At 32.7% G+C, this 103,123-nt stretch overlaps 8 protein-coding genes across 8 annotated transcripts; 4 read left to right on the top strand and 4 right to left on the bottom strand.

Annotated features, from left to right (window-relative positions):
- The first annotated feature begins 3,331 nt into the window (after positions 1-3,331).
- LOC111704221 (uncharacterized) lies at positions 3,332-6,307 on the top strand. The gene is made up of 6 exons (XM_023476374.1): positions 3,332-3,725; positions 4,106-4,300; positions 4,917-4,974; positions 5,065-5,225; positions 5,582-5,682; positions 6,104-6,307. The coding sequence occupies exons 3-6, from the start codon at positions 4,929-4,931 to the stop codon at positions 6,213-6,215; spliced, it is 420 nt and encodes a 139-aa protein (XP_023332142.1). The 5' UTR covers positions 3,332-3,725; positions 4,106-4,300; positions 4,917-4,928; the 3' UTR covers positions 6,216-6,307.
- A 1,973-nt stretch (positions 6,308-8,280) lies between these two features.
- Positions 8,281-9,845, top strand: LOC111704220 (keratinocyte proline-rich protein-like). Its single transcript, XM_023476373.1, has 2 exons — positions 8,281-8,328; positions 9,237-9,845. The coding sequence occupies exons 1-2, from the start codon at positions 8,281-8,283 to the stop codon at positions 9,843-9,845; spliced, it is 657 nt and encodes a 218-aa protein (XP_023332141.1).
- A 4,076-nt stretch (positions 9,846-13,921) lies between these two features.
- LOC111704213 (IQ and ubiquitin-like domain-containing protein) lies at positions 13,922-32,635 on the top strand. The gene is made up of 20 exons (XM_023476366.1): positions 13,922-15,012; positions 15,486-15,545; positions 15,614-15,665; positions 17,578-17,646; positions 18,005-18,097; positions 19,736-19,833; positions 20,181-20,289; positions 20,512-20,618; positions 22,881-22,926; positions 25,593-25,642; positions 25,829-25,864; positions 26,713-26,820; positions 26,930-27,022; positions 27,377-27,518; positions 29,948-30,012; positions 30,295-30,365; positions 30,780-30,787; positions 31,322-31,413; positions 31,755-31,838; positions 32,483-32,635. Exons 3-20 carry the CDS (start codon positions 15,654-15,656, stop codon positions 32,577-32,579), a joined length of 1,380 nt encoding a protein of 459 aa, XP_023332134.1. The 5' UTR covers positions 13,922-15,012; positions 15,486-15,545; positions 15,614-15,653; the 3' UTR covers positions 32,580-32,635.
- Positions 32,636-32,970: 335 nt separating this feature from the next.
- Positions 32,971-49,414, bottom strand: LOC111704211 (PAX-interacting protein 1). The gene is made up of 23 exons (XM_023476364.1): positions 49,244-49,414; positions 48,813-48,920; positions 48,167-48,250; positions 47,770-47,892; positions 46,417-47,539; positions 46,230-46,310; positions 44,802-46,077; positions 42,893-44,381; positions 42,258-42,470; positions 42,079-42,195; positions 40,993-41,066; positions 40,223-40,349; positions 39,614-39,703; positions 39,047-39,169; positions 38,799-38,891; positions 38,273-38,398; positions 37,531-37,605; positions 37,206-37,309; positions 36,545-36,632; positions 36,186-36,260; positions 35,242-35,315; positions 34,220-34,271; positions 32,971-33,333 (listed from the first exon to the last, which is right to left on the bottom strand). The coding sequence occupies exons 1-23, from the start codon at positions 49,340-49,342 to the stop codon at positions 33,148-33,150; spliced, it is 6,000 nt and encodes a 1,999-aa protein (XP_023332132.1). The 5' UTR covers positions 49,343-49,414; the 3' UTR covers positions 32,971-33,147.
- Positions 49,415-49,704: 290 nt separating this feature from the next.
- LOC111704212 (EH domain-binding protein 1) lies at positions 49,705-60,689 on the bottom strand. Its single transcript, XM_023476365.1, has 13 exons — positions 60,576-60,689; positions 60,143-60,310; positions 59,826-59,900; positions 58,510-58,624; positions 56,871-58,078; positions 55,561-55,695; positions 54,697-54,811; positions 53,646-53,714; positions 53,318-53,398; positions 52,696-53,080; positions 52,413-52,479; positions 51,956-52,036; positions 49,705-51,773 (listed from the first exon to the last, which is right to left on the bottom strand). Exons 1-13 carry the CDS (start codon positions 60,624-60,626, stop codon positions 51,615-51,617), a joined length of 2,709 nt encoding a protein of 902 aa, XP_023332133.1. The 5' UTR covers positions 60,627-60,689; the 3' UTR covers positions 49,705-51,614.
- LOC111704216 (uncharacterized) lies at positions 50,710-71,540 on the top strand. The gene is made up of 9 exons (XM_023476368.1): positions 50,710-50,722; positions 51,466-51,469; positions 63,822-63,945; positions 64,674-64,828; positions 66,529-66,619; positions 67,064-67,181; positions 68,232-68,268; positions 69,075-69,149; positions 70,410-71,540. Exons 3-9 carry the CDS (start codon positions 63,831-63,833, stop codon positions 70,464-70,466), a joined length of 648 nt encoding a protein of 215 aa, XP_023332136.1. The 5' UTR covers positions 50,710-50,722; positions 51,466-51,469; positions 63,822-63,830; the 3' UTR covers positions 70,467-71,540.
- On the bottom strand, positions 61,461-63,023 carry LOC111704215 (JNK1/MAPK8-associated membrane protein). The gene is made up of 2 exons (XM_023476367.1): positions 62,089-63,023; positions 61,461-61,830 (listed from the first exon to the last, which is right to left on the bottom strand). The coding sequence occupies exons 1-2, from the start codon at positions 62,980-62,982 to the stop codon at positions 61,717-61,719; spliced, it is 1,008 nt and encodes a 335-aa protein (XP_023332135.1). The 5' UTR covers positions 62,983-63,023; the 3' UTR covers positions 61,461-61,716.
- A 6,028-nt stretch (positions 71,541-77,568) lies between the features above and the next one.
- Positions 77,569-87,642, bottom strand: LOC111704224 (ribosomal biogenesis protein LAS1L). Its single transcript, XM_023476378.1, has 7 exons — positions 87,506-87,642; positions 87,105-87,140; positions 85,312-85,482; positions 81,001-81,217; positions 80,560-80,611; positions 79,656-79,733; positions 77,569-77,889 (listed from the first exon to the last, which is right to left on the bottom strand). Exons 1-7 carry the CDS (start codon positions 87,555-87,557, stop codon positions 77,863-77,865), a joined length of 633 nt encoding a protein of 210 aa, XP_023332146.1. The 5' UTR covers positions 87,558-87,642; the 3' UTR covers positions 77,569-77,862.
- Between the last annotated feature and the right edge of the window lie 15,481 nt (positions 87,643-103,123).

Raw genomic sequence — 103,123 nt, forward strand, 5'->3', positions numbered from 1 at the left:
AGCAGAAATGAAAAAATTCAACTTTTAAAAATTACCCTTTACACTGCAATCATAGATTTGTACAAAATATCATTTGTTTTGTTTCTTCAAGTAAATGGGAAAGCTGTGTTTTTTTAAATCATTAACAAATGTTGTTGCCTAAGCAATGGCACTAAATTTCATTCCGAGCAAAAGAAAGCCATTTATAATTTAAAGTTTATCTGATATATATAGAAAAAGGGGCTTGGTGGGTATTGACATAATATTCCATGATATTTTTTTTAAATCTTAATTTTGCCTTGATTTTGAGTCTTTATTTTAGGCAGTCCACGTAAGAATTCATAATTCTTATTTGATAATTATGTCATTATTGATTCCCAACCACCTTGAACTAACGAGAGAGAGAAGCATTCGGATTCTTTTATTTGAAATCAAATGTGTTTTCGTCTATAACTCAACAGTCTTTAAACTTACAGATTTGTTTATTTTATACTTTTTCATTCAAAATGTATATGCCAACAAAAAAGTATGTAAAATAAAAGGCTATACAATTATGTAAAAGGGGTCATATTGTGATCGAAAGTCACAGTTTTCTGAAATATTGACAGAACCGTTAAATCCACGTGAAACCCGTTTATAAAAGTGAATGTTTCTTCCCTTAGCCAAAAATATAATTTAAATTCAACTAATTTTATTAATCAAATACTATTTTATTAAATGTCATGGAAATGTATGTTGTGGAAATATTTTATCACAATTAGCTGAAATTTGTTTTAAAAACAACTTCTATTTATTTTAAGCTTAATCTCCCAGATTATTTGCTAAACCTTTGACTGCGCAAAAATGTGCAAAAATAGCACAAATTATTAGCAAAAGAAATTTTACCACCGTTACAAATCAATCTATAATTCTTGAAGTATCTATACATGAAACAAAAAATTTCAATTTTATCCTTGTCCTTGCAGAGTTTAGAGGATAAACATTCAAGAGTCTAGCTGAGAAAACTACTCATAAAGAGCTAGATTGACATCATAAATAAACTGTAACCCAATATCAAAAAGATTACCGTTGGAAATCGTGTATGGTCAATCTTAACAGGGGCTAAACAGGAGTTAGTCCATTGGGGAGAAGGGGGGTTGGGTGGAGTTTCTAACCCTTTTTCTTCACATATACTGACACTGGGTTGAACCCCCCTCCGTTGTAAAATCGTGTATGGTCAATCTTAACAGGGGCTAAACAGGAGTTAGTCCATTGGGAAGAAGGGGGGTTGGGGTTTCTAACCCTTTTCTTTACAGATACTTACACTGGGCTAAACCCCCCCCCCCCCCTGGAGGAAGCTTTCCAAAAAACCCTGCTTTTCAACATAGGAAAATACAGGATTTAGTGTATTTTGGAGGGGGAGACTTTCTAATCTTTCTTATTTATTTCTCGAGCTCATTCACACCTTCTAAACACCCCTGATCTTTTAATTATATCTCATGCTAAGAACGTTTTTATTCATGTAAGTTCAAGCAAAGATTACTGTTATTATAAATTTTTAATGTAATGGAAAACACTTTAAATCCGACAGAATTCAAGATCCTGACAGGCTGTGACTTTTGAAGTGTAAACGGTTTGGTTTTACTTTACTAACTTGTTTATACATTTTTGTTGCCCTCACGCAGAATTAAGGACTCCCCAGAGAACTGTGACTTTCGATTACAATTTTGCCAATTAAACATAAAATTTTCGTTTTTTCCGTTTTGACGTTTTTGTCAGCATATGCCCTATAAAACAAAATGTAAAAAATGACAACTCCGTGAGCTTTAAGATTGTTGAATTATAGACCCAACATGTGATTAAATTCAAATAGAAGAAACCGAATGCATCTCGCCCTGGTTAGTTCGGGGTGCCTTGCGAGGGAGGGGGTGCAGAGGCGCCATGATCCCNGTATTCTCGAGTAACACAGATTGGCAGCTGCCTTTGGTTCACTGTGTGGCCACTACAGATAAATATTGGTCAAGTTAGTACAGGGTTAACCATAAAAAATGAGACTTCAGAGACGACTGTTCAGAATTTATACTGTCTATTTCTTTATATATAATCATAATTCCCTGCAACTGTACACTTGTTTCTTTATTTGCTAAATCATTTAATAAGCGAATAAAAGACTTTATTTAAGTCGGAAGACTTAATTAATCGAACTTTGGGAATTATGGTATTTTCTGAGTTTTAGGTTTACAGTCTTATACTTTGTGGGTAACCCTGTACATAAGCAAATGCCTCATTTCTATTTATTTTGATGCTTGTTTAAACGTGTTAAAAGTGGTATTCCTGGGATTAAGGTTTTCATGATTACATTCATTAGAGGTTTACCACTCAAAACTGTTGTTTTTATATTCTTTCTTGTTTTTCAAGACTAAAGGGAGTCTTCAGCATTCAAGTTCACCGAATAACCCCAGATTTTTGGAAAATACTTAAGTCAAAATTTACACTCAATAATTTTTCTGTGGGTCAAATTAACCAATACATTTGGTCAAAAACAGGGTGCACATTTGTACACCAAATTGATATCTCTCTAAACTGCAAATAAACAAGGCTTTTTTTAAATTACTAGTTTACAAGTTATCAAGTAGCAGCTTTTTTTTTAAATTGAAAGCTTCTCTTTGTTTTCATGTGTATGTGTATCCATGCTGTTTAAAAGCTTAATATCAATTACGATTGAAATCGAAAGTCAACTTCATTGTATTGATATAATCGCCTTCCATTAAAAAATATAATGGAATATTATGTCAATACCAATTCCGAGCCCTCAAACTCATTATCATGTACATGTCATTCGTTGTGTTTTCAAGATATTTCTTTAAATGCCTTTACTTGCGTAAACATATTTTTTCTATATCAGATAAAATTTAAATTAACAATGGCTTTCTTTTCCTCATAATAAAATTTAGCGCCATTTTTTTAAGCAACAATATTTGCGCATTATTTAAAAAACACAGTTTCCCATTTAATTGAAGAAAAAAAATCAAATGGAATATTTTCACAAATCTATGACAACAATGTATCTATCTGTCTATATATATATATAAAGTAGTAATCTCTGTTTGTTAGTTTTGATGTCCGATCATAACTCAGGAACACATGGACAGATTTGCCTCAAATTTTAATTGAGGAACTTGGGAGACCCACAGAATTGTTTTTGGCTTGGTTTTCAGATTCCAAGTTAAGTTGGTCTTATTTTATAAAAGCTAAAAGCGTAATTTATGACCAAGCGCGGGTAAACGGCGGGAGTAACTGTAAGTAACCTGGTCAACGCTGGGTTCCCAGGCTAGGTTTAGACATAANATATATATATAACTATTTATATAAAAGGGCCGGGTTCTCCTAGCAACTAGATCATATGTTGAACTAGTGTATTGTAAATTATCTTCAAACTACGTTTCATCAGTCTTCTCTCAGCCTTCGAGTTCAATCCCTGGCTCCCTCTCTGCTCCTCGGCATCCATTCAGATATAATCCATAATCCTTTTTATCCAAACAATCCTTAATTCATAATCCTCTTTATCTAAACGATCCTTAATTCATAATCCCATCTCCTGGACGATCCTTACTCCCTCACATATTCCTTCAAGCGATCCGTCTTTTAGTAGATCGACGATCTCTCAAGCAATCTATATTATCTGAGAAGGGACGAATCTTATTGTAAAACTTTGAAACCTGTGGATTCTTTTAAATCACAGTCCCACCCCGTCAACCCCTAAAGAGGTAGAGATATCAAAATATTCTTTATTTATTATTGTTAAATAATCATTAAAAAAATTACATAGATGTTTAGATTGTTAAATTTTATTTAAGTTTTATTTAACACACAAAAGTTGTTGAGCGCAATCAAAGCAATTGAGTCTTGGCCACAAACTCTAATTTTCTAACCATTATATCAAACTATAGATATTTAAAACTATGAATTCTGTTAGATTAAGTAATATAAGTTTGAATTATTAAAGATTTACGACATTGGGTTCCAAAGATATAGGGATTTTAAAAGCAGAGTTGGTGGCCAAGATTCAATTCCTTTCTGTATCAGAATTTTAAATCAGAAAGTACAGCGTATCCAAAATTTAAAAAAAATAACAAATTTTTTTCAGCTTTCAGACAGCGTTAAAGTTCCCGAAGCTGTACTCAATATTCAAAAAATCCTACACCCAGAGAACCTAGACCCTTGAGAGAAAATAGACCCAATAGAGTCTAGAGGTTTGAGAGAAGACTTAAAATTTCTCTCTTCAATAAGACAAATCATTCTGTGACAGTGAAAGTCAAATCGTCCCCGATAAAAACAAAAAGTAAGATTTTTATTTAGAGTAGATACAGCAATTTCGTAGTGTTCAATAGATTTACGTATGCTTGATTTACATGGCCCTTTAAAAAAAGAGATATCGTCGTTTTTATCTTTGAAAATTGATAAATTTCTACTGTGCACTCCTTTCTTTGACTTTATTGCATATTGCCAGATTTTAGATAAAGGGGATCTTCATCAATTTTGCTCTAACATCGTTTTTGATTGCTACCCTTGTGAATCGGACAAGCCTAACTTTAAGTGAATGATTACTTGGAAAAGTGTAGACAGTCCCTTTAATGAATTTCTTTAAAGTATTTTTTGATGGCTGATAACAATATACAGTCATAATCAGAGAGACCCGGAAGACTTTTCATATACATCTCTGGCAATTTCAAATTCTCAAAAAGGCACACCACATTTTGGAAATGGCAGCTATTTTGCTATTTTGTGATTATCGTTTTATTAATCATATTTGTAAGATTAGATTGTAAAGTCGTCTGATTAATTGTAAATTAATTACGGTTTTTTCTGATTAGGACTGTATGAAGTAGGCAGAAAGTGGGAAAAATATCTAAAATGTACATTTAGAACAGCTGAAATATCTAAAAATGTATATTTAGAACAGCTGAAATATGTCTTGCCTGAGTTTTGTTCTTCTCTCATTCTTTTTATTACTAGGTAAGCTAAGTTTCAAGTTTTTCCCAATATTTGAACTATAAGTCTCAGAAAATAATCGCTTACCTCTCTTTAACTCCATGTCCTCTCTAGTGGTGTACCCTGGAGCCTGTAGACCAGAGTACCTGGAAAAGGAGTTGCAGCTGAACCCAACCCTGGAGTTGGGATTGGAGAGAGAACATGTCCTGGATACAGAGAGCAGTATCTCAACTCAACAAAATATAATCAAGAAATCCAGGACTAAACGCAGCAAAGTAAGTTTTATTTTATTGCAATTTTTACTTTTTTCTTTCGTTACGCATTGAATTTAAGACTTAAACTCACAACAAAAACAGTCTATGAAACTGATTATTCTTCTACAGAATTAACCTGGTGGGGTAAAAACTCTACAACATTAGGTTGCAAAGATTTAAAGATTAGACAATCAGAGTTTGAGGCAAGTGTTCATGGTTCCTTTCTCTGATATTTACTAAGTCCCTCATATGTACATTACACTTATTTCCTTCTGGTTCTTAGGTACATGCAGGATTAAATATCTGTACTCCAGGATTAAATATCTGTACTACAGGATTAAATATTTGTGCTCTAGGTTTAAATATTTGTGCTCTAGGTTAAGCTGTGTGGGGATATTCTAATTGAGATGCTCCGGGTAGTCTGCAGGCACAGGGGCAGGAGGGACGTTTCTAACCAGAGCTTCTGGTTATCAAATAGGTAGATTGATAGATTCACCTTAACTAGATTTACATAAAATAGATTGACATAATATGGATGGACATAAGATAAATAGAAAGGTAGAAAAGTGGGCATAAGATAGATTGACATAAGATAAATAGACAGGTAGCAAATTTCACAAAATAGGTATAAGTTAACATAATTTAATAAAATATTGAATATAAGATAATTGGAGATAAGATAATTGTATATAAAACAATTCGAAATAAGATAAATTGATATAAGATAAATTGATATAAGAAAAATGGGAAATAAGATAATTTGATTTATGATATTTTTGACCTCTAAATTTTTGTTTGCAGCTATAAATTGAAAAAAAATTTAATTTTTCCCCGGATCAAAGTACAAACTTATTCTAAATTACAATCTTGATAAGCTTCTGATTGATTCTTATTGAAAGGGAAGAAGTGTCAAATTTTGCTGCAAACCGAGGGGTAGGGTTGGCGGAGAGCTGCTGTCAAAATTCCTGCTCTATACGACAACTCCAGCGGGCGTGTGGTCTAATCTACTAAAATTACATCCGCCTGTACTCCGCCATTATCCTTCCTCATATTTATTTTAAGATACCAGAAGAAAATAGCAAAATAAATACTCATTTATTAAACCTCTATCTCTATCCCACTCCTTTCTACTCTGATGTGATACATCTGCGGCCTACTTTGGCTGCGCTGAACAAAGCCACCGCTGTGATACCGAAATTGGCGCCAAAGTAAGAATCGAGCGCGTTCACGCGGAAAATGCCGCGGAGTCGAGGTTCTAATCAGCTGCTGTGTTATATTTAATCTTTTTCTCTAAAAACGTGAATATCTTTTCACAAGTCTGCGAAAAGATAAACAATCCTATTTTTAGACTTAATTTGTTAATATGTTTACTTTACATTTCAATAATAAACTTTACATCAAGAAAAGTTTGAAAAGAAAAAAAACTAAATTATATTGATCACTTTTCTGATGTAATGTTTAAAAAATTGTTAAAAAGTAAAAACTAAATTAACATGTGTTTTTTTCATTAATTCTTAAATTCTTTGAATCATACTTTGCTGTAAATTATTATTATTCGATATTTAAATCTTTTTATTTTCAACTTTGAATTAAGTAAAGTGAAAAACGTAAAGTGTAAAGTGTATCTATATATTTATATGGTTAACCATTTAATTTTTTTTTTTTTTTATCAATGTAAATAAAAATGTCAACTTTGTCTCAATCAATATGTTCTCTATATGCAAATATTCCATGATTACTGATAAGCTTTAAGAAATCTTTAATTTTCCAAAAAAAAATGTAAAAATCATTTTTGAATTATAGGTTTTTGTGTCTAGCATTGTCAGACAGTATATTTTACAATATCTTTGTACAGATATAAATACTTTTTTTATATTCATTATAGAATCATTACATGTGTTAAAAAAATAGTACATAAAATGTAGACCTTATTAAACTTGTATAGGCTAATCTATATAATAAAGATCTTAACTCATATACATAGATATGTAGTATTCAACACATGATAATGTGATGTTTGCATGTTTATATATGTATGTTTATATGTCAAGTATAGCTGGCTAAACGGCTGAAACGAATGGGCTGACATTTTTGAATTCTTTTAAAAAAGCTAGTATTTAATATGGACTTACAGGGACTGTAAAGGAAAAATTAAAGGGGGTATAGGTTGAAACCTGAGAATATAAGACGTTGAATTATACATATAAGAAATCTATCTATCTATCTTGTCTCGAGAAATTGACAAAAACTGTGTCAAAATTATACCAAAATTCATATATATACAATTTTGTATAAAAGTAGTAGGTTTAAACAGACCATATTCAGCAAATATGCAACCAATCTAAAAACAATTATATCCCACAGGAGCCAGAGAATCTCAGGTTTGTTCCTATTATCTTTCAACGCGTGAGCTTCTCAGGTTTCAGCCTATACTTCCTTTCATTTTTCCTTTAGAGTCCTTTTAACACTGAATCTGTGAGCTAACAGTAAAGCTGAAATACAACAATGATCGGACCAAGATTTAAAAAAAGTATTTTTTTTTAATCCGTTTTTAGACAAATGTGAAGCTTTTTTAAAATCCGTTTTTAAACAAATGTGAAGTTTATTTTTTGGCCAATTTTTTATTTCCTGTACTAAAAGTACGAATCCATCTTTCTATCGGCAATAATTTGAGAAAAGACTAAAAATAAAAGATATGGGATAAAAAATACTAAAAATGTAAACTAAGTAATGATTTTCTTTTAGTTTATATTTAAAAACATTGTTATACACTTCAAAGAAATCTGATTAAGATAAATAAGACTAAAATAATCTCAACAGTTTTCTAAATCAGACCTCTACTGGATTGGAAACCATTAACAAAGCTTTAACAGCGGTACCCTTTAAACCTACAGGGTTACCCACAAAAGATGAGATTTCAGAGACGATATTACAGAAGTTATACTGTTTGGTCCCTTGTATTAATCATCACCATCAAATCTTTTTTGCGGCAAGCACTTTACAGAATTTGGTATCGCCTACCAATGTCATGTCTAATCCAACAAAATTATATGTTACCTTTATCCAATCACTAAAAATGCTTCATAAAGACTATATTCAAGGATTAAGACTTAATTCAACCTTGGTATCGTCATGTTTAACGAGTTTTGAGTCGTCTTTATAGTATCATCTTTTGTGTTTAATAACTTTATTATCACAATTTTCTCTATTGTTTCTTTATAGTAAGAAATCCTCAAGTATTTCAGAGAATCTACGTACAAACGAAAATACTGAAAATAATCAGTGGTCGAATTTAAAGAATTTGAACGGCGGCTTGAATTTAAACCGCGACTGAAATATGGTTGATTCCATTTAAAATTGTATTAAGTTTTTCCAAGATTTAAGCCGACGCTCAATTGAAACCGGTTTTTGGGTGATTTGAGACGCGGCTTAAATTCATTAAATTTGGACACAGTTTGTAGATAGAAGAACAGGGAGAACTTCATGCTGAGACAAAGGCTTTAAGGGCACGTTGTGAATCGGACATGACAATAAATAAATGAAGGGTCACTTACGCCTTCCTTCTTGTATTGAACAGATCTTGTAAAATCGTAACTTTCCATGCATGCCCCAGCGGGACATCAGAATATTTCAATTGTTTTTTAACTAACGTTTTACGCAGATAGATCAGACGTATTTACAAGACAATCATTTGCAATAGAAAATAAATTCTGCGGGGAACGGTGTTGATTGCCTGTATGTAAACGTCGGCGAGAAGATATGAGCAGAGTGAGAAGAGTTTAGTATAGTCGCTGAATTCCTGTTTTTATTGAAGCTCTCTGTATATATTTGTTGTGCAATCCGTTTGTAAGCAGATTGACTGTGTAGTGTCTGACCTTAGACGCTGATTGATACAATAAAATATTTGACAAGTACTTTAGTTGAAAACAAACTCTTGTTCTAATTTTACAAAAGTTGAGAACTCATTGTCAATATTTGACAGTACACCAAGATTTTCCTTGTTTATTCCATTTTTACGTGTTCTTTTCCTAGTCCTGTTACTTGTCCTTGCCTTATCTTATTCCTTGTCCTGTTCCTTGTCCTGTTCCTTGTCCTGTTCCTTTTCCTGTTCCTTTTCATGTTCCTTGTCCTATTCCTTGCCCTGTTCCTTGTCCTGATCCTTGTCCTGTTCCTTGTCCTATTCCTTGTCCTGCTCTTTGTCCTGTTCCTTGTCCAGTTCCTTGTCCTATTCCTTGTCCTGCTCTTTGTCCTGTTCCTTGTCCTGTTCCTTGTCCTGTTCCTTCTCCTGTTCCTTGTCCTGTTCCTTGTCCTGTTCCTTGTCCTGTTCCTTGTCATGTTCCTTGTCCTGTTCCTTGTCCTGTTACTTGTCTTGTTACTTGTCCTGTTCCTTGTCCAGTTCCTTGTCCTGTTCCTTGCCCTGTTCCTTGTCATATTCCTTGCCCTGTTCCTTGTCCTGATCCTTGTCCTGTTCCTTGTCCTATTCCTTGTCCTGTTCCTTGTCCTGTTCCTTGTCCTGTTCCTTGTCCTGTTCCTTGTCCTGTTCCTTGTCCTGTTCCTTGTCCTGTTCCTTGTCCTGTTTCTTGTCCTGTTCCTTGTCCTGTGCCTTGTCCTGTACCTTGTCCTGTTTTCTTTTATCAATAATAATCCCTAAATTTTTGACTAGATGCAAGATCTGCATATATTTCTGTTCAACTACAAGAAGGCACTACTAGATGACATAATAAAATCTAATGCATGAATTTCTTGCTCTAATTGACTTTTTGAAGCAAAAAAATCTGAAAAGATCTAAGATAAAATGGAGAAATGTCTTTGGAAAAGAAAATTTTTCGAAAATTTCTCTTTTTAAGATTTTTTTATTATTTAGTACCGAGCCCTGTCTTCTAGGCGCCGCGAATATTGAGATCTTTGGGTAATCTGTCACTGACATTAACATTTCATATCAAACTCAGAATTTATTATATATTAATTCTATATTTTATTTACTGAGGGAGGGAGGGGCTAGGTTTTCAATTTGGAGGGAGGGGTTGTTTTTTAAATCGGGGTTTTCACCATGTATTCCTTCAAGGTTGAGGGATTATTGTGTAAAGTATAAAATTAATATTTGAATTTTAAGCTAATTATATTTTGCATTATATTACGTAGTTCCTACTAGCACGATGGTGAATATATAGCAAGTAACCCACAGTTTAAAAGATTATTGATTCTTTTGATTTGGTTTGATCAATAAATAGTTTGTTGCACATTCCATAGTTAGTTGTTGTTCTTCTGTACAGATAATAACAACAAGAAGGGAATATATTCTAAGGGAATAAACTAGAAATGCGGAGCGTTAACAATTCTTGCTATGTTTCATAATGTTTACCACATCTACATATACAAGTAGTAATATCTGTTTATCTGTTTGATATCCGATCATAACTTTTGAACCCCTTGACCAAATTACATTTGAAGTCCATAGAACCACGGGAACTTTCTAAGCCTATGGTTTAAAGATTTTAAATTGAGTGAATTGACGTTTATAGGGAATGTTTAGTTTTTAGGCAGGGTTGGTTTCCAACCTAGTAGAAAATAAAATTGTAGTCTAATTCTTATCACACGGAGAGATCTATTAATATATACCTTATATCTTTGTAAAGCTAAGACATTTTAAGGTAAATTTTAGCAGACCTTCAATAATACACATGCTTTAAATTTTTGCAACCAAAACAAATATATTTTCACTATCAATTATTTGATAAAATTTATTGGTTTCTGCCAGGCTACATTTGTTGCATGAAACTTGCTGGGTCGACTCTACACTCTGTAGTCTAGACTGCATGTACAGGAAGTGTTGTACCGGCTCGGATTATGCAACGGTTAGAGTGGGGTGGAGGTTTTATTTGTTGTGAATGTTAGAGTGGGATGCCGGTTAAACCTGTTGTGAATGTGAGAGTGGGATGCCGGTTAAACCTGTTGTGAATGTTAGAGTGGGGTGCCGGGTAAACCTGTTGTGAATGTTAGAGTGGGATGCCGGTTAAACCTGTTGTGAATGGTTTGGAAACTAAAAACTATGTCGACAAGTAATGTCAGATATAAAACAGGGTCTCCTAAAAACATAAGAATTAGAAGACGAATTAAAATTCGTCTTTGATGTCAAAAAGTTGATGATAGAGAACGAACAATTGTATTAAAAAAGAATGTGATCTATCCTTCGTCGTAATTTAATTTTATTTGAAACCTTTAAACCAGAAATGTAATGGTACAAAAAAGGTAGATCACATTTCAGATATTTCAAGTTTTAAGTGAAAAAAAAATTATTCACGAAAAAATACCTGCATAAATAAAGACGTCACTTAATTTCTTTTTTAGTGGGACACCCTGTAAATGATATAAAAGGTTAGTTTAAAATATGAATTTGTTGTAAAGATCCCAAAATGCATCAGTATTCCCAACCCTTCACTGATTCAGATACTAATTCAGAAACTGGGCCTGATCCAAAATTCGAAAAAGGTAAAAGTCAAACACTGAAACTATAAGTGACCAAATATCTATTAAGAATGTTTAAAAAACGCTGTTTAAAATTTAATAGTACTGATTTAAATGTGTTCTTGCAGGAAATAGAATGAATTCAAAAATCAAAATAAAGAAATTGAGTCTTTGTCATACACAAAATCAATAAATTTTCTAAACTCTAAATAGAAAAAAACCCCGATTTCGTAAATCTTGGATATTTCAAACTTTGAATTCTGCTAGATCAAATTATTTAAGGTTTACTCCATCAAGTTGCAAAGATATAGGGATTCAAAAATTTGAGTTTGTGTAAAAGACTCAATTTCTTTGAAAACATTGTAGCAGCAATAATTCGAGTCTAAAATGAAACTTAAGAATGCTCGAGAATTATGACGAAAATCCGGGAACAGGAAAAACCGGCATCCAGGAACCAGTGAGTCTCCTTCCTCAAACACGAGAACATGTACTCCTGGATATTAATATATGTTCATTTAACTATTTAGAATAAACCAAATATGTATACTTGTTCTTCCTCTAAAACATAATATTTATAATATTTTTGTTTCAGCCTCAGATCCTGAGCTAGGACTAGACAGCAAAGATTTCAACTTTTTCTCAGCAAATTCTAATATTAGTTCCAAGGCTATCAAGAGAAGGAATATATTCACTCGTAATATTAAAATGATAACAGTTATGATTATATCTTTTGAAATTAAAATATTGTATTTTTTCTTTTAACTAAATGCATTATCATAAAAATTATCTCTCAGACAAATTTTAAATTGAGATTTATCAATATATCTTTCATCCCTTCCAATCTGATAAGGCTAATATTATGATTAAAAAAAGAGTTGTGCCCTTCGCATTCTTGTAAATAAATGATCAGCTAAATAAATCAGTAATCTTAGTTTGTCTGTCTGTTTGTTTGGCTGTCTGTTTGGCTGTCTGTCTGTTTGTTTGTCTGTCTGTTTGTTTGGATGAAATTGATCATGATTTTTGATTGGGTAACTCGTGTTTAAAGAAATTAGCAAAAATAAAAAAATTTAAAACTAATTGATATATTTTGTTTAATAGTTTCAATGCTTATCATGTTTAATTTCATGACAATTTTTGAAAAATTTAGTAAATAATGTATTTTTATCTAAAAAGAGAGGTTGTCATTGAAATTCAAGAGTTTACCTCTCAGAAACCTTTCCTGGGGGGTTACAGAGACAAGGTAGGTTTTCAGTCGTTTAAACTCTTTTTTTTACAATTTATTTTATATTTCTTATTTTTAACTCTTTTTTATTCACTCATCTGATTTGAATTTTTATTTTAATTTGCCTAATTCTGTATTTTTTCTTCTCATTTTGCTTAATTAGTTTTTTACTTCCCTTCACCTTTTTCTTGGTCCAATTTATTTTAATGCTTTCTTTCTATATTCTGGCTATTAAAGTGTGCAAAAGTACTACCAATCTTTAAATCAGGTGCCACATGTGATTTCACAAATTATCGACCTACCAGTTCACTTTCTCCATTTTCGAAGTTATTGGAAAAGCTGGTTTCTAGTCAAATGTTCAGATTTATAGATAAATATAGTATCTTATATTCTCACCAACATGGATTTAGACCCAAACATGACACCTCACATCCACTTTTACAATTCTTAGATAAAATTTACCAAGGTTTGAAAAAGAATGAATCTGAATATACCTTGGGAGTATTCTTAGATCTAAAAAAAGCCTTTGATACTGATGACTTTGAAAATACTCCAGTAGCGTAGAATTTTTTCCGGTACTCAAAACATACACTGGTTGTTTTATACAGTTGAGATTCTAAACAATCATGGATTCTACTGCTGCTTCGGACTTAAATTAATCATTTTTTAGTCTCCAATACACATCCCAACGGAGAGCCATCTTTCTTCAATCATATGCTGTCTTATTATGATTCCCGGATTTTCTAATTTGTACTCGGGAATTACTAATATTTTGGACTGTTCAGAACAATTTCTTGAATATATTCTATATTGATGTTCACATCTATCAATATATTGAAAAAGTTGGATTTATCTTTTATATAGTTGTATGTGTCCATCGAATATTTTCAATTTTACTAAATAGAAACTATCAATATATTTCGTCCATTGGATGGTTTTGTCCAACCTACAAACTTTTAATCTTATATCTGTATATGTATAGAGAAATTATCAGAATTAAACATCTATAACCAGTTGCTCTGTGCTCTAGGCAGGGATCGGACCTGCCCACAGTGGTTCCTGGCTTCACAGGTTAGAATTGCTCATGACTCATGCATAGAATTGCTCATGACTCATCCTGCAGTAAGGAAACAGTGAAGGGTGTGGGTTCTCTCTCTCTCTCTCTTTTCCTTTCTCTTGCTAGGAAACAAGAACTCCATCTTCAGCTTTTCTATAGCTCAACATATCAACTGAAAGAAGGAATACAGCTAGAAGTATAACCCCTGAAAGGTATACAAGCCTTCCACAATAATACCATTTTTTTACTCAGTCGGCTGTGAGGACTGGACTACTATATAAGATTCCACCCATGGTGGGGTTTTAAGGCTTTATCTCCCCATTTTGCATAAATGGTGTAATTATGGGTCTGCACCTTAATTTTCCATAAGTGGGAAACACTTTAAAACAAAGGAAAGAAGGATCTTCTACTGAAATCCCTCATACCCTTCCTCCGCCAAACTTCCTTATGTCTTTTCTTCCTGCTCCACAACTTGATGTCACAAGAACTACTTTGAGAGGGCTCAAAACGTACAAAATGCCCCAGTCAGAAATATAATAGTAAATCTATTAACTTAATCAGTTATGATTCAGCTATAAAGAACACGCCAAATCACACACAAACATGTGAAAACAAAGATTTCAGAAAAATAGGAAAGCAGGAGCCTCTCCACCTTCTTCTGAGCTAGCAGCCTGACAGCTGCTAGGATGTCCCAAACAATTTCTTTTTTTTAAATCAGTCGCAAAATGATTAAAGATGTACAAACCAGAAGAAAATGGAGAACATGAATATTTCTATCTGCGTTCTTCTAACTATTTATTATAGAATACTGTTAAAATAAATGAATATGTAAAAAATAAACATTGTTAATCAGAAAATTGATGGCCTCTTCAATATTTTTAATAAGACTAAGGTTTTGAGGGTATTGTAAATTGGGAATTGCCATCTTTGCATGTAGAGTCACTTGAAATTAGGCCATAGCCTACAGTCCCTTTAACTGTGCACTTGTATTTCAGACGAATTCAAACCAAATCTACCCAGGAGAGAGATATCCAGACTAGGCAAGACGAGTGCACACAGACAAGGTAATATTTAGTTTTAGACATGCCGAACTCAATTAATATTTAGCTTTAGACCCGCCAAACTTAGGTAAGTTTAGTTGAAAACACGCCGAACTCAGGTAATATTTAGTTTAAAACACTCCGAACTTAAGTTTTATTTGATTTAAAACATCCCAAACTCTGGTAATATTTAGTTGTCGACACGCTAAACGCTCGTAATTTTTTGCCTTAAACACGCCGAACTCTGGAAATAGTTAATTTTAGACACACCGGACTCAGGTAATATTTAGTTTATAAACACTCCGATCTCGGGCAACGTTTAACTTAAAATTAAGCTTAATATTAAGTTTTAGACACGTCTAAAGCAGGTACTGTTTACTAATATTTAGTTTTATGTATAAGACATGTGAGAAAGATCAGCAAACAATAGTTTGGAATTGCACCCTTTAGACATAGAGTTATATAAAAACAAATTAACCTAAAATTTTAATGTTTAGGGTTCCTGGTTTCCATGAAGTGGTTTACAAAGATAGAGTAATTCAAGCTAAAGGATATAGGTCTGGCATATTCTAAATTCTAATCTCGAAATTGAAGATTTTATTTTAAAATACTTTTATATTTTTAGTTCAGCTCAGGAGCAGGAGGAGGTCTATAATGAGAATATTATGTTTGTCCAGGTATATTGTTAAACAGCTATAGTTAATTATGATCTGAACTTTAGTGTGGACTATCCTTAATCTTAAAGGGAGCGACTGTCTATGTATGTATAGTTGAACTGTGAGTGCAGTTTTATAAAATAAAATATCTAGATAACTTTGATACTTTTATGACGTTATCACTACATAAGAACGCAAACTAACTCTTAAAATTCACAACGCGGGATAATTCTGGAAATTATTTTTCGCAAAAATAGATTTTTAGAAAATATAAATTAGCACGAATAAAAAAAGCAACAAAAGTCTTTTATAAACTAATTTGATCTTTAGGGACATATTTCTCAAAAGAAATTTTAGATGAAATCAATGAAAGAATCAATTTTTTTTCTGTATCATAATTATATTATTTTTTTTTCTTAAGACCTATTTGCCGATTTCTTTAAATTTATTCAAATTCGCTTTGAAACTAAATTCAAGGAAATCCATGTGAATAGTTTTGGATAAAAATTTAATATTACAAAAAAGATGACTATATAATATTAAGTATTTTCTTGGTAAGAGATCATCTTTATTATCTCAACCTGTTACTAAACTCTAATGTACATTTACTGCCGGGTTATTGAACAATTTTCATAAATGGAAACCTACAAAATTATGCAGCCTTGTGTTTTACGAGGAGCGAGTTTGCAGTCTTATATATCAATTATAGAATAAAATAAAGTTTATAGGTATCAAATGAATACTGATATTTTATCTTATAATACTGCACTCTGAGTTCAACTACCATACATAGCCAGCCACTCCTTTAAATACTTTAACGCTTGGATATCCAATGTGGGCACTTATCAATTCAGGGAAAAAGGTTTGATCCTAGGGTTTCCACGAAACAGTCAAATCCCTTGCGCAACAGTTTCGTGGTTTTGCACGTAATTCTGCATCATTTTCGTATCAATACAAAACCAGTTTTGCACAAAATTGCGCATTCATTCGAAATAAATATTTTTTTGCACGAAATTTCATGATATTGCGCATGAATACAGGTCATTTTTGCAATGCCCATGAATACGAAAAATTAAAATTTTTGTAGAGCAGTTTTGTTTGTGCATGCAGGAAAACGAAATTTAGTAATATTTGTTGCATGCCATAGGCCTTACAATGCATAAATATGAAAGATTTCAATATTTGGACAGTATGGTGTGAATTAGTTTCAATAAAAAACAACTTCCATCTAACCCTACTCATCTCCAAGTTCAGACTGGACTGATAATTAGTGAATGTGATTATGATTAAGTTACCACTTGAGATTAATTGCTGGTAAACGGTGTAATAGTCGGTACGGTCTGGTGACCTAAAACCTGAGCATTGGAACTTATTCGGTCATTCGGTGTGAGCGCCGAGCAGGCTGGAGTATAGGTGACTCTGATTGGTTTAATTTAGAATTTTTTCATCATTTCTTAGAATTGTTTCTCGAAAGTTAACGAAATAACGAAAAAGCAGGAATTATACATATACGCAAATATCAAGATTTTCTTCAGAATTTTCATAAAAATAGCTTTTGCGCATCACTGCGCAAAAACATCGAAATTTCGTGCAATTTTTACTCGAAACGTGAGCAAATCTTTGCAAAATTTTGGCACGATTTTCGTGCAAAAAAATTCGACTGGAATCCCTTAGTTAAAGTTTTTCCTGTGCAGAGAATGACCACAACGTGATATCGAAGAAGTATTAAAATTATCCGTAGCTAGGTCTTCAATAAACGGAGATGATTGGTAGATCCAGAGATTAAATATATAAACTGATAAAACAAGCTTTACAAGAAGGGGAGAAACCTTGCTTTTAAAATAAATTACTGAATTATTAGAGAGTGTGCTTGGGTTGGATTGCTCGAGGAGGGGAGAAACCTCGATTTTAAAATAAATTACTGAATTATTAGAGAGTGTGCCGGGGTTGGATTGCTCGAAGAAAAGTAATGCAGATGAGAGAAGATTATTCTTTACAAAGGGTAACAAGTATTTTAAATCATTTTAGAAACATTTTTATATATTTATTCTTCAATACGCTATTTTTATATTTGTAATTTTCTAAAAATACAGAGGGACCCGTGGAAGAGGAAGACAACTGTTAGATTCTATAATAGTTATAACCATGAAACACTTGGATTTTCAAGCAACCATAGAAAACACATGTGCTCGATAACAACGTCAAATACACACAAAAATGGTCTAATGTCGTCATTTAATTCTACAATTTTATGGAACCCTCTGTAAGAAGAAAATTTTTTTGGTAAAAAATAAAATACAGATACTATTTAAACAATATGTTTAATAATTTTTTTAAAAAACATTTTTAAACCCGCCTAGGTTAGAGAAGAAGAGGAGGAAAGAATTCGCGAAGAGGAAATTCAAGAAAGGAAAGAAATTGAAAGTGAGAGATGTAAAAATCCAAAATCTAAGGTTAGCTAACTTCATCTTAATCCGAAGGTTAATTTGATAAAAGGGATTGTATTCTTTATCAAAGGTTAATTTGATAGAAAGGATTGTATTCATAATCAAAGGTTAATTTGATAAAAGGGATTGTATTCTTTATCAAAGGTTAATTTGATAAAAGGAATTGTATTCTTTATCAAAGGTTAATTTGATAAAAGGGATTGTATTCTTTATCAAAGGTTAATTTGATGAAAGGCATTGTATTCTTTATCAAAGATTAATTTGATTAAAAGGGATTGTATTCTTTATCAAAGATTAATTTGATAAAAGGGATTGTATTCTTTATCAAAGGTTAATTTGATGAAAGGCATTGTATTCTTTATCAAAGATTAATTTGATAAAAAGGGATTGTATTCTTTATCAAAGATTAATTTGATAAAAGGGATTGTATTCTTTATCAAAGGTTAATTTGATGAAAGGCATTGTATTCTTTATCAAAGATTAATTTGATAAAAAGGGATTGTATTCTTTATCAAAGATTAATTTGATAAAAGGGATTGTATTCTTTATCAAAGGTTAATTTGATGAAAGGAATTGTATTCTTTATCAAAGATTAATTTGAGAAAGAGTTTGTATTCTTTTTCAAAGACAAATTTGATAAAAGGGATTGTGTTCTTTTTCAAGATTAATTCGATAAAAGGGATTGTATTCTTTAAACATTGTTAATTTGATAAAAGGGATTGTATTCTTTAAACATAGTTAATTTGATAAAAGGGATTGTATTCTTGACCCAAGGTTTATTCTATAAACGGAATTGTATTCATTACCTAAGGCTAATTTGAAAAAATGGAATGGAATTCTTTACCCTTTGTTAATTTGATAAAAAGGATTTATTTTGGTTCTTTTCTGTTTCTGAAAGGAAGTGTTCGCGAAAAATGAAAGGGGTTACAGGCTTACGTCGAAAAATATTCGATGATGATTACTACTGATCTTACTTCTATCTGTTGTGTCTATAAGGAAAAATTGTTCAAAAAGACTCATACCGAAGAACGTAGTGCCCATACAAATTCAGAAAGTTGTAATATTCGACTCGGATCGTAATAAAATCAATTTAATTCCTAACAAATCATTCAGATATTACAAACAATAATCAACAACTTTTTTTCAATGCATTCGTACGAAGTTGATATTTAATAATACATTTTATTTATTTTATATACAATGCACTTAAAACGACAATTTTTTGTCCGCTAGGTGGAACCAGGCAGAAACATCGAGAGCAGAGACACCTGGCGGCCAAATAATCGTCGTTTAAATTGCATCATATATAAAACAAAAACAATATATTATCCAATATCGACTATATATAAATGCGACGAAAAAAATTCGATGATTATAGGTTGTAATATCTGAATGATTTGTTTGAAATTAAATTGATTTTATTACGATCCGAGTTGAATCTTGCAATTTTCTGAATTGTATGGACACTACGTTCTTCAGTATGAGTCGTTTTTAACAATTTTCTCCTTAACACCATCGAATATTTTTCGACATAAGTCCCATTTTTCGCGAACACTTCCTTTAAATACGGGAACTGTATCATAAATATAGGTTTTACTTTTAAATGGACTGTGTCCTATATCTATATGTTACTGTACTTTTTAGGCAGACTTTGACATGCTTTATAATCGACTTGAAGACTGGAGAAAGGAACAGGAAGCTTCATTACAAGCCAAGGACAGCAAGGCAGCAAATCTGGGCAGGTACAGTTCAACATGGGTATTGGGTAGGTACTGTACAACATGGGTAGGCACACGTGTATAACATGGGTAGGTACACGTACAATATGGGTGGGTACAGTACAGAGTGGTCAGGTACAAACAACTTAAGTAAGTACAACACAACGTTTTAAAATGCTGTACAATTTTGACAGGTTGGGCTGGGGTTGGTGAAGTACAACGAAGGCAGTTACATTAAACCTATTCTTATTTCAATAAATGGTTAAAAGTTTTAATTCTTTTAGTAATATTTTTACAAAAATTAAACAGAGTAATTATTGTACAGAAAATACATCGAAGCAAATATTTAAAAGCAAACACTATTTTGTCAGAGCAAAGTTGGTTATGAACGAAGCTGAACTGCTCCTGCAAATAAACAAGCATAAGAGCAGTGCAAAAATGGACGCGAAGGAAAGAATGATTGAACAATTTCTTACAAAGGTATATACAACAAACACACATTTTTTTATTTCATTTATTTGGAAAAAACATAAATATGCCAATGAGGTTGATGTAGTCATTACAATGTATTTTATATATACATATGATAAAAATAGTAATAAAGATTATAATCTTTATAAAAATAATAAACATGATTACAGTAATAATGATGATAACAACAACAATGCAAATAACAATAATAAAATCTTCTTTTTATATCAGGCGGCTACCCCAATATTAAAAATGTTGAAAAGTGGAGAATTGATCGAAATTGAAACTCCCGAAACTCGTCTTGCTACAGCATATAAGAATATGCATAACAACCTACGGTAAACATTTTAAAATCCAAAGTGATTCTATAGTTTAAACACAGATATGACCAGAATTCTGGTTTCTTACAGATTATAAAGAAAGTAAAAGATAGTTTGATTTCCCACAGATTATAAAGAAAGGACTAGATCTTATGGTTTCCCACAGACTATAAAGAAAGGACAAGATCTTATGGTTTCCCATAGACTATAAAATAAGAACACAATATTATGGTTTCCCACAGATTATAAAGAATAGGCAAGATCTTATGGTTTCCCACAGACTATAGAGAAAGGACACAATATTATGGTTTCCCACAGATTACAAAGAAAGGACAAGTCCTTTTGGTTTTCCACAGACTATAAAGAAAGAACACAATCTTATGGTTTTCCACAGACTATAAAGAAAGGACAAGATATTATGGTTTCCCACAGATTATAAAGAAAGGACAGAATATTATGGTTTCCCACAGATAATAAAGAAATGACAAGATATAATGGTTTCTCACAGACTATAAAGAATGGACACGATATTATGGTTTCCCACAGATAATAAAGAAAGGACAAGATATTATGGTTTCCCACAGATAATAAAGAAAGTACAAGATATTTGGTTTCCTACAGAAAATAAAGAAAAGACAAGATATTATGGTTTCCCACAGAATATAAAGAAATAACACAATATTATGGTTTCCCACAGATAATAAAGAAAGTACAAGATATTATGGTTTCCCACAGACTATAAAGAATGGACACGATATTATGGTTTCCCACAGATAATAAAGAAAGGACAAGATATTATGGTTTCCCACAGATAATAGAGAAAGGACAAGATATTTGGTTTCCTAGAGAAAACAAAGAAAAGACAAGATATTACTTTTTTCTCACTGATAATAAGGAAAGGACAGTATATTATGGTTTCCCACCGACTATAAAGAAATAACACAGTATTATGGTTTCCCACAGATTAAAAAGAAAGGACAAGATATTATGGTTTCCCACAGATAATAAAGAAAGGACAAGATCTTACGGTTTCCCACAGACTATAAAGAAAGGACACAATATTATGGTTTCCCACAGATTACAAAGAAAGGACACGTCCTTTTGGTTTTCCACAGACTGTAAAGAAAGAATACAATATTATGGTTTCCCACAGACTATAAAGAAAGGACAAGATATTATGGTTTCCCACAGATTATAAAAAAAGGACAGTATATTATGGTTTCCCACAGATAATAAAGAAAGGACAAGATCTTATGGTTTCCCACAGACTATAAAGAAAGGACACGATATTATGGTTTCCCACAGATAATAAAGAAAGGACCAGATATTATGGTTTCACAAAGATAATAAAGAAAGGACAAGATATTATTGTTTTCTCACAAAAAATAAAGAAAGGACAGTATATTATGGTTTCCCACAGATAACAAAGAAAGGACAAGATCTTGTGGTTTCCCACAGACTATAAAGAAAGGAAACAATATTATTGTTTCCCACAGATAATAAAGAAAGGACAAGATATTAATGTTTTCCACAGACAATAAAGAAAGGATAAGATATTAATGTTTCCCACAGATTATAAAAAAGGGAAAAGATAAAAAATTATAAAGAAAGGACAGGATAATATGGTTTCCCACAGATAAGAAAGAAAAGGCCAGATTACATTAGTTCTGTATATTTTCAAACAAAAAAATGATATCAGATATTTTGTGGGACTGGCAATGTTTTATAAATTATGAACTGAAACCCAGTGTTTTAACCACATTTTTCATTCTATGCATTATTTATAGCCAATGTTAAAGTGAAAAAAGTAAACAGAAAAGAAGAATATTGAAAAAATTATGCATCAAATACTAGTCGCTTAAAATTTATAATTTGTAAAAATATGACAATAAAAAAACTTAATTGCTAAATAATGTTTACCCAATGTTATTATGTTAAACAGCTCAGAAACTAAATCAATTAAAATGTCTAAAAATGTTGACCATCTCTTCATACTCTTTTTTTGCAAAAGGCATTAAACATTAAATTAAGGAGTTTCCTTATATCTTTCCAACCTGATGGTGTAAACCTTTAATATTTCCAACTTAGATCATTTGATTCGTCAGAATTCATAGTTTTAACAAACAAAGGTCTACGACATTGGGTTGCAAGGATGTAAGCAATTAGAAAATTTGATGTTTTATGACTTTCGTCAAAAAGATAATATTTTTTATATATGTATAGATGGTTTCTTTAATTTACTGATTTAAAAATAATAATTTTGTATCTAACTGTATTTAGGGAGGAGGTTGTGTTTGTGGAGGACAGGGTTGAATTACTCATTGAAGTAAGATTAATTTGATGTAAATAAACAAACAATAAAGATCATCTTCAATTTATGGTTTTTAAAAACTAAATTTTGATTTATGGATGTTATTTAAGCTATAGATGTTTTCATTTCAGGATTATTTAAAAGAAATAAAAATGCTTTCTTGCGAAAATAACGATTTAAAAAAAAAAAAATTCTTTTTGTTGTTTTTTATCAGAACTATGTTAGGTTTTCCTTTTTTGGCTTTAATTAACACTATATATGGTTTTTATTAAAACTATAATGTAGATTTTTCAGTAAATGGATTTTATTATTACTATAATAAATTTTTCATCAAAACTATAAAATCAGTTTTTATAAAAATTATTGACTGTTAAACTCATAAATTCTATTTAAATTATGAGCTAGTGGATGATAATCTATTGAAACTTAATAAAGTAAAATGCCATAAGCTGAATTGAATAATGTCACGATTATACACACAAACTATATTTACACGTTTAAAAATAACAAATGATAATAGTAGAGATGAACATTTCATGGATTCCTCCGCCTAAGTTTGCGGACGTATTCTTCCATAACAAACTCTTCCAATCCCCTCTCACGCACCTCTGACCCTTCAGTAAAAGTAAATTCAACCTAAAGACTGACCACGTCAACCTTGTTGCACCGGCTAGTCCTATGAGTGTCTGCTTTTTTTACCCAATGTCCGGGGTGTTTGTATAAAATGCCTTCTTTTTGAGCGAAAATTTTATGTTTTTTTAAAAAGAAAATGGTATTGAAGGTTTTAAAAGCTATGAAGTAAGATTAATTTTATGTAAATAAACAAACAATAAAGATCATCTTCAATTTATGGTTTTTTAAAACTAAATTTTGATTTATGGATGTTATTGAAGCTATAGATGTTTTCATTTCAGAATTGTTTATAAGAAATAAAAATAAAAATAAATTTTATTAAAACTAAAAGGATTGTTCAGTAAATGAATTTTATTATAACTATAATAGATTTTTCCGTTAAGGGATTTTTTAAAAACTATTTAGATATTTGAGTTAATGGACTTTATATCTTTTTGAGTTAATTAATTTTAGATAAACTTTATTGATTTTTGAGTTGATGGATTTTATTAAAACTAAAAAGATTTTTAGTTTTGTGGGTTTTTATCAAAACTAGAAAATCAGTTTTGATAAAAATTATTGACTGTTAAATTCATAAATTTTATTTAAATTATGAGCTAGTGGATGATAATCTATTGAAACTTAATAAAGTAAATTGCCATAAGCTGAATTGAAAAATGTCACGATTATACACATCAAAATATATTTACACGTTTAAAAATAACAATTAATAAGAGTAGAGATGAACACTTCAAGAATTCCTCCGCCTAAGTTTGCGGATGTATTCTTCCATAACAAACTCTTCCAACCCCTTCTCACGAACCTCTGACCCTTCAGTAAAAGTAAATTCAACCTAAAGTCTGACCGCATCAACCTTGTTGCACCGGCTAGTCCTATTGAGTGTATTCTTTTTTACCCAATGTCCAATGTGCAAACTGGGACCGGAAAGGTTGACCCGGCTCGGAAATGAAAATGTACTACGACTGCCCGTGCCCTTCATGGATACTAACCATATCAGGGTTTTAAATATTACGGGTTCGTTATTTCCCGCACTTAGTGAATCCGTCTCAACTCTGTTCAGCTGCCAGCTGCCTGGCTCCGCCTAATCCGTTATCTTTAGTTCTGGCGGCACTTCAAGCTTGGCTTTTTTTGAAACTTTTTTAACGGACAATTAAGGGGCTTGGGTTTGGAAATTGGGCCCGTAAAATATTGTAAGGAATTATATACAATACTGAATATATACAATGGTATAAAACTGTGCTGGATTACATTATGAATTAATGAACCAGTATTTACCAGTCATTTGTATTATTTAAGTGACAGAAGAAAATGTAAAGATTTTATTTAATTATATTTTTCATCCGAATTCTTTATTACGAGATGTGAAATTAATTAGTTCTTGTCTAAGGAGAAACATGGTTTTTTATTTTCAAGAAATAAGAGAATTTAATTAAAAATAAGGAAAATATAAAAATTGTTAATCGAAATTCATCAAATAAAATCAATTCTAATTGAACTTTGATTAACAAATGTTTGAAAGATAAATTGTGTTAATAAGGCGTTTTTCGCCACGGCTTCTCTTGGCTTCTAAGTGATATGTGTATCCATCCTGTAAAGCAGCTAAATATAAATAAAAATTGAAATCTAAAGTCGTCTTCATTGTATTAATATAATCGCCTATCAATTGTTGATTCTTTACCAGACAAAGGTTTTATTTCCGTTGTGAATCGAATATACCTCTAATGAATGAATGAAGGATCTTTAAATATTACGTCATACGTCAATAGTTTAAATATTACGTCAATAGTTTAAATATTACGTCAATAGTTTAAATATTACGTCAATAGTTTAATATTACGTCAATAGTTTAAATATTACTTCAATATAGTTTAAATATTACGTCAATAGTTTAAATATTACGTCAATAGTTTAAGTATTACGTCAATAGTTTAAATATTACGTCAATAGTTTAAATATTACGTCAATAGTTTAAATATTACGTCAATGTTTAAATATTACGTCAATAATTTAAATATTACGTCAATAGTTTAATTTTATTTTTTCTTTAGTTGGATTCACTGGTAAAGGATGATGACTGCAAAGTTGTAAAAGAACTCAGGAAAAAAATTGGAAATATAATTTTTTTTAACAAAATAAAATCAGTTTTGTTTTGCAGCTTTTTTCTAATCTTAATTTTGCTTTGATATAACTAAGCGTTAATTAATTCTAAAATGTCATAAAACAATAACTTAAAAGAACTCATTCCATTTAAAAAGTTTATCCAATATTTATTAACATGATTAAGGTTGTTGATAAAACGTGAAATAGATTTTATTAACAGGTAAACTCTCAAAAGTTGTAGGTTTTGTAAGCTCCAAATTCTGAAATGTAGTATCACCCGAATCAAATAGAATATCCAATCCATATCCAACCCTTCTTTAGAAGCATACCTGGATCCAATATATCCAACCCCTAATGTTTAGAGGTATACCTGAAACCAGTTAATCCAACCACTACTGTTTAGAAGCTATACCTGGATACAGTATATCCAAACCCTACTGTTTAGTTAATTGTATACCTGGATCCAGTATATTGTAATCCGGAGCTAACATTTAACCAGTGTGAGCTCAATAGCTCGGAATCAGGATAGTTCTCTTACAAACCTGGAGCTAAACTCAGAGTGGATAGTTCTATTGATATGACCTCTTCAGTCCTCATACGGACCCGGAGCTAAGCTTGGATTGAAAGTAGTCCGGCCTATAAACAGGACAACATATTAGCTTTTTTGTATATAGCTATAGGTTGGACAGAAAGTGAGGTGGATGATAAGTCACCAACGTGGAGAAATATTTTTGTTAGAAAATGCCAACCCAGACAACCTGCTTTGAACGCATGTTTGAACACGTGGAAAACCGAAGCCAATGTTGCCCCAGATCCCAGTTTAAATTCAAGCCAGTAGGCATGAACCACGGCTTAGAATGAGAAATTAGCTTGGACTAAAACCAAAATGGAGTCAGTATTCAAGAAGAGTCCGTCAAAGAGCTCTGGCTTTCCATGATGCATTAGTATCATTTTTATTTGTTCATTTTTTTCTCTTCTCTGTAGATATACTCACATCAGTGTTAAGGCTTTAGATTTCCTTGATTTCATACCACTTTCTTATGGTAACAGTATCCAACCCTTGTTTAGAAGTTTACCTGGATCAAGTATGACTGGTTTAAGATCTCGGATATTAAACCTGTATCTCCAGTATATACGCAACCCGGAGTATAATCCTCAAGTCAGAAAGTTTTTAAGGTTGGTTAATTAATCAATTTATTTGCAATTCAAAACTGATCAATCAATAAATCAATCAATAAGTAAGTTTAAATATTGATCAATCAATCAATAATGATTCTGACTCTAGGATTGAAGCTCCAGATTTGTCCTCTGTAACACAGATGAAGAAGACCCGAAGTAGAGATACTAAAAAGGATATAGAGCTCTGCCAAGCGTGCAGGTCAAACCATTTCACCCTTCACTAAAACCCACTATTTCTTCTGTCAGTATGCTGCAGATTACTGCAGTACACTGACCAAAAGATTAGTTTAGGATGGACTTGAGTTAAAGGGACTGTTTTCAAGTTAATCACATCAAACTGATCAATGTTGTGTAACAAAGATCTTTTGTTACATGCCTCTTTTAGTAATTAGCAAACTGGGAGAAAAATCTATGATTTCAGTGTTATGTGTCATGTGTGTGTCATGTATAAAGTATTTGTATGTTTGTGGTTATTGTCTTAAACCCATGTTACATTACATCAACTATTAACGTTTCCAGCTGAACAACAAAAAATAAGATTGATTTGTTTCAGCCGCTACCTGCCAAAATCCAGTTTCAATATATCAGCTGGTTCCGGGAGTATAGCACAATGCCGCGGTTGCAAACAGTTGGATAATGATGCGCGCACACGGCTTGATCTCAGCTTATATAAACAGCTGTTGGACAGCATCAAGGTAGAAAAATTATAAATGTAAATTTTCCTGCACCAATATACCCTCTGCATGATCCGAAAAGGTACAATTACACTACCGTCCAGTCGATAGAGTAAATCATACAAAATCATAAATATAAATACATTTGTTGGCACCAGCCAGCTTAGTTTATATACCAGTGTGCAGTGGACCCAGCGCGTTTAATGTACAAATATAGATTGTCTGGGTTGGTTTCAGAAATGAATCATGTTATCTGAGCTTAACAGCTTCATCCTCTAGATTTAAGCCATGTTTCTTGGAGGGGTTTAATCTAAACCGTTCTATTACAATTTTAACAGCTGTTTCTATCTGGGTATAACCAAACTTCTTTGAATTGTGGATTTTGAACAATGAGAATCAGGATAATTCCAATCTCAATCACTCGGAAGTCAAGATGTCCGCAAGTCAAGGGACTGAAACCGAATCGAAGCTTTTACTATAGTTTCAGTGTAAGTAAATATTTTCATTTACTAAAGGATTCATAACTCTGATTGGAGAATGAGATAGATAAAAAGATAGATGTTACCGCCATACTATTTCTATTGGTTTAGAATAGACAACAAACCCTGATTGGATCAGGCGCTAATGGGCTCGGCATACAGGACTTCTTTCTGCTCAATGCTCTCACAAAAAGAATGTGTAATGTCCCGGTCAAGCTGTCTATAAGTCGGTCCGGTACTTCAAATAAACAGAAGTTTATAGTTTAGCAAGATGGGCGGATTTTTGGTAATGTCAATTTGGTAAGGTGACAATTTGGTAACGACAATTTGGTAATGACAATTTGGTAACCTCACAAAAGTGACAATTTGGTAATGACAAATTGGTAACAACAAAAAAGTGACAATTTGGTAATAAATATTTGATATCGTCATGAAAGTGACAATTTGGTAAACGAAATAAAAGTGACATTATGTAAAATTGTTTAATTTTTAGTTTTATATTCAATTGAAGATAATTGATTCTAGGAATCTTTTATTTCTGCACAAAAGAAATCCGCCAAAAATAATTGTAAAATTCGCAATATTTTCTAAAAACCACGTTTCAACCTGCACTTGTGTCATATACTGCAGGAAGAGGAGACTTTGATCATGAACTACTTATTCATCACCACTTCTAGTGGTGGCAAAATGTCACAAGATTCAGAAGGATTTAAATACTACAACAAGAACGGACTTTAAGTATGTCAATGTTAGGAAGTTATTAATGTTACTTTTTATATGTAGTTACCAAACTGTCCCTTTTATAATCAACATTTGACATTTAAGAGGATGCAGTGCTTGGCCCCTAGCCCATCCTAGCCGCAGCGCTCGGCCCAGAAATTGTCTTAACCTAACCTAAGCCAAAATGATGTGAGAAACAGCACATTATTTGACATTTAATAGCCCGCAGCGCTCGGCCCCCTAGCCCACACTAGCCGCAGCTCTCGGCCCATAAATTGTCTTAACCTTACCTAACCTAACCCAAAATATTGAGAGAGACAGCACATTATTTATCATCTAATAGGCCGCAGCACTCGGCCCCCTAGCCCATCTTAGCCGCAGCGCTCGACTCAGAAATTGTCTTAACCTAACCTAACCCAAAATAATGAGAGAAACAGCACATTATTAAACTTTTAATAGGCCGCAGCGCTCGGCCCCAAAGCCCATCCTAGCCGCAGCGCTCGGCCCAGAAATTGTCTTAACCTAACCAAACCCTAAATAATGTGAAAAACAGCAAATTATTAAACATTAAATTGAATTAAATTTAACTCTAAACAAATTGTCACTTTTTTGTAGTTACCAAAATGTTATTACCAAATTGTCACTTTTCTGTAGTTACCATATTGTCATTACCAAATTGTCACTTTTATGACGTTACCAATTTGTCATTACCAAATTGTCACTTTTGTGAGCTTACCAAATTGTCATTACCAAATTGTCGTTACCAAATTGTCACCTTACCAAATTGTCATTACCAAATTGTCATTACCAAATTGTCATTACCAAATTGTCATTACCAAATTGTCATTACCAAATTGTCATTACCAAATTGTCATTACCAAATTGACATTATCAAAAATCCGCCCGTCTTTAGAAATTTATCTCATTCAAAAATTAATTCCGTGCTATGTTCATCTTTGTTTAAGTTTAATTTAACTTATTTATAGTTTTGACAACAACTAATAATTTTATATTAGTTCTTGATATAATATGAATTGTATAAAATGTAAAGAAAAAATATCAAATAGTAGTTTTCATTTACTTTTATAAACGAATAAATTTTAGACTGAATTATTATAATAAGATGGAAAGCACGTACAAATGTATTGACAGCTAGTTGAAAACCATCTGGAAGGTGTAAAAGCTATAAATTCTATGAAACAGTATATGTTTTGAAATTTTTCAAATTATTAAAAACATTTATTTGCTTAGCTTGAAGAGGAAGAAAGGAACAACACAAATTCCCCTGCATTCATTCTTCAAGAGTCTGATATTCGGTAAGTTTTCTATGCTTTTTGAAGAGTCTGATATTCGGTAAGTTTTCTATGCTTCTTGAAGAGTCTGATATTTGTTAAGTTTTCTTTTTAAGAGTCTGATATTCGGCAAGTTTGCTCTATTTAATAGTGATATTCAGCAAGGTTTTTAAATTTCATGTTCAGTAAGCTTAGCTTTTTAAAGAGTAAACATACTTTTTTCTTAGGTAACATAATCAGATTTCTCAAAAAGACTCAATATTTTTATTTTAAATTGATTCAACTTAATAAATTTTGTCTATGAAGGTATCTTGTGGAGAATATCTGGAATAGTAGATCTGTTCTCAGTGGGAATGCAGATTTATTCGACCTCAGATACAAAATTAAATGTTAGATATACGTTTATTATTATAGATAATATGAAAATTCGTTATTTTTTTTGTCTAAATATAAGATATTAAATAAGTGTTTCAAAGAAATTGATTAAATCTCTGTATTGTAATCCTGCTTATTTTGTTCTTTATTTGTATCTTGTACAGTAAGTCCAAGAAAGCTGTGGAATACAAAGGCGACTGTTCAACTCAAATTAAGATTTTAAATATGAACATGAACCAAAGTAATTGTGGTGTTGCACTCTGCTCAGACCAGATACACCTAATAGGTTAACTGTTAACCTTCTGCTAATATTATTAAATACACATAAGATTGCTTAAATCTATTTCAATTTCACAATTTTTACCAAATTCGAAATTTCAGTGGGTGATACAGTGAATCCCAGATATATGAATACATAGCAAGAGTTTTTATAATGTCGTAGTCTCAACATATTAAAGATCAAATGACGCGGAAAAACGAGTTTAATATATCAATTGCTGTTCTTCATATTTCAGGGTTATTAATTTACCTTGAATTAAAAATAAAAAGTTGTTTTTTAGAATTATCAAAAAACTTACATGACTTTACAATGATATTTGAATATATTTTCAAAATCTTGAACCTGCGAACATCTCATGGCAGCTTTCTTTTTGTGCAGACCAATGAGGAAGCATTCTGCATTACAGCTGTCATATTTATAAAAAATTAATTTCAAGGCCTGAAATATTGATATATATAACTCATTTTTCCGCTGCATTTGATCTTAAATATGTTAAGAATACGACATTATTATAAACTATTGCTATGCATTCAAATATATGCTGGGATTCACTGTAAATACTAATGAGTTTTAGTATTAGTTTTTTTAACTATCCTACAGTATATTTCCTAATGACCTTTAAAATAAATTTGTCATTGCAACAATAAAAAACCCAGCGTTCATGTCATTTTATTTATTAGGGAATGTGAGAAGGAGTGGACCCCTTGGAACTGTATCCTTGTCAGCAGAGAGGAGAATAGGATACATAGGAAACTAGGAGGACTAAACAGGTATACACAACCTAGAACTGTATTGGTAGTAGAGAGAAGAATAGGAAACTAGGAGGACTAAACAGGCTACGCAAGGTATGGACGCAGCCTGTAAGACTTATTAACTTCTTGTTTAATTGCTACCCTAGTAAGGAGGATCTACTGAAGGGACATGGACCTCTTCTCGTAGAAATTATTGATATTGTTTAGGTGCTACCCTAGTAAGGATGATCTACGAAAGGATATGGAGTATGGACCTCTTCTAGTAGAAATCATTGTTATTGTTTAGTTGCTACCCTAGTAAAGAGGATCTACTGAAAGCGTATGGACCTCTTCTAGTAGAAATCATTGTTATTGTTTAGTTGCTACCCTAGTAAGGAGGATCTACTGAAAGCATATGGACCTCTTCTTGTAGAAATCATTGCTGGAAAACATACCCTTGCAAGGTAGACCATACTACTCTTAAACCTGAAGATTGCCGTCGATTTTTTGCTTAATGATTTTGTAATTTGTACCCAAATCATTTCTTTAAAGGGGGGATTACCATTTAAAGTAAAATATCAGTTTTCACAATTACAATTATTACAACGTTTTTTTAATTAAAAGTAAGAACGATGATGACACTAAAACCAAACTTTTTTATTTCTACTCGATATTTCTGTCAATATGATTTTTAAAAACATTTAGCTTCACAAACTCAAAAAATGTCTATGGACTTCTTGCGAGGTTTACGTAGCGTTTGCCACAAAATATTTTTTTAATCAAAATTTAGTCTAATTTCATCCTAAGCCACCTTATACTTTTTCATTGACTAAAATCTTAAATTAAAATTATGTAATCTATATATCAAAACAAGACATTCGTATAAATATATGTTGCCTATAGCCGGCCAAACGGCTGGACCGAATGAGCTGACATTTTTGTGGACACTCAGGGGTGGCCGGGGGGTGTTAAAGGCTAAAAAATCGAAATATTTTTTCTAAATAATTAAAACAAAATTTTGTTCAAAATTTTTTTTTCAAATTTATTTTTTCTTTATCTAGTATAATATAATATGGGGATTATAATCAGTTTATTTTTTATTTTTCAGGAACCATTTTGGAAAAATAGCATCCATGTCGATATTTGTTAAAGACGACAATCCTGATGTGATTCAGCTCCGTGGGGTTGGAATACAACCATCCTGATTTCTCGTTCTTGATGATTATGTTATTTAATTTAAAATAAAATTTGTGATTTCTTAGTGCCTCGAAAAAATGTCTGTGGCCTGTGGGGAATCGTCTACCAATTAATATTAGCCCACGCAGTAGAAGTAATCTCAACTAACTCTCCATTTATAGTAGTATCTCCGATACACAACGATAACCTTAACAGCTCTGTCTGATCAAGACTTCAGGAGATATCTGTCGGATTCGTTAGACAATTCCAGCTGTGACTTCCTCGCCTAGCTATAGCCTGGGTAATCGCAGTCAATTCACAGCTCGGAAGTATTTAACAAATCCGACAGATATATAATATATATGCTAATAATTTTTAATTGTGATTTCTCTATCACGTGACTTGCGCATTGAGCATGGGAGAAAATCATTGTTATATTTAATAATCTTTACATCAAATTAACAAAATTTGGTCCAAACGGAAAACAAGCGTAAAAAATGGAGATATCGTTGCACATACGACTTACAACAAAACTGTTAATTAAATTCTCATCATATTTACAATAAACTATATCACTCTAAAATCTCAGTCTAAGTATTATTGCTCATTTTCTGCATCGTTGATGGTAGCCATATACTTGGACAGATCAAAATCCATCTCACAGTTGAGGACGGCTGTGAGAACAAACTCCGCTGTGAAAACCGGTTGTTTAGCTCGAAGAACGTCTGTTATAAGATGCATGTCCTGGTTACATGTCACTATCATGTAGTTAAAGTTACCACCCTAAACATAAATTAATTTTATCAAATCAATTCAAATTGAACTTTTAGGGAAAACCTACTTCAACAATGTCATATCGATGTGAATATGCCATCTCAAAATAAATTGAGGCTTTACGATTTGCAATGATTTCATTTTTTACAAAGCTGTTCAATATGCTTTTTTCGATAAAGAAAAAAAGCCGGTTATCCTCATTTTGAAGTTCTTATACGATTAAGCAAGAACTGTTTGCTTTGTTCTGTTCATTTCATTTTCACTTCAGCGGACAACCGCCTTAATCACAGATTCTAACTGTCATACATTTCCGTAGTTATTTAAAGAACGTTTTATGAATCATCCGTTAAGTCAAATTACGGTGTAACTATCAAAAATATAAATTTCTATGCAATTTCTTTTTTCTCACTAGCATTTGATTCCTTTATATGTATTATGTAATCACAACTTTCTTGTTTCTGTTTTACGAATAAAGTTAATTCCATTTGGATAGATATCTGCATCTCTGAGAACTTGAAAAAATATGAAATACGGATTATTTAATGCCATTAACAAAATTTTGTAGATCAGCATTATCCCAAATAGCAGTTCTGTTCCCAGCAGTGCTTAGGATCCATTTAATCCGGATCCGGATCCGGATCCAGGTCATTTCTTTAAGATTTACTGATTTTTTAACCAAAAATAATTTTCAAATATTGTTTTATTTTTTTTTCGCTTATTTTTATCCTATAACTTGATGAACCATTCAGAAATGAGGAAATTTTTATAATCTCTTTTTTCAAAAGTTCAGATTTGGGTTTTAGGAATATTAAAGTTTGTTTTTGCAGTTTTTGGTTGATTTTTTACCCCTTGGATCCGGATCCTAAGCACTGGATCTCAGTATTTAAAAACCTACCTTATTAATTTCCTTCATCTGCTGTGGGGATTTTCTTCTTCTACTTTCAATTCTAAATATAATAAAATAATTATAAAAGGGTTGAAAACTTGAAATGTAACTGGTATAAAAATAAACTTAGAAAATTATTTTTAAATATTTTTTTGCATCAGCAAAAATTTATACTTAAATTTTGAGATTGAAAGTTTGACTTTTTATGCATTAGAAAAACTTTTAGACTTGTGCAAAAAGGATCTGAGTGATGGCTAAATTTTAACTTTTATTTCAGAAAAAAATATTACCCTTTCAATGGACTGTAAAGGAAAAATGAAAGGAGGTATAGGCTGAAACCTAAGAACTTCAGAATTTGATCGAGACCAATAAGAGTTCAATCTGATGTTCCTGTCTCGATAAATTGATATAAAACTGTGTCTAAACTATACCAAAACTTAAATATACAAGATTTGGTATAAGATTCTAAGTTTTTAACTGATCATGTTAGCAAATACGCAACCAATCTGAAAAAGGCGATATCCCAGAGTAGCCTGAAAAAACTCAGGTTTGCTCCTATTATTATTCGAATTTAATCCTTTTTCATTTTTAGAAGATATAATTGATAAGATAATTAATACGTCCGTATCAAGTGACCAGAACTTCCACCAATTGCAGTGCAGTATCATTGTCACGTGTCTCCGTCTGTATCACGGTTTGACACAGTTTAATAACTCCTAAAGTTCTTAGGTTTCAAGCCTGTACCCCCCCTTTCATTTTTCCTTTACACTCAACCTTGTCTGTGATACTATTTCAATTATTATTATTATCATTGAAAATATCGAGCTTTTTATTTGAAAAAAAAACAGACTAAAAAGCTAAATTTTTTCGGAAACACATATTGTCCTTTTCAATTTTCATGATTATCATTGCAAATGCCGAGCGTTGAAAAAACAGACACAATTTTTGATTATTAACATTCTCTGAAAGGCTGACATTTAATGAGAATAAAGGTAGGAAAAGAGGTGGGAGGGGGATCAGATATACATTACCTTCCACCAGCTGCTGTAATAATATGGTTTATCACACGAGAACAAGGAGGTACATTCGGTGTTACATAAAATATCTAAAAAAAATTAAATTACATTTTTTTTGAAAATAAATTTTAGATTGCTATATTTCTGTAAGCGTCAAATACAGAGTGTAACACTTAACATACAACTTGACAGTTTAAATGCCATGAAGATCGTCTTTTATTCTAGAAATCATTGGCGGCATTCAGTCGTTAACCAAAGTTTACAAGCAGTATTCTAGAAACCATAAAAATATACCACTAGTCCTGACATTTCCGAAATGCAGTCTGTTCTATTTAGCTTAAAAAAGTATCAGAGATTCAAGGTGTACCACGAAACATGACACGTCAACCTTCTTTAACATATATGATTCTTGAAACAATATTATTCTAGTCCTGGTGGTCCGCCTTTCTGTTGTGTCAACATTACCAGAGATATTAAGAATTTCGTTCAGATTTCAATTTTACTAAAAAAAACAAAAATTGTCGAAATCTGAACGAAAATCTTCATATCTCCGATAATGTTGTAAGCACAAAAAAAGGTAGACCTCATTTTGGAATGCCAGGACTAAAAATGAAGAATGAATGAAAAAAATTTAACCCTACCTTCTCGGAGAATAAACAAGATTGCCCGAAGAATATAAAAGATGTAACCCTACCTTCCCGTAGAATAAACAAGATTGCCCGAAGAATACAAAGGATTTAACCCTACCTTCCCGGAGAATAAACAAGATTGCCCGAAGAATACAAAAGATTTAAACCTACCTTCCCGGAGAATAAACAAGATTGCCCAAAGAATACAAAAGATTTAACCCTACCTTCCCGGAGAATAAACAAGAATGCCCAAAGAATACAAAAGATTTAAGCCTACCTTCCCGTAGAATAAACAAGATTGCCCGAAGAATACAAAGGATTTAAACCTACCTTCCCGGAGAATATTTTGTTTCTGTCTGGATTCTTCATAAGCTTTGATAAACTAAACTGATACTTCTCTTCAAACTAAAAAAGAGGAATTGCGATAAAATTCTTAAAAATCTAAAAATGATTTTATTGAAGAGTCTAGAACAGAAGGTCTAATTAAATGTTAAAGTCTGAAACAACTTTCAATAAAAACACTAATTATTTTTGAGATTTTTGGTTCTAGTAAATGTCATCATTTTTTTTAACAAACATTAAAGGGACTTTAGACGTAATTTGAGTTGCACTCTATTTAAAATTCACCAAGGTTTGATGTCCATGTTTAATGTGTCAAATAATTCTAGTTGAAATATATTTGAACCTACCTGAGGACTTGAGATTAGAAAATCCTTTTCTGGAAGCCATCGACCAGCTTTTTTACTTTCTCTAATCCATTCAGGTGTCAATATATACCTAAACATTACATTCAGGTGTCAATATATACCTAAACGTTACATTCAGGTGTCAATATATACCTAACATTACATTCAGGAGTCAATATATACCTAAACATTACAATCAGGTGTCAATATATACCTAAATATTACATTCAGGTGTCAATATATACCTAAACATTACATTCAGGAGTCAATATATACCTAAACATTACAATCAGGTGTCAATATATACCTAAACATTACATTCAGGTGTCAATATAAACCTAAACATTACATTCAGGAGTCAATATATACCTAAACATTACATTCAGGTGTCATTATATACCTAAACATTACATTCAGGTGTCAATATATACCTGAACATTACATTCGGGGATCAATATATATGTAAACATTACATTCAGTAGTCAATATACGTAAACATTACATTCAGGAGTCAATATATACTAAACATTACAATCAGGAGTCAATATATACCTAAAAATTACATTCAGGAGTCAATATATACCTAAACATTACATTCAGGTGTCAATATATACCTAAACATTACATTCAGGAACTGTTTACTGGAGACTACTGTATGTATTACCTAACGGTGGGAAGCGCCATCATAAAATTATTTGTTCGTTCCAGCTTCGGCATTATTAGATGTGATACTTCAGCAGGTAGGGTGGTATACTCAGCATACATATCCTAAAATATCAATCAATCAATCAATCAATCAATCAATCAATCAATCAATCAATCAATCAATCAATCATAAATACATCATTCAATCGATTAAACAAACAATCAACCAAACAATCAACCAAACAATCAATCGTCGATCAGGTTTTACTTAAGCAGGCAGGGTGTTATACTCCGCATACAAATCAATCGATCCATCAAGTTCAGTTAAGTCTGTTGAATATTACCGTGAGCAGATGATTGAGTTCCTTCCTCTCCTCTCCTTCCATACTACTAAACATTATCCTGGGGGGTGTTCCAACCTTAAAATAAATAAATAAATAAAAGATCATCCATCATTCTGTGGAAATCAGGGCCGAGTCCCCCTCATAAATACCCGCCAAGTCTTGAACAATATCAATTAATACATAAGCTCATGATATGAACAAATCATTTTCGACCATAGGTGTCCAGGGGGTGGGGCGTAAAAACCCAAACTTTGACATTAACCAACAGAATTTCCACACCTTTATTATTCAGTTAACAAAAAAAAATCATTGACCCATCCTTCTAAAAGAATGAAATAATTTTATTAAAAGAAGTTTTTCCATTTGAATCTTCTCGACCTCAAATTTTGTACATTCTGAAAGAAGGCAGAAATTTTGCACACAGCCTTCGTTTTTTTTCATCCAAACTAGACTGAAAGGCAAGAATACTTTCTATCTCCATTTTGAACTCGATGAAACCAGAAAAGGGTTCATGACAAAATGAAGGTTTGTAGATTTGTGCTCTCAGATCTGAATTGTTTCATTCAGATAAGATTAAATGGTCAAAAATTATTTTCATGAAAAAAAGTGCCAAGAGTTGCCCGTAGAATTAAAAAAATTTTAAATGTTGAAAAAAATCAATAAGGTTTATTATTTAGCTAGATAACACATGAAACGTAAGAAAACTGAAACTAGGATAATTTTATAATGCTAGAAGTTTCACCTGGAATGGATTGTTTTCTTTTTCCTGTTCCTTCTCTTGTTCTCTGTCCTCCTGCTCTATGGGTTCTTCTTTCACAAGAGGTTCAGCAGACTTTTTCTCCGGTTCCACCGGAGAACCCGGAGCAGGCTTAATATTCTTCTATTAGTTCAGGAGTTCATATGAATGATTAGGTCTAGGTACTAGAAATTTATACCAAAGGTTTAGGTCTAGTTACTGTAAATTTATACCTAGGTCTAGGTACCGGAAGTATATACCTGAGGTTTAGGTCTAGTTACCGGAAGTAAATACCTGAGGTTTAGGTCTAGGTACCGGAAGTATATACCTGAGGTTTAGGTCTAGGTACCGGAAGTATATACCTGAGGTTTAGGTCTAGGTACCGGAAGTAAATACCTGAGGGTTAGGTCTAGGTACCGGAAGTAAATACCTGAGGTTTAGGCATAGGTACCGGAAGTAAATACCTGAGGTTTAGGTATAGGTACCGGAAGTAAATACCTGAGGTTTAGGTCTAGGTACCGGAAGTTTATACCTGAGGTTTAGGTCTAGGTACCGGAAGTCCTGTTACAGGGTCTAGATCAGATTCTCCGTCAATAAAGCCTCCTGGTTCCACTGGAGGTAAACCCTTAAATATGGATTGAATAAGGAAAAATTGAATACAATAGGATCGAATATTTGCCTTCCCGGATCCGCATAAAAACACAGATCGACTGGACTTACCCGGATCCCAGTGGTAAAATAAAAGAACAAAACCAAAACAAATGATCACTTTATTATTACCTGAGCCGCCCGTTCGTCGTTCAACCTCCGCCTTTTCTCATCCGCCTCACGTTCCTGTCTTTGCTTCTCCGCCTTTCGTTTAATCCGGGCCGGAGGATTCGCCTTGAACTTCTGATAGGTTTCCTGATAAGAAATATCAAACAGGTTAATTGGGATTCTTTAACTTTTGAACTAATGAACTATCTTACATAACAAAACAACGACTCAAGAGCCAATAAAATCATATCTCATGTTTGATTAATAAGCCATTCTTTACAGAAAAACTTAACTTTTCCGTTTTAAACCTTTGAACATGAGGAACAAACTCGATATTGAATTAAAAATGTACTTGAATTTAAAAGTAATCAAAATAAGGAATAGAAAAAACTTTCAAAAGCTTACGATATTGATTAATAAACAAACCAAAGCTCTAGAAATCATACTGGGCAGAATTTTATCTACTAAAGCAGGGGAGTAAAGTTCCAAACCGTGGTTGAGCGGGGATCTGACAATTATTATCAGGTTGGGGCAAATAACGATTTTTAACTTTGCTCCCCTGCATTGACTGGAACAAAGTGTTAAACTGACCGAGGTGACCCTGATGGGTAGCTTCCAGGCCTGTATGAGATGAGGAACGAGATTATAATCTATTCTCAGCGGTTCATCAGATTTAAACCCCTGGCATAGTTCAGGTAAAATCAATCAATCACACAAAAAAGTGAAAATTGAACCAGATCGGCACGCATACGTTGTTATTGAATTAATGGATGGTTTTCCCCAATAAATTTCATAGTGCCTAAAAATCTGATTTAAAAAAATATTTATTACTAAAAATATTGTCTTATTTGATTATTCATTTAAAAATATAAAATTTGTATAAATTATTAAGACATTATAAGAAACTATCATTAAATTTATTTTAATATCATTGAAAATAATAGAGAACCCTCATTTGTTAATGTTTTAAATAGAAAAATCATTGTTAAATAATTTATGGCATTTAATCTAACACTTAATTTTGGAACAAATAAAAATTTCGCAAATCACTAGAAAACGGTTTTATGTCAATTTCTCTCAATAGAAAGATTGGATAGATTTAAAACACTACCAATCTAAAGCTATTGTGATTAGGTATTTTTCACTTTTTGCAAATACTTTCTTAAAAACTAGAGAATTGTTTGTTTAAACCAACTATTCCTGGTATTTAGCATTACTCATGCACTGAGCTGCATTCACGGATCCAAACATAACATCGTTCAACCATTGGATAGATACTGCTGGTACCTTCCACTCACGGGCTTTATCAAACTTCTCTCCGATTGGTCTAAAAAAACATCAATTAATCAATGCTATTTCAATCAATGAATTAATCAGAGTTTTAGGAATGTCCTATTACCATTATTATTATTATTATTATTGTCAACAAACCTACAGTTAAAGTACCATGTCATATATGTAACTCAAGATAAAATTACTAAATCAAGAATGAGCAATCAATATCAATCAACCATTGGATCAAATAAATGGTCAATACATCCAATATTTAATAAGTTCAATAAAAAGTTCAATGAATTTACAACTTCCATAGATGTAAAACAATCAAACAATAAATAAGTTAATCCATATTTATCTCAAAAGATCAATTTATCCGTGCATTAGAAAATCCACTAATAAAACAACAAATCATTAAACCATTTATTATTATTTTTTAATCAGTGGTTTTATCAACCAAAACATTTAGTAATCAATTAAAAATAGATTTTCCATAACATCCATTAGTAAATTAAAGTTAATTAACGGGGACACATATCAAACAACAAAAGGTATTAAAAAAATGTTGTGTTTGAACAACTACAAAGCAATCAACAAAAAGTCAATAAAAAATTAGATATTATTTTGATCCGAAAAATCACAAACCAATCGACGAAAATTTTTAAATATTTCAGTTTCATGAGAAAAAAACTTACGCTTTACAGATAATTGCATGATTATGTTTTGTAAAGTAGTTGGTATACTTGGCACCAACCAGTTTAATCATCTCCTAAAATATTAAATAAAAATATAAATATTTGAATATTGATGTTTTGACAAGCAGTCCCATTAATATTGATGTTTAGACAAGCAGTCCCATTAATATTGAGGTTTAGACAAGCAGACCCTTTAATATTGATGTTTTGACAAGCAGTCCCATTAATATTGATGTTTAGACAAGCAGTCCCATAAATATTGATGTTTTGACAAGCAGTTCCAATAATATTGATGTTTAGACAAGCAGACCCTTTAATATTGATGTTTAGACAAGCAGTCTCTTTGATATTGATGTTTAGACAAGCAGTCCCTTTATTATTGATGTTTAGACAAGCAGTCCCTTTAATATTGATGTTGTTACAAACAGTCCCTTTAATATTGATGTTTAGACAAGCAGTCCCTTTAATATTGATGTTGTTACAAACAGTCCCTTTAATATTGATGTTATAGACAAACAGTCCCTTTAATATTGATGTTGAGACAAACAGTCTCTTTAATATTGATGTTAAGACAAACAGTCCCTTTAATATTGATGTTTAGACAAACGTTCTCTTTAATATTGATGTTTAGACAAACAGTCACTTTAATATTGATGTTGAGAGAAGTAGTCCCTTTAATATTGATGTTTAAACAAACAGTCCCTTTAATATTGATGTTGAGAGAAGTAGTCCCTTTAATATTGATGTTTAGACAAACAGTCTCTTTAATATTGATGTTTAGACAAACAATCCCTTTAATATTAATGTTTATACAAACAGTCTCTTTAATATTGATGTTTAGACAAACATTCCCTTTAATATTGATGTTTAGACAAGCAGTTCCTTTAATATTGATGTTTAGACAAACATTCCCTTTAATATTGATGTATAGACAAACAGTCTCTTTAATATTGATGTATAGACAAACAGTCCCTTTAATATTGATGTAAAGACAAGCAGGCTCTTTAATATTGATGTTTAGACAAACAGTCCCTTTAATATTGATGTTTATGCAAACTGTCCCTTTAATATTGAATATTAACTGACCTTAACGTAGTCCCTGTCCCTATCCTGGAAGCCGGTAAGGGTAAGAATCATATTTGTGCAAGGAGGTTCGAACTGGGAGGGCAGGGGAAAATGAATAGCTTTCCATGGGGGCAGAACCTAATATAAAATACAATTAAAACCTTCCTCGTTATGAATTTTTGAAAAAACTTAAGCCTTACCTTTTTCCGTTTAATTGTATCGTTAAGCCAGAAAGCAGTTACTAAACGCTTCCCTTCAACTCGTCCTTGCTGCGCTAGCGCAGACTTCTGAGAAGAACAGAGCACGTGGGTGACATGGGTCATCGGAGAGGTCGGCGATGATTCTATTTCTCCTCCATACTGTGTAATCGTTTTCTTCCAGCTAGGTACATATTTAGAATGTTCAGAACTTTCCTTAAAATACTCAGATATATATAAAGTACTACAAAACATGTTAAAGGGGATGTCGGGGGAATCACTCAGTGTCGAAAAATAGAAATTTAAAATGATGACCATCATTTAAGTAAGTATGTAATTGATTCGGAAAGTCTAAAGAAAATATTAAAAACAAAGAGTGCAATGCCCGATTTACAACGGTATCCGTTAAACCTTTATCTGATCAAAAAAGTGGAAGTAATTTTTAGATAAAGAGAAGATGAAAGCTTAATCTCAAACTTTCTTATTACAACAAAGCTTTCAATGCTACCGTTGTAAATTGGAATTAGCCCTTTTTAAATGGAGGGTCACTTAAAATTACGGCAATAGGCCCCTTAAATAAGCAACTATCATCCCAGTTCCAATAATAAAAAAACCACATCAAAACAATGGTTCCCTACCTGATAATCTGCAAACACAAAAATACATCCCAGTAAGCAAAGATCAGGAGGCAACCTTGTCTCAAGGGCGTGTCCCAGGAAGGGAGGAAGGCGTTGCTGTGGGATTCCAGGGACCTGAGCTCTCATCCCAACCATCCCAGGGACAGCTGGCCTTGGAGGGAATCTCGGAGGCATCCCTGTGACCTGCTGCATCCCTCCAGGCTTACCGCTGATTATGCCTGAATGAGGATGTTGGGGAGAGTTTGTAACATTTCTTAAAGCATTGTTTCTTTGCTGCATAGCTAACATTTGCTGCTGCTGCTGTTGTTGTTGTTGTTGTTGTTGTTGTTGCTGCTGTTGCTGCTGCTGTTGCTGCTGCTGTTGTTGTTGTTGCTGTTGTTGTTGCTGCTGTTGTTGTTGCTGCTGTTGTTGTTGCTGCTGTTGTTGCTGCTGTTGTTGTTGCAGCAACTGCTGCTGGTTTTGCTGAGGTGCAACAACTCCTTGCTGTAGCTGTTGGTTCATCATCTGAAGACGTCCAGCAGCTGAGGTATCAGGGGAGAGTCCTGCTGGGGATTGAGGGTGTCCTGGAGGTAAAGGAACTCCCCCAGGACCTATCCTGCTTGAAAGCATGTTTTGTAAGGCAACTTTTGTCTGGCTTTGTCCATTCGGACCCATCATAGCGTGCTGGGTGGCAAGAGCTTGTTGCTGAGCACTGATTGGTCCCTGCTGAGTTGAAACTGCTGACTGAGAGGTGGGATGAATTGGTGAAACATTCTGCTGGGACATAGCAGCAGTTTGCTGAGGAGACCCCTGTTGTGCAGATGTTTGATCCACACTGCTCTGCCCCTCACCTATCTGCTGCTGCCTCTGCATCTGCAACCGCTGAAGATGTTGAATCTGTTGTGGTGTGCGGGGGACCTGAGCCAGAGCAGGATGGGTTTCTCCGCTCCAAGACGGACGAACCTGTCCAACAATATTAGTTCCAGGACTTGTCATCCTGCCTGGAGATACATGACCCGGGGACATCTGATGCATGGGGGAGGAGGGTTGCGGAGAGCTAGGTACTGGACCAGAGGGACTATTCTGCCAAGGGGTTGGAACCTGGGCTTGATTCATCAAAACAGAGCCCTGACCAGAAACTGCTTGCTGGTGAACCATCCCCGGTTGTGGTTGAGGCATACCAGGCTGTTGGACCATCCCCGTCTGCTGTTGCATGCCTGGCTGTTGAGCCATTCCTGGCTGTGGAATCATGACCTGCTGCTGTTGGTGTCCTAGGACCTGTCCTTGTCCCTGCTGTTGAGCTAGCAGCTGTCTTTGCTGCTGTTGAAGCTGTATCTGGGCTCGAATCTGAGCTTCTCTTTCTTTCTGCAACTTCTGGATATACAAAGCTCTATCCTGTGGATTCATATTCTGGAGCATTGATCTTTGCTGTTCTGTCAGCTGGATTGTATGTCGTTGAAGTTGGACGTTTTGTCCCCACTGCGCATTAGGGTTGGGGAGTAGCAGGCCTCTGAAAACAAATTTCAATTAAGATATTGATTGATTTAAAAAGCCTTTCAAGTTTAATTGCATATATTTTTCCATAAAGTTAGGTCAAGTTAATTATATATGGGTAGTTATATATTATGTATATGTATAAATACATAGTTAAAAATAATGTAATAATTTAATAACTCTTTAAAACTTTGTAATGAAGTACACTGTACAAGTGAACAATTTTCTAGATTCATTTTCAAGTAGGAATAAAGTATTCTTCCAGGAATTTTAAAATATTAAAAATAAAAATTCAAAATGTAAACGAAGAGGGTTTAGATAGGACAGGTTTAATTGTAAAGATATATTTAAAAAAAAAAAAAATATCATCAAAGATAGATAAAAACAGCAAAATTAACGAAAATAGTTTTGATTAATTATAAAAATGATAAAATACCTCTGGGCTAAATACTGTTGTTTCTCTCTAGGGTTCATATTACTAAACTGCTGCCGTTGTTCAGGTGTCAGCTGAGTTATATGCCTCTGAATAATCTGCTGTTGACGCTGCATATGAGGAGTCATTGGTCTTGGTTGTCCAGGCACCATCATTCTCTGCTGTTGCATCATCTGCTGCTGTTGAGCACTCCACTGCTGCTGTTGAGGTTGTCCATGAAACTGTCCTTCCTGATTCCATTGCTGTGCTGGACCCTGAGGTCCGGAGACCTGGCCTTGAGGTAGACTAACAGACTGACCTTGAAGTTGACTTTGCTGCTGAACAAGAGGTTGAGGAACACCAGGAGTTTGCTGTTGAACTATAACCTGTCCCTGGCTTGTCTGTGGATGTTGTTGTTGCTGTTGTTGTAAAAGCTGCTGTTGTTGCTGCTGCTGCTGAAGCTGTTGTTGTTGATGTTGTTGCTGCATATGCATCTGTTGCTGCTGCTGTTGCAACCGAAGCTGTTCATGCTGTTGAAGGATTGCTGGATGTGGTTGACCTTGTTGATCAACTCCTCCCTGCATCCTCACCTGTCCTCCTTGGACAGTGAACTGTTGGGATCCCTGGATCCGAACAACCTGATGGGGTGCTCCAGGTACTTGGTGAGGGGCTCCATGAAGCATTCCAGGCATCTGGGGTCTGTTAATGATTTGTTGACCTTGAACTAAAGTATGACCAGGACGGATCTGCTGTGCCATCATTGGATTCTGCTGTGTAGCCTGGTTGCTCTGCTGTGAGACCATTATACTTTGTCGCGAGACCATGCTCTGCTGTGAACCAGGAACGTTCTGCTGTAAACTAGGGGTGTTTTGCAGCTGCATCATTGAACTCTGCTGGCCAATCATACTTCCATCCTGAGCTTGGTGGCCTGCTCCAGTATTCTGCTGCTGAGGTTGACCTAGTTGTGGACCTGGCTGCTGACCAGGCTGCTGTCCTAGTTGATGACCTGACTGCTGTCCTTGCTGTTGATCCAGTTGCTGTCCTTGCTGTTTACCAGGAGGCTGTCCTAGCAGTTGTCCTGAATGCTGTCCTGAATGTTCTGGTTGTTGACCAAGCTGCTGGCCAGGATATTGTCCAGGCTGCTGTCCTGAATGCCCTAGTTGTTGACCAAGCTGTTGGCCATGAGGTTGTCCAGACTGCTGACCAGGCTGTTGTCCACCCGGTTGACTAGACTGTTGACCAGGCTGTTGACCAGGCTGTTGTCCAGGCTGTTGTCCAGGCTGTTGTCCGGGCTGTTGAGCTGTTGAACAGGCTGTTGACCGGGCAGTTGACCGGGCTGTTGACCGGGCTGTTGACCAGGCTGTTGACCAGGCTGTTGACCGGGCTGTTGACCGGGCTGTTGACCGGGCTGTTGACCGGGCTGTTGACCGGGCTGTTGACCGGACTGTTGACCGGGCTGTTGACCAGGCTGTTGACCAGGCTGTTGACCAGGCTGTTGACCAGGCTGTTGACCAGGCTGTTGACCAGGCTGTTCCAGGCTGTTGACCATTCTGTTGACCAGACTGTTGTCCCGGTTGCTGTCCTTGTTGTTGAAGAAACTGCTGTCCATGTTGTAGTTCAAGCTCCTGTCCTATTTGTTGACCAGGCAGTTGACCAGGCTTTTGTCCAGGCTGTTGACCATTCTGTTGACCAGACTGTTGTCCCGGTTGCTGTCCTTGTTGTTGAAGAAACTGCTGTCCATGTTGTAGTTCAAGCTCCTGTCCTATTTGTTGTCCTGGCTGCTGTCCTGGCTGCTGACGAAGCTGTTGTACAGACTGCTGTCCCAGCTGTAGTCCAGGCTGCTGTCCAAGCTGTTGTACAGACTGCTGCCCAGGCTGCTTTCCAACCTGTTGGTCAGACTGCTGTCCCAGCTGTTGTCCTGTTTGCTGTCCAGGTTGCTGTCCAGCTTGCTGTCCTGGTTGCTGTCCTGGTTGCTGTCCTGGTTGCTGTCCTGGTTGCTGTCCCACCTGTTGTCTTGTCTGCTGTCCTGGGGGAAGTCCTGACTGTTGTCCAGATAACTGTTGAAGCTGTTGATTGGCTATGTGATGTTGATCAGACTTCGAAATGGTATTTTTCTGTTGAGTGCTGAGAACCGAGGTTTGCTCTTGACCTAAAACAGAGCCACCAGGGCCTCCGGGGCGGGTCTGTTGTTTCATTTGGAACTGCTGAGATAGTTGATGAGGGTTTTGAGGACGGAGTTTAGTCTGAACTCCAGCTGGTGTTCCTCCCAAATGTTGCTGGACACCTGGAAAGTTCTGCTGTCTAATCCCATGTGGTAAGGTCGGCCGGACCATTGATAGTCTTGTAGGTGCTTGGAGGCGGACAGGTTGAGGTGGGCCAGGCAGACGAACAGGCTGAGGTGGACCAGGTAGTCGAGAAGCGTTAGGTGGTCCAGGTAAGCGTGTAGGTTGGGGTGGAACCGGAAGGCGTGGTGAGTTGACTTGAAGCTTACTCGCCTGGCTGGTGACTTTTTCTACTTCCTGAGATGTTACCGCAGGTTTCTCCGTTGTCGGAGCAGGTACAAATACTGGTTTGGGACGGTTCTCCGGTAGGTTCAAGAGACGGGGATGATAAAGCGCTTCCTCGCTCCTCGCTCCTGCTTTGATTGAGTCAAGAATCCAATCTGGAGATACTGGTTTCAGGTTTGGTAATGTTAATGCGCTGCTATATATTTCTCCTCCCGGCTTACTGGTCACTAAATGTGTCACATCGCTGCTCAATTCCTAAAATAAATGTTATAGAATCGTGGTCATATTTTAGTTTTATATTTAGTTAATCAATCCATTTAATCCGAACTTGCAAGGCTTTAAATTTGACAGGAATAAACCTGAAAACTTATGATGCAAAAAATTGGTTGGCTGGGTGGTGTGATGGGTATTAGAGTTAGGAAAAATCTAGATTCCAACACTGATTCTAATCAACAATTTATCCTACTAATCTTAGCATAGAATACCTTTGAAACCCTGCCCCCGTTGAAGTTAACAATTCCCCAAAGTGAATCTATATCCTCAGAATCCAGGTTTATCAAGCATATCTTCAATCCATGGAACACTCGGCTTTCAGACGGAGAAAATCCCTGAACAAAAACAAGATTTGATTGACTGATAAAAGTAAAAGTTTATTTCTATGTGCCATACAATTAAAAATCAGATAATGTAATTCATTTAAAACACAAGTTTTTTGTTAAATTAAAAAGAAGGTAAGTAACATATAAATTGTACACTGCAAATGAAAAATTCAATAAGGGTTTATTTTAGGTTGGGAGATACGAAAATATTAAGAATCTTAAAAGAAAATAATTTAGTGATTTTTATATTTATAATTGAAAAATTTAACGCTATTAATCATGCCTGTAGTGGGAGAATCTTTTTGCAGTGTAGAGACGCTAGAACCCAATCTTGAATCACTGCAGGTACATCAAGCATTTCAGTAGCCTAAACAGTAGTATTAATATCATTCCAATTTTCTGAGATCAGTCTTTTTCCTTCGATGCTTTTACTTCAAAAATTCGCAAGTCATTCTTATTTCGAACTCACACTTGAAGTATTCCGATAGAAAAACGGATGCCGTCCTGAGCTCTTGCATCAGAACTCATTTAAGTGAGAACAGTTTACTTGGATAGTCCCTACTAGTAAATACATCATTCATTTCATTGTTGAAATTACGTGGATAGTCCCTAATAGTAAATACCTCATTAATATTACTGTTGAAATTACGTGGTTAGTCCCTACTAGTAAATACCTCATTAATATTATTGTTGAAATTACGTGGATAGTCCCTAATAGTAAATACATCATTAATATCATTGTTGAAATTACGTGGATAGACCCTACTAGTAAATACATCATTGATATCATTGTTGAAATTACGTGGTTAGTCCCTACTAGTAAATACCTCATTAATATTATTGTTGAAATTACGTGGATAGTCCCTAATAGTAAATACATCATTAATATCATTGTTGAAATTACGTGGATAGTCCCTAATAGTAAATACCTCATTGATATCATTGTACTCCGGATTGACTCCAACAATGCAGTGTGTGTTGCCTCCACTGAGATATGCTGTCTTCTTAGCTCCACCAGCTGCTAGCGCTTTAGTAACCTATTTATATTTCCGTTAGAATTAATATCTTATTACGACTACTAATTAGACTTCATCTGGCAAAATTTTCCCAGTATAATTTTAATACGTACAGCCAAAAAATATTTTTTGTTGTCGTCACATTTAGCGATGATAGAGATTAAGACGTTCGGATTTACTAAAACATTCTTAAAAAAAATAAAAATATTAAGAAAAAAATACCTTTTCCAGTTGCATTTTATTCAAATTTTTATTAATTTATATTAACAATTATTTTGGATATGTTTAAGTAGGATATACATAAAATGGATTAATAAAAACTTTAGTGTTATTATTTTATTTACCTTTTCCTCAAGATCGCCGGTTGGAAAGTATTTGACCTCTGCAAAGAATCCCCCAACATGGGGGGCCTCGAGGTCGGTAGTTAACCAGACACTAATCATAATATTCTCATTCTATCTGAAGTTAGTGGAGTTTAAATTTTATTAAAGGGACTGTTTATACATTTGAAACTGAAGATTAGATACCAACTATCAATAAGGCTTCAAGTTATAAAATAAGGCTACCTTGTCCATATAAGAAGGTGAAATTGTGCGTTGTTCAAAATTTTAAAGAGAAAAAATTATTGTTGCTTTTTTCAGACTTATACAGACTAGAGAAGATAATTCCAACAATCAACTCCAGTTTTGAAACTGGCAATGTAAAACTTTTGATAATCAGTTGAACCCCAAAAATATCTGTAAATAAATATCGAACCCTTAAATAATCAGCATGGCATTTCCTTCATCAAATATGTGAACAGTCCCTTTCAGACAAGCAATATATTGCATTCTGCTTCCAATCATTTTATAACATATATATATATATATATTTAAATATTTTATACCCAGGCAAGCAAAATAAGAGCGTTAGTAAGTCTGTATAAAGATCAGATTACACCAGAGGTTTAAAGGAAAACTATTGTTATTGCAGGGTACATTAGTTCTAAAGCTAATATCCCCTGTATTGAGAATAGCACTACAGTACATTATCCAATACAAGTATTTCAAAACATGAAATAAAATAAATAAGTATAATTCATAAATTTTGTCTTTTTCTAAAACTATTCTGTTCAAGCAGTCTATGCGGGAAAGAATGGCCTGGACGCGTTAATAACATCTAAAAGATGAGAGTTTATGGCATTTATGAGAAAAGGATTGTCAGCGGCATTGTACTTGACCTTTCATTTTACAACTACAATAAACGATTCACATCAGTATCCCTTGAACCTCTAATTTAAATGAAAAGAAACAAATCTCTTACACTTTCTTGCCATGTTTTGCAGATATTCACGAGTCACTTTAAAATCGAATATTGGATTTCTAAAATGAAAGTTCAGCGGAAGTTTCATTGACAGTCCCTTTTAAGTGGAATAAAATTTAGGCAATCTGTTTCCAACACCACAGATTAAAAGTGTGTTTACACTCAAGTTACACAAAACATGTGCAACTATAAATTTGTTAATTATAATGTGCAACTTTCCTAATTTGTTCTTTGGTCTATTTTGAAATATCATAAAATTGTTCAAAATAATCAAAATGAGTGCCTAATGCCCGAATGCCACACAATAATAATTTCTTTAACCCCAGCTCACTGGCGTAGTTAATGTATAGTTATATTAACAATTTACTTGAAATCACAGAAAATTAAATTTACTCCATGTACATGTACAATGTACATTTTACACTGTATGTACGTCGTAAAGGATGCCCTTCACATGTCTGTGTTCCAGGTTCCTGTTTCTTTACATGATCAGGGTTCCCAAAACATGTTGTTCACTTCTAGTGTACGTGTACAACAGGAGCCCCTCGGTTGTCATATTTCTTATAAATCTATTTTGTTAAGGAAGGTTCCGTCCATAGTTTGCAAAACCTTTAAATGGTATATCAGTTTTAACAGCTTTAGCAAAGGTTTCGTAAGGTCAGTGCTTAATATCCGGATCCGTTGGATCCAATACTTTACATTTTGGCTTCCGGGAACCGTATTCAAGGTTCTGGCACCAACGGTCAAAATATCAAAAAAAAACTTCAAAAAAAAGTTTACCTTTCACAGCCCAAATCTGAACTGTTTACAATTCTTCTTCAGTTACCAGATAATTAAATAAAAAAATGTTCATGCCCCGGATCAGGATCATTTTATTTTTTTAGTGCGAATCCAGGGTCCGGATCCGCATCAAAATCAAATGGATCCTTATCACTACCTAAGGATATGACGGAACCAAATTAATCCGAAAGAAATTTGAAACCCTGGTTGTCCCATAGCGTTCATTTAATATAGAACTCTATAGAAATTGGACTGGACAGTGGATAATAAACATTGTAACACTGTACAGTATACAGTGTACTATACACTGTACAGTGTATAGTACACTGTGCATTTTTCGTTTTTTCTTCTAAAACTCAAAATTTGTGGATAATGTTGTAACCTAAATAAATCTTATAAAAGACTTATTTTTGAAATGTTTCTTTTTGTGTGAAAAAATCAGTTAGAAATTACAAAATCCATAGCAATATTTCATCATTAGAAGAAAGAGAGAAAACGGCAATCATTCCACTGTTTTCTAGTTATTACTGTATGGTATTACTCGCGCGCAACAATTGAATATTTCCAAGAAAAACAAATATCTACAGAATGAATAACATGTCGAAATTCGTCTGACCACAGATCTCGTCATTTCTACTGCATCTTGCAGTCGTCCCTACCCCTGTTCTGAACGAGCCTGTCCTCCGCTAACGTGACGTCCTGCTCAATTTGCTCGTCGTTGTCGATCATCCTCTCCTCCTCGTCCCGCTGCTGAACCAACTCATTCCGCTGGTTCACAACCAAAACCAGCTCCTTAAAGAAGAATATATCGTTCCCCAAAAAAATAGTAACAATTATCTAAAAAGAAACAATTTTAGCCTAGATTCGTGAAAATATTGTTAATTGACGACTTTAACACTTCAGAATTCCGAAAATTTCGGCGAAGGGGGGGGGGAATGGTGTGGATTCATTAATAAAAGCATTAATTTAAGTACCTGAAGTAATAACTCTTCTCTTTGTCGGTCTTCGTCTGTTTTCCTTCTTTCCTCCATATCAGAGTATTTTCTTAATTCCTCCTGGACATTATTCATTCATCTTGTATACAACTGTACAATGTGCTGTACAATCTAGCTATACATACTTGTCTGTTTGGTTTTTGTTTGTTTGTTTGTAATTGATAAACGTCAAAACGGCTGAACCGATCGGGACCAAATTTTTTATGAGACCTTACATGATCTCAGGGAAGGTTTATGGATGGTTAGAATTGAAAAAATGTCCTCTAAAATAATTTTATATTTCCACGAAAACAAATCGATAACAGAGCAACAATTAAAAGTTAAATAAAAAATTCCCCAAGTGTAACATAAAACAATATAATAAAGATCTATGTCTACAACTTTAACCCTGACCGACCTTCCCCTCTTCTTTTTTGTAAAATGAATGAACGTGTTCCTGAAGCATGTTTGATTTCTTCTGAAGATCGTCTTCCTTCTCCAGAATATTTAACTGCATCTGCCGCCTTTAAAATCAATATTTGAGTATTAATCAAAAATTTAAAAAGTACAATTTTCTTTAGTAAAAAGAACAATTTTCTAATCCATATTCCATATGTCTTTGCAACCTGATCGCGGAAAACTTTAACGTTTAATACTTTTGGCCTTTTAATCTAGTACAATTATTACGATATCAGGTTTAAAAGAAAAGAAAAGTATAAGGAGAGAAAAAAGAATTGAACCTTAGGAGAGCATTTTTCTTGTTGACTAGAGTAAACCATTGCTGCAGTAAAGCATCGTAAAGAAGTTGATCATCTTCCGCCACCTCGCGCAGTCGTTTGTCAAGTATCGCCGCTTGAAGATCGATCTCCTGTTGCTCGGCGTCCAACAGAGACATCTCGTTGTCGATAAACGATAATCTATTATCCTTCTTCGGTTTAGGCGTTGTACTTTTTTGTCTCATGATCACATTCGGCGATGTATTCTCTCTCTCCGGACTGATGGAGTCACATTTTTCAACTGATTCCCGCCGGGCCGCCGCCATTAAATCCTTGGCCTTCTGGCGATATTTAGAAACCGGTTTTGAAGAAACGTCTCCATTTTCTTCCTCCATCACTGTAGGAAGATCTAAACAATTAATCATTTAATCAAAAATATTTGGTTTGAAGAAATATTAATTAGTCAGGGGTGGAATCAAGGGGGGAGCTTAGTAACTAGANTTACCTGTAGCTGGTCGGTCATTATCTGTAGAACTCTAGATAATATTTTACCTGTAGCTGGTCGGTCATTATCTGTAGAACTCTAGATAATATTTTACCTGTAGCTGGTCGGTCATTATCTGTAGAACTATAGATAATATTCTACCTGTAGCTGGTCGGTCAGTATCTGTAGAACTTGTTCTAGAAAAGAGTTTAATATTTCCATCAGAGAATGACTTTCTTATTCCTATTGACGTAAATAATCTTGATTTTTTCTTCAGTTCCTTTTTCCGTTTTAAATTGTTTTAGCGTCTTTATTCGTTGTTGTTGTATTAAAAATAGGACAAGTATTAATGTAATAATGTTTGATTTACCACATTAGTTAACTGATTGACAGACAGAAAAGTTTGACTTATTTAAGAATGATAAATCGGTTGATCAGTTTGAATATTAGAGAACTGAAAGAAAACGGATTGATTGATTGATTTATGTTCCTGAACTGAAGCTTAAAGAGTCACCATTCATCTTATAGTTCTCATAGAGTGCATTGGTCTCAGCAGTTCCTGAACATGATTCACATTAAGAGGGACTGTCCAATAGTTCAAGACAAATTAGATAAAGGGTCTGTACACGATTTTTGGAAAGAAATTATAGGAAAAGAGGATAAAGCAGTGGTAAGGATCCGAATCCGTTGGATCCGCAAGATTTTGGCTTCCTGGATCCGGATACGGAAAAATATGGGGAAGAATCCAAGGATCCAAGGGGTAAAATATCTATCAACCAAAAACTTTCAAGAAGAAGTCTTTTATTTTCAAAACCTAAATCTGAACTGTTGGAAAAAAAGAGGGATTATAACAATTTCCTGATCTCTGAATGGTTCATAAAAAAGCAAAAAAAATAATAACTTGAAAATTCTGCTTTGTTCAAAAAAATTTCAGAAAGTCTTAAAGAAATGTTCTTTGTTCATGAGAATGATCCAGATCTTTTTTTTCAGTGCGGATCCAGGATCCGGATGAAGTAAATGTTCGCGACATCAGATAGAAAGGTATTTTTTTTTAAATTCCAAGGGACAGTTCAGAAATCCAATATTTCTTGAATTTATTATGTCATATATAGTTTTCTTCGTAATTGTCCAAAAAGATTGAAATTAATTATTAAAAAAACTTTGAGAATTGGCTGATTTAGGTTAAAAAAAACCTCCAAAAAATGTACTTTTCCTAAAAACAATCATTTTTGACGTTTTTTTTTTTTGCCTAACTCCGTCAATTTTTGAACTTTTTCAAAAAATTTTATGGATTTAATCTTTTTAGACAATTACGAAGAAAATTATATATGCCATGATAAATTCAAGAAATATTTTTTTTTGTTGAGAAAATTGATCTTTTTTGCGATCTGAACGTGCCTTGCACGACCACTTCCAATTTAGGTGGATCAAAAAAAATAAAAATTCCCCTGAAAACTGACATCATACAGAACGATATTATTGTGGGAAATCAGACTGCAAAATGGGTCACCCTATTTACTACATATGATACTTGAGTATACCTAGACAAGATCTGAGCTGATGAAGGTACGTGATGACCGCCAGTTTATCAGGTATCCGTCTGATAACCATATTTTCCGGTTCAAGAACCCGTGGGATACCTAGCTTTTCACCAGCCTAACAAACAAATATTTAACAGTTTATATGCCTTGATCTGATCAAAAATATGAAAGAAAACATTCTTTTTCCTTCTCTAAACGTGTTTATTTCAATGAATTCCTTCTTGTTTTTTCAAGAACAAGAAATGCGCAAGTCCCATTTGCAGAGAAACCCCAGATGAAATCAAACAATTAAACCAACAACATGTTTGTCTTTTATCTAATTCACACTTGATTAGACAAAGCTTTTAAGAGCACCGTTGTATATCAGGCATTGTCATCTTTGATGGAGGGTCATTTGAAATGTGATTTCGCTTACAGTCAAATTAACTTTCAAGTAACTGTAGACTTAAATTATAATAGGTCATGCTAGTTTCACAATGCTTCCTTTTATACCTTTATCTGATCAATGATACGGAGAAAAAAGAAAAATTTCCTCCAATGTGAATTGAAACCAAAATCGACAATAATAACTTTTTAAAGATACAAACTATATTTGAATATATCTTGATCAGAATAAATTATCCTCTATATAATAGAACAGACCTTCGCATATACGTTCCCTACAGCAGGCCAAACGGCTGGACTGAATCCAGGCTGAAATTTGTTTTGGACACTTAAAAGAAATGTTTTTCAAAATATTTTTTTTAATTTAACGGGCATTTCAGATAGTGTTTTAAATTATAGAAAATTTTGAAAATCCTTTTGTTTCGTGAAAAAAAAAAATATTTTTGGGTTGACTAAACCTATTTTTCTTTTATCATTTACCTCAAATGCAAGTTTACAGTTGATTTTAATATCATTGCTTGTTAGTTCTGAGTATTGAATGAGGGACGGATAGAAGCTGTGAATAAGAGCGCAGAATGCCAACCCGTTTCTCCAGCTTGAAGTAAAGTTTGTCACCTGCAATATAAATCATGATCAAGGGCGTATACAGGGAGGAGGCAAGGCGTATACAGGGAGGAGGCAAGGCGTATACAGGGAGGAGGCAAGGCGTATGCAAGGGGGGTAGTGCCTCTCCCTAGAACTCAGAGCTAACATACTTTTTAAATCTTAAACTGAAGAGTAAAGAATTAGTTTGCGGTTCTGACTTGGGGGTTTGAGGGGAGCCCCCCCCCCCCCCCCACCACCACAAAAACATAAATTATTATTGCAGTGCTGTAACCCAATTTTCCCTTTTAAGTTCAAAGAGTACACAGAGATTTGTTGAGTTTCCAGAATTTCATTTTCAAAAATTTCTTTACTATCTAATATAAATATTAACAAAACATATAATAAAATGTAGATGTTTTAAAAAACATGTTTTTTCTGCTAGTTTTGTTTGAAGGAGAGAAAATGTAGTATTTGCAAGGTAAATTAAATGTATGTGCAGTGTGCACTGCACATTGTACCTTTAAAGTATCTTATACTTATGCCTGATATCCAAGAAGGCAAATGTTTTGAATTTACAGTTATTTTGCCTCCCCCTAGGAGCTGCTAGGGTAGGGCAAAAAAAATTTGCCGCTTCGCGCATTTGGCCCCCCCTAAATTTATTTCTGTTTACGCCCTTGATCATGATGTACAGGGGTCCACAAAAAATAATGGAATACAAAGATGACTTTAAGCGAAATAGCAATTTATTTCATTGCAAAAAATAACTTTTAACTTTAAGAAATCAAATTATTAACTTAAACGCGTCGTCTTTCTTTTCCATATTATTCTTGCGATCACTGTACAGTGTACACTTAAAGTTTAAAATTTGAAATAGATCTTTCAAAATTCTTTTCGTTTAATATTCTTAATGGGCAACCGTACACCTGGAAGAAACTAAGAGAAAAAATGTAAGGAAAGGACAAAACATTTTTTCAGTTGAATTAATGACATAAACAAAGATTAGAAATACAAGAATTATCCTAATATTAGTATAGCATAATGGAAAATACAAGAATTATCCTAATATTAGTATAGCATAATGGAAAATACAAGAATTATCCTAATATTAGTATAGTATAATGGAAGGATATTAAAAAACTAAATAGGGAAGCAGGTTCATATTTCAAACTACTAATTATTTGTGGAAATTTAAACAAAATGATTACCTTAACGTTCTTATAATTACAAAGAATAGATTTTGTCCACTCCAGGAGGTCAGAACTAACTCCAGATCCTGGTTTCAGGTCCTGCTGTCCTGTCGTAGACCCGGAGTCAGGTTTACTAGTCTGAGAAAACGAACTTAAAGGAACAGGAGAGGTTTCAGAGTTAGTTAATCTCCCCGGAGTTCGGAACAGTTTAGTCTCGTCTGGAGTAGATTCCTTGCTGCTCCCGGAGTTTAAAGAGTTGAGGAAGGATTGTGAAGGAACAATCTCTATTTTCTCCTCAACCCTGTCAGGAGGAGGTTTTTCTGGTTCCTCTTTTATAGTTTCTTTTCTTAGCTCCGGTCTCCGCATAGAACTCCGTAGAACGGTTGGTGTATGATCCTCGAACGACATTGGATCGAAATCAACTGTCGTCGATTGAAGGAATTCCTGGGTAAAATCTCTCAATTCTTGGCTTTGGGTTTTCTGAAATTTTCTTGTTCTCGTCTCCTGGGATACAACACGGGTAGTAAACTCCGGACTAGTGGAGTCAGCTGGATCAAGTTTCTCCTCTGTAAAGGAAATACTCTCTTCGAACTCTACGCTAACACTTCCTTCTCTGTTATTACAGGTTTTTGTATCATTCCTGGCACCATCATTAACTAGGTCATTAGCAGGGGTCGACGAGAATATGACGACAGGAGGGTTCTGAACGGGTGTTTTTAATATTTCCTCTTTTTTTGTGGTGGTTGAGGAAATGCCCGGGGTCATTTCCCTGGCAGGGATTATTGAGGTGGGTTGGGCACTGCCAGGGGTCATATCCCGTGCCCGGACAGGGATTATTGAAATATTATTGCTGGAAGAGGAACTGTTAGTTTGTTTGAGTAAACTACTGGATTCTGTAAAGGTTTCAGTCTCCTTGAGATTGAAGGATTTTAACTGCGAAGTAAAATTGGATTTAATTTCACTAGTTTCGGTTTCTTTAAATTTAATGTTTTCTTGGTTCATAGTTTCCAAAGTACTGACGATTCTCCGTTCGGAGTTTGTATAATCTGAATAGGTTTGGGATGAAGAATGAGGAGCTGAGCTCCGGGTAAAGGATTCATCTTGTTGTATCAAGGTCCGGACTGGAACTAGTTCTGGGTTAAGGTTGTCTAATTTCTCACTCATACTCTGGATTGATTTGGTCAAGGATTGGAATTCACTGACTGATACTTTCACCTCACTCGACTCTGTATTCAAGCACTCTTATAAATGAGAAAAAAGTTCTTCGAGCTCATATTTATGTAATTTTTAGTCAAGATTTTTTTTAATGTCAAATTACAAATCTAGGGGAAAATTAATGATCTTAGTGATTTAACAAAGATTTCGAGAGGAAAGCTTAAAATCTCAGTAAAATCTAAAAACTTGGATGCTACCTTTGCTATTGCTAAGTTACATACAATACTTTGGCTAAATATTTAAGAAACAGGAGTTTAACAAAGAGACCAGTGACCAAGTAAAAAACAAATTTATAACAATCATGTTAACTATCCTTTCCATTAAGAAACAGAATGCCTTAAAAGAAAACGATTAATAAAATTTTTAAAAATAACATAAAAATGTGTGTTTAAATGAACTTGACAAGAACTGTTTTGTGTTAATGGGTTTAAGGAGTGGTTTCCTTGTTCTTCTTCATCTTCTTCCAGGGTCTCCATATCCGCAATATCGTTGGGAATAGTGGAGTTACTGACCAGGCTCGCCAAACTTCTCATATCATCATCCATAGCCTTCCCTTCCTACAAAATCACATTTTTAACAGTGTAATATAACTATAATACCTTCCCTTCCTACAAAATCACATTTATAATAGTGCAATAAAACTATAATACCTTCCCCTCCTACAAAATCACATATTTAACAGTGTAATATAACTATAATACTTTCCCTTCCTACAAAATCACATTTATAATAGTACAATAAAACTATAATACCTTCCCCTCCTACAATATCATAATTATAACAGTGCAATATAACTATAATACCTTCCCTTCCTACAAAATCACATTTTTAACAGTGTAATATAACTACAATACCTTACCTTTCTACAATATCACAATTATAATAGTGTAATAACAGTGCAATATAACTATAATACCTTCCCTTCCTACAAAATCACATTTTTAACAGTGTAATATAACTATAATACCTTCCCTTTCTACAATATCACAATTATAATAGTTTAATATAACTATAATGCCTTCCCTTCCTACAATATCACATTTATAACATGTAATATAACTTCAATACCTTCCCCTCCTTCAATATCTCAATTATAACAGTGCAATATATCTATAATACTTTACCTTCCTACAACATAACATTTTTAACTGTGTAATAAAACTATGATACCTTCCCCTTCTACAATATAACATTTATAATAGTGAATTATACCTATAATACCTTCCCTTCCTACAATATCACAATTATAGCAGTGTAATTTACCTAAAATACCTTTCCTTATTACAATAACACAATTATAACAGTGCAATGTATGTAATGCAGTGTAAAATATAACTTGAATGCCTTTCTCTTCTCCAGCAATTTCTATAAGTGTAAAAAAAAACATAAAATTCTTTTTAAAATATATTATGTTTGTGTAAGAAATATCAAATCAAATCAAATCATTTATTTCTGCAGAAAAAAACAATATTTACGAATTAATTTTTAAAAATTACAATATGTAAAATATTATTATGAAATACAAATAATACTCAAATCTGAAAAGGAATCCGATATAAACAAAATATATTCATCGAAATGATAAAAGAACTGTTTGCATACCTTGTTCGATGTTCAGTGTGTCGTGAATAGTATTTTTGAATCTCGTTAGTAATTATCAAATAAAGAACCAGGGAAAACTTAAAATGCAAAATAATTGAAAATCATGACGACCTAATGTCAGTATCAGGATTGAAAATTATTATCTGTATTTTCTACCTTTAAAAACTCGCTAGTAAGTGTAAACACAAGGTAGCAGGCTGTCACTTTCTTATTTAGAGGTCGTAGTTTAACCTGAAAATAATAAATTTTATAATTAGTAAATTTTTTTCTTTTAAACAAAAATTGTCTTGGTCTGTTTGTTGTTTTTTTGTATTCAACCAAAAAGTCAGAACCAATGAAGTCCAATTTATTCGTGGATGCTCATGCTCATAGTCATATGACCCCAGAGAAGGTTTTTGGTCGGCAAGAATTAAAAAAAATTTGAGTTTTACAATTTATTTTTAATCCTTCCTGAAAACAGGAAATTAACCAACCTTTAGATTTTCCTGATGAGGTATTTGTCGTGCATAATCCTTGAGGTTTAACCGACCCTGAGCAACAGGTTTCCGCTTCCCGTCCTTCACGTCCTCCAGGATAAAGAACCAGTCCTTGTTGTCGTATTCCTCCTGACGCTGGTCACGGAACAGGGTCACCGTAATCTCCTGACGATCAACAGCAATATAACTAAGCTTTTTCATGATTATAAATATTTCATTTAAACGTAAATGATTAATATTTCCAGGCCAAGAAAGATTGAGGAGATTGAAAATAATAATACCTGTAATAAAATTAAAATTTCGAATTTAATTTTACAAAAATTTATTTATTTTGTTCAAACTTCAAATAAAAAGATTCCACGGACGACGCGCCGGACATTTCAGCAAGTATTCAATAAAAAAATAGCTTAATAAATATTATCTAGTTTTCCTTATTTTCTGGAACAGGCCACACGCACATTCCGATATATGGAGATTTCATCGTCGGTTCCCAGGTCACCGGCTCAGCAACTATCCGCCGACCTCGCCTGCAACCAATTCAAAACATCTCAAAGATACTTTTAATGCAACAGGAACGTAAGGATTCTAGCAAACAAAGCCAAATTTCGCGAATATGATTTTTGAGACCGGAAATGGAATTACGCGTAAAAACACAAAAATAAATAGATATTGATTGTATGTTTGTTGATTGAAATTGAATGTAGTTAATTTAACGTCATATTATGAAGGGGGTGCAGTGTGATAGTTTTGGATGAAATAAATGTCTCAGAAGAGAAACTTTTGATTGTAACAAATAAGATTTTGAACTCAATATCAAATAAAAAAAAATCTTTAAAATTGAAGTTTATCTCCGTAAACTAAGGAAAGTTGACCATTCCTGTCATGAGATGTCCAAGTTTAAGCCGTCGAAGGCAAAGAGATTTAGCATTAAAAAGGTTTGCTCTCAAATCTCACATCTCTAAACATTTATTCATACCTGGTAAGATGCTGTAAACTTGTATTTACTCGCTCGTTTGTTTATTCGATTCAGTCTCTTCCAAACCGACCCCATTTTATCTGCAATTATTCATTACATGAATTAATATAATTTATCATGAATTAATTCATTTTCTACGATTAGTTTACATGGGAGATAATAGTTGACACAATAAAGGGAAAAGAAGGAATTAATCTAAGTACAATATTGGGAAATATGCAGTAAGCACAAATAAAAAAAGTGGAACGAAAAAATTCATAAATAATTATCACTTGTCTCGACAAAAAGGAAAACAAATAATTGAATAAATAGTAATAATAGAATTCCAATACTAACTCATTTAAGGTGTTTTTTCAGTGTGAAATACGAGGTGTTCATCAATTTGATGATTTATTGATTGTGTGATTGCTCTATTGATCATCTGAAAGTACTTTCATGTCCAAGATTGACTGAAATAAAGAAATTAATTTGTCGTCAAATTAGTTGAATACCAATATTGCGAAAATAAATAGAAGAAAAAATTATTATTTGATCACATTGTAAATAATTGATTAAATTCTAAACTGATTGATTTGATAGGTCCTAGATCCATTGATTAATCGTCTTCATAGATGGCGTTGATTTTGTTTGGATCAGTAAACCTGGCAGTTAGAACATAGAAGAGAGCAGGAAGAGGAACCAATCCCAGCAAACCAAACTGGTAGGTATCCTTAACCCAGGGGATATATTTTTTCAAGAATTATCTCAAAGGTGGGATATTTTCGATTATCTTTTGGAAAACATGAAAAAATAAACTTCCAATGACAATTCAAACTTTCTTATTCAATACGTTTAAAAAAATACATTTATTTCCCAAATTCAGCGAATAAGCCCAAAATGAATACGTAAAAACTAAACATATCGGGGAAAAGTATTTTTTGTAGGGTGGAAAAAATGATATTTGGAGAAAATATATATAAACCCCTGCCTTAAGCTGAGTAACTGCAATAATGCCATAGGCATGCAAACACCAATGTCCCAGTAAAATGACGAGGTTCCTTGTATCTTTGACTGTAGAGGTGACAAGGGCTACCAGGGTCTGATCTAGCTTGAAAGCTAGGTGGGCAGCACAAGAGATTAAACTCAAGATTATTATTATGTACGAGAAACTGTAGTAGATGAGGCCGCCAAGCAGGGCATGCAGGAGAGCATAACCTGGCAGGAAATATAAAGCAGCGTACACAGAGTTCCTACCACGGCCAGGGAGGAACTTGCTGGACAGGCAGGGTCGCACTACCAGCAGGGCGAGTAAGGAGAGGAAGTAGAAAATAAAGACGATTGAATAAAGAGGGAAAACAATCTCCTGAGTACAGTATAGCTTCTCCTCGTAGTTTGGAACTGGATTAAAGAATACAGGATACCAGTCAGATAGCCTAGTTACAGAACAGGAGTAAAGACTAAGCTGACCAACGGGCTGTGAGACCAAGAGAGCTCCAAGTGCAGCAGCCGCGGTTTCCACCAACGCCGAACCGTGGAGAACAAGAATGTCCAGGGTAAATCGGTTCCGTTTAGCGCTGTAATCTATAGCTACCCAATGAGAGAGAAGGGAGGTAACAACTATAAACGCAAGATAGAGTTGATCATAAAAAGAAGGATTCTGAGTACAGGGGGAACATAGCGAGGATTTCTCCGGATTGAGAACTTTGGAGCCTCGAGGACAGGAACCACAGGTACTGTAGTTACCGTCACCAATTTGAGTTCTCCCACAATATCTGCCAGGACAAGGAGCAGGATAGGAAGCAGTCCCTTTTATCCAGGTGTACCCTGACGCTTCACTTGGAAGATAGAAGCAGAGTCCGACCAAGAACCAGATTTTCATCATTCTTTCATTTTAATCTTAAAGAAGATAGAGTAAGTGTAAACCGGTAATTTCCTGGAGAAAGATTTTTAGACCCCCCCATCCAAAAATCGTTCTCTAGAACAGTCCCCGTAAATTAACTATAATTGACAACTAGATATTGTTGTGAGGATAAACGCTAAAATGTCTATGAATAGAGTCAAAAGAAGTCTTCTCCTACCCTTCTTTATAACGGTAATCGGTATAATTTGCGATAGTATAATTCACTTTAATGAGATCTTTATATTTATTATATTAGTATCAAACTCGAATACTAATAAATTATAAAACAAACAAACTTGCCTTTAGTGTAATCTACGAATTCTCAAATTAATATTATTTGACGATGTAAATTCTATATTTTTTACGTGAAATTCAAAAAATCTGATACGATATATCCCTTACTTTGAATTGTTTAAGTAAACAAATATTCACAAAAATTGCGACACCCCGCCCGAGCGCAGTAGTTTTGAATGCCGCAAAACAAATTTGTCTCTAGAAACTTATAAAGACGAGCTAGATATAAACACAAGATGGCGGGAGATCTTCAAGCTCAGTTATTCATCAGCTGACCTTTAACCGCAGAGTAATAATGTAATGAAAGTGGAGCTTTCGTATTCATATTTTTAACTTTACGTTTTTTATTCTATAACTAACATCCATGTTCTTAAATTTTGCGCTAATTTTAGGATTAACAGTCTACAGTCATCACTTTATTCACTTTTTATATACACTGAAAGAATCTCGCCTTTTGATGCAAATAGAAATAAAGGTTAATCATTCAATCAATCAGATCTTCCCAGTTCCCAACTCTATATAACTTAAGGTTCAAAATGGCTACTGCTACACCTACCACTGCTCCAGTGCCTGCTTTTAAGGAAGAAAAGTACGAGAGGATTATTCTTGAAGCAAACCCTCAACAAGAACAAGAAATAGAGCAAGCTAAAGGTGTAGTATACGACATTTATTTGGTTTAAATCAGATATATTTACATCACGTGCAGGTTTTGCCTTAAGTGTCCCAATATCAAATGATTGCTCTGAGCGCTTAATGTTTTTGATGTCTTATTTGGATTAGTATTTATTCTTTAAAAGTTTTGTTTTACTAAAAGAAAACGAGTCATGATCTAGAAAAGCTAATTTTCTAGTAAATTATAATTCGATCCCTTACCTATAATTTTATATTGTTTGTTTGTTTATAATCTTCCTGACAGAAGCAATCTCAAGGAATAATAATTGACTTAAAACATTTTTTAAAAAGTAAATATTTCCAAATTATCTTTTTTCCATCTCATGATCTGTGTTCGTTTCCTTTTGTCCATTTGATAGGCCAATTTTTTTTAATGATCTTGTTTGTTTATTTTCTTGGGAGGTAGGAGATTGTCAGGTAATTTGTGGCAGGGTGAGATCAGAGGTAGATTAATGTAGAGATAAATTAAAATTCAGGGTGTAAAGGATGGTGGATACACAAACACAAATAAGCTAATAAAGTTTCATTTTTTATTTATTTATAATATATCACATGATAAATAACTAGATTTTTTCGCATTTAAACCTCTCATAATTCTCAAGCTAAATATTATTTACTCTTTGTCTAAATATTTTTGCAGATTTAGTTTCTTTAAGGTCAATTTCAATTGGATTCCACAATTTAGGAAACATTGTTTAAATTTCTAGAGTTGTTGGACACCATCCTTTGTTGTTTTCTCGATGTGGACGACGAGAAGTACGAAGAAGAGGAGGCCAAGGAGGGAGAGGAGGAGGAGGGAGAGAGTCCTTATGAGAAGGATGTTGAGAAACAACGTGAAATGAGCAGCAAAGTTCTTCCTAAGGTGAGTGCTGGGACTTTTGCTGTAATTTTAAGTGTAACACTCCATTTAAAAAGTAGAATTCTCAATTCTAAACTGCGTTAAATTTTTATTTTAACAGTAATATGGTTGATGTTAATGTTAATGCTGTCATTTTATCAACATCCATTTAAAATAAAATAAAATAAAATAAAATAAAATAAATAATGATTTATTGAGAAAAAATCAAAAAATGATTATCATTCACGCGCAAATAATAATAAAATAATAATAATAATAATAATAATAACATCCATGCCTGTTGTAAAAATTCACTTTTATTGAGAAACTACAATTGAAAATAATAAATTATGTAAAATTAAAAATATTGCTCTTTATTTCATTAATTAAGATTAAAATGCTAGTAAAAATACAGGTTTACTTACCTCTACGTTTTCCTATTTTCCTTAAACTGATAAGTGCTTTTTTATATAATTTTTTTTTTAAGTATTAGTTACTAACCAAAAGATATGTCAGAAATTATGATTTGTCCCAAATTAGGGCTCTGAAATCAATTTCCTAAAATGTAAGGTAAATAAAAACACCCCTTAAACAGTAAGAACCAGAAAACTGTGGAATAGGATAGTCTCAAGTAAAGGTTTAAAATAGTCAAATGAAGATGAAACGAAAGAATTCAGCTGTTTGCAAAATCAGTGAATTTTAAGAGCAAAGATTGTCCAAGATTAGAGATAATGCATTAGGAATTTATCCGAATAGTGTGTACGCTCTGTACACTTTTATATGACGTCATTGGCTGCAGTATTGGTTTTAAATTCAAACAATCAACATTAAAACAAATTAATTATTTGTAGGTACTTGTAATGTTAGGAAATTAACGACACGGTTATAAACTTCTAATATTGTTTAATCATGTAAAGGATACTAGGCTTTTCTATTTCAACTTTTAATTGTGGCTTGTGAGCATCTTCTCTTTGTACAGTATAAAAGAAAAACAAAAAAAGTTTGCGGATTTCATATTTTTTCGCGCATTTTCAAAATTTTACCAAAATAAAAAACTTGTAAACACAAATTTTTGAAATTTTGATCATTCATAAACCTTTCCTGGGGTCACGTGATGTCATACACAAAATTTAGGGCCGATCGGTTCAGCCGTTTTGACGTTTATTGAATACAAACAAACAGACAGACAAGCCAAATTTATATGTGGAAGAAGCTCTCCTGCTAAAATAAAACTAGAATTGTGATAGTTACGCATCTCATTTGTTTGAAAAATACCAAAGATTTTAATACAAAATTTGTTCTATAGTTTTCAATTAGTTTGAAGCAGAGTTTTAGACCCCCCAAAAAACATTGGATTGAAGGGGTCCAAAAATTGCAAACCAAACATTGCAATATGTTCCAAGATAAAGTTTATCTTCAAAGATATTTAAGTTATTTAGTTATAATGGCAAAATCTTTTTAAATTATAGAAAAGCCGACATTCTGTGGCTTCTTAATTAAACCAATTGAGGCGTCTGTTTTGCATATGAATCCCAATGCATACTCTTTATATTACCAAGCTCTTCGCTATAAATAAATAAAACTATTTACGTTGTAATAAAATTAAATACACTTAAAAGACTGCTTTAATGTCGTCTTCCAATTCTACAGTTTTCTGGTTTCCACTAATAACATAAAACTATGAAAAATAAAATTATACCTAAAAAATCAAACTTTATATTCAGGGATTTCCGTTCAATGCTTGTCTCTCTATGAAAAGCAGTGAGGAAGAATTAACTACAGCTCTGGACTCGCCCATTTTTAACTCATACAACGGTCAGTGTAGAGTCAGTACAATAGGCACTTAAAACCTACCTTTTATCAAACTTAGAGTGATTATTCACGTATTTCAAAATAGACATAATACCCTAATTTTTAAATTGGGAAAAACTACGACATACAGGGAATTTTGCCGATTTTTAACAACTTCAGGAATTTTTCACAGTTATAAAGGTTGAACACGGGGGAAATCTCATGGGAAATATAGATTTGATAGTTTGCGCGAAAATATGCTTGCGGTGAAATACCTAGTCTGAAGTGTGGGTGATATGCACAAAATTCTCTGTTAAACTATAGAGAGTCTTTTAGCGGAAAGATGGGGAAAATATGCTTGCGGTGAAATACCTAGTCTGAAGTGTGGGTGATATGCACAAAATTCCCTGTTAAACTATAGAGAGTCTTTTTATAATTAGTTAACAATCCCCTAATTTTGTATGCTAGGTGCTGTGTACTGGAATGAGTGTGGACGGGATTTTATCGTGGATCCGAACCAGCCCAAGGAGAACTTTCAGCCAGAGAACATGGCAAACCTCGTCTACCACAGCCTGAAGCCGATCATGTAAACTATTCTAAAGATTTTTAGAATGACTGTTCACATAATGTTTAGTGACCCTCCAATTATTGAGTGACATGTCTGATTCACAATGGTACCATTGAAATTTAACCTTTATCTGAGCAACAACAAGGCGACGTGGTTTTTCCGTTTTAAACGTGTTGAATTCTAACAACAATTTAGTAGACGTAATTGGAAATAGTAAATTTTAAGAGAGAAAAAAGAGGATTCAGGCGAAGATTTTAAGTTTACTGTACCGTTGTAAATAACGTTTACAGTCCCTTTAATCTTTCATAGGAGCCTGGAATAAAATTTTTAATTGCTTATTAGAAATGATTTGAAGATTGCAAGTAGATTTAAACTTTAAAAAAGGAAGGAGATAAGGGGTGTGCCACATCATATTATATTGTTTATAGCTCTAAATTGCGATTTTTGAAATATTTTGAAAAATATTCATGAGCTGGTTCCAAATCCATTTATTTACATGATTGATCTTTAATCCTGATCCATATCAAAATTAAATGGATCCTTGTTTCCTTAGCACTGCTGACTTGGATTGTATTCTTAGTAACAGGGGTGAAATTTTCTCAGTTTTTAACTTTAATAATTTATTTAATTAAATTTTACAATATTTTTAAATTTCAATATGATATCAGATGGAAACATTTTGAGACTTCTATATTTCTTGTTTTTTCATTCTTTCTTCTTGATCTTCCATTCCTTGTCCATCCTTCAATCATACTTTGGCTAATTTTGAAAATAAAAATAAATGAATTTTTTGGATGTTTTCTGCAGCTAGCCAAATTGCAGAGGCAGAACTATTTCTTGGAGCCCTGTATCTATTTTCTTAGTATATCATTTTCCCATCGTCGCGCCGGCAACCCTTTGAAAATTATTTTTTCCCAGATGTTTTTTTTAGGGTTTTATTCAGTAAATTGGGAATCTAAAAGGATGAAGAAAAAAAATTTGCTTTTTGATGTTCAATTTTTCTCTTTTTTCCGTTGGGAATTCTTGAGAATATATTCCCCTCTATATTTTAATATATTTCTATTTAAGGATTCACCCTGGCGGAGATAAGAAATTAACCATCAAGGTAATTGTTTTGGATTAAAATTATTTTCTTATTCTTCTTTTTTATAATGGACTCTGTCGGTAAAGGTATTACTTGATCATCAAACTCTAATCTTCTTATCGCTTTATCTTTACACCCCAATGTTGTAAATGTAAGTTGACTTTAAGATGATTAGAAACGACAAAATTGTAATTTTGATGATGAATTAGTCCTAATTTCGCGGATGTCTGTTAATTCGGCGGATTTCTTTTTCTTTACCTTTTTACATTTAATAAAGATCCTATATACTACAGTCATAACCAGAAAGCCGCGGAATAAATTGACAGTTAATCAGGCGACTTTACATATGTATCTCTGGTAATGTTTTGCACAATAAAAGCAGACCACATTTTGACATTTGACAGGACTAGGGCTATTTTTTTTATTCATTAAATATATTTACAAAATTAGATTGTAAAGTCTTATTAATTTTTAACTAATTCTAGGTCTTTCTGAAAACAAAGAATGTCACAACTATGCATTAAAAGGAATATTCTTGAATTTTGAACTTGGTTTGGAAAAACAGCTGAAACCTTGGGAATCAGCTGCGTTCACTAAAATTTGGTTCACTAAGCAAATTCTTCTCTTTTTTTTAAATACTTAAAAAGTGAAAGTTCTTTTTAATGTTTATAATTAGGACATATTGAGCAGAAGAAACTTTTTATGAAGCCACTAATATATATATATATACATGGATGCTTGTTTCCCTTAATATTATTTGTTTGTTTTTTTCTCTCTCTGTTTTATCTTGTTGAGAAATATTACAAACAAAAAAATCTGTAATCCAGGGAATGTGCGAAGAGATTGGAAAGCTGAACTTCAACGCTGGAGAACACGTTTTCCTGGAGAATATAGAAATCCAGGTAACTAAGAACATGGCAGCAGTGCTTAGGAACTGCAATCCTTGGGCCGAAATTTTAACAAAAATCTAAAAATTATGAAAAGTTTCCTCATCTCTGAATGGTCTATTATGGTTTAGCAGGCATTAATAAATAAGTTACTAACAACACTCCGCCTGGTTTTGTGGATATTAAAGTGATAACCAGAAAACCGTAAATTTGGAAGACGACATTAAAGCAAAACTGAAGTCCATTTGATGTTCTTACAAAGCAAATAGTTTTACTAGTAAGTTAGTAAATTACTCATTCGGTAAAATTGGCCTGTTTACACTAATAATTGGTTTTTTCTCATGCTCATTGGACTATGTAAAGTCGAACTTAAGTTTAAAAGTCGACCATTATTCCAGAGTTTTCTGGTAATCACTGTATATCACCAAAACATAAATCTTACATTGTCTAACACTTTGTAGTTTGACGGATATGTTAGGTGGCTTGATGTAAATTTTTTTTTTAATTGAAAATCAAGCTTTTTCCAAAAATAGGCGACAATGATTTTTACTTGTTACTTTATTTAACATTTTAGTAATTCAGATCCTGCAACATATCAATTGTTTATTCGTGTATTTGATAGCTCCTGTAAAATCGGAATTTTCCATGCATGGCCCGAATGAACATCAAAATGTTAAATTATATTGTTTCATAACTAACGTTTTACTCTGATCAGACAAATTTACGAAACAATAAAATTAAATTTTATTTTTACGGATTGGCTGACCCAAAACAAACATAATTGTGTACGACGCTCGATTCGTTAATTATATACAGGGTGTCCCAATAAACGTGGAATTGGGAATTGGGTGACGAATTCAAGATCGTCTTTGTTAAGAATTAGCATTGTAATTTAAAACGCAATAATCTAATTTTGTCTGCCAGAGTTTATTTAATGAAATGGGTGCAATACTGTGTCCGTTATCTCTCTGCAAGATGAATAATGCAGAGGGACATAATTTCTGTATTCGATAATTTTCTTCTTTTACTAAGAACAACCGTATGTAGTCAAAACATAAACAAACAAAATGTAAACATAGCAGACGGAAATGCTATGGATTACAGCTTTCTCAGGAGGTAAATACTAAATCAAAGAATTGTTTAAAAAGACGATATCAAAATCGTCACTCAATTCCCATGTTTATTGGGACACCCTGTATCTAATTACTTAAAAATTAATTGTTGAGTCACATTGATATCTTTTTGCAGTAATTAACTTTAATTATCTATTTTTAGCTTCGTGAGATTGATGATAAAGAAGTTATGGTGATAATATTCTACACCGGAGCCTAGACTCTTCATTCCTTACAGACAACCTCAAAAAATATGTTTAATGTTCAATCTGGACGCCCCCCTCTCCATACCCATCCCCTTTTATATCCTTGTTATACCAGTTTATTAGGCGTGCCAGGATTCTTGATTGATTTAAAGTTGAATTTAAGTATTTTGGCACTCCGTCCCAATCTTATCCTTTGTTTAACTTTAACCTACTTCAACCTGCCAGCTTCTATTTAGAGCTGGGCATCGTATTAGAACACTGTTTTTAACTTTAACCTACTTCAACCTACCAGCTTTTATTTAGACCTGGGCATCATATTAGAACACTGTTTTTTAACTTTACCCTACTTCAACCTGCCAGCTTCTATTTAAAGTTGTTTATACGTTTTGCAAAAAAAATTTAATCATAAACATTTCAGCAATCCTTTCAATTTTTTTACAGTTTAAAGTTATACACAACATAAAAACATCTTATTGTTATTTAATAAAACCTAATTTTTACAATAATGCATTATCAGATCAACTACCCCTTCCTGCCAGTCACTCCCTTTAAAACACCCCAGAAAATTATGTACATTTTAAGTTTAATTGTAATATCAACCCTGTTTTCCAATATTCTACCATCTTCCATAAATTACAGAAATCTGTTCGGTTTACTTGTGTTAAGCAAAGTACATACGATATCAGCACTTTCTTTGATTCATAAAAACTCTTACAAATATTGATTTCATTTGTTTTCAATCCAAATATAAAAAGATTTTCATAATTTGTTGACAATTGGTCAAATTGAACTCATTATCACTGATGATGTGATGTGTAATCCCTGCAGTACAATACTACCTGCAACACAATAGTGTTCATGGTGTTCTCCCCAGTCCATCCACTCAGTTAATCAATTGAAATTGATTGATTAGTTGATTAACTGATAAATCGATTAATTAATTAGTTGATTGATTGTTAGATTGATTCATTTATTGTCCAAGTAAACCAACCTGGTATAAATCTTCTTGTCTATTACACATGCAACACAAAGTATTAATTAACGTGTGTTCTACAATTATCTGGTTTTATTATCCTGTAATTGTTCCAGTGTGATCATATTGCCTTTACTCGTAGAGATGGGCACGTTCGACTTTTTTTTTAATTCGTTCGTTCGTGAATGACCAATTTTGTTAGTCTTTTTCAATCGTTCAAAAAATTGATGTCGTTCGTTCTCAAAATTATCGTTAATTTTCCATTTATTTCGTTCGTTTTTTTTCGTAAATGATATTTCAGCAAAAACGTTCGTTTGGTAATAAAAAACTGTCTTTTTAATATTTGTTCGAAAAAGTCGTTCGTTCAGTAAAAAACCATCGTTTGTTTAAAAATTTGTTTTAAAAATTGTTCGTTCAGTGAAAAGAAGCTATTGCTATTTTTCAAATCTTTTGGGAAAAAATTACTTTCAGTGTAAATAACTATGGCTTTTTAAAATTCGTTTTAACATACTATCATTTTCTTATTTCTCTGAACGGTCCAGTTTGCTTGTCTTATCGGTTTTATTCTTCCTGAACAACAACATTTTTCACTAAAAATTTCGCTCGTTTAAGACAACGATGCCCATCTCTATTTACTTGTACCTGAAAATACAAATAAACATACTGTCCCACAGCTTTGTTTTATTGAAAATGTTTAAATCGTACACTACAAACTAACCAGGAGGAGGTCAAATTCAGTTGATATTGCTGGTAAGACTTTGTGACCTTGTTGCTCCTCTAGTTCTAATTTTACGCCCAAATATGAGAAAGGCAAAATTTTTGGTTACATATTAGCAATTCAAAAAATTGTTTTTATCTATAGCTTCTTAATAATAGGAGTTATGATTGAAAACGTATAATATTTCGTGTTACTGACGTAATTTTGACGCAAATTTGACATACGCTGAAGGAATTAGAAATATAGATTGACATAGATAACGAGCAAACGTCATAGCAAAAATTAAATTCAACCAATATTCTGTTTTATCTCAATAAACCAGATTTTATTTAAAATATTCGATATTTAAAATGCTAACACTAAATATTGCTAATTATTTAATTTACCAAACCAAGAAATTTCTTTCAGGCAGGTTATGATTTTCTTTATTACCATAAAGTTGAATCACAGCAATGTGCCGTGTACCCAGGCTCATTTTAACTTATAGCTAACACACAAACTATTCTCACTATTTTTGGATAAAGATGTTGCAAAGTATAATAAAAGCAAACTTCAAACTAATAAAAAGTTTTGAAATCTAGGAAGTTTTATTGATTTTTCTAAGACTTTTGGTTATTACTGTATCATTCTTAGTTGAGACCATGCTGAGACTAAATTATTTCAATTGTTGTTAAAACAATAAAGGCGTACAATCAGGGGGATGATAGTTCTCTACTTGTGTGCTCAGTTAGCTGTACTGTACACTTACAACTGTTTACTAATATTGATGTACTATGGGTTAGGCCAGAATTAACTTAAAAGAAACAAATATGCAGTACGCTTTCGGTATAATTTATGGCATATACAATTAGTAAAGTATTAGCGTACATCATCACTCTATACACTATAACCTCGTTGCGTACAATATACTTCACGTTCAGTATTCTAAAGAAAAAAGTATTATTGGTTCTTAATTGTAGGTTTTCATCCAGAATACATATTTGTTAGGGAGCAAGAAGATATTGAAAATCAATATTTCTTTTGTTTCAAGTTTGTTGCGTTGCAATATACAAGGTTATCCAAATAGATTCTAGTACAATAGATGGTAACATAGAATTTGTACACTCAGTACAGCTGTTTTCTTACGTCACAAGTGTCAACTTAGTTTTTGTGTCCGACAAAATTAATAATAATAGTGATAATTTCTGAGAAAAGTGCCTTATCTTACAGTAAAATAAGTGCAATTTGATGTGTTCTTTATTTTCTGTTTTTACACTTTTTTATTTAATCTTGGAAAACAGTCACTAATGTGAGCAAATTTCGCTTTCCTTGATATATTTGACACTTGTGACGTCGTGCATAATTGGTTCATTTCTCTGTTGCTACCTATTGTACTTGATAATCTTTTTGAGGTTACCCAAATATGATGAGACTGTCTGTTTTCTAATATTCACAATTATCAACAACTGTAAACATTTGTTTCTTTGCCAAATCATTCTATGAGCCATTTAAAGACTGGGCTCATGGCAGAAGACATAGTTTAACCCTGGAATTGTCATATTGTATGTGTTCAGAGTCTAAAACTAAAGAATGCGCGAATTTTAAGTTCGAAGTTAAAAGTTCTGTAAAATAATGAATAGCTACTTAAATATTAATCTTTCTCAATTTTAAATTTGAATTTCCCGGGAAAATCTGAACCAATCAGAGAAAAGGATTTACGGAGAATATTACATAACCATCGCTAATCAGCTGATTACGTAACCAAAAAACAAAACATATTTCGAGTTACAATCGTATTTTGGGTTTACATGCAAAAATTAATTAATCTAAAACGTGAAATTTCTTTAACAAGGTTTTCACTTTTAGATATATCGTAAAGTTGAATGCCACTTTCTCAACTGAATGATGATTGAATAATAGACAAATAGGGAAAATGCAGGATTTCAAGATTTTAACCCTGTGTTTAAATTTTAACTCGTCGATTTCGGCGAGTTAAATATTTAACCACAGGGTTAAATATTTAACCTCACGGTTAAAGTTCAGGTTTAAATTAAATCAGAAGTGGCATTAAACCATGAACTTAAAATTTAAGTCAAAACTTTTTGTTCTTTAGTTTTAGACTCAGGTCGTACTTTCATTCTCCTCCATTTTGCGTATCCCTGTACAATACAGTGAGAGCCAGATAACATTGGAAAAGGAAAACAACATAAAAGCAATAATTAGGTGTGTTTGATGTTCTTATACAATGCAAATGGTTTGGATTTATGTAACATTGTTAAAATTAATTCGAAATATAAGGAAGACGATTTTTCCGACTCAAATGCTTTAGACTTTTCTCTAGATGTATGCGTACTCAAGATCTATTTCCTCCACGTAGTGCCCACAGGAGAGAGCAGAAACCTGTTGTTCCAGTTCTAGTTGATCTGCACCACCAATATGAAGTTATACATTACCAACATGAAGTTGCTGCTGATGTCTGTTTTTTTCCTTTATTAATTTCTAAACCAACCAATTTTAATGCCACTTGGGAAACTATTTCAAAACATCCGTTTTATTAAATAAATGTTAGAAATATCCATGTAGATCTCCTTTTATTTTATCATATTGACTTTTAACGTCAACAAACATATTAACACTCATTAAGTAAAATTGGCCTGTTTTCATTGCACAATTGCTGTATTTAAAATTCTGTGATGGTGATGGACCAAACCTCTGTAGAGAAAATAAAGTAGATGTTAGTTCCACATTTTATTGAAAATATATTTCGGTCTGGGTTGACCCTCGTCAGTTCTAACGATATAAAAACCGATAATAAGAAATGTTGAAAAACCACAAACAAAAAAGAATATTAAAAAAATGATCCGTGAAATGGACAAAAGGGAAACTAACTCAGATTATGAGATGGGAAAAAAAGATAATTTGCAAATATTCACTTTTTAAAGAATGTTTTAAGACCATAATTATTTCTTGCGATTGTTTCTGTATAATGAAGATTGAAACAAATTGACATGCTTATATGTGTATGAGTATAAAAGGGTTTCCAGCGAACGAAACGTTTCGCGAAAAAATGCAAAAAAAATTGGTTGCATTTCGCAAACGTTTTCGCATTCACGAAATGTCTGATGTCTCCTTGTCGTTCTTGAATCTAGCTTTATATTTTGTGTTATTCAACAATTGGGCTCACGGATAAATTCCCTCTTTGAAAATGAGACTTGTATTCTCAAAAAGTCTTTTTTGATGAATTTTCGCAACTTTTTCGATAAAATTTTGCATTTGTTTAAAAACTTCGGTATTGTTCGCGGGCTTTTCGTGTTTTTTGTTTGAATTATTTCCATTTTTCAAAATTTTCGCGTTTTTTCGCGAAATATTTGCATTTTTTCACGAAATTTTAGCGTTTTCTATTTTTTCGCGAAATTTTGCAAAAAATTTTTGATGGTTGTATTGCTAAATATGGGTATTTAAACTAACTAATGAGTAAGAAATAAAATTAGTGGAGTCTGATTTAAAAACCATTTTGACTCATTTTGACAAAACTTACAATTTTTCAAATTAGAAGAGTCTGCTTTAAACACCAGTGAATCATTGTGACAAAACTCGCAATTTTATTTTTCATATTAGTAGTCTGGTTCAAAAAAACAGTGAATCATTGTGACAAAACTCTCAATTTTTCAAATTAGAAGAGTCTGATCTATAAAAACCAGCGAATCATTGTGACAAAAATCACCAATACGGGTCTAGCCTTAAATGTTAGAGTAGAGACTTAAGACTATATACTTCTAAACCGTGGCGGCCGCTAAAGGAATAAAATATTTTTAAATTTTGACCCTTTAAATTGATTATTAGACTTTGGCGCTAAACTTAAAGCGTGTGAAAGTTTAAACTTTTTCATCAAACTATTTTAAGTAAGAAATTTAAGTTTTAACATTTGATTCATGTTAACACAGGATTCAAGGTTATCTATAATATTCTTTTAGTTTTTACAAAATTTAAGGAAGTATAGAATGAGTTTATTTGCAATATTATTTAAGTTCTGAACTGGGAACTTTAGAATTGGCCCTTAGTCCCGATCCCTTAATCTTGATATCCAATGTGGACGCTTTTAATTTCCTGCTTTATCCGTTCTTTTTTTCTAATTTTAGATATCCCTGCCAGTTTCCGACCAATGAGAGTTCTTAATTAAATTCCGTGCAAATTTTCAAATATCCTGGCTTCTGATTGGCTGTTCAAGATTCTGTTTACGTACTACTGGTTGAATCTACACTTTTCTGGATACAAACTAAGGATTAAATTAATCTTGAGATTAATAAAAAGAGGAGATCCAGCATTGATATCAATATCCACAATTCTGAAGGCATGACACAGGCGGAGGAGGGGGGGGGGCTTTGAGGGATAAGCTTCCCTGGATAAGTAAAAACTGTGATTTCCTGGAGGAATTTCCCCCCCCCCCCCACTGTTAAAAAATATTTAGCCACCCCACATTTGAAAACATTCCTGTATACTCCTCTGAGGCTGAGAAAGACACATTTTCAATTGATACTGTAGAAATTTTATCTTATATGATCATATAGGCTATATACGATCCTTTAGGCTATATAAGATCCTATATTGGCTATATATACTTTCTCCTTATATATATATGATCCTATAGCTAGGCTATATATACTTTCTCCTTATATATATGATCCTATAGCTAGGCTATATGACAATTTAATGACGACCAAAGACTTGAATCTTGGACGCTATATATATATATCGTTATCCTTTGTGGACACTTTAGATTTGAGAAAAAATGCTTGCTCCCTTAATTAAAGATATCCCTGCATGGTAGGACCACCATGGGATATTGAAGAGGAATTGAATTAATCCCTAACTCTTCAAAAGATAGAGATCAATGGTTAATCACGAGATTCACAAAACAAATGTTTTGACTTCATGTATGATAATACGTAGTTCGAGTTTTTTAAACCTTTGAAACAGAGAAGAGGTATTTTTTCCAGCTGTTTTGCCAAATGTTAGTTCAATGTTGAAGAAATTTGTTCAATATGCATTTTCAATGTATTATAATTTGATGTGATTGTTTAGTAGAACATATCTTCGGGGGTTATCAACTTAAATGCAAGGACAGGAATTTCTTAACAAGAAACTACTAAGCACTAATTCGAGAACTGAAGAGGAGGGGGTGGGGTAAGGTTTCAAGTATACCCCTCCCCCCCCCCTTTGCAAATAGTCCTCATCTGAAGACTCTGAGCAATTAATCTTATTAGATCTTTTTAGACATTACAGACCTNGTATTTTTGTGAATCGTAAGTATAGATTTCTTAACATCGTTTTTAGATGGAAAAGTGTTACAATCTTACAATTTTCTTTTTTATGAACCTCTTGAAAATCATCGATTTTTAAATAGTAAAACAAATATAGTTATTCTCATTATTTTCCAGAAGGCTAATTTTCTTGAAGAATATTTATTTTTTCTATATTATGGGATTAATCTGGTAAACTGCATTGGGTCATAATTTAGTTTGCTAAGATTGTAAATATGGTTTACAAGTTGCAGGTTTTTATCTAAATCTGGTTCACAATTTCTGACTTCTGCAAATCTGGTTTTCAAAAGTTTCCGTCTTTGAATTTTCAACAGCTTTTTTCACAGTTTCTTCTAGATTTGTTCCTGTAGTTGTGGAGTTTGCGTGAGATAACAAATATTTAGTTTCGAGTTCACGGGTTTCGAGTTCACGGGTTTCGTCTAGAAATCTGATTCACTTGAGGAACCCTGTAGTCAGCAAATTTCGTCTTAAAACAATTTTAATAAATCTTCCAGGCTTACAATTTGTAAGTTTATTTTCAATCTACGAACATAAATTATATAGGAACCACAAAATTGTGGTTCCTATATAATTTAAGCTCAAATTAAGATTTTCAATAGTCTCACTCAGGGGCGGATACAAGGGGGGCAAGGGACATTCGCCCCCCCTGAATTTGGAATTTTTTGTTCCTTTTTTCAGAATAGCTTCTCAATAGCATGCATAAGGGAAAGAAACCCTAGTGCAAAACAGGAAAAATATCTGTCTTAATAAACTATAATGTGTGAAAAGTTAAAAATCTAGTTTTTTAGTCTTTAGTCATTAATTTTGACTCTTTTTGAGTCTTTTAAGTCAAAAAAAATTTTCGCCTTCGGCACGATTTTTTGTTCCTAATTATTAATTTTTTTGTTCCTAAAAAATCTTGCCCCACCCCTCACTTAAATCCTGTATCCGCCCCTGGTCTCACTGGTCACATAACATGAAAAACACGCAGTGTCACAGACCATTTTACTTGATATTCTGATTTTCAAGATACTGGTGATTGCTGAAATGTTGTCTTCCCATTCTACAGATTCATAGGTCTCGCTGTAATACAAAAAAATATTTTATTTCATATTTTGCCCTTTAAAGGTAGACTAAACTTTAACAAATGAAATTTTCTTTAAAAAATCTAATTTTCTGAGTCTTGTGAGTTTCTATTCTAATAAATAGAAATAAATCCTGAAATCTTGTTGGTCTGGAACTCTAGTACATTTTAGTTGATTTGATGAAATAAAGCATTTAGGGATTAGGAGAAAAGAGAATATTTAAATAGTTTTATTAAATGAAAATTATACCCCGGCGGCAATATTTTTCGGCCTTTTTTAGAAATATTTTTTGTGCTTTATGAATTGGTCCAAGCAAAGGTATGATTAAATACAAAATTTCTTCTATTGTAAACTTAAAATCAATGAAAATTTGTTCACAATCTCTTTTTTAGGGATTAAAGATTTGACCTGAAGGTTTCAGAAACATATTAATGATCTGAAAACTGATCAGTTAAGTAATTGGGTCTGATTCAGCTCAACACTTATCAGGGATAGGCATTTGCCGAAGGAAGTTACGTGCGCTTGCCGCGTAGAATTACAAGAAAGAGAGAGATTATTTTAGGGTAAGGCTGGGTTAAGACACTTTCTGGGCGCAGCGCTGTTGCTAAGACAGGCTCGGGGGCCATGCGCCGCACATTGCACAGGCTCAGATGCCGAGCGCCGCGGCTAGAACGGGCTCTTTCTCTGTTTTATAATTCAACGCGGCATGTGCACGTAACTTCCTTGGGCTTTCTGCCTAAGGGATAAAGATAGATCTGTTAAAGGGTGTCCCACTCCGAACATTACAATAGAAAGACGACTTCAAGGTCGTCTTTGATCATTAAAACTATTTGCGACATTTATTCGGATACCTGATTTAAATAGTAAAAGTCTAAATAATCACTGACTACCCCCTAGTCCTGGCATTTTCATTTTGAAAATTCTGGTTTTATTTAATAAATTGAAATCTGAACGAAACTCGTTGTATCTCCGGTAAAACTAACTGCATAAAAAAGCACAGACCACATATTAGAAATGCCAAGACTATGAGTTTTTTTAATAAATGAAAAATAGACGAATAAATGCTACAAATAATTTCAAAGATCAACTAGAACCTTCGAATTATTAGGAAAACTGACTCAGGTTGCAAAATATTAAGAAGAAATGTCCTTGAGATGATTCCACTTCTCTTTCCCGTTATACTCCTCCTCTTCAAACTCATCATAGTCATCATACTCCTCATCATCCTAATTATTATCATTCTAATCATTATCATCCCAATCATTATCATTCGATCATTATCATGATCATAAATATCCTAATCTTTATCATCCTAATCATTATCATTCTAACTTTTATCATCCTAATCATTATCATAATCATAATTATCCTATTCATTATCGCCCTAATCATTATCATCCTAATCATTATCATAATCATAATTATCCTAATCATTATCATCCTAATCATTATCATTCTAATTATTATCATCCAGATGATTATCATCCTGATAATTTTCATCCTAATCATTATAATCCTGATCATTATCATCCTGATCATTATCATCCTGATCATTATCATCCTGATCATTACCATCCTGAAAATTTTCATCCTAATCATTATCATCTTGATCATTATCATCCTGATCATTATCATCCTGATCATTATCATCCTAAGCATTATCATCCTGAGCATTATCATCCTGAGCATTATCATCCTGATCATTATCATCCTGAGCATTCTCATCCTGAGCATTATCATCCTGATCATTATCATCCTGAGCATTATCATCCTGAGAGCATTATCATCCTGATCATTATCATCCTAATCATTATCAATATGAAATTATCATCCTGCTCATTATTATCCTAATTACAATCATCCTAATAATTATCATCATTAAGATCCCTAATTAAAACCTTCCATAACCATCCAAAGCTGTCTGAAATCAGCCAATTCAGTACCTTGTTTGCTACATGGAAGCGTAGGCAATAGATATCTTTTTTAAAACTTCTGTAAAATTCGTGACGTGATTCCCTTTTTCATTAAATCTTCAATAATAGCATAGTTTACCTCATCGTCATCAAGCTCAGTATAGGGTCTCATATCCTCTCTCATACTTGTCCTTATCAAAATAATCATTATAATAATAATAATAATAATAATAATAATAATAATAATAATAATNATAATTATAATAATAATAAAATAAACGTTATTTTTTAAATGGGATTCGAGTCAGCCCAAAAACTGTCCAGAGACAGTGGACCTAACTAAGTATGAAAAATCTAATTAAAAGGAATTGAGTTTTTGCCACAAATTCTGATTTTCTAATCTCCATATCTTTGTAATCCGATGTCCTAGACCTTAGTTATTTCAAACTACGAATTTCTCAAGATAAAATAATCTAAGTTTGAAAGATCAAAGGTTTGCACCATCAGGTTGCAAAGATATTGGGATCAGAAAATTTAAATTTGTGGGAAAAACTCAATTCTAAAACAAATTATTACTCACCATGCGTCCATTTTGTGTGATTTCCAAAGGTTCCTTGTTTGCCCACTGTGAAGATCTGCTTCAAGATCAAGAGAGAATATTTTACATTTTCCTTTATTTTCTTCTTCCTCTTCATTCCTCTTCTTCCCTCCTTTATCCTTCTTCTCCTCTCCTTCCTTCTCCTGTATTCTCTCCTTGGCCCGCCTTGTATCTCGTCTTTGCTCCAAAACACGGCGAACTAGAAAATATTTATTTATTTTCTGTAATTTTAACTTTTATTACTTATTCTTACTTTATTAAGGTTTAAGTAAAGACTATCAAGCCCCCACCCCATTTAAATAATGCCATTTCCAATTCTCAACGGCAATCTTTAAATACAGATTTCTCCGACGTCGATGATCAAATAAAGGTTTACTGAAGAGTTTCTTGAATTTAAAAAAACATTAAAAGTTTCATTGTCTCTAAAATAATGTTGCATGGGAATTAGATTTATAGATTTACTAGCTGAAGGGCACGGCGTTGCCCGTGAAAAAAAATTTTGAAAAAAATATTTCGAATTATTTTAGCCTATAACACCCCCCGGCAACCCATAAGTGTCCTCAAAATATTTCAGCCCAGCTTTTAAATTGTTTGAAAATTCATGTACAAAATTTAGAATATTATAAAAAAAGCCTGATTACAATTGATAACTTACGTTTTTTTGTCTACGCAAAGTAAAGAAGTAAAAAGTTGCTGCAGAAATTATAATTTTATTATCCTCATATTTTTACAATCTTTTGTTGTGATGAATTCTGTTATAGAAAAATAGTTTGTTTAAAATTTCAAAGTTTATACTAACAGGTTACAAAGATAAGGGGATTAAAACATTAGATTTTTTAGCGGTTAGTGTCGGTTAAAAATAAACAACAGCCCAACACAATGCTATGATTTTGTAAATATAAAAAATAAACAACAGCCTAACACAATGCTATGAGTTTGTAAATATAAAAAATAAACAACAGCCTGCAACACAATGCTATGAGTTTGTGCATATAAAAAATAATATTTTGTTCCTGCTGGGAAACATGATTTTGTAGTTGAATTCTTTCATGGCTATTAAATTATTCTATAAATATCTAGTTGAGAGGGATTTTATACATATTAAACCTCAAAACTAAACCGTCATGCAATCCAGTAATAATATGATTAGAACGTTCATGTAACTTTTTCCAGGTTTTAAATTAAATCTATTTCTCCTATCCATAATTCAACAAGGAACTGGGAAAATAAACTTGGTATAACTTTGTAGTTTCTCGTAAACAATGGCTAAAATAAATTAAGATATGGAATCAAGATATCCGTCTTGTAACAACGAATTCCCTTGAAAATTGAACAAAGTATGAACAATATCCGGTTGTTAAAAGATATTTGATTACGTATTAAAAAAAAATTTTGTTCAGTAATAACACAATTTAAAGAAAATATTGAAAAATAAAGAAATGGACGCTATTCAACGGTTCGAAATGCATCTTTTGATGTTTTTTCCTTTCTATGAATAGTTATACCCTTACCAATTTAGTTAGGGCTGAATGCATAAACATAAAAGAATCCAATTGGTTTTGAATTTAAATTTTTTTTGGCTTCATTGTATGATTGGGTTTTTGGTTGGTTTGTATCTAATGAACATTAATACCACTTCAAAGTGCGGTTAGGACCATTTTTTATGTGTTACTTTACAATCACATGAATTCTGAAAAAAAGATTAGCTTTATTTGAATTTGAAAATTCTCTTGGAACTTTTGAATGGTGGATATCAGGATTAATGCTTGATCTCCTCTTATTCTTAATCTCCAGAGCTGAAAACTTTAGAATGGGATATCCTTAATCCTGATCGGATAATAAATCTGGAGAATAAAAATGAGAGGAGAACAAGCAATATTTAATCTCGAGATTAAGAAAAAGAGTGGATTAAGCATTGATCCCGATATCCACCATTCTAAAGTTTTCAGCTCTGGTTAATAAACAGATCGAGAATCGAGATTAAGGATGATCCCATTCTAAAGTTCCAAAATCCGAAAATCCACGAAATTTGTATTGTTAAACTTTACAATGTTAGAAAATTAAGGCTTGATAAATGATGATGGATCACTAAAACATAAAATTGAAAGATTAATTTGCTAAAACTCTTGCTATTGAGGAATTTTAGATTTTTTAGGGATATTTTGCTGATGTTTTTGTTGAGATCATGTTAATGAGAACAGATTTTTTCTAAATTAAATGCCAATTACAGGGAACTAACTGTGAGGGAAAAACATGTTTCAATTATTACATCTGTTTCTGAAGGACCATTACTTTTAGTGTAATTATTTTTAATTAGAAACTATAATTTCGAAACCTTCATTATATTTTATGACTTTAACCTACATTTTTTTTGACAAATAATTAACGTTTGTTTAGAATGGAATCAGGGTCGCTTATAGGTATTTGTTCTTTTTCCAGGAGGGGTGTTAAAACTCAGCAGCTTTTTTTCCAGGGTGTTAAGCTTAGCAGCTCTTTTTCCAGGGGGGGGTGGGATTCGAGTCAGCCCAAAAACTGTCCAGAGACAGTGGACCTAACTAAGTATGAAAAATCTAATTAAAAGGAATTGAGTTTTTGCCACAAATTACTGCTTAGCAGCTCTTTTTCCTCTGAAAACCATAGATAGAAAAGTGATGTGAAGCCGGAAAAAAAAGGATATTTTAAATGCTTAATTGTATGTTTCATTCTTACAATTGAGTTATATAAAATATTTGATCTTTCAGAAGATATGTTTGCTATTTGATGAGATGTGTTAAATCTTTGTTGAGATTTCTTTGATCTTTGTTGTGATATCTTTGGTCTTTGTTGAGATATGTTATTTCTTTGTTGAGATATGTTTGCTATTTGTTGAGATATGTTTGGTCTTTCTTGAGATATGCTTTATACTTGTTGAGATACTTCTTTAATGCCGTGATAAGTTTGTTCTTAGTTTGGATAAATTTGCTCTTTGTTGAGATAGTTTTTGTTCTTGTTGAGATATGTTTGCTCTTTGTTGAGATAGTTTTGGTTCTTGTTGAGATATGTTTGCTCTTTGTTGAGATAGTTTTGGTTCTTGTTGAGATATGTTTGGTTTTTGTTGAGATGTGTTTGCTTTTTTTCTAGAAAAGTTGGTTATTTGTGGTGATAAGTTTGTTTGTTATTTGTTGAGAATGGTTTAGTTTTTCTTGAGATATATTTGCTATTTGTTGAGATATGTTTTCTCTATGTTGAGATAAAATATAATTCACCAAAATATAAATTTAAAGGAACGTTCACCTAATAATTATTAAATAATATAAATTTTTATTTTAAAATATTTGTGTAAGTATTTATAGAATGACGAAACACATTGAAGCAAATTGTTAAAATGTATGTCTATAGAATTCAATCCTATTTCTACCTTTAATCTTTCTGTATTTCAAGTTTCAATGATTTGTGAAATAGAGTTCTAAACTTTTCAGAATTACTTCGAATAAAAAATGTGCAAAGGTTGACGGAGATGAAAATGTAAACAAAAATTGTTCTTTTCTTCTTTTTCGAGACTCAATTCGATTTAATTTCAAATGTCTGAACATACCTATGTTTTGGCTTCGAACATAACTAGGATTAGTTTTAACATACTTAGTTTGAAGTTTAGTTTTGAACATCCCAACTACTTAGTGTTTGGTTTTTTGCCATACCTATGTTTGGTTTTGAACATACCTAGGTTTGTTTTTGAACGTACCTAGGTTTGTTTCTGTAGGTTTTGTTTTGAACATACCGAGGTTTAATTTTGAACATTTTTGGGTTTGCTTTTGAACATACCTAGGTCAGGTTTTGAACATACCTAAGTTTGTTTTTAACATACCTAGGTTTGTTTTTAACATAAATAGTTTTTTTCAACAAACCTAGGTTTGGTTTTGAACATACCTAGGTTTTGTTTTAAACATAAATAGATTTTTTTTCAGCATACCTAGGTTTGGTTTTGAACATACCTAGGTTTGGCTTTGAACATGACTAGGTTTTTCTTAACATACCTAGGTTTGGTTTTGAAAATACCTAGGATTGTTTTCAACATACCTAGGTTTTGTTTTAAAAATACCAAGGTTTGGTTTTGAACATAACTAGGTTTGGTTTTGAAAATACCTAGGTTTGGTTTTAAACATACCAACGTTTTTTTAACAAACCTAGGTTTCGTTTTGAACATACCTAGGTTTGGTTTAAACTTACCTAGGTTTGGTTTTGAACATACCTAGGTTTGGTTTTAACATACCTAGGTTTGGTTTTGAACATACCTAGGTTTGGTTTTGAACATACCTAGGTTTGGGCTAAACTTCACGTTTTGAACAACTCTGCGTGCTAGAGATGGGGATCGCCATGGAATGTATTTTCTGTCATTTCCCGCTACTGGTTCAGATTCAGATTCTTCGGCCGACGAATCGTCTGAATCCTCGTCCGCATTCTCCCTCAAACTCTTCCAGGGACCACCTAGAGTTTTGTAATACAGTGAGAGACTATTTGTATATCTAATATTATTATTATTATTATTGTTGTTGTTGTTGTTGTTGTTGTTGCAAGTAAAAAGACCCTCAGGGAAGGTTTATATGGACGGCAAAATTTTAAATTTTTAATTTCAAAAGAATTTAAAAAGAATGGTAAATGGCAATTTGTTTTTAGATGATGGGTGCGAAGCGCCCTCTCATTTTTAATTTTAAATAGAAAGATCACATTTCATAGCTAACAGTTCATACAAAGAGAAAAATGTTTAGATGGATTAGGTAAATCAGTTCATTTTTTTTTGTTTTTCGATTTTGATTTGTTATTTGAAGCATTTTTATAATTTTCACAGAAAAAAAAGAAAACTTGAATCTTCCATTTTATTAAAAATAGATACGCAAGTCATATATGATAGCTAGATAGCAATTTTTAAAGAGAGAATAATTGTATAAGATCAATCGATTTCTCTACGCCTTTTCTCTTTACAAATTTTCCTCTTTAAAAGAAGTTTATGCCCATAAAAATGTCTAAATAGCTTTTAAATTTATACAAATGATTTTGTTACATGTTCCACAGGTTCATCTATGAAATGTCATTTCATGAAATGCCATTTTCCCAACATCAATGAGAGAGAAATATAGGTGAGAGAAAAGGTTTAAAATCGCATTTACAACTAATTACGCGAAAAATGAACTGAGTTCTTGTAACAAACTCTTTGCAACCCATTGTCATTTGATTTGATATTTGATATTTTAAACTATGATTTATGTTAGATCAATTAATCAATGTTTAAATATCAAAGCTTAACATCATCAGGTTGCAAATATATAGGATTAGAAAATTGGATTTGTGATAAAAACTCAGTTTCTTAAGGTTTAACGCAAGGAGCAAGAAAGGCAACCAAAACTCGATTACTTATTCTTAATGAGTATTTTGTTTTTCTTTGTAATTATCTCATGAATTTGATTGAATTTTTTTGTTTACCTTAAAGCATATGTTCAATTGATCAAATATAATTTTATATTAAGGGAAATTTGAGCATTGTGTGTTTGTAATTCAATTTTATCAAGGAATTTAATCTTTTGTATTATTTTATCCATTTTATCTTAAAGGGAGTGTTTGCGAAAAATGAAAGGGGATCTAGGTACGGCGAAGAAAAATCGCTTTTGATCGCTACTAATCTTACTTCTATCTGTTGTGTCTATAAGGAGAAAATTGTTAAAAACGACTTGTAAAAAAATCAATTTCATATCAAACAAATCATTTAGATATTGAAACCTATAATCATCGAGTATTGTTCGACGCATTCGTATATAGTTAATATTTCATGACTTTTGTTACTTGTTTTATATACAATGCACTTAAAACGACGTGGTGTCTGCCACGTGTAATCATTCAAAGCATCGAGAGCAGAGACACCTGGCGGCCAACTATTTCGGCGTTTTAAGTACATTGTATACTAAAAAAAAAATATAGTATAGACGCATCAATTAGAAGTAAGATTAGTAGCGATCAAAAGTGATTATTTTTCGCCATAAGCCTATACCCCCTTACATTTTTCGCAAAACGCTTCCTTTAAGTTTACATCATCTCAGTTTTTAATAAGATTTTACCTTTGACTATAACTCCACTTCTGTTTGGTAACTTTTCTACGCATTTTTTCATAATTTTTTCCATTTCTTTGCAAATATGATTTTACTGAACATTTTTGTTTTGTTTACCATCTGATGATTTATGAATTATTTAAAAACAAATTAAAGTTCATAACCTCCAATTGAAGAGTGTCATAATTGATTTTCAATTGGTACCGTAGATTGGTAATTCCTGGTAAATTCCTGGTAAATTCCTGGTAAATTCCTGGTAATACAAAGGAAAAAGAGTGAAGTAGTTTATCGTTTATAACACTCTTTGATGGACTTAGTTAACAGTCCCTTTAATGCTATGCTGTTATTACAGACGTGACATGAATATATATTTGTAAGACTCAATTTCTTTTGAAAAGATGATGAAAAACCTAGATCTGATACACTCAACAGAAGCCAGTTGGGCTTCAGCTCCGGCATCATGGAAACCCCCAAACCAAACCAGAGTTCTGCTTCAACCAAACCAAACCAGAGTTCTGCTTCAACCAAACCAAACCAGAGTTCTGCTTCAACCAAACCAAACCAGAGTTCTGCTTCAACCAAACCAAATCAGAGTTCTGCCTCAACCAAACCAAATCAGAGTTCTGCTTCAACCAAACCAAATCAAAGTTCTGCTTTAACCAAACTAACCCGGAGTTCTGCTTCAATTAAACCAAAACAGAGTTCTGCTTCAACCAAACCAATAGAGAGTTCTGCTTCAACCAATTATTGCACATCTTCTTCGGACATCTTTAAAAAAAAGGAGTCGTTTCATCAGAATTAATGTGCATAAATATTTAAGATTATGACAATAAATGATTTTTTATAGAAATTATGAATTATAAAATTCAAAAAAATTAAACTTTGTATAAAAAATATCCAAATATTTAAGAATTGTACAATGAAGAATTATATATATATATTTCTGTTTACCGTGAGTCAAGGTGAAAACTTTTAATTGTATTCTGAGAATACCGAGTACTCTCTGCTCACCTCCCGTCTTTCTTCTGAAATACAGAAATCCGTTTAACATAACAACTACCCACTACAGAAGCATATCAGTGAACATACACCATTTTATATTAATCTATATTCTTAAAGTTTAAAATTTATCTTTTTTAATGATAATGCACTGTGATCTTACCAGGCTACATTTCTTGCAAAAAATGTGCTTTTGATTCTACTCTGGCTGGACGGTACGACTAAATGCATATACAGTACATATTGTACCGGCACGGATCATGTAACTTGTTACTAGAAATGATAACAACAGACAAGACAGACCACCATTGGGAATCGTTTTGGATTATTTCCATAATAATTCCAGTGAACATCTCATTTTTAGGACAATTGGCGCGTCTTTTCTATTGATAATAATTTTCATCTTTATTTACAGACATTTTTCTTTTGTACATTTTTAAGCAAAAACAACAAAATGTGAAAATTTTCCTGATTTTCTATTTGTTGTTTCGTACAGTTTTTAAAATTATTTTTTGAGGAGGAGGAGGATGTTTTAAATTCTGAGTAGTCATTAAAAAAGTCAAAAACAGATAAAACAAATTAATTATTGATTTACAGAAAAGTTCTGCAGGAACCTTGTTTTAATTTGTTACGGATCTATTCCATGTTTATTAAGGGGAGCATTCGCGCCAAATTTTTTCCTTTTTTTAAAATTCTCTTTGCAATATTTCTTTTGGAAAACTTAAAAGAAAACTATAAGGATGTTTAAACAAAAGTTTGAAAGTCAAAGATGAGAAAATACCAGTTGTCATAACAAAAATAGATTTTAACATATTAAAAGGAAAAATAAATTACAAACTTTAAATTGGAAAGAATTATTCTAGGGGGGGGTATTTACCCCCAGGATTCTAGGGGGGGGTAAATAACCCCAATAACCCCCCTTATTTACGCCACTGCCTGGCGGCCAACTATTTCGGCGTTTTAAGTACATTGTATTCTAAAAAAAATATAGTATAGACGCATCAGTTAGAAGTAAGATTAGTAGCGATCAAAAGTGATTATTTTTCGCCATAAGCCTATACCCCCTTACATTTTTCGCAAAACGCTTCCTTTAAGTTTACATGTTCTCCTCTTGTTTTTAATCTCCAGATTAATTAACCCGTCGGAATTAAGGATATCCCATTCTAAAGTTTTCAGGTGGTATAAACCTTTAATATTTCAAACTTAGATTATTTCACATTTGATCTATCAGAATTCTCTCAGGTTTAAGACCTTGGGTTGCAAACATGAAGGGAATAGAAAATCAGAGTTTGATGCAAAGACTCAGTTCATTATTGCCATTTTCATAAAATCATGGAATTATTCAAGATTATTGAAATGATTGTTTCTTGGTTTTTTTGAAAGGCTTCAAAATGTCTTAAAAAACAATTTTACAAAAAATTTGACGGATTTCTTTAATTTTATTTTCCAGATTTCACTTTGAAATTTAGAATTTGAATAATTATTCATGAATAGAACATGCAGTCCAGAATTCTTAAATCTGAAAATATGTAAATAAAGAGAAGAGGGTAAAATACATTGACCCTGCCTACATATTTAAATGGTGACCAAAGATTGAGAGCATCTATTTTAAATATAAAAAACTTCTCAGTGATTTATTTTGGGACCTCACAAAAATAAATTTGAAATGTGTAATTACTCTACTGAGATGATATTTTCCTATACGTCAGGCACCTCTGACCCTTTAGTAAAAGTAAATTCAACCTAAAGTCTGACCGCGTCAACCTTGATGCACCGGCTAGTCCTATTTGTGTGTCTGCTTTATTTACCCAATGTCCGGGCGATACAGTACAAACTGGTTGACCTGGATCGGAAATTCAAATGTACTACAGCTGCCCGTGACTTAAAATTGCGTTTATGACCTATTTTTTTTATATAATTCTTGGTATAGATAGTGAGGACAAAAAATAAACGCTCTGAAATCTAAAGAATCAAAATTTTGTGTACAGAGGAACATGTAGTATTTGTAACGAGACCTAGAAAACCATTTATTGAAATGATGAAAATATCCTCGATTATCTATTTAAATTTCTAAATGTGCTCTCTCTAAAATATGGATTTTATCCAGTAGAAACAAAGAACGTAATTTACAGAATTAAACAATTAAGAACTCACAAAAATATGACATTCATACATTTATTTATGCATACATATATAACCATTAAGTATGATAATTCAAAGAAGACTGTATTTTACTGGTATTTTGTATTTTTTAGTTTTTTCAAAAACCTCCAGTATATTATTTTTGGGCTGTTTTCTAAATAGAAAACCAAATATTGCTATATTTTTTATCATTGTTCAATATATAATCTACAATGTATAGATGTTATGTTATATAGAAATGCACCCCATTAGAACAAATCCTTACGTTGTGTTAGATCTACAATTGATATAATTCTGTTAAACATATCAAACACTGAGTTGGCTAAATGGTTTTCTAACAATCTGTTAAAATTGACTAGCACTGATTACTTCTCATTGGCTGTATGATATATATTGGTGATTGCTTCTAATTAAAGAGAGGAGAACTTTTAAACAGTAAAATTACACGTTGAATTATACAGGAACAAATCAAAGATGTACTTCTAACTTCCCAAGGATATTTTCCCAAGTGGCAACTTCCCAAATGTGCAATTTTCCAAGAAGTAACTTCACAAGGTCTTAGTCGCAGTCTTTGACTCCCTATAGCCTATTCTAGCTGAAGCGCTCGGCCTAACCTAACCTTTGGGAAGTTGCTGCACTTGGGAAGTCACCCTTGGGAAAATGCCTTTGGGAAAATAACTAAGACTAAATCAAATACACTTCTTAAATTGAAACTCATGTATTGTAGATATCGAGATAAATGCTTGATTATAATCTTTGGTTAATCTGCAGATTAATTTAATCTTTATGGTATTCGTACCCTGAAAGGGTTACATGAAATCAAGAGATTAAGCATTGATCCTCGAATTAAAAGTCCCCGCAGAAAATATCGAGATGAAGTGAGTAGGATTATGAGTATCCATCATCAAAAGTTCCCAGCTATGGAAAACTATGTCTGGATACCCCCCCCCCCCCCTCCCATTTGGCAATAGATATTCTATGCCAAACTTAATTAAGTTATATTATTACATATTATACATAAATACTCTGTTGCCATGATATATACAGATTTAAATTGTTGGCATATATAAATCAAAAAAAGTCAAAATAAAAACTTTCGTAATAAAGAATTTTCTTTAACGAGAAATTAATTGTATCTTTTTGAGTTTTCAAAAAAAAAGATGCGACCAAAAATTATTTTGAATCTTATGCATCGAATTTCGATCCTCAATAAGGTAAAGAAAATATTGCGGTGAATATTTTACTGTCATTTTTATCTTTATCATTTTTACTTGTGTTTGATGTATTGTTGATTATAAATAGTTTTGTCAATCTAAAGATATATCTGACATAATATGTATTTTTGGCAGGAGCTCACAACAAGAACTATTGTTCTCTTGGCAGAACAAACAAATGTTAAATACTGGAAATTCAGAAAGCTTTGCGGCACCTCTTTTAAAGCAACAAAGGAAATGAGTGTTTGCCACAAACTCCAATTACCCAATCCCTCTATCTTTGCAACCTTATGGTGTAAACCTTTAATATTTCAAACTTAGATTATTTGATCTAACATAATTCACAGTTTGAAATATCAAAGGGCTATGACATAGATATAGGGATTAAAAAAATCAGAGTTTGTGGCAAAAACTCAATTCCTTTGAATCTATTTTTAGCGCATCAAACATTATTAGCATTCAAACCAAACCCATTTCATGGACAATATCTTCCGCATTAATGATCAGAAAAATATTTAAAGGGTGCCGCTGTGAGTTGGACATACCACTCTTTAAAGGGTCGTTTGAAATTACAATCCATTTTGTTGAATTAGGATCAAATATAACTTTTATAAGTCTGAACAGTATAAAATATAATGACACAACGGAACCTTTCTTTTTTCTATTTTCTAATATTGAAAGAATAATTTCATAATGTCAAAAGTATAAGGAAAACAATTTTCTCTTTTCTTATGAAAAAATTGTTACATCAGAATCTGTAAAAGACGGGAGTGTATATTGTTGGTGTTGATACGATAATGCATACTCAATTTTCTCAACAATACAGTACTGTACAGCATAACAGTACAGTACAGTACAGTACAGTACAGTACAGTACAACAGTACAATACAGTAATGTACAGTATAACAAAACAGTACAGTACAGTTTTTAAATTCAATAATAGATAAAGAGAAAAAAATAGATGCAAATATACAAATGACATCAGAATACCTTATTAGTGCCACAAGGGCGACATGTTTCAGGTACAGTGGTAGGTGATTAAAACAATAAAGACGACAATTCTATTTAACTTTTGATAGTTAACAAGCTTTTACAAGTTTACAAGTTTACAGGTAATCAAAAACAGCTTCTTTTTACTAATATGTTTATGTGTATCCGTGCTCAGTGGCGTACATAGGGGTGCAAAATACAAAATTAAAAGGAAACACATTTAAAAAGTAACACCTGACAATGACAAAGACTAAGGATTTGTCTAAATTCACTGTTAACACAAAATTTTAAGATACTTTAAACTAAAACTTTTGCAAAAACGAGACCTCGACATATTAGATGCTTATAACATGATGGAAGATGTAACAAAGATATTCTATTTTCTATTTTTCTATTTTTTCTTACAGTCAATTAGGAATAAGGAATTGAGTCTTTGACACAAACTCAAATATTTAAACCTTTGGAACCTGATGTTGTAAACCTTTGATATTTCAAATTCAGAACATTTGATCTAACAGAATTCATAGTTTGAAATATCTAAGGTCTACAACATTTGGTTCCAAAGATAAAGGGATTAGAAAATCAGAGTTTGTCGCAAAGACTCTATTCTCCTTTATTTCCATTAAGAGATATTAAGCGTAATTTCAAATCTTGCCCCCCCCTGGCTAAAATCCTGTGTACGCGCCTGTCCGTGCTGTTTCATATAAATCAAAATTAGAATCAAAATTCGTCTTCAATGTAATGCTATATGCGACGACGACTGTTTACTGTGGTAAAATTACGTTAGAAATTCATAAAAGTGTGGAACAAGGAAGGTAAAGGGCCAAAAAAACTTCAATGAAAACAATGAACATTAACATAAATTTAAATTTCTACTTGTTATCTATTAATTTAAATATTCAACTTTTTCGTTTTATTTGTGGAAATTTTAAAGTTTTAAACTTTCAATTTGTTCAAAAAGAAAGTTAGAAATATAAATTGAAATATGGCAATTCAACACATTAAATCAGTGCAAATGATGTAAAACTAATTTTTATCTTTAGATTGGAAAACAATTAGATTGGCAATGTATTTTTAATATTTAAATTTAATTATGTATAGTATAGCAGCATCTATCAAACTTTTAACTTGGCGTAAAGGAGATTTTCAATGTATTTTTAATTTAATTTTAATTATGTATAGTATAGCAGCAACTATCAAACTTTTAACTTGGCGTAGGTATATATGGCGTTATCTATTATACAGGTTTGAGATCTAGTTGTTATCTCTTATACAGGTTTGAGATCTAGTCGTTATCTCTTAAACAGATTTGAGATCTAATTGTTATCTCTTATACAGGTTTGAGATCTAGTTGTTATCTCTTATACAGGTTTGAGATCTAGTTGTTATCTCTTATACAGGTTTGAGATCTAGTTGTTATCTCTTATACAGGTTTGAGATCTAGTTGTTATCTCTTATACAGGTTTGAGATCTAGTTGTTATCTCTTATACAGGTTTGAGATCTAGTTGTTATCTCTTATACAGGTTTGAGATCTAGTTGTTATCTCTTATACAGGTTTGAGATCTAGTTGTTATCTCTTATACAGGTTTGAGATCTAGTTGTTATCTCTTATACAGGTTTGAGATCTAGTTGTTATCTCTTATACAGGTTTGAGATCTAGTTGTTATCTCTTATACAGGTTTGAGATCTAGTTGTTATCTCTTATACAGGTTTGAGATCTAGTTGTTATCTCTTATACAGGTTTGAGATCTAGTTGTTATCTCTTATACAGGTTTGAGATCTAGTTGTTATCTCTTATACAGGTTTGAGATCTAGTTGTTATCTCTTATACAGGTTTGAGATCTAGTTGTTATCTCTTATACAGGTTTGAGATCTAGTTGTTATCTCTTATACAGGTTTGAGATCTAGTTGTTATCTCTTATACAGGNCAGTACACAGATTTGACGCATGAGATATGGTGGTTCCTGGTCTATATATTTCTTGGCTTTTAAATGGTCTAAAATGACAATGTTTTTTAGCAAAATCCTTTTCTCTAATTGTAATGTATAATTCTTGCATTAACTTGAGTCAAATATCGTTAACTATCTCTTTAAGGTTAGTTTTCTCTGGATTTGTTGAGAAGGGTCGAGATATTCTATTTGGAATGGACAAGAGGATAATCCTAGATCTATCTATCTATCTATCTATCTATTTATCTATATAATTACTATCTATCTATCCTATTACTATCTATCTATCCTGTTACTATCTATCTATCTATTTATTTATCTATCTATCTAAGTACCTTATTAATATCTATCTATCTATCTATCTATCTATCTATTTATTTATCTATCTATCTATCTATCTATCTATCTAATCTATCTATCTATCTATCTATCTATCTATCTATCTATCTATCTTTCTATCTATCTATCTATCTACTTATCTTAATCCTAAGAAATTAATTAGATATTCTATATCCTTGTAAGTATATTTGTATACCAGGATATAACCCCTCCCCCTTCTCCCACCTTATCCTAACCACAGTTATCTAAAGGTTGCAAGCTCTCACGCGAAAATCTAAGAGAATTTTGCCAATTACTTCTTGAAATCTTAAACTAAAAATAAGTGATTTATGATTCTAAAATGAACATGTCTAGGGCTACAGTGAGTGAGTTAATGAGATAATCATAAGCTAAGACGTTGCGACATCCTAAAGTACAAGAGATGCATAAAAATAATATTTTTTAAGTTACATTAAATTTATAATTTTTCTCTTTTATGTTCTCATTTAATTTTGTACTTTGAGTTTAAAAAGTTTCATCGAGTTTTTATTCATACTTGCACTGAAAATTGAAATTCGTGCTTTACTGGCAAACCATTCTGCGGATTTCTACTTTATGAACATTCAAAGGCTTTGTTCACCTATATGAACAAAGAGATAATTTTCTCAAAGGAATTAAGTCTTAGCTATTCTAGTCCCTATCCTATCTGTGGAACCTGATGGTGTAAACCTTTGATATTTCAAACTTGGATCATTTGAATTAACAGTTTTCATAGTTTATGATATTATAGGTCTACAAGATTGTGTTGCAAAGATATATAGGGATTAGAAAATCCGAGTTTGTGGCAAATACTCAATTTACTTTAGGAAAGAGCTTAACTTGGCTTGAGAACTGTTGTCTGTAAAAGTTCTATCTTATTTAACTACAGAGATACCCATAAACTCAAAACTTGAGGTTAACAGTTCTCTTCCTATTCCATAGTTTCATGAGTCCCACTGTATGCAATATTTTTATCCCATACGAGATCATAAACGTATCGTTTTTTCCTTGTTTTTGAATAAAACTTTTCTCAGGATTAAAATTTTGCAAAATGTAAGAAAAGAGTAAATTTTAAGAGCAAGCAATTTTTTTGATTAAAAAAATGTTTAAGTTCAAAAATCTTTTTAAACAAAATATTTACAGATGAGCTAAACAAAAGAATTTGTTTTTTTTAGAGGCCATCCTTTGTGGGATCACTATAAGAACCTTTTTATAATAATATAGATAACCTTCATTATATACTATAATTGTTTCCATAAAAAAAGTTAAATACAGAACTGCTTGTTTCAAAACCATCTTTTGATTTGTTTTTCAGGCTACTAAATTGAAGTATTTTTTGCCAAATAAAATTTGTCAAAAAATTAATCTGTTCGAGTGCAAAGTCATCAATTTGATTTAGATTGTTTTCTCTGCTTCATGAGTAACCATGGAGAAGAATTGTTTATAAATATATACCCACCCGGCCACCACGACATTAACATCTCGTCTAGCTAAGAACATTCCAATTTCCTATGGTTCTTCCGAGTTCCCCAATCAAAATTCGAGGCTAATTACTTGGTCGTAATTTACGATTTTAGCAATTTTTTTCTATAAAAGGGTGGATCCACTCAACTTAAAATTTTTTAACCAAGTTAAGAAAATGTCCTTGGTTCTTCCTAGTTCCCCAATCAAAAGTTTAAACAACTCGGTCATGGGGTTCATGAGTTATGATCTAAGATATTTAATAGGAAACTCTTACTTTATTTTATTTCAAGATCTCTCATTGGTCAATAGCAGTTTTTTCATAGTTTCTGATTGGTCAGATTATTAGAGACATTCAAAAGCAATTTTAATCCGTTGAACTGCAAAATATACGGATTAGAGCGGATAAGTGGATTTATAATTCAAAAGATCTGGCCTCTAAATTGTTTGTTTTTCTCATGATTTTCGCAAAAACTTGCTTAGGCATATTGTAAACATTGGTTAGACGGCTGGGGTTTGTTTTACTTTGTTATGCTAATACTGCTGTTACAACTTACTAAAAACAGATTTCTTTTCGAGTATTTAAAAAGCAAATTCTTTAACCCTTACCTCTTAGACAAAATACAAGATAACCTAAAACTAAGAATGAAATTGTAATTTTTCTATAAATCTATGGTTTTGACAAAATATACAAAAAGTTGGATTCATAAAACTGCAATTTACGTATGTATGATGTATGTACTGTATGTACTGTATATTAATGTAGGTATGTAGTGTGTCCTCATTACACTGCTGCAATAAAACTAATTTTGGATTTTTGATGCTTTCTAATAAAAAATATTTATAAAAAGTTTGATCTCATCCCCAATTTTGTTTACATGGGATATTCGCGAAAACATTAGAAAAAATCCGTGACCATGCAACTGCTAAAGTTTTGCCAAAAATCGAGACAATTTTAACCAAATTGATTTCTAAGATGAACGGAGCAAAAGAAGTTTATTTCTTTTTATATTATCATCTCCTAACACTAAATTGAAAAATATTTTTTCAACGTTTTTATGTTTAACACAACTTTCTTGTTTAAGTCACTTTTTTGTTGTTAAATGAAAACTTGCGGCGCTATATGAATGGACCGTCGTGGACCGATAACCACACAAAAAATCAACTTTATCCTAAATCTATGACATGTCAGAAGGGAATTTTGATTTATTGCAGAATTTATATAAAAAATTGGCCTAAAAAAATATTTTAAATCGTGTAGATTTTTAAGATGTTACTGTATTAAATGAGAAAAAAATATTGAGATAAGGTTCAGGACTGGAATAGATTATCTCCGGTTCCCGGTAGAGTGCAGAGTAAAGGAATCCTGCTGTTTCTCTTGCTACTAGATCTATACTGAGAATAACCGGAGAAGAATGAAACCTCTTGTAGCTCTCATGGTCGGATCTATCCATCCCGCTCAGATTCAGATAAATCCAGGATAACCTTCTTATCTGATAAACCTGACTAAATCTGATTAGCCAGACTAAATCTGATCAACTATAATGAATTTGATCAGCAGTCTAAATCTGATCAACTATAATGAATTTGATCAGCCAGACTAAATCTGATCAACTGTAATGAATTTGATCAGCCAGACTAAATCTGATCAACCATAATGAATTTGATCAGCCAGACTAAATCTGATCAACAAAAATTAATTTGATCAGCAGTCTAAGGCTGATTAACTATAATGAATTTGATCAGCCAAACTAAATCTGATCAACAAAAATGAATTTGATCAGCAGTCTAAGGCTGATTAACTATAATGAATTTGATCAGCCAGTCTAAATCTGATCAACATAATGAATTTGATCAGCCAGTCTAAATCTGATCAACATAATGAATTTGATCAGCTGACTAAATCTGATCAACCATAATAAATTTGATCAGCCAGACTAAACCTGATCAACAAAAATGAATTTTATCAGTTGACTAAATTTGATCAACAAAAATAAATTTGATCAACCAGACTAAATCTAATCAAGTAAAGAAGGAAAGAAGGACGCAAACAGGGTATAGGGTATAAGGGGGGCATCAAGTAGGCAAAATAACGCATATCGACCTCAGACATATTCTGATCATCAAATGGTGGCCCTATCGTACAATCTGTATTTCCTACTAAGCCGTACTCAGCTATATCCATATTGCCTTGTGTAGAATCAATTAATCAATCAGTACCATTGCAATACCACACACTGGATATACAGGGTTACCCATAATGGATGAGACTTTAATTACAACCTGAAACTCTCTAAATCTAAAGATCTAAAGGTTAATTTTTGTCATTTGTCTTTCATGGTGTTTTAAAGATGTACTCAATTCTATGGTTGCACAGAATGAAAATAATCTAAGCATCAGAGAACAATCAATTAAGAAAATAAACACCGGGTAAGATTCCGTTGGTCGTCTTTGAAGTCTCATCCTTTGTGTGTAACTCTCTATAGTAGAACAGTCTCCGAAAACAGTTAATTAGAATTGAAGATGTAACATTAAAAAAAATACTTAATCAATATGACATTATGCAATATACAACTGAACTGGGCAAACTAGAAGTAATCTTCTTTTTATCTAGAAAGAAGAGTTGTGCGAATATTTTGCAAATATCTGACTCAACACATTATTTCATTTTAAACTCTGCAAATTCTTCAAAAATTTGAGAAAAATTTGTTATAAACGCTAATTATTATCTTTTGATAAAAAAAATTTATCAGGATTTTTCATAACTTTATTTTTTGTATGAATGCATATTTTATAATTCTATTTTCCTAAAGTTTTATCAGTTAAAGATGTCTTGATTCAAAAATTCGCCGACGCTATATTAATAAAAAATATTACACATGCCAAAAAATTTATTTAAAAATTTCGACTCGTAGCTAATTATTTGGGAAATTTTGATGTTGAATGTAGATTCAAAAATTGTTTTTAATATTTTCAAATTTAGAATTTAGGTTTATAAAAGATAGTGTCCTGATAAAATTCGTATTTTTGAGTATATTGATTTTGCAGTGATCAAGGGCGTAAACAGCGGGTGGGGGCAAGGGGGCAGTGCCCCCAACTAGATCTGTAAAGGGGGGCTTAGCCCCCCCCCCCCCTAGAATTCAGACCTATCACACTTTTCAAATCTGAAACTGAAGAGTGAAGAGTATTAAAAAAAATTTATTTTCTGTTTTTTTTCTGTTAGTTTTGTTTAAAGGAGAGATAAAGTAGTAGTTGTAAGGTAATTGGACTGTATGTGTATCTTCAAAGTATCCAAGAAGCCAAATGTTTTGAATTTACGGTTCAAATTCCACCCCCTAGAAGCTCTTAGGGGGGGGGGGGGCAAACATTTGTTTGCCCCCATATTTTGCCACCCACTAGATGTATTTCTGTATGTGCGCTTGGCAGTGATATGTCGTTTCTCCAAAAATATAAATTTAGAAAACTTTAACAATATAAATTTTGTTTTAAACACAAGCGAAGAAAAGTTTTCATGAACTTGGATATATGATCAAATATGATTTAGATGTAAAGTTTCTCGCTTTTGCAATAAATGTATATAAACCAGACATTATACAATTCTATATTGTACATTAGTTTCTTTTTTCTAATCAAAACTTCATCAAAGGATAACAATAAAATGCTACTAACTGAAGTACACCGGACCCGGTGCGGCGTGGCCTGGGTTTTAAAAACGAAGAGGCTCGTCCAAGCGCGGGTAATCGGCGGGAGTCACATGAAAATGAACATGGCGCAGTTTTTAAAATTTTTAGCCAATGTCACTTTCGGGTGCCCATGGGTTCCCTAAAAATTTTCAGCATCTTGGTCCAGCCGTTTTGCCAAGTAAAATGAAAAAATATATATGATTTAGAACATTATTGGCAAAAAAGTCGTTAACAAATTATGAATCTTCTTTTACTGATAATTTTTATCTGCAGGGTATGATCGGGTAACAATCGAATCTCATTTTTTTTTCTTTTGCGAAAGTTTGACGTTGTTACAGTTTTATTTTCTGCCAAAAGGGTTGTATTCTTAGTACTGTTGTTTTTTGGGTTCATTGGAGACGTTTAGTAAAACCTCTGAAATTATATAAATATCAGATATAATAATACAAGTTCACTAATCAATTCAAAATTTAATGTTTAAATTGCTCATTTTTAATCCTCTTTCATTTCCCTTTTTTGCACTGCAGGTTTATTGTGTGATACCATCCTCCAATATATCAAGTTCCTGTCATCGCCCCCCTGCTCCACCCCCTCCAGCTCCGCCCCCTAATCTTGTTTCTTCTCATCTAATCCTTGACTCCGCCCCCTAATTCATCCAATAGCCAACTATCCCTTATTTAGTCTCCATATTTTCTAGGACCAAAAAAATTAAGATATATCTTTGGAACATTGAAAAAAAAATCCGTGAACCAATTTGTTTTGAAAAAAGAAAATTTCTAAACTACTGTATGGGAAAATATTTTTTCTATTATTATTCAAAACTTCTAAGTTGCATATTTCCACCTAAAATTTTTTGCAGACTTTTTGTTATATCTGTTTTAATTAATCATGAATTTTTATGAAATTTTGGAAAAACAATAAAAACAACATTTTTCCATCAATTTTGTAATAATATTATTTTTTGGTATTGCCGATTTTTTAATATTCCAAATATTTTTGAATTTTTTCTTCCCATTTTAATATTTTTGTGCCTCAATCCAAAGCAAACAAAAATGTTTTACAAAACAACGCTAATCATTATTTATTACCCTGTATATATACATGTATGTATATATGCATATAATTTTATATATATCCTGCAAATATTCGATATCTTGGAATTAGTTTAAGAACTGCAAGATTGCTGCTGATCACTTCTCTCCTCTCTAGAATGCACTTGAACCCACTTCTAACGGTAAATATTCCAGTCAGTTATATCCTACCCCCTTCACAATAAACTATATATGTATTCTACCCCCTTCACACTAAACTCAATATATATCCTACCCCTTCACACTAAACTTAATATATATCCTACCCCCTTCACACTAAGCTAAATATATCCTACCCCCTTGACACTAAGCTTAATATATATCCTACCCCCTTCACACTAAACTTAATATATATCCTACCCCCTTCACACTAAACTAAATATATATCCTACCCCCTTCACACTAAACTTAATACATATCCTACCCCTTCACACTAAACTCAGTATATATCCTACCCCCTTCACACTAAACTAAATATATATCCTACCCCTTTACACTAAACTCAATAAATATCCTACCCACTTCACACTAAACTTAATATATGTCCTACCCCCTTCACACTAAACTAAATATATATCCCACCCCCTTCACACTAAATTAAATATATATCCTACCCCCTTCACACTAAACTCAATATATATCCTACCCCCTTCACACTAAACTAAATATATATCCTACCCCCATCACACTAAACTCAATATATATATCCTACCCCATTCACACTAAACTTAATATATTTCCTACCCTCTTCACACTAAACTATATATATATCCTACCCCCTTCACAATAAACTCTATATATATATATCCTACCCCATTCACACTAAACTTAATATATTTCATACCCCCTTCACACTAAACTATATATATATCCTACCCCCTTCACACTAAACTATATATATATCCTACCCCCTTCACAATAAACTCTATATATATATCCTACCCCATTACATAGACCCGTACTAGTTTTGATCATTCAAACATAGGGCCCATTGTATTATTTCTAGTCTGTATTATATTATATTGTACAAAATAAGGTGTAACTCAATAATGTAGTTTACCATTATCCAATCATGGACCGTCATCAAGGATTCTCACTTCAGCTCTGATTGGATTAAATTACAGATATTTTCCTCGACTTAAATAAAATGAGTTGTAGGGTTGGTCAATAAAGGGGGGCCGGGGGGGCGTAAAAAAACATCTAAAATCACTTTACAGAATATGCTTTCTTTTCTTTGCCATAAATTCAGAGGACCTGGTTACTCGCCTAAAAAGTGTAATATACTGCATCTTAAAATTTTCCTCTCCCTATATTTGTGATAATTCAACTTTTGACTATTTGAATTAGTTCAAAGGTTTACAAAATCAGGTTGCAATGATACAAGGATTAGAGAGTAAAATACGCCTATAAATTGAAACAGTGACTCATACAACTAATTTAAAGTTGTCTACTCTCAAGTAAAAAAAAATTTGATTAAAAAAATTAGGAATAGGTTAGTCTTGGTTCCTCCGCAGGCTACATAAGGGGGGCCAAGCGCTGCAGCGAGGACAGGCTAGGTGGCCAACCGAGAGTAGGAAATTTTGTTGATTATATAAATGATGCTTTGAAGACAACCCTGTTCATTTAAAAATAAATATGCTTGTGTTTCGTGATGAGATTGTTTTCTGATAATCTTTTCATATATAAACATTGTCTGAATTGTAGCTTGAATTTCAATCTACAATTACTTTTCCCGTTCATATATTCTTAAAGGAGCCGAGGAGGGATGGCTACACTATATTGCATACACTTCTTAAGAGATCATAGTCTACATAGGTTACACAGGATGCGTACAAAACATATACTTTATAGTTTTTTACAAGCAATTACAACGGATTTATAGGATAATCCAGATATATAAATAGATTCTAACAAACATTAATAAAAGATTTGGGGGCGTCAGAAGCGCGCCCAAGCATTTGTTTTGTCTCTGATTTGAGTGTAAAATATCTATTTTAAGCGTTTTCACGGAAATAACCAGTTTTTCTGTCCTATTTAAGAACCTCAACGCGCAACATAACCGCGACTGAGAAACTTCTCTCTAAAAAAATTGTTAAGCGGTCGAGCCTTATTTTCATGAATTTTTACGAAATTTTGGAAA

Source organism: Eurytemora carolleeae, unplaced genomic scaffold (genome assembly GCF_000591075.1).
Source record: "Eurytemora carolleeae unplaced genomic scaffold, Eaff_2.0 scaffold527, whole genome shotgun sequence".
In the NCBI taxonomy this organism is placed as follows: domain Eukaryota; kingdom Metazoa; phylum Arthropoda; class Copepoda; order Calanoida; family Temoridae; genus Eurytemora; species Eurytemora carolleeae.

Coding starts and splice junctions, on each gene's coding strand:
- LOC111704216 (XM_023476368.1), top strand. CDS start 63,831: ATGGCTACTGCTACACCTACCACTGCTCCAGTGCCTGCTTTTAAGGAA. Junction 63,946..64,673: donor AGAAATAGAGCAAGCTAAAG/GTGTAGTATACG, acceptor TTAAATTTCTAG/AGTTGTTGGACACCATCCTT. Junction 66,620..67,063: donor CATTTTTAACTCATACAACG/GTCAGTGTAGAG, acceptor TTTGTATGCTAG/GTGCTGTGTACTGGAATGAG.
- LOC111704224 (XM_023476378.1), bottom strand. CDS start 87,557: ATGATGCCGGAGCTGAAGCCCAACTGGCTTCTGTTGAGTGTATCAGAT. Junction 81,218..85,311: donor GAAGTTTAGCCCAAACCTAG/GTATGTTCAAAA, acceptor AATATTTTCTAG/TTCGCCGTGTTTTGGAGCAA. Junction 79,734..80,559: donor CTGAGCTTGATGACGATGAG/GTAAACTATGCT, acceptor GATAATAATTAG/GATGATGAGGAGTATGATGA.
- LOC111704215 (XM_023476367.1), bottom strand. CDS start 62,982: ATGATGAAAATCTGGTTCTTGGTCGGACTCTGCTTCTATCTTCCAAGT. Junction 61,831..62,088: donor TTGCAGTTACTCAGCTTAAG/GCAGGGGTTTAT, acceptor CCCTGGGTTAAG/GATACCTACCAGTTTGGTTT.
- LOC111704220 (XM_023476373.1), top strand. CDS start 8,281: ATGCTTCATAAAGACTATATTCAAGGATTAAGACTTAATTCAACCTTG. Junction 8,329..9,236: donor TAAGACTTAATTCAACCTTG/GTATCGTCATGT, acceptor TTCTTTTCCTAG/TCCTGTTACTTGTCCTTGCC.
- LOC111704212 (XM_023476365.1), bottom strand. CDS start 60,626: ATGAAATCTCCATATATCGGAATGTGCGTGTGGCCTGTTCCAGAAAAT. Junction 54,812..55,560: donor ACTGTAAACTTGCATTTGAG/GTAAATGATAAA, acceptor TTTGTTTGTTAG/GCTGGTGAAAAGCTAGGTAT. Junction 53,081..53,317: donor TACTGACCGACCAGCTACAG/GTAGAATATTAT, acceptor TTAATTGTTTAG/ATCTTCCTACAGTGATGGAG.
- LOC111704221 (XM_023476374.1), top strand. CDS start 4,929: ATGTCTTGCCTGAGTTTTGTTCTTCTCTCATTCTTTTTATTACTAG. Junction 4,975..5,064: donor CTCATTCTTTTTATTACTAG/GTAAGCTAAGTT, acceptor TGTCCTCTCTAG/TGGTGTACCCTGGAGCCTGT. Junction 5,683..6,103: donor AGCTTCTGGTTATCAAATAG/GTAGATTGATAG, acceptor TCTTATTGAAAG/GGAAGAAGTGTCAAATTTTG.
- LOC111704211 (XM_023476364.1), bottom strand. CDS start 49,342: ATGATTAGTGTCTGGTTAACTACCGACCTCGAGGCCCCCCATGTTGGG. Junction 44,382..44,801: donor CAACAGTATTTAGCCCAGAG/GTATTTTATCAT, acceptor ATTTGTTTTCAG/AGGCCTGCTACTCCCCAACC. Junction 42,471..42,892: donor TTGTGTTTGCAGATTATCAG/GTAGGGAACCAT, acceptor GAGTATTTTAAG/GAAAGTTCTGAACATTCTAA.
- LOC111704213 (XM_023476366.1), top strand. Junction 17,647..18,004: donor AAGATTATTCTTTACAAAGG/GTAACAAGTATT, acceptor AAACCCGCCTAG/GTTAGAGAAGAAGAGGAGGA. Junction 20,290..20,511: donor TTGAACAATTTCTTACAAAG/GTATATACAACA, acceptor TTTTTATATCAG/GCGGCTACCCCAATATTAAA.